The sequence below is a fragment of the Vidua macroura genome, chromosome 9 (genome assembly GCF_024509145.1).
Source record: "Vidua macroura isolate BioBank_ID:100142 chromosome 9, ASM2450914v1, whole genome shotgun sequence".
NCBI lineage: Eukaryota > Metazoa > Chordata > Aves > Passeriformes > Viduidae > Vidua > Vidua macroura.
Genome location: NC_071579.1, coordinates 27,017,392 through 27,160,894, shown reverse-complemented (window position 1 = coordinate 27,160,894; position 143,503 = coordinate 27,017,392). Strand labels below are relative to the sequence as shown.

Below are 143,503 nucleotides of genomic sequence, written 5' to 3'. Positions count from 1 at the left end.
CCTTCCAGATACTACGTGCACCTGGAGCCCCCATCTCCCCACACACATCCAGTCACACCAATGGAATGCACAAATTCCATCACTGACTTACTGCAAGGAGGTTCATGATCGTGTGTCCAGTCTCTCCAAACAAAGGCTTACGGAATCTGACACTAAAAAGTGGGCATGGATAAACTGGAATAAAACAGAAAATAAGAGGTCAGATGGAAATTTACATACTCAGATTCTGCAAAACCAGACCCAAATATCATCTGGTTGAATGTGGTAAGCAGCAGCTAAAGAAGAGAGTGGGAAGACTGCAATTTAAAAAGCAAAAGGGCAGAAGGGTTCAACATTATAATGACCTCACATGTGTCATGGCTGCTTGCCCACCATGCTAGAAACAAGAATAATTATGTGGAAAGCTTAAAGGTGCCACAATGCAGGACTGAACTGAGTGACCTGGGCCCTGATGGCAAAGATTGACCTTTCTACATGCTTTTTTCAGGCTACTTCTTGGAAATGGCTTCTATTTTTGCACAACCATCCTGCTGTTCTCCACTACAGCATCATCAATCTTTCTGTTCTGTGGCTGACACGTAACATTCAAGTGATAATCCAGATTATTTTATTTCCTGTTTTCATTATTACATGAGAATGTGGCAAACTCCAAAGGGGCACATCAAAAACAATTTAAAGGACATTTATGGTATGTCAGTGATGTAAAATATCTGCATTCCTTGGCTGACATCCATACCTGTAAAACATCTGTAATGCAATTCTGAGTGTAGGGCATGGAGCTGGCTGCATTACGTTATGTTGCAGCAGAAGCCATCACAATGCTTGGAACATGACTCATGCACTGGTACATAATGCCAAGGTTTCTTAAACACACGTTTGAAGGAAGATTCCTAAGCTATCCTCAGGCAAACACTCAGCCTGATTTCCCCAAATGCCACATTCCCAGTTCCCAGTGTGGTCAGAAGGGACTGCAGAGCGCACAGCATCATATGAATAACATGAGGATTTCCTGATGGAAATCAGCTCCAGCCTCTGCACATTGATTTGATACCTGGAAGCACAACACACCACATGCAACCAATCCCTGCACAGTGCCCTGAGGCACCAGCAAGGGCTGATCCTGTGTCTGCCACCCTGGTTTCAAGCTCCATCCCAGATGCACCGAATTCCCTGAGCCTGAGCTGCTGGGCTGATCTGTGGATGCTCAGCAGATGTTTTCTGCACACCCAGCAACCCGAGGACCTCCTGCATCTGATCTGCACAGCCAGAAGCACTGCACAAATGGCTGGATTCTGACAGCTCCACCAGCAAAGGGGATGGAAGGAAACCCAGGAAACCTGGGCCACAAAAGCAGCACCTTCCAGGGAGAAACCGAGACAGTGCCCTGCAGTCACAGCTGGCACAGATCAAGGGAATATGTCTAAATCCAAACCATAGCTGTAGGAATGATGCAAAGCCTGGCTTCCCAGGTACTTTTCTTTGTCACTATCAAAACACTTCTTTCTGTGCTCAGAAACAGATGTCACATCCAAAATATGAGCATTTTTGTTTGTTTTTCTAAATACTGATGGGAATAAATGCACTACTTCAAAAATGCCTGCGGATACACAGAAAAACCTACACACCTATAACATGAATGTTTCTTTGTACAAGTTTAAGCTTCAATCCTCATCCTTAGAAGGCAAATTTTGAGAATTTTATTTTTCTCCTCCAGCAACACACATATTTTGTGAAAGTTCCCAATGTTCTCAAAACTTTAAAAGTTAAAGTGACAAATCTCTGCATAGCATATTATAAAACTTATTTTGTTAAAATGTTTTGAAAAAGTTCTGGAAAAAATTAACAACAGACAATTTTCATAGTAATTTAGATTATTGAGACATGCCAATTAAAACTGCAGATGAGTAAAACATAAAATTTTTGGCCCATCATGGTGGACAAACTGCCAGTAATGTCTTTGCTCCAGCAATGGTCAATGTCTTTTCAAAATTATTTTCTCTTAACTTTATGCCAATTTCATGCTAAGATTTTGTTCAGATGAAACATTCTCTCCAGACTATTTATTATGAGTTCCAACAGAATTTTTGCAACAAACTGCCAAGTTTGTTGCCCCTGAACACATATTGTTACTCTCTGGTCTTAAAAACGTAAAAGCAAATGGTCTTTCATTTCAGCATAGAAAGAGCTTAACATCTCAAAGCTCTCCCTTGTGCTAACACTACACCAGCTAATCAGACTTGTTCTGCACATAACTCTCAGGTCACTAAATGGATACAAACATGCTCAGAAACAGTTTTGTCTCCACAAAAGCTTCCCTGATGACCCAGCAGAGTTGCAAAAAGGCCGTAGGTCCCATCAGCACCTCAGTGCTGCACTGTGGGTCTGCCACACAGCTCTTCCTTGCCTGTTTGAGCCTGGGTGGCTCTGACAGGTAACAATCCATGGCTGGGGGAGTGCTCTGAAGCAGAATTCATCCGTTCCCCTCCAGCAGTGCCTGCTACTCACGCCTGTATTCAGCTCCGAGTCTCAGCATCAGCCGGATGGGGAACACTTTGGCCCAGGGAGTCTCCCACTTCTGGATGAGGATGCCAAACAAGTATGGTGGGGTTGGGAGCACCAGGTCCTGCAGGGACTGATAGGTTGCTGCAACATACAAGAACCCTCCGTGTTCTTTGCTTCCAAGGAAGCTCTGGCTGAAAAAGGAGTGTCCCAGGTTGCCAACAATGTTACCTATGGGAAAAAGAGGAGTTCATTACTTCACTGGATTGAGAGCTGTATCAAGAATGTCAGGAGTTTTTCAGAAGGGAAAAAAATCCATGTTAAATTCACTTTTCTTCCTGGAGCATTAATGTGTATTAACCACATCTGAAACAATGATTTGCTGCACACAGGTGCCCAAGTTACCTCCTGTGCAAAAGTGCCCCAACCTGGCCTTGACACTTCCAGGGATGGGGCAGCCACAGCTGCTCTGGGCAACCTGTGCCAGGCCCTCACTGCCCTCTCAGGATATCACAGGAGAGTTCAGGCCAGTACTGCTGCTAAAGTGGTACCTGAAACGTCCCCCTGGCACTACAGACACACCCACACAAAGCCTTTTTTCAGTGCCTTACTCAAGGAACTTCCACTGCAGAAGCTGCTGTTGTTTGAACTAAACTTTTGGATTCAGCTGCAATTTAAAGAGGGATGTGCACCTGGTCAAACAATTAATGTCCCCTGGTTGTCCTTCCATTTAGGCAAACCACTGGGGTTTGCTCAGACATATACTGAAGATCTGGGTAATTGCAAGAATTACACAAAAGACTGTTTATTTCATTAGTACACTTAATGTAAAATGCAACTGAGAGAGACACAGGGGAGAAACATCACTAATTTTTATTCACATTTTTACTCTTTGATGCTTCTGATTTCCAAAATTGTTTACACTCATATGGCTGAATGAATCTGAATGCTGATTAGGTTATTATAGCATCCAACACAGCATTTAACATCGAAGCAAAGAACCATGGTGTGATTCCTTTTATCAAATGACAACAACAGCATGCAAATAATGTACAGAACAGCTGAACACAATTCTCCATAGGAAGATGTGAATATTAACAGTGCTGATTTGCTCTCAAAGAAAAAGGCAATTTCGGAGAGCGTGGTGTGCTTGATCACACCACTCATGAGGAATTGCATGGGACTGAGGTACTCATGCAGACCTCCTGGGCTTCTGGAGCAATCCCAGGCTTTCCCACCTGCAGACAGAGACTGCTAAGCAGGAGTTTCTGCTCCTTCTCCACCACCTCATAATGGAGTGTTTGTATCTGAACTCAAAGTGGTTATGTGCACGTCTCCATCTGCACATCCACTGGACACTACCTGGAGTTTCTTCCTTTTACACACATGATACACACACAGACAAATACCAGGTTTTAAGTAAGTAAAAATATGAGTCACAGAAGTGATACTTTGACATCCTCAGTAATACAAGTTATAATTATACAGCTATTCCAGCCCTCCCTCTGGAGATGTGGCCATACTGCTTTGCACCAGACCACCTTGGCACAGTCATCACTCAGTATTGTCCTTTACATTACCTTGAGTCCTCCAGCTTTACATATAGTGACCGGCAGGTCTGTAAGCAAAAGGCTCCTTTTACATTCCAACTAACAAATAAGCTCAAGGGGTTCCTTATTTTTCAAATTTCATGGCTGCTTTGTGGATTTTTTTTCTGTACTCACAAATGCTGCACAAAGTAAGATACTAGGTTCTCTGTTAGAAGGTGACAGCTTTGGCAGCCCAGCATCACATAGCAGGGTGAGGCTCATTCAGAGTTTGCCACTGTCCTGCAAAGCCAACCTGTAATTTTACAGATACACACAGGCCAAAGCTGACATGATCACCCAGATCGAATTCCAGAACTCTTAGAGTGGCTACAACTTCTCAGCTGAGCATACTTGATTAAAAGTAGCTACTGGTCAAACTACCATGAACAACAGAGCCACATCAAATGTCAGCTGCCAAGAATCCCTGCTCCTGCCCATGTGCAAATGCAGCTCTGTCAGCTGTGCTGGGACAGTAATGCCTGCTCGGTGAAACACCAATGCACCAACGTGGGCATCCTGCTAGTGAGTGCAAACCAGTGTATCCACTGGTGTTCATGAGAAAGATTTTCACTTATCTAAAATAGCTGCTGGCACTCGTTTGCTTTTGCAGTTTCCACCTACCCTCACTAATCGCCTCTTCTTCATTTATACTTCCTTTTCCCTTTCCCATCTGTTCTTACCCAAATAGAGCTACAGGCCTGATAATAAAGTTACTTGGTGAGGTTCTCAGTTCCAACAACATGATCACAATAATCCTTTTTACCCTTCAAGTGTATGACGTGTATAAACTGCCAAACTGCACTGAATTCCGCCCCCTTTTCTGTGTATTTTATGTGTGCAAGAGGCCAGGCAAAGTGCAGCTGTACAATCCTGTATGGATCTGAGATGTGTGGCACTGCCCACTGGAATGACAAAGCAACCAGACATTTCCACTTGAGACTGGTGCCAAGTGCTGCAGCATGAGGGGATGACTACTTATTTTTTCTGTTTCAGGAGATGAAGCCTCAAGGCTCATGCCTGGGATGCCTTAATAATAATTTTTCAGCCAACAGAAACGTGGAAAAAACCCTCAGAGTTGAATCTGCAACTCAGTTGCTCAGCCCTTTCCTTCCATAAGCCACAGCATCATAAATTACTCCTTCTGACACAAGCAGCTTGCACAGTGCAAGATCCAAGAGGCTGCCACCACTTTAACAGGACAAATTACTGGGATTAGGTAGCTGTGCTGCAATTCATTATTTATAACTGCTCAAGAGCTTGGATGTGGACAGCATGGGAAGAAGCAAATGTTATTCTACACACTTCTTTAGTGCCCTTTTCAGTCAGCACAACCAAGTCAAAAAGCTTCTTTGGGCTTGTCCCTCAAACATTTCTGGCCTGACCAGGGGCTGTCAGTCTTTCCTGCCCTGTCTCTGAAGGTGATTCCAAGCCAAGGCCTCACCAAGAAGTTGCTATTCCCAGCCTGACAATTGTCAAACCAAACCCACTGCACCATTACACATTTTAAGCACAGAACTGTTTGAGAGGCTTGTAGAGAAAGTGTAGGCGTCAGAAAAACCTTCAAAAATAACTATCCTTTGAAAAAGCATGTAATTTAATTTAAAACATATCACAACTTCCTTTTTAATGAGGCAATTTCAGAGTGAGCAGAAAGGTGCCTTTCCATATATTAAGTTCCAGCACCTGACATCAGACAACTGACATTATTTAGGAAGTGCTTTCAGTGTGCATGATGCATCTAAAGCAGTTCTGCGGCAGGTCAGTACTTATTCTCTTCTCAATTACACTGGGTTATCCTTGACTTTAAATCTTAAGCATCCCTACAAAGTTCTCCAGAAAAAAAAGATGTTTTTATCCATAGTGTTTTGAATTCTTCACTTAGATATCTTTCCATGATGAACAACGTGCTTTGTATAGCAGTTTGGCAATCCCTTCTGGCCTCAAAATAGTCTATACCAGGAAAGGTAGATGGGGGGAAAAAAAAGATTCCTGCATTTGTTTATTGCCCTCAATGTGTGGTGAAGCCAGTTAGGTACTTTTACCAAAAACCAGTGAGGTTAAAGTCTTAATGTATGCTTCCTATCTTTTGGTTAATGCCAGGTTAAAAAAAGGTAATGGCATCCAGACTCAGGCAAGGCATTTATTTGTGGCTAGGGGAAGTCCATCCAGCCTTATTCCACTGCCATCCTGAACAGCCAGGAACTGCCATGTACCAAACTCTGCTGGCATCCTGAAAACCCCAGCACCCCAGTCCTGCAGCAGGAGATGCAAAGCAATATTCACCTGTGAACAATCTTGCCAGATGGATTTTCTTCAAGAGCAACTGAGCACATTTCCTTTGGAAAAGGAACACAAACCAAATCACTCCAAGAGCCACAAAGAGCCACAGAAGAGCCAAGACCATGAATGTACCTTGATGCCCTAACACATCTGTTGCAGATGCCAACACTGAGAAAAACCTCCAATATCAGCTCCATATTCAAAGTTCTGGTCACAGTCAGCATCTCTTTATTGAAACACATCAGAAAGTAATTTGGAAAGAACTTACTCCTATTGCCAAGGGCCATAATGCTTCACTTACATCCAGCGAGAGCAGCAGCTGCCAGCATCCAAAACTTTCTCAGGCTACTCTGTGGCAGTGTTCCTAACATCACTCACTCACCTCATATGAAGTTTGATTTTGTCTCCACCTTTCTACAGACCAATTGCAGGGGTGTATTACTTGGTTAACCTGTTCTCTGTTCAGAACATCTACATGGGCTTCTTTACAGATCTACTATTAACTACCACCACATTTAATTAAAACCACGCTGGGTAAAAAATGCAAAAACTGTGTCTGGGATAGACCCACCGTCACAAGGAATATCCCCAAAAACCAGGGTGACCACAAAGCCATTTCAGGCAGTTGCCAGATTTACATTTCCACTACAAACCTAACAGTAGCTTTTATTGTGTTCCAGCACAGAACTGATGCACTAGGGCATCTCTGGCAGCACTACATTAACACATGCAACTGCCTCAAATGCCTACTCATTCAGATGGACAGAAGTCCTCATTTTCCCATTCACTGCCAGGCCTACAGCCAACAGACAAGGATAATCATGGGATTACTACTACAGCAGTGCAACTACTACCACCACAACAGAAATCATTAGCTTTCAATTTCAAAACAAGAAAAGCAACACAGCAGGGAGCTTGATGACAGAGGGGCCAGAGGAAAAGTAAAGGATGAAAAGTGAGCAGCAATAAATACTTGCCTTAACTGACTTTATTTTTTTATAACTTGCATGCATACAGCCTACAGTGAAAAAGATCATTTTTTCCTTCAAAATCTCTCTGCTACCATCCTACCAGAGCCAGCCTGCAAACAACACCCAGCACAGAGGGCAGGACTCTGCCTCCAGAACAAGTCAGCGCCTCAGGAAAGCAGAAACATCTGGGAAGAGGCACGAGTACATACAAGTACTTTGTGCTTCTAGGCCTGAGCACAGAATTCAAGCTCCTAAATTCATGTGACTCATGGAGAAATCATTTGCTATGGATTGGGCTTTAATCCAACAAACAAAAAGGGATGCTGTGTTTTCCCACTGAAAACAAGACCAAGAAATCTAAAATCACTTCAAAGCAATATCAACAGCATAAAAAGTAATTCTTGTTTCCATTCCAATAAAAAGTACAGTATGTGCCTTTTTATTTTATTACTGTTTTTAAGAAAACTTATACTAAAGGAAATAAATAAAAAACAGAATTTATTTCAGTTTCCTGATACAGAATATATTTAAGCCGATGCATTATATAAGGAAAAATGAAATGGCGAGGCAGGCTGTTAAATAGTCTCTAAATTCTACTGGGAATTCTTGTTTGCTCTAAATGTCTAAATCATCTCATTGCCAGGAGAGGTGCAGTACCTCTGAAATGAACAGCTTGGAAAGCACGGCTCCACCTCCAAGAGCAGAACTGCTAACCACTTCCAAGGGATTACAGACACCCAACTGAAACCCCTACAGCATCACCTCCTCTCTGCCTGAATAATGTTTAAAGCAGCCAAGTTACAAATATGCCAACAGATCCTTCTGCCTCTCAACGCGTGCCTTGGAAAGAAAAAAAGGACGGATGTTGAAAGAGCATTCCCAAGTGCTTTGGGAATTCATCAAGGTGCACTACCTACAAAACCTGCAGGCATTAGCAGTAACTGAAGGTGTCTGTCTACTCGTCCTTCATGTCTGAAACACAGCACACAGCAGATCCTACCAAAAGAAAACACAGAGTGGAATTCTTCAACAGCGACATTTGGTTTCTGATTAAGAATTTTACAATATTAAGCAGCTCTTTGCACCAGTGGAATTGTAGGATATCAAATTACTACCACTACAGTACTAAAAAAGGAATTACAAATGCATTATGTAGGAGTTATAAATTATGTATTTCTGTTGTGTAATTATACAGAACTTCATAGCAATATACACACCAAGCTAGATTTATATCTGCAATATACATATATACACATTTATATACACATGCTTGCCATTTTTCATATCTATCTCCCTCTGAATAACATCATTATAAGACAAAGAAAATGAATTGAGGTTTAGAACAGTAGTTGTTTGCCATGCACACAAGATCCATTATGACATGAGATAATAATACATTCTGAACCTGGCAACCTCTCTGAACAAGCTGACCTTTATTGTACAAAGATATTTTAGGAAACAAGTATCTTTCATTATTTTATTAAAGTACTGGATTCAATCACTCCAAAGGCATTACGAATGATAAGCAGAACCTCCTGTAAATGTATTTTCAGCATATAACCTTAATGTGATCCAATTTTACCTCTGGAAAACAAGCTTTATCTTCTGATGAGTGGAACCAAATACTTGCATATTTCCTTATGCAAGGATTTTTGAATTCTAAGGTCCAACAATAATACCTGGAAGTGGAAGCCTATTTACTTAGTAAATGCAAAATGTGCAATGATTTATATAAAAATCTTGCAATCAAAGATACAAAAATTCAAAATTCAGGGATAATTTCTGAAATGCTCTACAGTTCATTCTAGGCACACATACACACATATTATTTTAAAATATAAACAGGATCTCCATAATGTAGTAACAGACACAGGCAGTATGAGAATCAAACTTCTGAACTACCCGGTCAGGAGACATTGAACATACTATCCACAAGAATTCTCAACATTTTCATTCTGGCTGGAAGACCTTCGGAGCAGCTCCCCAGGTTAGCAGCATTTTATCTGCTGAGATGACTAGAACACTGGATTCTAACAACCAACAACTCATCCCCCTATCAGCTTTGATCCTTATTCTCTTTTACTTCTTTTTTTTTTTTTTTTTTTTTTTCAAAAAGAGCCATCTGCTGTGACAAAAATGTATCTGACCCTGTATGATTTTTAACATTTTTAACAGAGAGCATTCCTACCTGCTAAGGCATCCCGGTAAAGTTGCACAAAATGGTTAAAGATATCCTTAGGCAAACATTTCTCATCAGGCAAACACTGCAGGAGAATGACGATCTCCGACTGCCCCACGGCGTGCATGCCTTTCGTGGTGAAACACCAGCACTTCCTGTTCACATCTGCACAGATGCAAACATGGATCAGCAGAGCAGAATTGCAAGAAGGATGCCTAAATTTCACTGCAGTAAGACAGCTCTTGCAAGGAGCAGTTTTACAGCACGTATTGTTGTGTGATCTGTCACACAGACAAATTACGTCCTACATCTGTTACCGTGAGGGCAAGCACATCCAAAACAAGAGCAGCTCAGTAATTCCCAGTTTACAGCTAAGGAAGAGCCAGAGTATTACAGCTCCCAGTCAGATCTTGGGATTAACACCACAGAACAGACTTTTAGCAGTTTCTGTATTCAAATGAAAGGACAGGATTTAAATGTGAATGAAGGAGCCTGGGAACAGGCTAGGCTGTTGGCTGTGTGTACCATGATCCTGACAGCTAAAACAGTTTCCAGCAGTGATATCTTCCTTAATATATGGAGAGCTGGATGTCAGGTGTCTCCATGAGACCTCACTGTGGTGTTCTGCTTCACAGGGATGATAGCAACGATACGTGCTCTGAGCTTCATTTCTTGAGAATATTAAGTTATTGAAATAAAATCTGTGTCTATAATATATTACCTTTTAATACATATGTAAAACATTGTACTGCAATCCAAGAGATGCTGAAAAGTTTATAAACAACTTATTAATACAAAACTGTCCTTCCCAATTTCTCCATCGTGTTTCTATCCGGTAGAGACCAGCTGAGGAACTGCCATGAGAAGCCATCCGTGTGCCTCCCCACTCCTCCCTCAGCACAGGTACACACAGGCATGGGACAGAAAGGGACAGAAGAGGTGCACAGGGACCTGGAACCTCTGCATTATTATGGGATCCCATCTGCTTTTTCCAGAATGGGATGACAGGGGAATAAGTGAGGCAACCAAAGGAAAATGGGTGATAAAATACCCTGCCCTGCTAAGTTCTACAGGACACACTGATCTCCAAACCTGAGACTGGAGGCTCTATCAGTCCAGTTTATATTTTCTACATAAAATTATCTGTACTGATACCTAAATCACCAGAAAAGGGCCTTTTGACATTTAACTTAATATGGCTCAATACAAAGTTTTCAACCTGTACACTTCTTCTGACTCTCCTACCAAATAAAAATGCTGCTGTTCCTACTAATAATCTAGATAACATTCCCCTTCTCAAAGACTAAGACTTATTTAATAATAAACACTTACAATTTACTATTTTTACCATGGACAGCAAATTAGCATTTAAAACAAATACTAGAGGGTCAGGGCCACCATCCTCCAGCTGCTGCATGACAGAGATCTGAGAAGGTCTCTCTTCCACAGCATAGTCTACGAAAGAAACAAACACAATGAAATCCATAAATTACTGGTATGGATTCTACATTATAATCAGATAACCCCAATTCAAATTCTTTTTACTGTTTTGACCTTTTAGACAAAAATTTATTTAATTATTGCTGGTTTAAGTGATTGTTTCCTAGACTGGTATTTTCAAACTTCAACAGATTTATGAGAAAGCCTCGGTACATCCTTTAGAAAGGTGCATCTTGTTTCAGAAAAATAACTATTTTTCAGTATCAACTAGAGGAGAAAATTGAAATCAAATTGAAAAGTGTGTCACAACGTCAACTGAAATCCCAAATTACTAAGAAGTTAAGAATTGTTATTTAAATCACAGCAAGGCTGAAGGGCATCAGTCCTGGACTACCATAAACAGATAACACAAGATGGAACAGATCTGAAATTAAATACTGCTCACATTTTGGTTTTGACACTATCCTGAAATAAAAGGTTACTTCCAGCTTAATATTAGAAATGCACTGTGTCAGCAAAATATCTAATAGGAATAAAACAAGCAAGAGAGAGAAAATAAGTTAATTCCAGGAATGTATTAAAGGACGTCATGAATCAGACTGTGGAAAGCGACTTCACATAAACAAATACACATTTTCTAATCTTTTCAAAATTAGTTTTTAATTTTCTGAAGCCTCCTTGATTTGGATTCTTTATAAGGGGATATCACAATTACTAAAAGCTATACTGTGGGCCAAGATGTGCAACACTGTTGTTGAATGCAGTGCCTGGGGATGCCTCAGACACAGCCCATGTTCCAAAAGAATTTCAGAGAAGGGAATCATGAATATTCATAAGGCTAATTAAAACCTATCTCTGTTTGAAACATTCCCCACAGTCTGATTAGTAAAGAAATTAGCACATGTTTCTGGATAGCAGCTAATTTCTTGCTTCATGTTTTACTTGTTACAGGAATTTCATTGCAAGGTGGGGCTCTTCCTGGATACAAATAGGGACCAATTGTGCAAAGGAGTGGCCCAACATTTACCCATGAGCTCTTACTGAGAATTCCTTCCAATATTCAACACACTGCCAGCATCTTATTTTTAAAATAAACACAGTAGCCACTAGGTTATTGCATCTGGTAAGCATAAAAGCTGGCTGCCAAATTATACCCTCACCTCCTTTTACTCCAGTGGAGATGAGAATTGGAGGAAGACCATCTTCAGGAATCAGATTCATTGCGCTGCCAACAGGACTGCCAACCTGAGTTATATTTCCCGAGAATACAGAGGCATTATCAGTCTACAAGAAGCAAACAACAAGGAAGGACAACATTAAAACAGTAATAGTGATAAAAATGTAAGAGCTGGCTGGATAAAGTATTATAGATGTAGGTGAAGGAGTCCATGTCTGCTGGAGAAACAGAAGCACCAAGTAATTTGGCTCTGTAACAACAGATCATGTGATAACTCCTGGATGTGAACTATTGATAGAAAATCTGCTCAGAGCCTGTACCTCCCTTCTCTAACACTACACATACCCCTTTCTTCACAAAATCTTAATGCTTCTATGTCCATATGAACTTTTTGCAGAGTCTCAATTCCACTTACATGGGGTATGGGGGACTTAACATTGTTAACTTTATCTGCACTTTCCTGCATACATAACTTTGTCACGGAGTACTGTTCTGATCCACACTGATAATCTTATTGTTTCAAACCCCTTACTGACCACGACTCACCTTTTGTAAAGCATATGTTACACAAATATCCTTCACACACCAGCTGTACAGCCAAATAGCTGGAAGCCACACAGACAACAAACATTCTTAGTGCTTTGCCCCAAAACTCTTCATTTCATTTAAAAAGATATGGCTGTTTCAGCACTCTGCAAACATTCAAATAAGGACAACACTTGCTATGCAACATACTAAGACAAGCCTGAGCAGATTTCCTACGTCAGTCTTACTGCAGTCACCACAGCAACTCACAGACCACTCACAACACAGGATTTTGAATGCCAAACACTCCCTTACTTCTGCTGATGAAGTGTTGTTGGCCATGGGCTTTGATGGATCATGAGACACTGCTAAGGTTCCCGTGGAAGTTGTCCCAGCCACTGTTAGCTTTGCTGCATCGGCAACTTCTCCATTGGGTAAAATCCCATCAGCAAACCAAACACGCCTTTGTTCTCTAGGCTGAGCCACTGCAGAGAACGTAAAAAAACAGCATTTAACATCTCACAGCAACACTGGCTAGGAAATTGGAAAATCTGAGTATAAAACAGCAAAACAGAAAAAATAAACGTAAAAACATGGACTGGAAGGAACTTAGGACATCACCTAGTGTATTCCCTATGGCAGCATCACGTACAGACACAAACCACAGTCTACATGTCCTGAAAAACCTGATGTCCCTGCTGAGGGCAGGAATAGCACACTGGCATTAGCCATTACTTGGAATGGATGAAATGCAGATATTCTTCCTAAATTCTTACAACAGGTAAACTGAAGGAAAAAGGACGTGCTCTTACCTTCTGCTCCAGGATGCTTCAGAACTCCCACAGGTACCATGACAGTGGGAGGTGGGGAGCTCAGGGCACCCGAGGCCTGAGCCTGCTGCAAAGGAGGGATAGTAGAACAGTATTCAGCAGGATTGTTAGGGTTAGGGCTCTGGCTTGAGGCACTCATCATGTTCTCCCAGGCTTGAGCTAAAGCAAACAAAGAACAAGAGCCATGAACACAGAGGAAGATATCTAACAGTCCAAAACACTGTGTTAAGTTCTCAGCTGTTGCCACCTCCCAAAGACTATTCCCTCCATGTAACACAGGAGACTGCAATTAAGCAAGAAAAGCACAAGGAGAAGCTGCACTGGCCCTGTGCAATAAAAATATCAGTCCATAGAGAAGTATTTTCTGAAAAGGGTTAAAATATACTTTGACTTGAGTGATGCTTAGTTCTTCATGCTTCATTTTGTTTCTTCTTCAAAGATTTAATTGAAAACAGTCAGTGTGTACATAAATATACATACATATATATATATATATATATATATATATATATATCACAATGCATGGAGAAATAGACATTTTTACTACAAATGTTTCATAACCCACAAAATACTTGAGCAGATTTAGCTTTCATTTATGACAAAAAGCACCCTACATTTCTTTGTGTCCAGGGCAGTTGTGTACAGATCAACAACTTTTATTCTTAACTGTAAAAAAACCCTTATGCTACTAACTTGGAAGGCATGACTTGAGCCTTAATTCAATTGGCCAAAAAATAACACATAAATCTTCTCTGTCAACAACATCTATCATAGGAAAATATCCTTCAGTGAGTAAACCAGACTATCTCCACAGTGCTACTTCTTTTTCACCTCTAAGGGAGGCTTGTAGCAAGATGCCAGAAAATTCGTATGTGTGTTTGCACCCACAACCATATTAGTGTGTTAAAAATAAATGCATTTTTTGAGTCAGGCATAAATATCATGGCACCTAAGCTCTCAGAGCATGTACGACCCTGGGCTCCTTCAGCTGCAAGTTGTTAGAAAACCAAGGTGCAAATAACAAGACCAAAAAAAAAGGCCAAACAGAACTCAACAGAACATAAACCCTCCTGCTTCCCCCATCAACCTGCAAAACCAATAGTCAATGAAAAAGGTATTGGCTTTCCAGTTGAGAATATTACTTAAACCGAAACACTTTTTGAACAGCAACTCTATACCAGTTATAATAAAAGTCCTGAAAGAAGAAAGTATTAAAAATGCACAAAGTTACATATCCAGGGCTCCTTTATTAGAAAAGTAAAAGAGCATTCTTAAAGCCTTCTTTAAATGGAGCAAAGTGCCAAGTCAGCACATCTACCAACTGAAAATACACTAAAAATAGCATTAGAAACTGATGAAACACATAGCCTGGCCATGGAAACATATCAGAAAACACATAACCCTCCCCTCACAACCCAGTCAAACACAAACAAGGTTCTGAGCAATCAAGTGAAATAATAACTGCTTTTACAGTTCCTACCCCTGCTTCCAGGTCTTGCAAAGATTAATGCTTAACCTGCTGCACTGACAGGGACAAAAGCCCAAAAAGCTGCACTGACAAAGAAACTGGACGATCAGGAGGGGTGGGATGCACTCAGGTTACAGGTGAACTAACCCAAAGCATCACCACGAAGCACTGCAGCAGGGACAGGAACAGAGGGAGACAGGGCAAGCACAGCACTGGCCTGGAAGGAACCAGGCACTGGTGTCACTGTTTGCTGCCATTAATGTGCATCTGCCCTGGCAACAGGACAGAGAGGCTTTCAAACGAAATCATTATAATATGATCAGTTTTATTATGTCTTTTTAAAACAACACTTTTGTTTCAACAAAATATTTACACATTCTTCCCTTCCCCCAGATGAAAATTAATCCTACTCATCACGACAGAGCCAGCTATCTTTTGCTAAGTGAATTTGTAATTCCTTGTTCTTGTACACCTTGAAATGTGTTCATTTCTCCATCTCAAAATATAACAGTTTAGAATCCCTTCAGCATCATTACTGGGACTAGTTTATAATTTCTAGATATGATCACTTACAATTTCCTGTCACCTTACACATTTGGCCTAAAGAATTATTAATAATTAAAACCTACCACTGCACACCCATTAATGCTTAGTATCTTTGAAACGTTCCATCTTTTTGAAATGTTTTGAGAAAATTATATTCCTATTTAATAACAGATACTGTCTACTCATTTTATATTTTCATCTCAAGACTAAGCACTCAGTTACTTTCAACCAAACCTGAACCAATACTCAATGTCTTTGGAGAAGAAATATACAGCTATGACCTTAAGTTTAGTGTTTTAGTTTAGATGTTCAACGAACTAAGAGATCTTTCTGAAAACAGACAAAATAATCCACTATGCAGTAATATGTAAAGATAATGCCAAAATTACATTGTGTGATGCTGACACAAACCACAATTTTCCTAACTAATTCTTGGTTAGAATCTTTGCTGGAAGTCTCCAAAGTTTAGCTAAACAATTGCAACAATGGAGATTCCATGATAAACCATCCTGATAATTACAATACAGTAATCCTAACAGTTAAAAGTTTGCATTCAGAGCCTGAATTTCTCTGACTTCTCATTCTACCTTTTACATGTTAGAATGCACCTGTCAGACCTTCCTCTACCACTGAACTCACTTCTGGCATCAAGTTTCAGTAATCCATATATATATATTTATACCACCCCAGGACCAAGACACCCATTCACTTTCCCACTAATAAGCCAAAATGCCTGGAATTTCTCACAATGAGACAAGTTATCTCATGAATTAAGCACCCACATGGGTCCTCTCTCAACCTAATCCAATTTCTCAGCTTTCTCAATTCAAGACAGAAGAACTGAACATTGAGTCTTCCAGCAGTAGCTGTCTCAGTGCCATGGGCATAACTCAGCTGGACAGATCATCATCCAGAGGTAACTGTGTGGGAAGTTCTGGAGATTTTCACAGGCCCCAAGAGAGTGCTCTGTGTTTGCCCATATTTATAGCACAGCTCTGAAGTGTTAATACAGTAAAGAATAACACACAAAATACATTCTGCAGCCTGCCGGTCAAAACCCGTTTTTCCTTACACCAAGCAGAGGTGATAGAACTTCCTTTCAGTTCTACATGTGAACTTCAGAACTACGTGGGACCTCTCTCCTGTGTCCCATGTTCTCACCAGGCTTTTAGCCACAGCACCACCCTGGGTTTGACACTCTCCAGGAATGTGTGAATGTAACCATCTAAGCTCAGCCATCCACATTTGGGGACCTGTATTTAGACAAGACCTCCTACTCTAGCACCAAGGAGTTAAGAAGAGGAGTTGGATTAATTTGTGGGTAAATACTACTTTCCCAATCTCCTATAGTGCATGATCTAGAACATGCAAAACTGCATTACTCTACTCTTTCTTATTCCATCTAAATGTATAGCAGGTTATCTACTCAGGCAACAAGAGATACAGAGTACACTTCTGAATCAACCCCAAAGTCACAGTTTTTGCAATCCTGGTAGAGCACTCCCAAATGAAAGCTTTCAAACTCACTGCAACCTTACCAGTTTTTCTACTCTTCAAAGAGATCCCATGCCAGCCTCTCAAAGCACCTCTACTGTTTTAGAATACTTACCCATACAAATGAAGTATTTTGATATTTTTCTTTTTAAATGCCCTCACTGCAGTTCCACACAAAGCCAGTGAGGTGCCACATCTTGGATTCCCTGCCCACTCACCATTCATCAGCACTGAGTGGCAGATCACACACACTCTGGCTTCCTTTCGGTCCATGTACAGCAGCTTGCACTTCAGGCTACAGCACGCGGCACAAAACACCTGGAACACAGGGGAAACTCCTCAAGGGTGTGCACAAATATAGGACAAACTGATGGACCTGGACAACTGAGTGTCTGCAAAGCTCTTGAAATACAAAATACAGAGATAAAAAAATCAGTATTTTCCCATTAAAGCCACAGTACCTACCCAGGGTGCCTGTACTACTAATCCTCATGATTATTTTGTGGAACACATAAACACATTTTGTCCTGATAGTGCACTGTGGCGTTTTTAAAATTTGTTTGGCATAAATGACAATGGGGGTAATAAATACCTACCACATTAAAATCCCTCGCAGAATTAACAATTTGGGAATTACCTTCAGTCTTAGAAAAAGCATGAGTACTTCCTAGAATTAAATAGCAATTCAATGCACAAGTATTCCATATATGTAAGAGACTGCTATGGCACAGAGTAATTCAAACTTAATTAATTAATTATTTGCAACAGTACAATTAATCTACATGGAATTGGACGCCAGAAGGAATTTTTGGACATCAGGAGGAATTTCTTCACAGAAGGGGTGATTAAACATTGGAATGGGCTGCCCAGAGAGGTGCTGGAGTCACTGTCCTTGGAGGTGTTTAATGAAAGACTGGATGTGGCACTTGGTGGCACGGTCTGGTTGACAAGGCAGTGATCAGTCACCAGACAAGACCAGACTTGATGACCTCAAGAGGTTTTTTCCAACCTAAATAATTCTGTGATTCTGATAGCAACTCCAGCTGTTTAATCTCTTCATATCTAGCAAGCTATTCCTTGGTTGAGGAGGAACAGTGATTATCAAAATGCTTTAAGTGTTAAACATATAAACCAAGACATTTAAGAAAGCTGAATGACATTAGTACTGCAAGAAAATCTTGCTCCATTTCTATAAAAAAGCTCATTTTCACATGAATACAAACACCACAGTATCACAACAGTAGGGAGAACTCAGGAACTGCATTCTGGGCACCCTGGCTGCTAAAGGGGCTGGGGCAAAGCCCAGGGAGCACAAAGTGCTGTGGAGATGCAGGTGCAGTGCTGGTCCCTCTCCCCTGAAACAGCTCTAAAAACTCCCCAGCCCTGGGCAGGAAACATTCCTGAGGCTTCCTCCAGACAAGCAAAACCATCAAACATGAGCATGGCTTGTGCACCAAAACACGCTTGCATGCAGATATGATCCTACAGTAGCAACTGCCTTCTCACAATCCTGCAGAACACATGCCCTTAATGATTTCTTTTTTGTTTAAAATAACTATATTGTCTTTATGAAAAAAACAAAAAAACCAGTAGTTCCTCAGGATTATTTTTCAGGTGATGTGAAGATAGTGATGAACATCCACTTCCTGCAGAAAGGTAATGCCAGGAGATCACTCAGGAGACCTAGAAACAGCAGCAGCTGCCTAACAAATGAGTTCAGATATCAAGAGAGAATTTCAAAATTTAATTATGGGTGGATATTATCTCTGCAATTCACTATGCATTATTATGATCTATTATGCTTTCTAAAATAAAAAAAAATATTCCATCACTCCAGCAGCATTATTTCTGAAATACAGACAAGAAGCTACACAGGATTGTTATATATAAATGTGTTTAAGCCTCATTAAATTTTAACCAAGTTAAAGATCACACCAAATTACGACTACTTTGCAGCCTGTTACTTGGAGGTTTTAAGTGGCAAGTGTTCAAAGTAAGCAAATACAGGTTCTGAGCTAAACACGAGAGTTGAAAATCAAATGTGCAGAAAGCTCAGCTTTGTCTCATTAGAACCAATGTTTTCTAATTATGACAACTCAAACATTTCAAAACCAAAATATAATTAAGCATACACTGGAATTTTAATGCAAAAATAAAATCCACCCTTTCACATATGTGAAAATCTTTTAAAAAAAACAAGTAAATATATTTGAAAAATCTGATTTCTGCACTTACATCTTAACCCAATTTACAAGTATTCTAGGAAATATTTATAACAACATCACAGCATATTTTAGAGACATTTGACATCATTTCAGTTCTCTGGGCAAAACTTCCAGTCAAAAGTTCATTCAGTATTGAACATGGAAAAATCAATGTCAACCATAAATGAAGGCCCAACACAAATTAATATCTAATTTAGGAACCTTTTTCAAACAACACATTCATAAAAGCTCCCAAATGCAATGATTTAAATATTAAAAGAGAAAATAGAAGCAATGACAGAACATCCCCGCTTCCTCTCTCAGGCTGCATCAGCCTTGAGCAGCAGTAATGCAGAGAACACAATCCAGCACAACTGACAAGTCAGACTTGTTATTAACAATCACCAAGTCATTATCTCAGTACATCATGCTATAAAAAAAAACAACAGAGCAGTGTCAAAGCAAGTTTTTATGTTACTAGGGTTTTCAGGTTCCCTAGGAGTTGTTAAAGCATTAGTTGTTAGTGGAATTGCTGATTTTTAAATATTTTAGTAGAAAAATATCATTTTGGTTCTCTAAAAAAGATTGCATACAAATTTTCTGGTTTTCCTATCAAGGATGACTATTTAATCTGACAATAGAAGGTACATAAATATATAACATATAATTTATGAATGTGTTCACACACATTCATCAGGTTCTTTATTTTAACTCAAAATTTACTCTAAGTGTATTACTTTCTGTCAATCCAAATGGTGCATATCATCCATTAACTTTGCAATTATTACCCTGAAATTAAAAACCCAAACTTCCCAGTTGCCACTCAACTATTTTTAAATGCAGTGTTTATTCCCAAATGAAACCGATACATTCACCCCTACCAAAATGATTTGTCATGATGTTAATAAAGCTTAACAAGAAACTGTTGTGCTAAAGCTTGTGTTCAAAATATTTAATCCTATGACTTCCCCTAGAAACAAATAACTGCAAGGGCTGAAGATGTTGTCTCCCTAATTCTTTTAGTGAGATTCAGACATTTAACAGTGGAAGCATCCCTGTGGTTCAGTAGTTACCTACACCACATATGGTCTGGGTTCCTTCGATGAAGCTTCCACTACTGAAACCAGAAGAGTTTTTAGCTTCTAGATCTGTTCTCTAAGGAATGGCTTTACTAGTGAAGTTTTCAACTGCTCTGGGGCTGGTGACCAGAAAGCAGGAGCAGACAGCTGAGAACTGGGATTTCTCAAGTCACTGCAGCCACATTCATCAGAACTTCTCTGTCTAAGCTTTGTTCTCTCTCTGCCCAGAATCGTTACAGGAATTAAGGGCTGTAAAGCTATATGCAGTAAGTGCTAAGTATTATTTGACTTACACTGATCCTTAGCATTTATTAATGAGTCCTTTTGGCCACATCTTTTGGCTGCACTTGTGCAAATTTGGCCCAGACAAACATTTGCTAACAGAAGTTTCTAAAAACAATGCATTCTAAGTCTACTGAGTAGAGGGATTTTTTATTTTATCAATTTCCCACATATATTTTAAAAAATATCACCGGCACTGGCGGTTCTTCTCAAGGTTTGTCAGAAGAATGTAAAAAGAAAAAAACACATAGAAATTTTTAGCCTTGTTCCATCATTGCGTGTTTTATCCATTTACAGACACTTTAATTTTCTGTATTCATTTGTGCTACTCAGGGCTTCATTACAGAAAAGCAATTAAATCCAAGCAATAAACTTGTTTAAAACACAAAAATAAGTAGAAAATTTTACTGCACATGAAAACTGAAGTCATATTTGTCCAACTTAAAAAAAAACAACCTAAATAGCATTATAAGTTAACATATCAAAGCTAAAATCATGGACATTAACTTCCAGGCCTTACAGATTCTCCTCAACTGCCATGAGAAGAATGAGGCCCCTGCTGTAAACCAAAAGTACACTGAAGGCAGGCATGAGCTTTATGTGATGCTCATTGATCATCTGTGGTTACTGGCCCCACATCAGGACTTCCACTGCAACCAAGCTGCTGCAGGATGGGCTGAGCCAACTGCAAGTCCTGGAGCAGCACACAAGGAATGTCAGCTCATCTTTTCAAAGTGTCCTGCTGTGGTGGGTTGATAAGGAAGTGAGTTTTCTCAGAAGTTGGGGCCAAATCAATCAGTGGTCAGATTTGACTGTTGACACCTGGCGTGACTACTGAAGACATTGGACATGCCTCTGAGAACACAGGGGGTTAAAAGCAGAGAACTCCCAGGGGAACTTTCTCTTTTGGTTCAGGTCAGCAGAAGAGTGCAGACCTGCCCTGCCCAGCCATGGGCTGCGTGGGGGAGGGGAAGCCATGCGGCCTGGGAGAGGTAGGCCAGAGGCTGAAGGGACTGGAACCGGGCTGGACAGAAGGGTGGAGAACAACTGAGATGTCTTTGTTCTCCTCCCAGAGGGAAAGAGAGAGAGAGCGAGCCTGTTCCACCTGGAAATTTGGTATCATGTGCAGTAGGCCGGCAGAGGAGAAAGAGAAGGGGAGGGGGAGGGTGCCCAGCGTGTGAGTTCTGAGCAGCCAAGATTTAGTCCTGGGAGCCCGAGACTTTTAACCTGGATAAAGAAAGCTTTGTGAAACATTAATCTTCCTTGATCTGAAATGGAAGAGACCTGAGGACCTGAGATGTTAGAAGAAGAAATCTAGGTGGGAGGAGATGATGGAGTGGCCTTGGCTGGACTTTTCTTGTATAGCCATAGACTGAACCAATTTCTCCTGCAAGAGAGACTGTATTTTTAGGGGGATGCAATGGTTTGAGCCAAGAGAGTGACCAGCTGCAGTGATTGCATGTGCAGGAGTGGAGTGAACAGAGAAAAGTTGAGGGTGTGGTGGTGCCCTCTGTCTTCAGGGAAGAAAAATATCTCTGTTGTTGAGCCCCTTGGCCCCAGGAGAGGAGAAAATGGGGGGGACTGTTGTCCCAAAAATGAGAAACTGTTGTTCTTTGGTACTTGGCGAAGCATCCTTAAAGAAACCCTGGGAGCAGTCTCGGTCCATGCACAGTGGTGAGAGCACTGTACATGGAAGGAGGATGTCACCATGGCAGATTTTCTCCAGGCAGTGCCATGTGTGACATGGAAACAGAAGAGATTGCAATTGTGTTTCCTGGGGGAGTCTGTGGTACAAGAGAGACTCCTCTCTCCCTTGATGAACTTAGAATTGATTATCTGAGGGTGGTAACTTGGTCGAGAGTCCAAGGTTTTGTCTCAATGTGCTTTGGTGGAAATTAGGTGGGGGGAGGAGGAATGTTTTGGAAGGTTTTCATTCTGAATTCTGTGTGTGTCTTTTAGTATAGTTGTAGGTTAATAAAGTTTTTTTCTTTATTTCTAAGCTCGAGCCTGCTCTGCTCTGTTTCTGGTCGCATCTCACAGCACTCATTTGAGAAAAACATATTTTCATGGGTGCACTGGCATTGTGCCAGCACCAAACCATGATGCCTGGGAAAGACTGCTCAGCATTTCTCCAGTGAGAGGCTGAGTGCTGTGCATTCTGGTTCCTAAAGGGACAAAAGGGACACGAGCAGGAGCAAGCCTGGGGGTTCTGCTGGGCTGCTTCCAGAACCAGCTGGCGTAAGGGTTTGAGCTTTCCTGATACATTTGCTTCTTTTAGGTCCTTTATCCACATCATTCTGCTTTCCCTGCACTCTTCTGGTAGCAAAAATTATCACCCATAGCAGCCAGGTGTTTTAATCAACTTCAGAAACCTTTGAATGAGGCCTAAATTAACTGAAGTTATTTTTATTCTACTTCTTGTTGGTTTTAGTATTTCTTTTTACAATATTCATTAATAGCTAATTGACAAGAGTGTTAGTTTACTGCTTTTGAATCATCATCATTTTCTCCCCAAGTTCCTGCTTAGGTCACTGACATGTATTTCAGTAAAAGTTATTTGGAATACTTTACAGGTTAATAATTTACAATAAAATCATTACATAAGAATTTGAGTTCACCTAGATGGCACATACATAAAATGTTAAAACACTCTCAACAATAAAGTATTTCTTACACAACAAAAAGTGATACAGAAATTATGCTTTAGTTGTCTTCATTATGACATTTCTCACCATGTGGACATACACGAGGTTACAGTTAACCGTTTGTTTTTTTTTCCCAAGAGCAAATGTATGTTTAAAAACATGTTAATACTATTTAAAATAATGTAAGCAATATGAGAATAGTAAAGAAAACCGAGAAGAACTGAGTTGATCAGCTGTGTAAACCAGCAGGAATGCCAGCAATCCAACAGCCCACTCCCAATGCACAAGTTTGTTTCAGTAACTTTAATGGGATTATTGATGCAGTAATTTCTGTAAAGCAGTTTCCTGCACTAAGTCATTTTATAAAAGTTCTGACATAAACCCAAGGATCATTGCAATCAACAAATACAACTGCTCATTTAGACTAATAACAATTAGTTATTCTTTACTAGCACCCTAAATAGATCAGAGCTCAGAAATTCCCATTTTTGCTTCACGCAGACACAGCTTTTTAGGAAGAGATGTCACAGGTAACTATATCCAGTAGCTTAGCAAGCCCTCTGATGCACTGTTGTGCAGTACCAGGGAAAAAAGGGTGCTTTGAGCTTATTCACAAAATATGAACTTACCTTCCCACAGGCTCTGCAATGGTGCCTTCTTTTGGTGAATGTAAATCTGGCCTCACATTTCATACAGTTTGGTGCTTGAGAGTCTGGAACCCACACTGGAGCCACCTCACCCAAAGTCGTAAAAGGCTTTCTGGCTGGAGCTCCAAACTGACCAGCTCTGAGATCATTATCTGGACTATCTGGGGCTACTGCAAGGCACGAACTATTAGAGACTCCAGATTCATACTCGTCCAAATGTTCCCCATTAGAACCAGTACCAGAGGCATTTGAAGATGTTTCACCAGGAAACGTGTCTGCTGTATCCCCTAACTGTGTCTTACCAAAGACATTTTTGTTTTTACTATTACCTCCACAATTTGGGGGAATAACATCATTTTGTAAGTGGTCCGATAATGGCTTCGGAATCTGCAGCTTCAGATTTGTGGGTTGCTTAGGTCTTGCACCACCAAAAGGAACACTGTATTGCTGGTTAGTCACTGGTTTTGGTGAAGTCTGCCCTTGCATGGATGAAACCTGACTACAAAGATGCAAATAATTTTTCTTTATGTGGTCACCAGTGCTGTTTAAAATAAGACCACTCCCTTCTGTGGCCTCATTTCCTCTCTGTTCATAAACATTAGTATAACATTCTGACTTGCTCTCCTCAATCTCCTTTTCCTCTGTTACCGAGTCTTCCTTGGAGGGTAAAGTCTTTGGAACATGAGCAACAACTGGGTTCTGCATTCCATAGGAATCACAACCATTAGACAGAGAGCTTGCTGCTGATGTAGCCATCACATCAGAGAGACTGGATCCTCCAAGCTCATCTGTACCAGACCCTTTTAAGTCTATGCCTACCTCCAATACCCCATCTTCATCTTCTTTGCTATTCCCACATGAATCATCAGGCTGTTTGGTCTGCAAAAGTCTTTCATTCTCTCCTAGAGTTTGTTTATTATTCATCTCATTCAACTTTGTCAGCTCCCAATTAGTCATCTCCTGAGATTCAGCGTAACATTCTGCCATGCTGCGCAATTCCGTTGTGCCAAGATTTTTATCACATTCAATCACTTCACCTTCAGTGGCACCAACATCCTCTGCAACACATTCCTTGTAATTGCCACTTCCAGCCACGTTAGGTTGACAGGTCTCGGTGAGCCCAGATAGCCTAGACTGCAACTGCTGGGTTGTTTCCTGTTCTACAATTAAGCTTCCACTACTGGAACCAGAAGAGTTTTTAGCTTCTAGATCTGTTCTCTGAGGAATGGCTTTACTAGTGAAATTTTCAACTGATGCACAATTTTCTTGCATTTTAGCAGTACCATCAACTGGTCTCTGTAAGAGAGTCACTGCATTGATCCCTGCAGTTGTAGCTTCTGAAAACAGCAAATCTTTATTCACATTAAAATCCTCCTTTAATCGAGAGGAGGGGCATGCAGCAGTCAGGCTTTCAGATGAAGCATTAATTAAATGACTTACAGAGTCATCTTCAGTGCCCAGCCTGTTTACCTGCTTTTCTGTATCAATATCCTTTTCTGTGGATCCATTTACGGTAACGCTAAACTGGTCACTCTGTTGGTTTTCATTATCCAGTGTAAAGCTAATAGAGTCCATTAGGGACTGACTGCTGTAACTTGCACAATCCACCACATCACCACTTTGTAGTGTTCTGTCACAGTTGTGCATGACTGCCACCACTAGCACATTTTTCTCCTCTGGCAAGCAAGCTGTATTTCCACATTTCTTTTCTCCTGCTTCCACTGAGTTACACTGATCATCCTGATTATTATTTCTTTTAATCAACTGATCATCTGCTGCTGCCTGATCATCAATCCACATGACTGGGGTCTCTGGGCTTATGCTAAAATCCTTTCCATTAGCACAGCGATCCCCTCCTCCTGTTGGTGTAGTCACTGAGTGGGACAAGGAGAAAGATTTTAATCTCTGCTGACATTCATTAGGAGTTGTAGCTTCATTCACGTTGGCCACAGCCGAGTTGAATGACAGGCGACGAGAAGGCGGATCTAGAATCTGATTCCACTTTGCACCCAGCAGAGTAGATGAAACAGCGGCATCTGAAAAAGGGTTTAAACAACAAAACTTACTGCCATATTAAAGCTACAGGTTCTTTTAATCCTGCTGCATTAGAATGTCCCAAATAGAAATGCAGAAGTGTTCAAATATGGGCACAAAAATGAAGCTCACCTGCCATAACCAACATCCTTGTCAACCATTAGTAGTGTCATTCCATAATGTTTTTAGAACTCAAGAAGTTTAGAGCTACCCCAATTAGTATCAGGTTGAATTTGCAAAAGCAGCTTTAAAGTATTGATTAATATATTTTAGACAGCTAGAAGTGCCTGAAAATATTCTCACCCCCATAAAATGAACAGTTCAACTTCCTTGACAGCAAAGAATTAGCAATTAGACTAGGAAAAAATTTAGTGCTTTGAACATGATAACCTTCATTATATGATTTATGTGACCTAATAAAACATTTCTGCAAAAGAAGCTTAAAATAAGTTTTGCCTGATTTGTTTAAAATAAATGATTTAAATATTGCTACTGAGATTAAGCTTCACAAAACCTTTCACTAGAAGTGTATGGCACATTTGCTATTAAAAGAGTAAGAAATTTTACAAAGGTAAACAAGATGAATGGAAGCAGAAAAGAATGCTACTAAGAAATGCTGAAGACATACCATGCAAAATTAACAGGTGTTTTTTGTAAATTCTGAGATTAATTTGCAACTCAAACCCACGAAGGGTATCACAGATCTCCCCCTCTTCTATACTGTCCTCTGTAGAAGACATCTGATGTGCATCTACAATCCTCTTCAAAATGACTCACCTTCGTTTTGCTCAAATTCATCTAAAACCTTATCGAGGTTATATGCCTCTGCTTGGAAATAGTTCTCCATTTGTCAGGGAACGACCACCAGATCCTTGTCTAAACCTGCCAGAGAACAAATTACAATCAGATGCTTAACCTTCAGTCAGCAGTGCTCCCTTACATATTGTCCTGATTTAAGGGGAAAAGTCCTTTGTAAATCAATTCTTACGTAAATCAAAAGTATTTTCCAGGAATAAAAATAATTTGTGTGCTTAAACTTGCTTCATTCAGATTAACAACTTCCCCAAACTTGCTTTGGATTTTATTACCTCCAGTCTCTCACATTAATGTGTCTGGCTATCAGGATCACCATAATGGTAAGAGCAAAACTGCTGTCACACCAGTCAAAAAAAAAAAAAAAAAAAAAAAGGTCTAGAGAAACCAGAAAGGCCAACTAAAAAATCTGAAGACTTGACTTTCAGATCTGTGCTACCACCAATTAGTTCATGTGGCTTTGAACAAGGAGTTTAAACTCCCTATGCTACTGATTTTTTAATGTACCATAGGCTAGCAGTACTCTGTGTCAGTCCTCATTCCTCTCGAGATGCTTCAAAGATTCATACTTGTAAAAGTTGTTAAGGGACTTAATGGGTGTTACTTGAATTGTGCTGTCTCTTAAAATGTCTACTTTAATAAGCCTTGTTTCCCTGAAAGGCAGCCACTGGAAATCTAGCAAAATGCACAGAAGTAAATAGTATCACCAAGAGATAATGCTCTCAGGCTAGAAAAGAAGATGACAAGAGAGAAATGAGGGGGGGAAAACCAAAACCAAAGCAAAAAACCTAACCCAAAGCAAAAAACCTAACCCTGAATCATTACATAACTATCTTCACATAATAAGTAATGTTTTGCCCTAACAGCAGTAACATGGACGCCTCACTACCAAAGTCTTGTAGCAAAAAGACACCCTGGTTCATATTTGCCTAACATTCACTACCAGCAGAGACATCTTCAGTGGGAAATGTGTGCCATAACCTATAAACCACAGAGACCTTGACTTGATCTGTTCTCTGAACATCATCCAAAACACCTTTATTCTCTTCAGAGTTGGCTTTCACTGTTGTGAAATAAGGCAATGGAGGAGGAGAGGGTAAGAACCTTGTTTTGCAGCATAAAGCAGTGTTAGACCTGACAGCTCAATTAAAAACCTGTTTTTTTTCCACCAGAGATACAACACATTAGACAAAGTTTCCAATTTAAAGCAATACTTTACCATTATCCCCACAGTATCTGGATTTGAGGAAAAGGTCAACCACCTTTATTTCCATTACTACAACATTCTGTATTTACAAATTCACGAATTATAAATATTTACGGGCTTGTATTTCTTATGGGCAACAGCTGCAGTTAGGTTATTGACAGGAAAGGACTGTGCATTAAAGTATCACAAAATGCAGAGTTCAAGTTTTCAAGGTCAACTTAAAATTTGATACATGGTTGTTTTAAAAGGATCATGATACAACATAAATACATTGCTATTTAATATAATTAGACTAAGGCACGTGTGAAGATATACATAGAAGCTAGTTTTAAAGAAAATTAATCTAATATGCATCAACAGAAAAAAGACCATTTGCAAAATAATTCCAAGATAAACTACACTTGTCATCTGACATACTCCTAGATTTGTCCACTGTTCTGGAATTTTAGATTAACTCCTTCTGCCAGGAAAACAGATGATTTGCCATATCATTTATTGTGCACAGATGCACACATCATAACATAAGCAATGGAAAAGCTGCCCACCTTGATTACTAGCTGCATCTCAGGAGTCTCAAAAATAGAACTCTTTTGTACAAAATACCAGTTGATTTCACATCCATTTATAATATATTAATTTACATTATAATGATAACATTGCTCCTAGGAAACAATTGATGAAGACATGTATAATTATTTCTAGGCAAAGTCCTGCTACTAAAGTCAATGATGCAAAGAGTATTTTTCAGCGAGGCACTGCAAGACTGAAAAATGTCATAACAAATTTTTGTGCTCATGAGTTCCACTGAAGAAAGAAAAGACCTTTTATATCACTATTGTTATTTCACTCACTGATGTACCAGGATATATGGAGAACCTTTTATTTTTAAGCTCACAGTCACTAAGCTGACAGCCACTCTAAATGAGATCTCATTGTCTGCTGCAGTAGGTATTTCTCAGAAAAGGTCAGCTGCAAATCTTTACGTCTAATATCTAAAATTATTATTATTATATAAAAGAACACAACAACCCCCCAACCTTTCCTGCAAGTTTCTGCCAAGGGCAAAACACACTGCCAAATCCACAGAAGTCCTTCATGTCCTCTCCTGACAGTAAAGGAGGATGAGTACTTATGTTCCTAACAGATATCAGCAAGGCTTCCTGATTGTCAGCAACTCACATATTTGCCAGTTGAAGATTTAATGCTTCAACTCACTATAGCTAGCAACTCAAGATCAAAATAGAAAATAAAATGCTCTAACACAGCATGCTATAAAAATTGAGGGGCTGTTTTCCCTGTGGTTTAGAGTTTAATTTTATTTTGAATATCTTTATTAAATGCCCAAGCTAAATAAAAAACATATTCCTTTACAGGTCTTTTGAAACTTTTGACTGAATCTCACATATACCACCATAAAAGTCTGGAAGACTTTTAGAATTACTCTAATCCCAAAGTTCCTCTTGGGACAAAGGTTGGCATGACATTTTTTAAAGGATCCTTAATAGTTGAGAAACTGTAGTAGTATTGCTCAAATATCCTGAGTCATGGCATGGAGAGAAGCTGATGAGCAAACACACAACACTTAAGACTCTGGAAAAAGGAGAATAAAAACAGGAGCAAATCAGAAAGATGTTTCAGTGGTAATTTTACCGGTATGCTACCAAAAAGGAGATCCTAAATTACTATATATTGGGATGAACAATATGAAGGAGAGGATCTTGTGCCGCTGCAAGGAAAAGGAAGCACAAGCCACCAATGAGTAAAAAACAGGAGATTTTTTTTTTTCAAAAATACAGTCCTCCATGCAAAGATTTGGCAGAAAATACTAATTATGGGAAAAAACAGTAAAATTTTATGTTTTATTTGACTCTGTATAAAAAAAAGATTAATACAGTGGTTACTAACCACTGGTATATAAGTCCAGAACTCAAGATCACTTGTTACCCATTGCAGAGTCATCTTCTGTCTTTCAGGGCAAATTAAAACATGCAGTCTGTCAAATCAGATTATTTTCAAGCTCCTGTTGGATCACACATCATGCATAATTCAGAAAGCATGTTTTACTTCTCAATTTCTTCACAACAACAGCATGGGCTTTCATCTTCATTTCTGAAACTTAGGAACTTACATTCCATGAAGCTTACATGCTTTACTCTCCCTTGATGTCTAAATTTAAAGGTGCATGTACCAGAAATGTGTGTGTCATTATCTACCCAGAATTACTGCCCTTGTCATCACAGCATTCAGACACAACACAAACTTCAGTCGAATAGTGGAAAGAAGGAGACAAGTACAGGACAGAAAAACCTTCCTTAAAATTAGGTGTTATTCTGAACAGGCTTAGCCTTGGAGACCGCCTCTCAAGAGAGCTCAGATATCCCGCATGCCAGTTTGCTCCTGGGAAATGAACTGTACAAGAGACTGGCCTTGTGTTACACCTGCAAAGCAGACACACTTGTATTTGTGTTGGGCTCTATGATAAGGGATTATGTAACCCATGATCCTCTGCAGTGCACATCCTAAATTATCTTTGGGATGTTTTCACCACGGGAACTGACAGCCTTTAGTCTTTCTAATTGTCTTTTAATAGTGGATGATCAGCTCATAATCACATTAAAACACTGTAATAAAAAATGCACTGAAAGGAAATAATACTGACATTCAACTATTGGCCTCACAGCAAAGACCTAAAAACCAGAGAGTATGTAAAGAACTAGAATAGGATCTCAGGATTTTCTGTCATGCTGTCCTGTGGAGACAACTCTTTCAATATCAAACTGTGAACCTACACGTTTCAGTAATCTCTTACTACACAAAATGCTCAAATAGTTTATTACAGTCCTCATAAAAAATATGCTTTTCATACATGAAAAGCTCCTAAGATGGAAGTCACAGAGGGGATGATCAAATTGAAACCAAACATTGCATATTCATCCTGATAAAAATCACACATCCAGAAAATGTCATTTTCCCATAGCATGATAGCACAGAAGTACAGATGGACTGGACAGACAGATTTATTAGATCCAGGGCTCCTGAAGACTTCCTTCAACCCCAACAAACAATGGTCAAGTGCACATCTTGTTCCAGCTCCCTTCGGTGAGGTGTGTTACCTGTCCCTGCAAGTCAGGCACCTCTGCTGTAACGAACACTTTGTTCTGAGTTGAGCAATAGCTTTATTTAGAACTGATGAGATCTGGCTACAGCACAGACTGAGAAAGAAAGACTTTGCCCGCCTTCCCCCTCTCCCAAACAAGACACAATCTTTGCTCTAAAATAGGGCAATTACTCTCAGCAAAAAATAAAACAACAAATTGCTAAAAATACTCCATCGTCTTCTTTATAAGAGATCCATCCATACACAAAGGTGTATGTATATAAATATCTATCTGTAAGTATGCATGAAAAACATTTCAGGTGCAGAACTCTGAATCATTATATTCTAAAGCAGAACTTGCCTCTTACCTTTTTCTTATACATATGTTAAGAAACAAATGACCCTGTGCCTTTTCATGATGACTGCAGCACAATCAGCCAGTTCTGCTGAATCGGGGTGTTCTACTTGATCCTAGAAAGAAAATACAAGCATGTATTTTATGACAGGTAATTCTGACACAAACCATGTCCTTTTCAACACGTGACTGCAGCTAGCAAAGGCCTATTTGGCAAGTGCTGCAAGCTTCAGATGATTTGGATTACATCTGCAGCTTTAGATTCAGAGATGTGTGTGCACTATGCCACTACTGCTCTCCAACAGTCTGGTGAAAAATGTTGTTAATAAAAACCACATTGCTACCTACCTGTTATTAGTCTTCATTTAACTGTAAACACTCAGTGTAACACAGCAACTCCAACTGTCCTTGTATTCCTGATGACCTTGACTGTAACAATTTATAAAACTAGCCTCTGAAATCAATTCTATTATACTACAATAGTTCTTCCAAAAATAAAGAGCTAGTAGCTTTGATAGTCAACAAAAATTCACAGCTCTCTGAATTCTGTAAACTGTATTCATCAGCTTCCCACTGATTTTGTCATAGCTAAACAAGTGGTTTTGTCTTCAAATTATTCCCCCTACAGTCTTAGGCTCCCTTCATTTCCTAAAGGCTTCTTCTCAAAAGACCCACAATAGCACCAACCTTCAATAGCACAGAGGACTCAAGAGGAAAAAACAAAAAAAGTCATATGAAGAAACTTTTGTTCTTCAATCCACAGCATTTCTATAGGTCAGGTGCTCATTTTCTCAGGCTGCATCCCAACAGCCAACATAGCTCAAAAATCCAACACAGCTATGGGCAGAGAAAACAGAAACCAGTTTATGACAAACAGTGCAACAAGAAAAGGAATGAGATACATTAAATTCATTTTTTAAGGCACTGACATTTTGACCTGTTAGGTAGCTGAAATATTTATTAGTACTCTGATGAAGCTGCAACATATGTTAGAAAAAAAAAATCTTAAAGCTCCAGCAAAATTAACAGAGCTAAAAAAAAAAAAATCAGTTCTCCACACATGAAAGCAATATTCAGTGTTACACTAAATTTTTCCCAGGGTTGTTTATTATTCTTTTCAGAAATAAGCTACAGTAATAATTCCAGGAAACTAATGAACTGAACAGTAGCACTCTGAGTAGTACTGTTTTCAAACTCAGAATCCCACAGCTTTGGATGCCAGCAGAACTCTTCCGGTATACAAGTAAAATTTCTGATGCTATGTGTATTTTCGCCTCTATAAATGAAAATGAGTTTTGGTTATCTGGGAAATAGTAGATGTTATCTTATTACAACATTCTTCAGATAGGCTTCACATGCATGCAAAAACAGAAGTGGAGGAAATTTAATTCCACTGAAAGGCTTCAGTATAAGCCTTTTCAAAGGGATGTGAAGTACACGTGGCAGTGGGGAAGGTTTTCTGTACCACCATACCACCACCATGTCCCCTCCTGGCCTGTAGTACAGGAAAATGATTCAGTTCTCATGACCTTTTGAAAAGACATATCAATTAAGGACAATTATCACTGTGATTTATGGCAAAGCCTGTCAGCTGCATCACTAACATCACATCAACCAGTCATACATCATACATTAACCACAGAGCTCAACCTTTCCTGATCAGAAACGGACCAGCCCTAGCAACCCACAGCTGAAACGAGCTGTGCTGACACCCTTGCTCTAAGCCAGCAAACCTTCTAGGCAAGCAATATCCAGGGCACAGCTTTATTATTTATTGTTTTTACTCTGCTCCTCTTTCCTTGTTCCATTCTTCCCAGGCAATGACTTTTTTGTGCGTAACCACTCAACAGAGAAGATCCAATCAATGGCTGCCAGTCTCCAAAGTAAGCTTTGAAGAGATATTACCTGGAGGTCCTGGAGCTTTTTGTTTACAGTTCAACATTTACTCTCAGCAGCTATCAAAGATCAATGCAAAAATCAAAGCATGCTTACAGATATGAATGTAATATATTTAAACAAAAAGTAAAATAAAAAAAGTAAATTACAGCATTTGGATTTCGTGGAAAAAAAAAAAACTAAGTTGGCAACAGAGCCAAATTCTTTTTCCAGTAAGAATTTAATGTAAGGAAAGTATATTTAAATGAAAATCGAGGACAAAAGGAATAACTACAAATGAGAGCCAAGAAAACTCACAACAACATATAACCTAGTGATTATTAGGTTTTCTCTGAATCACACACACTGCTAAAAAAGGGCTCCATCACACTTGGAAAAAATACATACATTTCCACCTAAAAATTATGGGCCCACTGAGACCTAAGATCACTGCAAATGAAGGAGGACCAGTGTCCCTGTTGTCCCAGTTTGCTACTTGGAGAATTTCAGTTCCTTATCTCTTCTGCTGGTGGTGGGCTGAACTCCTCTGTCTCTTGCCCTGGTGTCACTCAGGTGCTGCTTTGGTTGTACCCTACACATCTGATTTCCCTCGGGAGCTCCAAGAAGGCAACTCCCAATCACTGCAAAAGCAACACATAAATTGAAGAGAAATTTGACAAGCAGAGACATGCACAGAATAAAGAAAGGATGAAGAATAGAAGGAAAGAACTCCAAAAATACAAAATTAGAAATATCTTCCACAAAAAAGAATGTAAAAAATGTTTACAACATTAAATGAAAGTAATCTGAACTAGAGAAACTGGAATAGATTATAATAAATGGAAAGAGACTGAAAAAGAAGCAATTTTGATACTATGGTAAAAAAAATGCAAAAAATGCTCAAAGCATGAGGAGATGCTAAAAAATGCTTCCATCTACTGGCAAAGATCCAACTCCTAACTACACTACAGATCCTCTATAATGTGCTACCAGTGAGGAGATGTCTTTGAGTAGGCAGGGAGACATTCGCAGCCATTTTAAGGCACTTTATTATTGCTAGATTAGTTGAACTAGGCATTATCTTAAATGCAAATCCAGATTTCAACACTGGTATCTTCACTTCCTACCTTGTCTACACTCTGCAAGTATCAGATGGGAGATTCAGAGACTACAGACAGGCAATTTGTTCAGGCCTCAACTCTGCAAGAAAATACAAATTACAACAAGGAATACCATAGCAGGGAGCTACATGAACAGGAAATCAGTGTACTTAAACAAGGGGGGAGATAGGTGGAAAGTTTCAGGACACACATCAGTAATGTAAAATTAATTACTTTATCTGATCAATCAGTCTGGAAGCTAAACCTTCACAAATGGAAAAGGGAGTTCTTCACTCAAGTAATGTAATGCTTGGAATACTGGTGGCTTACCACATGCCCAACAATTTTGTCCCCAAACATGGAGCTCTTTCTACCTAGCAGGTGCCAAATGAAGGGAAGGGCAGGTGTTACAAAGCATTTGTGACACAGCAGCAGCAGTATCTGCCACACACTGGAAAATGCCTGCAATGGCAAGGACTTTGGATTAGGCCCCAAATTAAGCATTCAAAAATTAAGTGTTCTATTAATAAATTAAAGCAATAGTCATTCAATGCAATCAGAAAAAAAAATGTTTTCAGAATTCTAAGTAATTAAAGAAAACTCAGCAAATTACACAGATTTTTTTTAAAAATACATGATATATACCACAATTCAGATTTGAAAAATCCAATTAAAACTCACCATAAATCCATTTAGTAAGAAATACTAAATACAGCAGCAAAAATAAAATGTAACAAATACAAAGAAGATACAGTCACTGCTAATCCTTTCCCTGCACCAAAAGCTCAAGATGACCGAGCATCCTTCAGCTTTACTTTCCTTAATTTGCTGATGTTCCTACTACCCGATGTAAATGCACCCAGGAGCAGGCTGGGGCATGGTAGGCTATTTCTGTGTAATACAACACTTTGTACCAGCTCACTACCCATGAATGCTGATGAAAGATAAACTATTGCAATGTTGCATTGGATTGTCTTTTTTTCCAAACAACTGAACAAACAGAAGTGGACAATGCTTAAAGCAGAACAGTCTCTCTAATTATTTCACCTATATTTGCATCTTTTCCCTTGACTCTCCCCCATGCCATTTTAAAGCCATTATTTCCACTCTTGTCTCCAGCCAAGTTTCCATAAGGAGACATTCACACATGCCTGAGCAGTAGTAAGGCAGTCAAAAGAGCAGCAACTTCAAAGCAGCATTATAGGAAGTATCACAGTCAAAAGTAACAGGGAGACAAGAACAACTACAGCAGCATTATCAACCTTTGTGCTCCAGAAAATAAAAGCAGCTCAACTGAAAAGGACACCTGCTTTATAACCATTTACAGTAGAAATAAAATTCCATTTCCTACCCTTTTTTTACTATTTCAAGGAGAAAGCAATTGATTTGTTTTCCTGACACAAAGCCCAGCCTTGCCAAGCAGCCTCAGCCCACTGCAGAGGCCTCAGCACCTGGAGACAGGAACCAGCTCCTCTTACGTAACTGCCTCTGATGCCTGGAAAAGGATCCATCCCTGCTCTGGGGAAGAACAAATAGATAGGTTTACACCACAGTGCTGCCTTCCACGCAAGTTTTTCCAGAGGAATACAGATGGGAAAAAAAAAAAAAAAAAGAAAAATCCTTGCCTGAGCTTACTCATATGCTCGTAGAGGTCACTTCAGAATGTGGTGGTTTATGTATCTAATGTTTTGTAACACTTTGTTTCATGCAATTTCCAAGGTTAAAATACTGTAAATCACAAAAAGCTAATGCATAGCGCATTAAACATAAATTTAATATGAAATCATGTTTCTTAATTTGTGCATGGGTTCCAAATAATGTCATCAATATAACAACATAGTTATTTTTAAAAATTAATCCACTTAACATACTGGTCTGAAGCTATTATTTATTCAAACACAAACTAAAGTAAACATATAGAACAAGTAGGTTTATGGGATCATTTTTGTGTTTCAGTATTTGAGAAGGTTTTGACTCTGATGTTTAACACATCTGAAGAATAAAATTATTTAAAGCTGCACACTCTATACCAGAGTGGATTAATCCTGTATTCTAATATTTTATGAATTTTTCTTCTTTCCAATGTAGGGTAGAAACAAGAATGAAACCCAAATAGACTCAACATTATTTCAGATCTTTCTTAGATTTGGGCCATAAGGGAAGACCTGACTGAGGTCCCCTAGAATCTCTAACTAAAAGCCTACAACTCCTTTATTATAAAAAAGCCTACAACTGTCCTTTATTATAAAGCTCATGTGGGACTGACACTTGCAAGTGCTTGTGAGCAAAAGCTGGTAATAAAAGCCAGAACTGCCACACAACCAGGGGAGAGAAGCTGCTGGAAGCAACACAATTTATACATTCAGCTGCTCTTTGGAGAATGGACCATCCGAACAGGCAAAAACTTTGAAAGACCGCTGGAAAGCAGTCAGGCACCTACTAACACCACCTTTATCAACAGGCTTTGTTTCCTGCACTCCTGTGGTCATCTCAGCTCATCTGATAACTGTACCACACAACAGTGCTCTAAATTCGGATGTAACTTTTAAAGAAATATAATTATAGACACCAAATGGTTACTATTTCTCAAATCCTATGTTATGTAAAGCTGGATTACCATACATCCCTGAAATAAATATGGACTTTTATCTCATACTCTTTTCTCCCTGAAATTATCTCTAAGAAGGTAACTTAATTCCCATTTTGTGTAGACCTTTACATTCATATCACACCAAACACATTTATAAAACACTGTTGTCAAGTGCAGCAAAGTTCCCTCCCACGTTTGTGATCATGATCTAACTAACATCACTGCTGATGCTCACAGTGCATTATGTCTTAAGTCATCTGTAACTAGTAACTCACTCGATACGACTCAATAATCCATGGCAACAGTGCATACTGAAACTGCTATTTCTGAGCACGCACCTCATCTGGGCTCAGGGCCATTAACGTGCTTGTAACAGGGCTGAAGGGACTGAGCACTAACCACCAGAAGCAGGCAGTAACTTCCATTTAGGTGCACTGTAAAGCTTTTTCTTTTCACTGATATACTGGGCCACTGAGGCAACCAGGACATCTACCTGAAATTTATGCTGGGATCCATTAAGTTTTGGTTATAATACTAAGTGCCCAGAATTCTGTATCTCTGTTAGCAGGCACAGGAAATAAAGACTTAACAGACAAAACCCAAAAACATTCGAAAGGCTTCCTTATTAATGAGTTATGAGTATTAATACAGTTATCAGAAATCTTACAGAGCTGTAGGAACTTCAAATTCTTCTAAACTCAGATGCAACATTTCTCAGATAGATCAAAACTGAGAAACCTCTGCCACCTCTGCTGTCCATCGATGGGGTGGTTGATTCAGCTCAGCCATGAATCCCCACCTCTTTACCCCTCCTTCTTAGCCTGTAGCATGCTCCTGTTTTCTTCATCTGGAGGGCTCCTTTTCCCCTCTCACATTCCTTCCCCATTCACTTCTTCCTGCATCCGTTTGTTTTCTCCCTACCCAAGCTTTCTTCTTTCTCTGACAAAAAAAAACCACGTAAGAAACCTCATGTTCCAATGTTACTGTCCATTACTGGCATAAACATACATACTTGTAAGCAACCTTATTAACTACATGAGATTAAGAAGAGTGGGGGCAAACTCAACAGCAATGGTGGTCCATCCACTTTGCAAATAGAAATGGAAGTCTTTAGAAGGCTGGCCAACAAAAAAGAAAAAAGGAAAAAAAAAAAAAAAAAAAAAAAAACCAAAAAAACACCACATAGCTAAAATAACAGCCATATCCTAAAACACTGTCCTAGCTGCCAACCTGCCTCCTACCCCACCCCTCCTCATCATTACTGACCATCGTTAAGCTCCTTCACAAATTCATTTAAACCCCCAGCCTTGTAGCCTGAAATGCATTTTGTGACACATACACATAGTGGGACCCAGCATCCAGGACCACTTCCCTCAAGCATTTCAGTATTTGAAATCTCCAGTCAAGACAAGTTTTGTTAACTACATAGGAGGCACTATTGCATGTTTCCTCAAATTAGAAGGTACAATTACATTTAAAAGCCATCTGTACAGAAATGAAGCTTAATGAAAAAAAAAAATATAGCCACAAGGGGTATTAGAGGAAATTAATAAGGGAACAAAACCACCACATATACATCTATCTATTGCCTGTGAGTCTCAAGAAACAATTTCTAATTTGTATCATAATAAATCCCACATTCATTCTACATGAGTATTCAAAAAGAGTATCTATGAGCAAATTCCAGAGATGGGTTAAAATGCATTTTACAAATGACTTGTTAAGTGAAACCAAGGTAAATACAATATAGAAGCTACTAAGCCAGTACACCAATACAATAACTTGAAAGCAGAAAAGCACACAGGTGGACTGATGCTTAAGTAACAACCTTTTAGAGTTACATTTATAAAAGAGTCAAGAAAGAGCTGTGAAACCCATGAAATATGCTGGGGCTTTATGCAGCCTTCATCATTTATACAAAAACACAGTATGAAATTACTACAATCAATGCAATTTGGTGTTTCAGCTAAGAGGCTGTTTCAATATATATGCTACTTAAAGTAATCTGTTAATAATATAACCTAAGAAGTGGGCTTTGCATGTACTTTCAAGTTCACTAAATAAGAGACCATTAAAACACTCATTTTGAACTAAACAACACAGCATTTACAATGTACCTTTGTAACACAGTGACAACCAATATGCTCTGCTGGACTGTCAGTGTGGCTGGGCCAACAGAAACAGCAGCTGTATACTGGATATAGCCCAACAAGGGTGTAAATAAGAAATACCTGTGCCTTTCTCTACCAAACACAAGCCTCAGAAGCAAGCTATTTCCAAGCCACAGCATGTATTTCCATGGTATCATAGGAGAATGTGCAATTTCAAAGACTGGGAGGATAAATGAAAAAAAAAATCGCAAAGAGGGAACTTTCCTCTTATGTTATCTCAATTCATATTAAATGTTCATTTATCTGCATTACAGTGCAGATAGGGAACAAAAAATTACATTGGCATGATTGGCTGGGTATATTTTAACCATGTAGCTTTTTTGTCTCCTCCAGCCTACAAAGAAAGCTCAGTATTCAGAGCCTCAGTGACATGAACAAGAGGATTTACATACTGGTTTAGTGTTCAGATGCTGCCACTTTTCAAGTGTTGTATCTTTAATCCAATCTCCTATAGAAATTAAGATTATGGGATTATATTCTTATTTACTATTCTTTATGTTCTTATGCTCATTTATGTATCTGTCATGAAAATGAATATGTAAAGTGTAAAAACAAATCCAAGTGACTGCCCTCCAAGGGAAAAGCAAGCTGCTCTATGTATTTTGGCAGCAACCTGCTGGGCAATCAATACCCACACAGCTCTGGAAAAAATCCCCAGAATTATGGTGTTATGTGAGAAAGACGGGATTAATGCAGAGAGGGAAGGAAGGGAAGAGATACCATGGGGCAAAAAGGATTTACATCTACAGAAAAACAAGATTCTTTCATTCCACAGATGGTGGAACAAAATGCTTACTAATATAGTATCTCCAAGGACTTGGATACATAAAATATCAGATAAGATTTACGCTGTAATAAACTCATTCAACACATCTTCCTACTTGAAACAAAACATACTTCTCTCCATCTCCAGATCATGGAAGAAATTCCCTCCTACTTACAAAATCTTTCACAAAATCTAAAGAATTATGTGTGGAAGATAAGTCATAGCCATCAGAAACTAATCTGGAACAGATTCCCAGTGTTTCAGCTCCTTTATTACTAGTTCCAGCACACTGCACTGACTCAATGCAAGAACCACTGAACTCCTTAGAGCACCAGGTTAATCAAGTCCAGTTCTCTGTCCTCAGTATTGGACGGTGTCAGGCAACAAGCCCCTTGATATGATGCACTAAAAAGATAGGTCAACACTACCTCTACTCAGCAATTGCTGGGAGTAACACACAAGATAAACTTCTCTCTTTCATATCACACTTATTTAAGAACCACCAGCACATTATCCACCTCTCTTCTGCAATAAACCACAGCAGCCCACTGCCTTTGCTTCTCTACAACACCTGCAGAAAAACCAAATGTGCACCTCTTCACTCACCACACTTCCCGACCTGGCAGAGAAACAAGATTCATTTCATTTTGTTTAAATTGATATGCAAAGCTCAGAGCTGCAGAACTTGAAGTGGGAATACAAATTTAATTCTGCCAGGCACCTTCAGCAGATAACTGGGGCAGGGTTTACCTTCACCCCCACACTCATCACCAAAGTGCACCTCAGAGATACTGGATGTGTGGCACACCCAAGATCAGAATGAGGTCTGTGCACCACACAGACCAGAGGAATCTACATCCTCAGAAACGAGGACTCATATTGTTGACACCAGTTTTCAACTTTCCTCTTAAAATCCAACAGTTCTAAATGAGAGGAAAAAAAAAATTTGAAGCTGTTGAAGAAGAAAATGAAGCAGATGAGAACAGTTTCATTGACTGGGTTAAAAGAAATGCAAGAGAAGCACAGTAAACAATAACTGAGAAACAAAAAATTCACCAATCTGAAAATATCTACAATTTTTGTGATGTAGTATCTTACAAACTTCTAATTATCTGACTGGCCAACTGGTCAAGCAATAAATTGTATGCATATTCATATGATTTACCAATTCTTCTTGAATTTATAGTAACTACTTACACCATAAAATCATAGTTTCACATGGCTTGGCCTTTTATTTCAGTGTTCCTAAGTCAATCTCCTAGTTCACATTTGGACTGCAAACAGCTAAGACAACATGTACACGGAGTTCAAAGCACAGTTCTGACACAACAAAACTGAGCCTCAAAACAAGAAAAGCTCCTGTAATAGTCAGTGTCATTCACAAATAAAGAAGGTATTATGCGATTTAGAAAGCTCTTTGATCTTCTTCTTTCACTGAACATTTACCAACTTCTTTTAAGTGCATCACTCTACTTTTTGCAAAAATGTGCCAGTGTGTATTCTTCCACTGATAATCTACTATGAATCTGCTGAAGTACTTCACCCATATTACTTCACTAAATAAAATTTTAAACTTTGAGTGAAATAGAAATGTACCCAAAACGTGTATAAAGTTTGAGTTCGATTATTTATTTAAAAAGGCTTCAGTATACTGTCAAAGTAAATAAAAACTTTCCAATTACAGTGTTTTTTAAAACTGCAAGAATCCAGAAGGCTGTTAAGTACTACTAGAGCAGTTAGAGCTCTTCTGTAATTAATAGAGCACACATGAATCTCTGACTCAAGTATGGCCTGATTTCAATTTATCACCTGATAGGAAATGTCCTCTGGATTCTTTGTATGCTGGAAAGAGGAATGACAAGTTCCTTCCAGCTACCATTTTACTAAGTAAAAAAAAAAAAAAAAAAAAAAAAAAGCCTCTTCTGCAAAATTGTAGTACAAGTACTCAATAAGGAAAATTCTGAACCACTACCAGTCAGCATGGTAATAATTTGGTATAAAGCATTTCTTTTCTAGCTCTTAAGTGGACAAGGTATCTTCTCAGCTCAAGCAAAGCACAAAACACTTCAAGCATCTTTGATCATGCCTAATTTTGCTAATGAAGAATAGCTGGGAAACAGCCCTAAAATAGTTATCAAACTGAATTCTACAACATTTTCACACATAGAAAATAGCAGAGGAAGAAACACATCACACTTGGTGTACATTAGGCTTTAGTGCTTTTTTGTAACTACTGCAAACATAAGTTCAGCTTGAGTCAGGCCAAAAACCAGGAAGACACCAGCAAAGGCACATTTACTGCATCGCTTTACATACAAAACTATTCCCCACACAGGGTCCAGCAGCACTGCCTAAAGCACCAGCTGATGCCTCAAGCCTCCATGGGAAAGCTTCCCACCTTTGTCACTATGCTGGAACCAAATTGCAACAGAAACCCAAAAAAGTGTTTGAAAAAAATGTTAAGGGCAATATCATTTCCAAATGTAAAGCCCTACTCAACTCCACTATGCCATCAAGCTCTTAAAAACAAAAGTTCGTCAAGCTTCCTGTGGATATTAGAAGGAAGGGGAAGAACTATAGGAAAAAGGAGCATGCAATAAAATTCCTGACAGACAAACCTAGAAAATCCTAGCAGAGTTTATTGGAATGCTTCTGGACCTTCAGTGTGTTCCCTTAAACAAGTGATACTACTGATACCCCACTGATTCCTAGATAGGTTTGTAACTTCAGTTGGCATCAAAATATCAGAGGTACAGTATTAGCAATATTAACACATATAGCAAGCAAGACAAAGATATTTATATATTCTCTATACAACACAGAGACAAAATATAGAGGGGTATAGCTATTAGCATTATCTGCAAATAATTCCATATGAAAGTTGATCGTTTTTACTCAAGAAACATAGAGACAAACAAAAAGCCAATGCAAGTGGAAATCCAGCACTTAAGTCCATGTTTTCCTTTGCTCAATGTACACTAGGGACAAAATATGTGAAAAGCTCGATACATCAACACCAAAACTTCAAAGCATAACATATGGTCACACTGCCGCATATTGACATTTCCAAATGATCAAATTTCACGTGAAAACAAAACAATGTTGAAGTTTCCTAAAGCTCTCTTTTCCCCAGCCTTCATAACTAACACAACTACTGCCTTAGTTTATCCTCAGACTGAAGATATCACACAAGCACTTCAGAGAGCACTCCAGCTCCACACTTCTAAAACACAGAGGATCTACAGGTTGTCACTCCACACCTGTTTTTCACATAGTTTATCACCTCTTTTTTTTTTTTTTTTTACTGTAACAGAACTATGCCTGTGCAAATCTCAGTTGACTGGACTTGCTGCTCTATGTCCCTTCTCCCTTGAGCAGATCTGGAAGAAAGAATAAGGAAGGAAAGATTTACCCTCTGTTGACACCCTGAAATTCCTGACCATGCATTCTTGCCTTCAACTATGTTTTTAAATTAATTAGAATTCTCTAGTAACTACCTTTAGAATAGTTCAAGTGACACTTTATGGATTTCCTCTGCCACTCATATTAAGCCTATTTGATGCTGATGTACTACTTGGAAGGCTGTTATTTCTGAAAAAGAAGTACCAATATTAGCCATCTCTGCTTGTCTCTTGCAGCAATAGAGCAATAATACAATTACTGATGGAATAATCCAGTAATAAACCAGACTGGAATTATTCAGTGAAAGAATACATATAAACTCATGTTAGAAGTATTTTTCCTATTCTACCTGTCTGCTATGGCAACCTGAATAGCAGCTGAAGTGAAACTCAGTCAAAGAAATAGTAAGTAGGAACATACTTAACTTGTATGTAAAAATAAAATTATTTATAGAGATAAGACAAAGAATTACTCTTTACATTTATAAATTATATTTGTGTGCATGATGATAAAGATCATTTACTTTTATCACACTGATTTTTCGGTGTGCAATTTTTTTGATGACTACATAGCATGTTTTGCTCTAGTCCAAAAGTTGTATCAATACATAACCTGAAATCTATTTTCCTGAATTCCAATTCCAGTAGAAACTACTATGTCAGTGAAGGATCCTTGATGTATATTTTATATCATCCTATCCATCTGCATTAACTGACACAATTTTCACAGTATTGCAAGATACAGCCAACACTTCTAGCTAACACAGAAGTAAAAGCTGTCTCTATCAGCTAAAACTCAATACTTTCAGTTACTTTCAGCCATTTACTTCTTACTTTCTATTGCTTATCAATGCAAAAAGCTTTGTCAACTTGTGGTACCATTGTACCTTTCTCAATGCTTTAGAGAAACAAAAGGAGGGAAAACCAAGCATATTAGTTCACTTTTCTGTCCATATAAAAGTCCAAGTCTCCTAAAGAATCACAAATAGAACCATAAACAGGCCACCCTTCAATTTATTTAATCTCACTCACATTACAAAAATAAACATTAGCCTTTATATAACACTTTCAAAGAAGCCTATGAATATACTGGCATGTTACAACAGTGTTCTGGAAAAGATCACAGATTCATGAGCACACAGACAAACTGTGCACTGAAACTATCATTCCTCAACTGATTTTCAGTTAAGAAAATCAGTTTTATTGGGAAGATTCTCAGCTTAGTATATAGAAAAGGTTTTTCTGATCAACAAAACATCAACACACAACTTCTCAAAACCTCTTTTTGGTCAACTTGTATTCAAAAGCAAAAGGCCACTCTAATCCTTTAGCAAAATAATTTCTAGGTTATTTTCTATAGATAGCCTTTAAACTGAAAAACAAGCAAGCTATTTTCTGCCAAAGCTGGCACAGCAAGTGGACAGACTACAACAGATATTAAAAGCTTATCATTCTTTGGCCACAAGTTTTAATACTGCATCTTTGTTCAGTCTCTACCTTTGTTCCCTGAGACAATCACAGCCAGACTTTATGCCAAGCTAAAAAAACTGTATTTCATCTCAGCCTTAGCCCCAGGCCTCAGATCCTGAAATGCGTGTGTGTTTGAAAGTATTTAATCCCCAGCCTTGTAACTGACTCAAAGCTAACACACAAAAATAACACCCAATATCAGGAGTCAGCACGGCAGTTTTGGGGTGGGTTTCTTCCTTTCTCACACACTAAAGGAGGCACCATAAAGCAATGCAAATAAATCACAGTGTGTCAGAACATGGCAACTTGTTCAGGGCTGATCAGGGCTTCAATTAGAGGGGGAGGCTTGTTTGAAATTTTAGACCCTTCTTCAGCTTCCATTTCAGATCCCCAAACCTCTGAAGAGATTCTTAAATTTGTCTCTCTTGGGTCAAGGAGACTGTTCTTCTCATTTTGCATCACATGCCATAACTTTATAAAAAGAAGCACACTGAGGGTTCAGGCAGTAACAAAGGATTTGGATGTTTCAACCACTGTAGGTGTATCTAAAATCTGGATTTGTTCCATGCAATCAAAAATTACTTGCTAATAGAAGTCAATTACAATATTTTAAAGCCTTGCCTAGTCAGTTAATTGCTGCCCAAAGAAAATAAAGGCTTTTATTCAGGTAGAGCATCTTTTTCATTATTACTATTTTATTTGCTTTTACACAGCTCCTTCCAGGTTTGGGTTCAGTCTGGACCCAAAAACAGAGGACAGTGTTATTCAGAAATTCTAATCTGAGACACTTAATAAAAGACTGATGGAACTCAGTTAACTTTTAATATCTGAAGTGAATGAAAATATGTGTAAAAATGGCACCCTCTGAAAAACCTCTGTCATAAAATAATAAGGAATATCCTGTCTATAAATAAAGAAGATTGTTAACACGGAAACATAAAGTCTATCAATTTCCATCTGCTACTTGTTTCTGTGTCTGGTTAAGAAGATAAAAACATTTCTTGAGCCACGCTCTGCCACAGGCACCTATTTAGCCACAACATTTATGAGCAAGAAACTAGCCTACCTCTGCAAAAAGTCTGACATGCCAAGAGTGCCAGTTATTCTTAGAGTGAGACATGACCACAATTTCACGTAATTAGAGATGTTATAAAACGCATCCCGCCCGCTCTCCCCATCCCCCTCCACCACTACCACCATTGCAGGAGTGACTTGTTACACATCGCGATGAGCAAGTAACATTCCCTGCCCGGGGAGAGAGCGGATATCAGGCCATAAAAAGGGCACGAGATGCCAACAGGGATCCTCCCCTGCCCGGGCCGGCAGCCGCGGCTGCCCGGGCACAACCTCGCCCTGCCCCGCGCCGGCACCCGAGGCGTCCCGGGGGGAGCAGCAGCTCCTTCCCCATCCCCGGGATCGCCGGCGCGGGGAGAAAGGTGCCCCGGGCGAGCGGGTCACCGAGTCCGGACGCCCGGCGACGCAGGGGGAATGGCGGGGAGGGGGCTCGAAGGACCACGGCGGCCGCCGGGGAGGGCTGGGGGGCGACCGCTACCTTCCCCTTTGGTGGCGTGCCGAGGACAAGGGCGGCGGGGCGAGGGGGCGCCCGGAGCCGGCAGGCCCAGGGCGCCGTCGGCGATACGGCGGCTCCACCGAGGCGCCGGAGCCCTCCCCGCCTGCCCGCCCGCGGGGCCTCGCTGCGGGCGGCAGGGGCCTGGGGAGCGGGATACCCCGGCCTCGCGGGAGACGCGCCGGACGCCGCTCACTCACCTCGGGAGGCAGCAGGCGCCACCGGGTCTGCATGGCGAGGGGTATCTCCCGGGTCCGCCCCGGGAGCGCTGGGGGCCGGCGCGCCCTCGCCGCCGCCAGCCGGGCTCGCTCGCTGCCTCCGCGGCCAAGGCCGCCGCAGCGCCCGGCAGCAGCGCCCCCTGCCCGGCCCCGGCGGCAGCGCACGGCACTGCGGCACCGCCGGGGAGGCGGCGCGGAGCTGCCGCGCCCCCGCCCCGCGGGGTCCGCGCCGGCACCTCCGCACCGGGCCCCGGGGTCCGCACCGGCACCCCCGCAGCGGCCGGACAGCGGGGGCAGCCACCCGCTCTGTCCCCGCGGGGACCCGCCGAGCCCGCGGCCCCCGCAGCCACACACACACACAGAAGCGGAGGCGGCACCGGGCACCCACCGCCGCCACCGGGCGCTGCCCGTGCCCCGCGGCCGAGGGACGCGCCTCCGGGCACCCGCTGCAGTGTGTGTAGTGTGACCAGTCCACAAAACCTGGTCAGAAGGACTCGCGGCTGGGAGCCGAACATGTGTTATTTCGCCATTTCATGTTGAGTGTCTCCACAGTCGGGGAGGGACACCATCCTGCAGGACGCCCTCGGCTGCCCCGAGAGGTGCGAGGCCCGGAGCCATCCGCTGGCAGACACGTTCAATCCTCAGCAAAGAGGCTTCCAGAAATTAAAAATAAAAAAGACAGAAAAAAAATATAAACACAACAAATTAAAAAAAAAAAAAAAAGAGAGAGAGAAAAAAAAAAAACAAACAAAAACAAGCAACCCCACAACCAACCACCACGCTCGTTCCCCACAGGAGCCGCGATGGCGAGCCGACAGGGTACGCGTAACCGTGACACTGCGCCCGGAATCTCACCCGTTCTCTCTCCAAAAGGAGGCGGCCGCCCATTCCGGGAGCGGGACTCTTCGCCTGGCTGCGGGCGCTCGGGAACTCCAGGAAATGTCACTCCCCCGCGTGTGCCGCGGTCCGGCGGGCGCGGGCTGGGCGGCGGGCGGCCGGTCCCGGGCTGCGAACCGGCACAGCGCGCCCTCACTGCCGCCTGCAGCCTCACCCGGGCGAGCGAGCGCCCAGCGCCTCACGAACCCCTCACCCCTCGTCTCAGGAACCTCTTGCCTCAGGAGCCCCTCGTCGCTCTCCTCAGGAAGCCCTCACCTCACGAACACCCCACCTCTCGCCTCAGGAACTCATCACCTCGGTTCCCCCTCAGGAAAGATTCGCTTGGTCCAGGGGAATGGGAAGGAGTCGCTGTCCCCTCACCTTTGTGCAGGTCCGTGATCTCCCAGCTGCAGCAGCGCCATGTCAGCCCAGGAGGAAGGGAAAGGTGAGTGTGGTGGCTGCTAATGCAGTTGCAGGGCCATTCCCTCTTCCCAGGTTTCACACTCACAGGCCATCACTTTCCAGCAGGTTGGGCTTCTCCATTAACTTGCCACATATGTCAGTGAATGCAGTGTAATGAGCCCCGGTGATAAAATCTAGGCCTCCTTGCTCCAAAAGCATCAGCCCATCCCGCTTGAAATGAAAGGGAAGCACTTAATGTTTATTCATTGATTCTGGTGGAACTATGTGCTTTTCAAGCGAAAAATATGAGATACTCCAAATCAACTGAATCATCAATCCATGGGCAAATAGCTGAGGAGATAAAAAATGCTCATCCATCATAGCTGGGAGTAGCATGTTAATGGAGATGGAATTTATTTATTCCCATAAAGCATTCCTGGTCAACCCCAACTTGCTATCTCTTTAGCAATTAGTGTTGTCATGCTTGTGAAGCACAGATGAGGGGTTCAGATTGGTGCAATACACAATTACTGTCCTCAAAATGGTTCTCATGAAACACCTCAGACTGATAAACACACAACATGCCTGACAAAAAAAAAGGGAAATTAATTAAAGAGTGAGTGGCATAACACTCCGTAACCTCTGGTCAAATGCATGCAAGTGCATAGCTTTGCCATCTGTGAATGTCTCACAGAGGCATACCAATACCATAATTTTGTTCTACTTTTATTCCTCTGGATACAGCCATTCATTGGGATGTCTTCTCACCAAACACAGAGGTTTTTCCTGAAGAGTGTCATAACTGGCAGTTTTGCAAGAAGGCAAAGCATGAAAGCATGCAAAGCAGGAGTTAGGAGCAATGGGAATCATCTCTGTGAGTTAAGGTGATGGGACATGGTCTCATTCCCCATTCCTCCTGGGTAGCTTGGATGCCTCGTGACTTGTTCCTAATGAAGATGTATCTAGAGGAGCAGCAAACTCCACAAACTCCAGGAGCTGCTCCAGGCAGTTGTGGTGCCAGACACCTGAGCTTACAGCAGGGAGATTGCCCGTCATGAGTTCTCAATGTGCTCCCTCTGCTAGAAGGAGAAACATTTCAATATTGATAGTGAGAAACACTGTGAACAAACCAAACCAATAATTTTGATCCCAAGCCACAGCATGGACCATGGACCATGACCTTTCACTTGGCACAAGAGTCCAAGTTACAAACTCTCCAAAACGTATCTGCAGCTCTTCCATGTCCGTGAGCCTCCACAGCACTGTCATAAGAAATGGTGCTTGATACTCTCCCACATGACAGCTTGCTATTGAGCTTGCCACCTCTTTTCCCAAGCATTTTTCCAAGCTCTTTATGAGAAGCTACCAAAGAAAAGGCATAAAGGAGAGCAGAGAGAAGAGGATACTCCAATTTGCAAAAGGCAGGGGATGGGAAAGGGGGAAAGAGGACCACAGTTAGAAAGGTGAAGGGAACCTCTGAGGTGCCCTGGTTGCAGGGAGTAGCACAGAGTTACATGGTCAATACAAAGATGTGTGTAACAATGTGTGTACTCTGGGATCTAGGAGTTCCAGGGGATTCAAAATGATGCCAGAGTAATCTTTGAACAACAGAGTTAAGGACAAATAAGAGGATTTTTTAACTATGTGGTGAAATTTGCAGAAACCTGGAGAAAAGGAAGTTTCATACTGTCTTCACTCTGTTCCTAGGTAGAAATAGTGGAACGGTTAACAACAGTAGGAAAGGCAGAAGAACTCAATAACTATTCCTGATCTGTGTTTGGGGAAGAGCCATATGATACACAAATATCATATGATGATGAAATACATTCCATTACAACAAGCACTGAGGAGGATGTTAAACAGAAGCTAATGAAGTTGGCTATCAGCAGGTCCAGCTAACTTGCATCCAAAAGTTTTAAAAGCACTGGCACAGAGTATCTTTAGACCATTAATGTTGATTTTCAATAAATCTTGGAACACTGTTAAAGTTCCAGAGGACTGGATGAAATATTGTACCAATATTTTAAAAGGGTAAACAAGGTGACCAAGGTAATTACAACCTGCAAGACTGACAAGAATTCTGGGTAATAAAATGGGACATTATCTACATTACTTGATTGAAAAAGAATTAAAGAGTGGAAACACAATAACTGCAAATTAATGTGGAAAATAAATCTAGTGAAAATAATTTGATTTTTTAAATGGCATTACAAGTTTGGTTGATGAAGGTAAGTAGGTCTGCAAAATATTTGTTCTGGTAACTTGCAGCATTTTAATTAAGAAGCCAAAATGATACCGACTCATCACAGCACTTATTAAACTGTTAAGACTCTAACTAACTGACAGTTACAAAGTGGGAAAATAAAAAGTCCTCATCGAAGAATGTGTTTCTGCATCCTATGGCAATTAGTTCTACACTGCATCGTATTGATATTAATGGTTTTAAGAAAAACATAAAATCATCACTTAAAGAGTTTGCAAGTGATGTAAGCAATAGGGATTAATAAATAACAAGTCATGCTGCAAAGTAGCTGAGACAGCTTGATAACAATTAATGCGCATTTCTGTACAGCCAAATGTAAAAACATGCATCAAGGAATAGAGGGAGTGATTATAGGATGAGAGAATTTGTGCTTTTACAAGGTAATGCTCAAAAACCTCAAGAATCATCACATATAATCAGGAGAAAATAAGCAGGTGGTGTGGTGCTGTAGCCAAGAGGATAATGCAATCCTTGGGCTTATAAACAGGAGAATATAGAAAGATGTCTCTATTTTTCTGGTACTAATCCCACTGCTCCTGAAGGCTGATACCTAAATTCCTTAATTCCTTAATAGAAGCTGAAAAATAGATGGTTCAGAGAAGATCAATAAGAATGATTTAGACTGAAAGTGAAAAGGTTCAGTCTATTTCAGTGTCAAGAAAGAAGGTGAAGGGGTGACACAATTACACGTTTTAAGGACCTTCAAGATTCAGTGAGTGTATGCAGATGTATTCATCTTCCTGTGAGGTCTTCTACCAGGGTAGGTAATTAATCACCAGGACAGTTTAGGACGGGACAAGCTGGATTTCCCAGCACTGGGAATGTAAAAATCAGGAGGTTGTAAAAACTTAATTTTAACAGAAGCAGGATTCAGTCCTGTAAGTCTGCTCCCCAGGAGGTAGAACTCTGTGTCTGTAGCTGTGGATTCTGGCTGCTTGTCTATGCAGAAGTTGATTTCCTAGGGCACTAAGAAGTAACAACCTGTCATCCCTTTCAGCATCATCTGACACAGCTCATGTGCTGTTCAGCACATGATGGGAGCAGCCCTGGGGATGGCGGTGTTTACAATGGTTGAAGGGATGGGTGGACTCGTTCACAGAAGGCGAAGCCTTTGAAGCATATTGCATACCAAGATAACTTTTCTCACTCAGGAAGCCTGAGACATGCATTGCTGGAAGCTGGGAGGATACTCCTGACAAGTGTGACTATATGATTATCCTGCTACTAAACTCTTCCTCTGGCATCTGCTTCTGGCCACTGTCACAGACAGCACATTGATCTTGTGCAAAGCAGTCTCTCAGGTCCACCCCAAAGCTGACCCATGCCTGATCTCTGAAAAGTGCAGTGGGAAATTTAGTGTGAGCAGAGAATAGATGCTTGATAACATTCATTACACAGGAGAGGGCAAGAACCAGTAGAGAGAACAAGAATTCTTAATATTAGAAGGTCGAAGGCGGACTTGGGTAGGGGATTGTACATAAGGCTCTGGATGTCTCCAAAATCTGTCATTGAAACATTCAGGAGTCTCAGTCTGATCTGGTATCATCAAAAAACTAGAAAACTTTGCAGCAAAATGTTCATTACTTTCCCAGCATAGTTCTGATAAAAGTGCACAGCCTTCTACTGATATGCATGATCTCGAGTAGGAAAGGCCTGTGCTGTGAGCCTAAGAGTCCAAACCTCTTGAGTGACTGAAGCTTTTATTCACAGTTCCATGGAAGAAAATGTTGGCTTTTTTCCTGCACAGTTACTAATAACTGCTTGCATGCCACACTTTGACAGAAACAATATTCTAAGTATTCATTACTAACGCCGTTCATAGTGAAGGGCTTAGTGATCATTTAACCAGTTTTTGTTGTAAAATAAACGCCCTCGCTGATAACATCCTCGGAAAGAGGCGAGCAGACGGCGCTGCCGACTGCAGTGCTGTGGCTTTGCCCTCTAGTGGCTGAGAGACTGGCTCGGCTCCGGTGGTGTCTGTCCTTATACGTTTTGATTACCTCATCTGCCTTGAATCTTTGATTTTTCTAAATTCTGTGCAGTCTTCATCCATTAAACTCAAGTACTACCTGCACTAGAACAATGTGAATCAATAAAATCCTTGGCTTAAGATTCTCCGAATCCTATATTAAGGTTAGCTCAGTATTAGTGAGTCATACGATAAAGCCACTAATACATGGGCACTTAATTAATCTATGATGCATTTTCCACCAGATAGGACTTAATCTCTTGGAAGGAAAAAGGCCTGCTAGGTCACCATCTCATTGTATGAGTCAGTTTAGAGTCATTTCATGCTGAATACTTATTCTTATTTTGTCAAATTTAAATTTTAAATGTGCCATGTATCCTTAGGAGTTAAAAAAAAAGAAAAAAAAAAGAGAAAAATAAAAAAGATTATGTGGCAATCCTTTTCAACAGTAAACTCATTAGGTTATGCATTTGAAAGGGTTAAAACTTCTTTACTGTCTATGCTGGCTAAATCTTGAACATCCATCGCTTTTCTGTCCATACTCCAAACACTGGCCTAGAGGCTCTAAGAGATCTGTGTCTGTATCTGTTTTAAACCCCTATGGGAGCTTGAGAAAGGGCTTTGGACTTAAAGGACCTCTCATTTTTTTTCTCTTTCTCTCCCTCTGGCACCCATTTTAGATGATTACACCAAACTTCATAAGGAAATAGCATTTCTTCAATTAAATTGTCTTTCTCTCCCCTTCCCTCTTTTCCTGTATCTTTAGGATCTCTTGGCCAATTTCTGCCACAGCTGAAAAAGTGGTAATTCTCAAAACAAATTTAGTTCTTAGAATTTTTTGTGTCCATCCATGGCCAGAGACATGATCCAAAACAAGTGCTGGTCCATACTCAGTGTGACAGCAGCCAGTTTGTCAGTCAGTGCCCTGGCCTTGCAGAGAATGTGGAAGGAGCTGAAGCCATTGTGGTAGCAGGGTCATCCTGGTCTTGGCAGGGCTGAGGTTAGTGCAAGGAAGAGATGAGAGGGTGAAGACACAAATCCATATGCAAACTCACTCATACTCACAGGACAACTTTTCAAGGGTTGTTATTTAGACTTGGTATTTGAGAGTGAGATGTGATACTCAGGTAATTTGAAAGCCTCTGCTAAGCAGGAAGTCAAATTACAGGATTTAGTAGTTCCAATAAACAACTGGATCATTTAATTCTTATTGTTTATTTTGTTATCCATTCGTATTTAGAAGCCCTGGAAATGCTTAAGTACCTTTTTGATTACATCCCTGTTCTGGCCAGAAACTGGAAGTGGGGTTCTTGTATTTGTGAGGCTATTCCAGATGAACACGTCTGTGCTTAGTAACAAAAAACCTGCCAGGATCTGGAATTGGGAGAAACAGGTTCTTGTTCAACTCTTTGCTGCCTTGCTGAGTGACATTTAACCCCCATGATCCCCTCTCCCTGTGTGCAGTAAAAATAGTTATATCTACAGCATAAGTTTTCCATTAGTCCTTAGGAAGGTCTGTGAAACCACTTTGAGAGTCTCTTATGGGAAAGGTTATTATGATGATTACCTGAAAAGCCATCATTTGGAAGATATGAAATCACCACCTAAATATGTGCTTTCTGGTTCACTGAGACAAAAGAACCTTGAGATTCAAAAATGAATAGGAGTTTGAGACATTGACTCCATCTGCAGAAATTGTTCTCCCTAAAATGCTGACAGATATGTATTTTCATTTGAAGACGTGAAAGTAATTTACAAATAGTTGAAACCTTCTAGTCACCCTGTGAGGATTAAATACCTGTTCGTTATCACTGAAAAAATGCATTTAAGGGTTTGGCCTGGAATTGTAGAACTCCTGATTTTACAACTTATCCCCTGTATATTGGGGTGTCTCTGGGATGTGCTATTATTTAATTTCTTGTCATACAGAACTCTTTTAAGGCTGATAGTACTCCAGGAATAATGTTGGAGCTGTGCCAGAGGATGGCGGATGGTAGGAGAACTGATATTGTTTGGATAAAAGTCATAATTCATGCCAGTTTGGTCTAAAAAAACCTGCCTCAAGTGTGATGTATGGGTGAGGTGGGAGGGCCCAGCACAACTCTATAAAAGAAGTATCTCACAACTTCTATAAAGGAGTTTCAGAGTTGTTGACAGCCCTACACACTTTTCCATATGCACCACCAAAATTTCTACACTTCATGGCCAGTATGAAGCACAATGGTGAAGAACAGATGATTTTCAAACTGAGAGTCTCCAACCTAGATCAAAAAAAGGCCCTACAACGGAGCTTAGAAGCTCACAAATAACACCTCAGGCATTTGTGTGGGCTTCAGTGAACGTGCTTGGGGCACTCACTCCTAGAAGCAAGGCTTATGCAATGTGTTGGCTGGGAGCAAACCTCACCAGACATGGCAGAGAGGAATTCCACCAGCGAACAGCAGCACAGAGGATGTTTTTTGGAGGATTTTTGAATGCCTGATTTTGTGAACAGAACCTACTCCCTTGAATGTCAGTGCTTGAGATGCAAGGAAAATTCTAAGGATGAAAGAATTTTAGAGAAATCAAAACACTATAATTCAAACTTGACTTGATTTTAATTACACACAGTGGAAAATAAAACTGTTGCAAATTGAAAAATCACATCAACATCGGTATTATTAAATAACTCATTATTATGACTGTTGAAGTGATATCTTTTGATGTGTCTTTTCTTTCATTTCTTCCAGCATAACTGTATTCTATGACCAAAGAAGCTGTCAGAATTTTTTACAGATTCAGTACACAAATTAAATAAATCTGTTCATCATTATATATGATACTTATATAAATGGAGACACAGTTTACACATGGAGAAAAACATTTAATCATTTTAAATCCTGTTTTAGTCTGTGATGTCTTGTAACAGTGAGTTCCAGGCACTAATTGTGACACTTTAAAAGTATTTTCTTCCAGCAGATGTAAATGCTCTACTGCACAATTTAACTTAATTTTTCTTTTTCATGTAGGAAAAATTATTCTCTATGTAACCCTCAATTCTGTTTATTTCTGCTGTGTACCTCCTTAGCCTTCTTCTGTAAAGATGATGATGTTTTCAATGTATCTTTAAATCTCAAGTTTCTCTGCATCTTTATATGGTGTCATTTCAGCTTTTAATTCCTCAGTCCTATCCCTATTGACAGGGTGAGGGTTATGGGCAGAGCTGAGGGGGCCGTGTCACCGAGTTAGAGAAGCTCTGCTCTTCTGTGGTTTTGTGGAAAGCACTTAAATAGAAATTGAAGTCCAAGGTGGGAACAAATACAAAACAAACAGATGAAGGTCAGAAAATGCTACATCTGATTCCTTGTATAGCCTGTGCAGCCAGAGCACAGCCAACAGGGATGCATCCCATCTCTGTGCCTCACAGACTGTGGTGTGCAGCACTGGGGCACTGAGGGGGAATGCTATAACATCATTTTTTCTCATTATTTCTTTCACCAATTCCTCCAGATCCGCAGGTCTGTGAACCTGAGGGAGGAGAGGGAAAGCTGCTGGTCTCGGTAGAAGAAGGGAGGATGCAGAGAAAAGGAGCCCAGTGAGTGCTGGGGCAAAGGAAGGCAGAGGATGGGGGAGAGCAGAAGTGAGGGCACACATCTTCCATGAAGCTCATAGTTTCTGATTGAGGTAAGAAATGTTTCAAACTAAGTTTTTACTCCAAGTGTAATGTTGTCAACTTGTCTATGACCATGCAGCTCCATATTTCCAGTCTGGTTTGTTTTGTTGTTTGAGAAGCCTTTTTTTTTTTTTTTTTTTTTAGGATATAAGTAAGCAAAAGTATAAACCTTCATCTACTTTTTTTTTTTTTTTTTTTCCTTAATGCTTATGTGAAGGCTTTGATCTAATAGGTATATATGAGTTTATTCTTTAGGTCTTCCTAGATTCAAAGGAAGAGCTGAGTTTTCTTTAGGGAGGAACTGAAACTTACTTGAAAGGAAGTGATAGATGTAGTTGGCTCATTGTTATCTTAAGCATTTCCCTTCTTTGTTGCACTGGAGACAGATGAATAGCTGCTATGCATGGACATACAAGATTCTCAAGCTCTGGTTAATGATTTTTGGTAATTAAATAATTCAAGGCGTGACTGAGTCAAACTCCAGCAAAAGGGATTTTATTCTTGAAAGAATCTGGCAGGCATCACTTTTGCAACACTTTCTTGGCATATCTGCTGTTGGCATCTTAGTCTTTTCCTCCCTACTGCTCCTCAATGACGGTGGGCATCAAACCCACCATCCTTTGTGCAGAATATTTGAAGCTGTCTTTCAAAGGAGAAAGGCTTACACACCTGTGCTGCAGATTGCAGGCACATCTTTGTTTCTTAAATAACTCAGGAATATGTTGCTTGAATTCAACCACACTTGACTGAGGCAACTGGTGACTGTTGTAGGGGAGAGCCAAAAACAGCTGCCACTGCTGAGGGCACAGAGAGGTAAGGCAGCCACTGCAGTAGCTTTCAGCAACAGGTGGCTGTCAGTCAGCCACACACAAGCCTAAAATTCTTCATAGAGTTATTTCTCCTCTATCAGAACTACCACAGGGAACACAGTGCTCATACCTCAGAGAAAAGGTGTGATGGGGGGCAGGTAAAGAATGGTTGAAAACATGGGCTCCTGCTTTACATGGGCTCCTGCTTTCATCAGTTCTTCAATGGTGAAATGGTTCACACACACACAAAGCTTTAAGCACACCCTGAAGTATTTAAGGCATTTACGAAAATCCAAAGCATCTTGTTCATTTCAATTACTTCTCCACCCACATTCTTCATTGAATTAAAGGATATCCTACACACTCTTTTGTTTCACTTATTCCCCAAAGCTTGTTTCATCGTACACCAAGCAAAGATCTTCAGCATATTCAGAGTAACGTCTCAGTCACGGCGTTCAGCATTATGATGTTCCTGGCACAAGGGATGTTATTAAAGGATTGAATAGATGAATAGATGGCAGATTTCCCCAGGGCAGCAGATCAGAAAATGGACATCAAAAGAACCTGGCTCAAAATGCAGTGGGTATTACAGGCTCCTGACAAATCCCACTCATTTCTGAACAGTAGCACTGTCAGGCTGTGTTAGGGACATGTCCATCCTGGAATACCTACACTAAACTGTTTGCTTATCCAGTAAAAGCACTCCCATTTCAACACCCACCCTCTAGTTGAAAACAGCAAAATCTTCATTAGTCAAAAGTACTTTGGGCCCAAATCCAAATACAATCGTACTCAAATAATTACCAGCATCCCAAGGCTCAGGCGCTGTAGCCATCAAAATTACTTTTTTCTCCCACCATTTTTCATGAACCCATCTGGATTGCCCTAGAAACTCTGAATGTGTGAGTCTCTTTTACAGGACATGTAGGTTGTCACATATTACAAGTCATCTTCACAAACCCTGACAGCATAACAGGCCACAGTCTGTGACAGGAAATTTTAAAAATTTCTATTTCCTTTTTCACTAAGAACTGCTTGGAATTTATTTTCTTTAAGCTATTTCAAACCATGAGTAACAATCAATTCCTGAGCAGGCACTGAGGAAGGAGAAGCACATATACTGACATGATGTCACCACCTGAATTATTCTGCTGAGATATAAAAATAGTTTGGAAGGCAGCACGGCCAAAATTACTATATCATTTAATTACAACCTGCTTTCATGACAGGCCATCAGTTAATTAAGAGTGTCAAAATGCTGAATTGCCTCCAGCTTCTACATGCTTTGCAAATGACATGGAAGTCATCTTTTTAAATGGCAACAGTTTAACTGAAAATGTAGAACCCATAGTGAAATGCTTTGAAAAATGAGGCAGTCAACTGGGCTGACCTGAAACTCCCCACACCATAAATTCACTAGGGAAGACAGTTATAACCCATTTAATTTACTCTCTGAAGATCACATTCACATGACATCAAAACTATTTTTCTGAAATTGATATAATTTTGAAGTGTTATAAAACAGGAGTCTGAAGTGATTGTACTCTGTGCAGGTACACATAGGGCCTGGCTCCAGCACTAGCACCTTCCCTCCAGGCTGCTACAACTGTAAAGCAGGAAAAGGCTCAGGAAAAAGGGATTTTTTCATTTAGAAATGTCACCTTCACTGATTCTCAAGTACCACATATGACATGAAAGAAAACTGTCTGTAAAGGGAATAATGTTCCTATAAACTTAGAAAATGAAGGAAATGGTTTATCCATTTGATATATCTGATACCAAATCCCTTATTGTCTTTATAGAGTTATATCATTTTTTATTAAACAAACGATTTTGTATGAATTATATAACAGTTTTATATAAAATGTAGCAAAACAAAAAAAGAATAAAGTGAAAAGCAGACTGGATAGAAAGGTCATGTTTCCAAGCACCAAAGGTAAGAGTACTACCCATCTGCAGAAAGAAGCCCAACATATTGATACTGAAAAACAAAAACAGAGCTGTCCCTCTCCCTCATTCTCCCTTTGGCAATGAAGGGGTTCTTTGATTGGACAGACAGAAAGATATTGTTTGCTGGCTGGACTTTTCTTCCAACAAAAATGAGTGCTTCACACTGGGAAAAAAACCTGATGAGCAAACATCTTCCCCTATACTTTGCAAGAAGCTGAGCATCTTAAAAATAATAACTAAAATCCTGTCTCTTGGCTGAATAAGGGAGCCAGGCCAAAACTGAGCCAGGACTTTATGTAGTATGGCAACATGGAAGTGGATGCTATAGGAGAGTGAATAGAAAGTATGAGGCTACAAGAAAGAAATATGATCATTCAGAAGAATTGTGGCAGGCTCATGGTTTCATGACTGTGGCAGTGTCCAAGTGATTAACAAATTCAGGGTTGGGGAAGACAGACTGAATTTCAATATAATTTACGTGAATTATATTCACATGTGGGAGTAAGGGGAGTGCATTAGGCCTGTAATTTATGCAATAGGCAAAGAACTTCAAATACCAGAAAGAACTGAATGTGCTTTCTAGGTTGACTTCAAAGTGCTCCCTACTACTAAAGACTTTGATTGAGAAAGGATTTTAAGTTGGTAAAAATGCCATTTAATCTAACAGACTGTAAAAAATGAAAGCTGACCAGTAAACAAGAGTGCTTTGCCAGATGACCAACACCTCAATGCAACTTTCACAAAATGGTGATTATTCAACGATTTAATGTCTATTTCAAAGGCAAGATCTGTGGGATGGATCCTGTCATCCATGTCATCATGGTGGGACATTGTTGCTGTTTCTGTAAGGAAGAAGCCCTGAGCCCTGTACCTGGACTTCACTGCCATTCACAACTACTGAAAATCAGCTGTCATTAATTTTACAATCCCCATGGAGGTTTAAGGTAAAGGGACATCTTTTATTCAGTGTTTTCACAGAGAGCAGTCTAATAAAGGAATTAGTATCCAGCAAGGCCCATTACACAATAGGATGATGCAACATCAGTGGAACATTGTGTTCTCCCCTGAGCACTCACCTTCTGTGTTTGACAGGCAATCCTTGGGGTCCCAGCATTAGCCCAGCAGTGGCTGGGATGGCATTGGCTCCAGCCCCTTCCCCTAATGGTGGAAAATATCCCATTGGTTGCACTTGTACAAGCTTAGCAAATGCTTCACATACCAGCCTGTGCTGGCCTCCTTATTCATGGAAACATACTTAAAATTCCCATTTGCCAGGTGTGGTGTTAGACCAGACAAGTATAGAATCCTGCAGACACCGGAATGTGGCAAGGGGAGTGAAACTGATGACGATCTTTAATGTCTCCTCAAAACCATGATTTCTTATAGATATTAAGTCACAAAAATTGAGTGAAATGAACAATAGTGTCACTGGTTTTATGTAAAGATCTCCTCACTAATTATTCTAGGCAGGTATGCCCACTTCCCATTGGTTCATTCCTCTTTCACCAGTCCATATGAGGGGGAAAAATACCCAAACAAACAACAACAAAAAAATCTGGAACACACATGCTCATCTTGATCATGTCATTTATTGAGTCAGCAGTGATGGCAAACGGGGAATCAACTGGTCTTACCGTCACAGGCAAACCCCACCACCAAATGCCATGGAGGTGTACACACACTCCTCCTGCTTGTCCCATGAACTCCATGGCTCTGCTGGAACCTTCCTGTTCTCCTGGCACTGGTTTGCCTTCGCAGCAGTGTAGCAACTCCCTGCTCAAGCAAAAAGACATTGCTTCACCAGGTGTAATTAAGCCTATTAAAAAAACACCTCGGGCTTATTTATGCCTTGCTAAATCACATGATTGAGATTTTGTGGAGTGCTGTGAGTCAGACACTTGGGAAGGCCTGACCAGCTATTTCCTCAGCATCTCAGTGAGAGATGTCTGTGTGTTGTTCATGTTCGTACCTCAGCAGTCAGTCAGATGAATGCTTTGAGTTTGCTAAAAAAGGCTGGTATCATTCTGGCCCATTTCAAAGTGCCAGAACCCTTTCAAACAATTTTGACTATGATACAGAATTAAATAGGGCACAGTAAATAATAGCACATACATCAAGAAGCTGCACTCTTTGGGAAGAGAGTGGGGGAATGAGAAAGAAAAATGCTCTTTGACATCTGTCTTTTATTTTGCTTTCATCAGACCAGAAAGATATTCCAAGTATAAAACTTGCAATTGTTTCTGCTTTAACAGGATTACTTAAATATGGTAGGAACAACTGTTAAACCTTGTTTTTATTGTGCATGTAGACCAATGCATGTAACTCCTCCTGCAGCAATTTTTCATGGGACTGCTTATGAGGGCAGGAGTAATTGAGGACAAGTACTTAATGACCTCTCTTATCTTGGCTTATCTAAGATAAAAGGGCAAAAATCAAACCAAGGCACATCTCATACAAATTTTAACACAGATTAATGTCTCAACAGAGAAACTAATAAAAAGAATTGCTCACCATATTTATTCAATGCAAGTGAATTCTTGTTCTGAATAGTTTCTACTTGCATTTTTTCTTTTCCAACAAATACTGGGCATCCTGAACCATAATGAACATGAGGATCTGAGTAGTTTGGAAGTATCAGCACACTGTGATGGCAGTCAAATTCAGTAGTCCTGTTGCTCAGACAATACCACAACAGCTATAGAGAAGGGAAGATGACAGAACTGCAGTCACAAAGGCAAATGCAATAGCTGTACATTCCTGATGATGCTACTGTGAGCCATTGAGGAAATGGAGGTATAAGACATCTAAACCTTTTATTACAGTTTGCTGCAAATCCATGAAGTGCTTGTGGAGATTAAAACCAGTAAGACTGTGTGCATTTTTCATGGAAGAGTTTCCATCACTTAAGATGCTAATGATATTTGTCTGCTTGTAGCCAAAGAAAAAGCAAGCTTGTTCAAAGAACTCACCAGGTTCTCAGCGACCCAGACTGCACTATAAAAATCCTCTATAATTTACAAAATCATCAGGATAGAACATGCATTCCACTAGAAACAATAGCTAGATTATCCCTTCAAATTTGACTATAGCCTTTAAAAGAAAAAAGAAAACCTATTTCAAGGTTCTCAGGAGAACTGAGCTGGAAAAATCACCATGTAATGGGATAAACTATTACAATTTTAGGGCTGCAAGTGGCTAACATGATTTCTCAGTGCACACTGCCAATGAAAGCAACCCTGTAACTCAAAGGGCAGGAGAAGAGTTAGAGGCAATAATATCCCTGTGTTCAAAAGTTAATAATTTACAACAACACTGAAATCATGCTGCTGAAAGCTGATATATTAAAGACTAGAAAATAATACATCCTCTGTTTTTCAGAAGACTGGCATCACTTTTGTATCAAAATAGAAGGAAGCCTCAGCAAATTGCCCAAATATCCATTAGGAGATCATGAGAAAACCTGATGTCTTTCAGTTAAACTCTGGAAGCAGGCTTGGAAAACTTAAGATATACAAGGGAAGAAATCCTTATTCAAAGTAAAAATTCTTTTAGGCTGTATTTGCATTCTTTCAGAAACATGCAAGATGTCACTAATTACAAGTGTCAATCACAGAGCAGGCCAAGTCTCCAGCAATAGAGCAAAGGTTTCAAACTGAACAGAGCAGGAATTTAGTTGCATTGCTACTCCCTGGAGATTATAACAATGCTGTAAGCAAACTAGGGTTGTCTTCAATTCAACAGCATGTGTCAGAAACCATTTGAAACTAGATCTTGTCACAAAAGTGGAAATTCCATATTAAATATCTCAGTCAGTAAATTTTAAAGTGATTTTCAGTGAACAAGAACCTGCAGCATGGATCATCAAAACTTCAGCAGCTTGCCCCAGTAAATCAGTGTTCATCTAGGAGACATGCAGAACAGGCTCACTGGGAAGGCTGTGCAGCTGTGGAGCAGTAGGGTGGCTGGGGCAGAGGGCAGTGAGGGCACACTGGGCTCACATGGGCAGCTTATATCTGCCCATGGTGCAGGCAGAGTGAACTGGACAGAATTCCTATTTCACAACAAAAAATTTAGAAACAAATTGCAAATTAGAGGATCTGACAACATCATCACCCAAGGCTTCAATATGGCCAATCCTCCCCTCTTCCCAAACTCCGTACGACCCTGGCAGCAGCAGCACAAGCTGCCCTACAGTGTCTTGCCAAGCCCCAGCAGCAGCAGGGCTCAAGGGCCAGCTCAGCCCAGCCTGTGAGGCTGCTTTGCTGCTGGCCATCCCCATCCAGCCTGCCTGCAAACACTTCCCTGTCAGGGGGTTAACCTTTATCTCCCAAACATTTCAAGCTCATTGGCAGGCAGTGAGGCAAAGGCAACAAGATGGGCTCCTGTAGCTTCAGAGCAAGCTGGTCCAGCTGACCTCAGGTGTCAGTTTGGGAAAGCAAAGGAAGGGGAAGCCTTGCTCTGTTGGCAGCAGAAAAGCTAGAGATCAGTGAAAGCTTCACTCTTGGTGTGCAAAGGTCTGGCATCCTGCTGACCTCTGCTGAGATTTTACATCTTCACTTACCTATGTCAGGCAATCATTTGCATTGCTTGGAAATTTCCAGCTTCGCACATGGCCTCAAAATGAGATCTGCTGTTCTCAAAATGTTGTTTGCGCCACACTTCCCAATGTCTGTAGAGAGCTGGTCTCACAGCACTGGCTCTTCTTTATCAGCTAAGTTGCATTAGACAGAATCTAAAAATACATTAAATACTTTCTAATATTACTTTTTGACATAAGCAGTTACTATAGCTGCAACAAGGATGTTGCAAGAAAGTGCAATGAGGTTGCATAACTCCTTTTATTCAGCTGGGATATGTGCACTGAAAGGTCAAAACGCCTTGGAATAAGGTTTTCTGTTTCTATGTTTGCCTTAGCATTCATACTTTTAACAAAAATATCACAAACAAATTCAAGAACTCAAATGAGCAGTTGAACTCCTTTTACTTCAAAGAGGCAATTAATTTAGCTTAGCTACAAAAATCTACCTGCAATGCAGAATTCAATGAGGTGCTGTCTAATATGTGAGAATCTGACAGATAACAGTTGACAAAAAAGCAGCATCTGAGCAAGCTGGGGGTCTGATGTTTAGTGGGAGCTTAACAGCACAGAGAACCCATCAAATACTATGTGTTTATCACACAGAAGTAGCTTTTTATACCAATTGCACAGAGATGTAGCTCTCTCCTCTCAAGAAACATTCAGTTTGGTATTCATTAATTTACAAAGCACATAGAGGAGGCAGAGCAGTACTCCTGAAATAAATGCAAACCAAGGCCCTGGAAGATGTGCAAGTCTGGTTTTTTTTCTAGTCCTGTAACAGTGGTGGATGTGAAGTGAAAGCCCCAATAACCCTGCTCTAGATAGCAACCCAAGCTTCCACCCAAACAGACCAAGAATACCAATTTTAGAAATAATGTCTTTGCTTGCTCCCCAAATCCCTGATACTGCAGCCCTCATGTTTCTGGATAAATCCATTAAGTTCTTCAGTGTCTGCAAACTGGTCTTTAAAAGAGAGGGATTAAAAAAATTATTTAATGGGAAAGCATTTAAAGGTGAGTAACTATTCCCTGCAATTGTGCTGTCACTTCTGTGAAGCTGCAGTGGCTGCTGTTGTGATGTGCTTCTCTTCTGCACCACTTCATTTGCTCAAGTACAAAACAGGGATCATTTAATTCGTGAAATCTGGATCCCCAGAATAAAGACTACTCACTTTGTTGGGCAAACCAGTACTGCCTTCGAATAATATGAGCAGACTGATCTTCAGTGCTAGTGGAAGAATTCACTCACTCACCTTCACCTAAGGGGCAGTTTGCTCAGCCCTCTGTAAATTCCTACTGTCCAGAGCTGCATGGGTCCTGATTCCAAGGAACCTCAGGAATATCCTTCCTGGACCTTCCTCAGTAGAGACATTAATTCATCTCATACATAGTACAGCTTTACTGTGCTTTTATGGCTTCCTCAGTTCCTTCCTGCTAACTGAAGTACGCTCGTCAATCAACCCACTGCTCACTAATTAAATCAGCTGTAAGACCTCCAGTGCTCATTTTGTACACACCAAATCCAAAACATTATTTGTGAAGATCCTGGCAGAAGGGAGCTCATAGCAACTCCTAGTTCCCATGGAAAGTTGACAAATATGAGCAAGTTATCAACATATTTCCACAGCAGTTCTAAATTCATCCTTATCATTCCTGTGCACTCTTCAAGTATTGCTATATAACAAAAGCTAAAAACAAGAAGTCCAAGGTCTGTATTGTGCATTAAATGTCCATTTTATATTAACTCTTTCCACCCTACAAACATTCCCAGCTGTAAATTCACTTTGTTCTCCAGCTCTACATGGGAAATCCATGCACCCAGCCCCAAGTCTCCAGCACCAGTGCCTGCGCTGTAACTCTGGCATCCATCACACACAGGCATTTCTTTTCCATAGAGAAAACTGTGAAACAATTGCAGGTTTTCAGACTTCTCTCCTGCCCCAGAGAAGCCAGCCAGACCCAGGTTTCCCTGCCATAAGCTAGGGAACTACACAAATGCACCAGCAGCCAGGGCAGGAAGGTCAGTGTTTGCTGTCTCACACATTTGCCGATTCTTTTATTTTCACTGATCGAGCTCTGACTCCCTCACATACAGTCCAGGAGACATTTTTATTTCCTTTCTGCTCCATCTCACTACTTTCCAATCACTGCTAAGTTATTTAACATGTCAGTAGCATTACCAGTATCTTTAATACATCAGCAGAGTTAAGTAGTGAGCAAGTAAGCACAAGGGCTTCAGAAGTATGGTGGTATCATGCTTCAAGCCAAGCAAAGAAGAACATGGTGTTCACCTTTATGAGGGGAGTTTTTATTTACCAATGCTCCCCAGAACTATTTTTAGTAACCTTGCATTTCCATCAGCATGTACAAACACTGTTTGTGTTATACCATGAATGAATCCAAAAGAAAAAGAGCTTTTCCCACAACAGCCTCGATAGGCTAATTTTAATTAAAATCAGTTTAATGATTGATAAGCTCTAGTATTTCCAGCAGCAAATCATAAGTGGTTGACTGTTTCCAGATACAGTGAAAAAAAACTGAAGATAATATAACTACATAAGCTAGCATAGTTAGTTGGTTTACTGGTTGTCAACGTAGGAAAAAATTGAGGGTTTAACATGTAAATTCAAGAGCAAAAACTAAATCAGTATTTTGTAGGAATCAGAAAGTTCAGCTATATAAACTGAGGGAATCATTGTTTCCAAGGCTTACTTTTAGTCTCTCACAGAATTACTTTTGATATACCTCCTGCATCAGAACGAACAAGCAGGAATTTTCAGTATCTGATTAGTATTTAGAAAGGGGATGTCCCATATATCAACTCTGTACTGTTGCTACTTGGAAAGGTTCTTCACTTGTGCCTCTTAAGCAAACAGAGGAACACTGCAAATACCTGTGGTCTCACGTCCTTCCTTTGCTCCCTGGGCTCACAGAGGCAGCAGAAGACAATTCCATGTGCCCGAGCACGCATTTGTGGAGACATCTCCTCCTTATAAACAGAACAAATCATCTGCAGCTGATCAGCCATAAAACAAACGAAAGTTTCTTTCAACACCACAGAGAAAATAGGAGTGAGTATAGGGAGTGTGAAATCCTAGAGCTCTAACAGGACCCTCCCTAGCCCAATGTCTTCCTTGGTCACTGTCACCAAGAATGCAGTGCCGTCTCAAACAGCTGCTGCATCCACCTGCTTTCCTCAGCCAGTGCTGGTGGGAGGAGCAGACAACACACAGGAGGGAGCACTTCCTCTTTTGTACTGTTATTTTATTTTGTAGTAAGATCCACGTAGTATATAAAATATAACAGGAAAAACTGAACAAAGCCTAGAAAATGAACCGAGGAGTTCAGCTGATGAACCACTACAGCTCAACTTCCGTGGGTTCATGAAGTCTCCAGAACTCATGGACTGTTTGCTTGTACTATTACAGTTCTCTAGCATATGAGCCTACACCAAAAGCTGATATATTCCAATTAAGCCATAGTTAAGTGACAGATGTAGAGAAAAAAAAAGTGGCTTTTGTAAGCCACAGCTGCCCTTGACAGAGGTTACAATGATGTCTAACTATACTGTAATGCACATTACATCAAGAACCTTGAAAGAGCCTCTGAGAAAACAGCTTCACATTAAGCATTTTAAAGAAAGGTCATAAATACTGCACTGTACCAACAGTACCTCCCAATGTCCTCCTTATGCCTGAGGAGCATTTGTGTTTTGTAAGAAGCTACTACATAGATGACACCAAACCTAGAGGTAGGTTATAGGCCAAGGTAAGTTACAGGCAAAAAAAAAAAAAAAAAAAAAAAAAAAAAAAAATCCCTTTAGAGCTAGTCACTGCACCAACTGCCCAGCAGGAAGCAAGGCAAAGTGTCAACAACTCTTTCCTCCCACCCTAAACATTGTTCACACAGTGCATTCAGTTCCTAGTGCCCTAAGAATGAGAGTGGATCATCAGCTGCTAGTAAATGCAGTCATGCCAAGAGAACAGCCTGAAGTTATTCAAGCAAAAACCTGTTACTGTGCAAAACTGGTGCACTGGACTGTTAACAACCAGACCTCCAAGCTTAAGAAGTGACCCGACAGTAGAGAACCAAGGTGTTTTTCTTTTGACTGGGAAATACTTTAGTAACCAACAGGAGAACATACTGCTAAGTCTACATGGAAGGAGTCAAATATCAGCTTGTATCAAAACTTTAGAGACAAAAAAAAAAAAATTTGAAAAAACTTTGATGAGACCAAGTTTTGAAAAAGTTACTGTACCAAACAAGCCTCTAAAACAGCTCATCACCCCTAAACCCTGGGATCAACACAAGGTTGATAACAAATACGTGTACATTGAGAAACGCACCTGCAAGTCCAATAATTACAGCAAATTAACCCCAAGTTTTAATGGTGTAATGCATTCAGGTCACAAAATGTGGACAAGATGTTAATCTTAACTCCCTCTGTGCACTATTTGGTGATAATCAAAGTAATGATGCTGAAGATTCATTTTATTTCTACTTCCAAAAGAAAAGGGTAAATGGTTAAATACGTGTTCTCCAATTTGTTCTCCACTATACGTACACCCACACACATACACACACCCCTCAAACTGCACTGACATTTCTTTTTGACCAAAAGAGTAGATCCTGGGAGTAAGTGCAAAATGCAAAATCAACTGACAGAAAATGCTGAACAAACAGCATCATAAAAATACAAAATATTTATATTACTGAACTATTAACAGATGATGTTCTCTGTTTCTTTAAAACTTTGGAACCACATAGCTGATTTCTTAAATCTAGTCCATGCCAGCTTCCAGAACTATTAATGTTTTAGTTAGCTTCATTCTTTGATGCTTCATCAAAATTTTCTACGAGATCTGAAAAAGACGAAGATATTTAATACAGTAATGGCCAGTAAGATTACCTTTGTAAATTTAATGAAAATGCATACAGTTACAGGACAGATTAAATAGTACTTAATTACACTTGGGGAAACCATTTCTTTGTGGGCAGATTTCAAAGGGCTTTAGAAAATATTGGTTGTTTAAATGTATACAAAGAACTAGAAATGCAGAAACATTCCAACAGTGAAAATTCTAACATTAAGTGATTAAGATCTGATTTCCAAAGATGCTCTACTAGCTGTAGTTGAGCTTTGAGCATCAGCATTCTTTAAAGAATGCCTGGCGTTTTAGAGAATTGAATTTTATGCAAGGTCACAAAGAAATAAATCAGTGCCAAGGCAGGAGGAATTGAATCTCTGGTCCACACGTATGTTGTTTTAGCTAACACACCATACCAAAGGATACAGTGCAATGTGGTTATTGATAAAATAGTTATTTGCTGACAAATAAAGCACTTATTATATTTACTTTCAGACACTGACATAATCCTTTTTTCTTCCACTACAGAAATAAAAATTCCCACTCCAGACCCTGATATGAAAACAACCTGATAACTATGCCAATTATGTCATTTTGCAGTCCTAAACCTCTGTTTGGATATTTAGATACCTGTTCAACCTCACTGAAACTATTTTAACCTAGTTTCACTCAATATTTAAGGTAGCTGCCCAAGGTAATCCCTTTTTCAAAAGCTGGAATACCAAGTTGTATTTTAACACTGTCTTATATAAGAAGCCTCCCTTAGCAAGCAAGAAGTATGATCACATCAAAAGCTACATATTTAAGTGAATCAATCAAAATATTTATCTATTAAGTGGATATAAAAGTGTGTATGTGCCTACCTGGGACATCATCATCTTCTTCATCAATATCTTCAGATTTTGGTGCTTTACTGTCCAACACTATAAAAAGAAATCTGGTACTGAGTTCTCATAATACAGAATCAGGGACACTCACACAACAAAATAAAAACCATATATATGAGAAAAGCAAGCACTTCCCCAGTCCCCAATAGTGACAAACACACAAATGACCAGGTACTGAGAGTTAACAGCACGACTGCAAAGCATTAGCAGAGCCATTTTCAGATGCTATGGGGTATTCATAAAGAGTTTGAAAGAGATCAAATGATGCAGAAAACCCCCAGCATGACTCAATCTTCTAAGTGAAGTCCTGTGTTTTAATGCAACAATAATATGGCACCAACCAATGACCAACATATCATATGATTCAAATATGCTTACGATGATCCATCTCTCTAAATTTTGAAGGTATTTTACACATTGCTAAAGAAGAAAAACAAACCCTTTCACTTAAACTCTGAACATGAATGTTGGAGAAATTAAAACTGATTTAAAAGGAGTAACTGTTGAAAACATTAGAACAGGTGATGTATATTCCATTCCAAACACAACTGCAACACATCCAACTATAGTAATTTTAATGGCCATAACAGTCTAAACTGGAACTGTACCTAATCTTCATTTTTTAACTGTAAAATTACAGTAATAGTTATACCACATACACCCCTCCACCCATGCTCCCAAAGTTTTAAAATTAATAGAAAATAAAGACTCGTATGCATAACTGTGATTTGTTTTTTTTTAGTTTTCTATTAAAACTTTGATTTTTAACTAGGTTTTTTTTTTTAAGTCTTGGTTGGATTCCAAAGCGAATTGTAGAGCAGAAGAACATTTTTTTTTTCTTCTGTAACTGCAATAGAAATGTTTTTTATGAAGAAAGAAAACAGAATAGGTTCCCTGACAAAAAGAACTGGTTGAGTTTTTCCAAGTAAAAACATGAACTTGCTTTCCCCATAGCAGTCTGCCATATATAGTTGTACACCTGCTATCATAGCATGCCAGACTTATCTATTTTTTTAAAATCAGGGCCTGACTATGTAATCTTGAATCAACAAAGATAAAAAGAAAGGTCTTCCCCCACCCTCTACTTCCACAACAGTGGCAAATAAATAAAAGCACACACACACACTTCTGACTTTAAGTCACATGCTGTTGTTAAATATGGGTTAAAACTTTCTGTAGTTCATATGTTCTTTAAGTCAGCAATGAAATATTCCAAAAAGACCTACCTTGTCTTGGGAATTGTTCAGCTAACTTCCTGAGACTTGTTAAGCTGTCAGCACCAAGCTGGCTTAAGATGCCTGGAAGCATTTCTGTGATCGGTTTAGCTTCTGCATGACCAGTAATTGCAAAAGTGTTGGCAGAGAGGGAAGCTTGAACCTTGGGGTTGTTGAAGTGAATAACTGTTCCATCATCTTTTATCATGTTCACCTGTTTAAATATATTAATAACATTTACCTAAGTGCTGCAGCATCTTGTTACACAAGCATAATAACAAAAATCTAGATTTGAAATATCAAAAATTACGTAATTAGCACTCCTCCTAAAGGATAATATGATAAAAGCACCTGGAATTAACACCATCTAAATTCAAAGCTCCAACAGCAGCACCTTGCCACATCAGGTTAAGCCATTGCCTTTCACAGGTACCTGTGTCACCTACCAGGAAAACATTCCTGCTTCCTCCCAGCTGGCAAAGGCACAGGACTCACACTGGCTCAAGGCAGGGATGCACACGCAGGGACTATGTACCAACTGGACTAGAACAGACTTCCAATACCTTCCCAATAACTCCATGAGGGCTCTTAAGACTAAGGACACCACACAGTGATCCTGCTCTCTTCTTCTTCCCCGGCCTTCTGAATCACCAAGAATTCTATCTTACAGCCAGTGTAGTGGCCTGCTTTAGAAAGCTGAAAAGCTTTTTCTTCTGGGCATGGATAAACTATTATGCAAAAAATAATTGTCTGACCATAGGAAGAGAGTTCTACCCATCCAACAGAACAGGGGTATTAAACTTACATGAAAAAAACATTAAGCAATGTTTCCAAGTTACAGGGAGAAAAGAGGGATTCAGAACTAAGGATGAGATCTAAAATACAAAAACATCTCAATCTTCACACAGCAGCAGAGTTCCAAATATGTTTTGAACAGGAAATCCAGGTGTGTTGCTTTCCTGCAAAACTAAGCAATGTCCTGTCCTTTGCCAATGGGGAAATGGTAAAGGCTTCAAGCACAGTTATCCTGTTACTTAAGAGCCTCTTTCAAAATGACACAAATGTGTTACTCATGCTTGACTCAACTCTTCTATCTGCACGAAGCTTACCAAGGTCAACTTGCGTTCACTTGAATAAAACATTCCACAATTATGTCTCTTGCCATCAAGGTAGAAACATTTTGCATCATCTTCCTACACTGACATATTTAAATTCCTTAATAAGTGTGTCTGAATAAAGATCCTGCGCTCAAAAAAAAAAAACTGAACATACACTAAGAAGAACCATGTCTTTCTTTAGTTCATATAGCTCTGCATATTTGTATTAAGCTCAAGAAAACAGACACACCAAACTGTTTCTGTAACAGAGGTCTGAAAACTTACAGGCAAACCACATAGAATCTGCATTTGCCTTTGGAAAGGAGCAATGCACTTAGTGACTTCTGCATGCACCTTGCAATCCTGCTTCAATTAATTAATCACAGAGTAAATATTCTGCTTCTTTAACCAAGTAATACAAGTACTGCAGCCACACTGAGCTCACGATGAAGAAACCTCCTCCTCTTCCCGTGTATGAGGGTCACTCACTACACTGTTGTGGAAAACATGTTTTATTAATACATGTAAATGAGAGCTATTCAAGGAACACCTGAAACCTTCACATTCCCACTTACATTAACACAGAAACTGCTTCTGTAGAGACTCTGCAGTGCTTTAAAAAACATTTCCTGTAACTACTACAAACAATTCCAGCAATTTTTGTGCAGTAAAAGGTCCTAATTTTGATAATACAGACTTAAGGTCTTATTCAAGATGTTTCTAAACTTTCCTTCATACTCTGCACCACACTTGCTCTAGATGTGCCTGCACAGTCCATGTACATTTCCTGCTCTTTTCTTTAGAGCAGGTAAATAAGTTCATAAAAGTCAAGAATGAAGAGAAGCTTTGTTCTGCAATAAATGCAAGACACACACAGAGCACAGAGCTTACTACCTCCACCACACACTGCCTGGCCAGCAGAACCTGCACCTTTCCTTCTCCAGGCACATACATATTAATGCCAATGAGGCAACAATACATCAAACAACGTTACCTCTCAATAACCAGATCTCTATGCTTTTGCTTGGAAGATAAAACTTGTCAAAACCAAAAGCAAACCCCACCACACCACCACCAAAACAATAGAGTGAATTTAACTTCAAACAGGAAACACTTGTTTTTTCACTATACCTCTTCAATGCCAGCAATGTTATTTACAGCCAGTTTTTTGAGGGAACTCTGAAGTTTTTTGTCATCAGCTGTAGCTGTTCTGTGTACCACCTTCTTCTTTCTGCGAGCTGTTCCCTGGGAAGAATCAAGAGACAACAGTCAGCTCCACTCAAAATCTCACAACACTAATTGCAAAAGTCAGGGCACAGTCTGAGCAACATCTTTCAAATTATGAGACACTTCTGTAGACAAAAACACTTCTCAACTTATTTCCCTTTACCTACAGCTTTGGCCATCATTCCCAATTTAAAGTTTTTTCTTAAGCATAAAGACCAAATACCAAACAGCAGAACATTTTCCCTTCCACTAACCCAGGCTACAAAAATACTACTTAATATTAAGCAATACATAATGAAGTTTCCCCAAGATATTTTTTCCCAAACAAAGCACAAATACAGTGATTTAAACAGTCCCACTTTGGCAACCAAGTCATTAACGCTTTCAGAGTGTTCCACAGACAGCAATTTTGGAATTCCTGCTTTGCAAACTTTTGTACAATCATCCCTACAACAGGGGATGAGCACCCACACTGAACAAACATCATGCCTTTTTATTGGTCATATTAACCACCCACTAGCTCAGAGAAAAGAAACAGCTCAGTGCACAGCCAGTGCCTGAAGCAGGCACAAAGAAGAAAATCCCCAACAGGAAGACCATAAAGGCGAACTGGAACATCCAACAGGTGAGATTAGCTGGAGCTTTCACAGGTCACAACAAGTCATTGAATTAAAACAATGCTTGCACACTAGAAACTGCTCATCCAGCCGTTGTGAACTGAAAGAAACTTGCATTTCAGGTAGCTGCACTATGGGCCAGATCACAAAAAACCTGTATTAGTCAAGCCTGAAAATAATTTTTTCCTTCTCTTTCTATGAGCTTCAGCCTATACTTTCAAATGCATCTCTGGTGGTTTTCTTACCTTTCCTCCTATTCGGACCTGCGCTTGAAGCTTGGCCAGTTTTTCTTGGTTCATAGTGCTACGTCTAAAGAGCAAGAACAAGTTCAATTTAACATCAAAACAGTAACAAAGTCACAGTCCATTTTAAGAGTACTCTTACAACTGCAGCAGGTTTTCCAAACTTCTAGAACATCACCCAAAACAGCGTGTCAAACAAACACACAAAATCAGAGCTTTAAAGCCACACCACCTAAGCAATCCATAGTGGTCCTGCAGTAGGAAGGACCCACATCTACCTGAAGTGTCTATGCCATGATGAGGCAACTCCACAGGACATTGCATTCTGCATCAGGCCGCGGTACTCATTTCCAAGATGCCAGTTTATTGCTCGAAGTATTTAACTGAATTACTGGCTCCAGCCAGACCCAAACCTGGGAAAACACCTTATCTTTACGAGGGTCCAGGGACACAGTCATCACTAAAATACCTGAGACAGTATTCATATAATGAATCTATGATACTTATGGCTAATAAGCGAGATCCAAACTCTGTGAAGTTCGTGTATGGACATATTTACTACATGAACTCTGGTAGCTCTTCATCCAATACAGTGACTGGGAAGTTTGTCCAGTGCTTCTACCACGAGTCAGGTGGGACCTTTAAAGGCTGAAAGCCCTGAAAACCCATAATGGGTGAAAAAACGCCTCAAGCCTTCCAGCAAAAGGAATGCGTTTCGCTGCTCTGCCCCAGCGAGTCACCAGTGATCCCCGGAAATCTCCGCATGTGCTTTGTGCCGGGAAGGACCGGGGGAAGAGCGGGAGCGGGGCAGGGAGCGGCGCACGGAGGGACCCCGCGGGGCGGCGGGAGAAGGGGCTCAGGGTGGTTCGCTGGGCAGCCTCAGAGCACGGGGAGCGGGAGGGGAACACGGCTCATCCCTCAGGAGCCCGTGTAACCGCGGTCTCACGGGAGAGCCGCGGCCCCGCGAGCCAGGGCAGCCCCCGCACAAGGGGGTCGCTCGCTCGGCCTCTCCTCGAGGAACGGCCCAGTACTGCCCAAGGGGATAGGACCGAGCTGCCGCGGCGCCCCGCCTCAGGCCGGTGGGGACGCGGCGATACCGGGACGCGGCGATACCAGGACACGGAGACACCGGGACGCGGGAAGAGCGGGCCCCCTCACCTGAGCGCGGCGGAGCCCCCGCTGCCAACACGCGGCGAGAACAAGATGGCGGCCGAGGAAGGAAAGAGAGGCGCACAGAGAAAGGAAGCGCCGCGCCACGTGACGGCGCCAGCCCGCCCGCAGATGGGCGGGCCCGCCCACCTCATTTACATAGAGACGGGTGGCAACAAGGCCTGCTGGGAGTTGTAGTCTCCAGGGAGCAGCAGTCGCCCGTGCCTCGGGGCAGGGAGCGGTGCCCTGTGACCCAAACTGGGACGCGGCGCTTCCTAACGCGTCACCATTCGCTCTGTCCCCCGTAGTGAACCCTCCCTCACACGCTGCGCTTGCGGTCGGTTTTGCCTTCCCGGCAGCTGGGCAACTCCGGAGAGCAGCGCGACAAAAGGGTTTATTTGGGAAGAATAAACCCGCAACCACTCCCCTCCCACCGCTGCCTGCTCCCGTTGGGATAACGCTGGGGTTTGCTCAGGGGGAGTAACCAGGACTCTGGGCTGCGATGACTCCTACCCCGGGGCTCCCCGCTCCCTGTAAGGAGCAGAGCTCATCCCAAGCCCCTCACACCCTTCCCGCCGGCTGCCTCCCCCGGCACCGCCGGGACGAGCCGTCAGAGCGGCGCACCGCCCACATCCGCCACACATCACTTCCTGGGCTTTTAAAACGGGGAAAGAAAAAAAAAAAAAAAAAAAAAAAAAAAAAAAGGAGTTTAAAAAAAAAAAAAAAGTCTAGGTAAGCGGGTCCCGTCCTGTCCGGAGGTTCGAGGCCGTACCCGGTGCCGCCGCTTTCCGCGCAGACACCATGAAGGCTCAGCCCGCGGCAGCCTCCGTCCTCTGCCTGTGCCTGGTGCTGGCGGCCTGCGCCGCCTCCGCCGCGGGAGGGCTCGGAAAGGGTCAGACAAACGCTTTCTTCGGGCTTTCCCCAATTTCTGTTCCCACTGGGGGCCGCCGGGCGGGGGCAGAGGGCGCAGCTTGGGGCTCTGGAGGTGCGGGGGGGCTTTGCGGGGTCTCCGCCCTTGTGGTTGGGTTCTTGCTGAAGCCCTTCGGAGGGCTCTGCGGAGCCCTGGGGGAGCAGCCCCGCGGTGCCCCCCGTGCCTGCCGGGCTCCTGGCAGGCGATGAATGGCCCTTCCCTCCGCCCTCGGCTTCCCTTGCCCTTGGTGACCGCTCCTCACCTCACTCCTGGTTTGCCCAGGCTCCTTGCCTAATTACCGTGTCTAATAGCCCGGTTCATCTGGGCCCTGGGCTTCACCCAGGTGGTGGCTTTGCCGTAGAGGTAAATCTCCTCCTCAAGGCTGGCTGTAACCAATTTGATCAATGATAGCAAAGCTGTGGTGTGGATCCCAGCCAGCCAGTCACCCTTTAATTCCCCAGATGACTTTCATTCAAAAGATACGCTCTGTAATGTGTTGGGCAATGCTTTTAAAAACACCCTGTAGCTCACCACAAAGTGGGGTTTGTTTTAAATACAGAAAAGCTTTTGAAAAGTCTTTCCCAGCTAGAACAATAGAAGGTTTTTCCTATTTTAACGTTTTGGCCTTCGACTGAAATAGCTGACTTGTCAATATTCTGGCTAAACGTGACTTGTGCTATTCCAGCTGGGTTTTTGCTCTGGATGTTGAGCTCGTACAAACGTGCTCCTGTGTCGGGGGCTGCCTCAGCACTTGCTGTGTGGGTGTGAGGGGACAGGGACGAGGCCTCCCCACCCTGCCGTGAGCTCATGTGTTTGATGTGTTGCATCATTTATGTTCACAGTTGCTCATATCAGCAGAGATCAGGTAACACAAACACTGTGCTAGCGTCCACACCACCTGGATGCTGAACAGAGGTGTCCCAAAGATTTCCTGACGCTGTTTTGGGCTTTCTCCAGCTTCTTTGCCCTAGTTGTCTACTGGAGAAAATGTCCACTTTCCGCTATGTCTGCACCGGGCAGTCTGTGGCTCCTGATCTCTGTGTAGCTCCCAAAATCTCCTCCCCTAGGCACCTGGGGCATGGTGGGTTCCTGACTAATCCGAACCCTTTGGGATGGGAAGGGGCAAACCAAGGCTCGTGTTTGGCCATCCAGCACAGTAATTGTTAATTACTGGAACCAAGACCTCTGAGGAGGTGTTCCAAGAGAGTTCCTCTTTGTACAGCTCCTGGATCTCCTTCATCTAAGCTTTCCAGGTGGCTTTTGGCCATGTGCTCTGTTGGCTACTAAAAAAACCCAACCCTGGCAGTCACTGCTTTGCAGCTGTTAAACATGCACTGGCTCACTCTTAAGTCAATTGACATGACAAGACTTGTTATCTGATGTCAGATAAAATGTTTCCTGCATCGTTCAGTCACTATAACACTCAGAAATCTGTATAATGGTGTTCTTTCTTGCTCTTCCATGATATTATCATCAGCAGGAATACTTAGCATAATAGCTTTAGAGCAATTAATGATCATATGTTCGCCTTGAAATTTTTAAGTTTCAGTTTAGTTCATCTTCAGTGGGATTTAGGAAGCCAAAGCCTGACATGTTTAATTTCTCATTCATCAGATAATAAATGTTCACAGACTGAAAAAAAACGGAGAATAATCAGAAGGCACTTCCATTTTAATATCTGTTTGGGGGATTTTAGCGTCATTTACATAGATATATAGAAATATTCATGAGCATGGTATGTTTTTGCTAATTAATTTCAATGGGATTCCTCATATGACTATGTGGGCTGTAAGTATTTGCAGAAGTCTTTCCAGAAGTGGGGCTATAGTTGTCTTTAAAAAAAGAATATAAAATGAGTTGAAAATACTCAAGGGTTGGGCTATTTTCCTCTATTAGCTGACATGTTAAATATGCAGCATTTATAAACTCTTCTCTCTGGCAGGTTTTGGAGATCATATTCATTGGAGAACACTAGAAGATGGGAAGAAAGAGGCAGCAGCCAGGTATGTTTGGTTTTAAATACAGAAATTTGTCTTCAGAAGCATTCACAATGGTTCTATTTCAGCCCTAAATTTAACCACAGAAAATAGTATCTTTTACCAAAAATGAGAATGGTTTAGGAGACTCTTTAGATCCCTACAGGTTATTGGAGAGAAAATACAGAATTTTGTTAACTTTGCTGAGGCTCCACCTAGGTTTAATCACTGAAGTCTAATTAAATTATTGAAGCCCTGGCATGTTCTTGAAACAAGAAAATATTTATTTATCACAGTAAAGAAAGATATGGTTCTCAAACACACAAATACAAGTGTAAGTGGTGCTCAATGCCTTAAACTCAGCAGTGCTAAGAGCTTCCCTAAAATTCCTCGTGCCTGTATACATGAGGTCTCAGCATGAGGTATTTTGTTTCCATCTGCAGCAAAAATCTGGAAGTTTCAAACTGTAGTGAAATGACAGAACCTGGTTTGGGCTAAGCTTAAATTCTAAAAAGAGCAATGTCTCTATGAAAAATGACATCTTGATTTTTTTTTTTTTTCTTTCTCAAAGTTTCTTCTGCTTCTTGTTAAAATCCAAGAATGGCATGCTTATAAATTCTACTTGCATTTTAACTTTATAACCTAGATCTGACAATGCTGACATGAGCAGAAATTGCTCATGCCTTCCAGGTTTGCTGTTTAATTTAGCTCTGCCCTCAAACTGATCCATCTGGCAAGTTCTGCACTCTAGTGCAGACATTGAATTAACCCAGATGGTACACTTCAGAAGTCTTACAAATTTTTATAACTTGATACTTTAGCATTTTTGAAAAAAAAAAAAAGTAAATTATTTCAGTTTTTACAGTTATAATTGTAGCAGCAGCAGAGGAAGCTTTAAAATGAGACAGAAGAGGGTGGGAGGGATGGCAAGGTCTGAACTCTCAGGTTTAGGCAGGATTAGTGTTCCTGCTCCAAAAGACCCTGCAGCAAGGGATGGGATGGGGTGTGAGCAACACTCTCTCCTTTCATTGCTGAGGCACGGATCTCTCGCTGATTTCAGCGTGGCAGCCTTTGAGTGTTATTGAATTGAAGGATTGGGAGAAACTACTAGTTGCAAAGAAAATATAACCGTAAAAAGTACATTTTTTTTTTCTAAGTCTGACCATAAATGAAGAGATGAAAAATTACACAAAATTATCTGGGATGCATCAAGTGAGATGCACCAGAGCCGGTGGTCTAGGAAGTCCCAAACCTTCGATTTCACTTCTGTAAACTCCACAATGTCATGGGATGCTGGGGACTTCTCGGTATTAAGTCTCCTGAGGGCGGGAGCGCGGTCCCTTCGTCCTAACAACTGCTGCCGTGGCGTTTTTAAGCGGGACGCCTCGCGGGGCGGTGTCGCGGTGCCAGAGCCGCGCTGGGGCGCGGCGATTCTCTGCGCCCGCGGGGAGGAGGAGCGCGCCGGGGGCTGCGCGGCGGCGGCCGTGCGGGGCCCGGCCCGGGCGCTCCGCGGGGCCGGGCGAGCTCTGGGTGTGTGTGACCGGCGGAAGCAGTCGCTCCACGTCCGGGTCGGGCTGGCGGAGCGATGCCGCTGGTGGTGCTGTGCGGGCGGCCCGGCAGCGGCAAGAGCCGGCGGGCGGCCGAGCTGCGGGAGGCGCTGGGCGGCCCGGAGCGGCCGGCGCACGTCGTGGCCGAGGCGGAGGGCGGCCGGTCGGCGCTGCGGGCCGAGGTGGAGCGGCGGCTGAGCCGGCGGGACGTGGTGATCGTGGACGCGGGCAACGAGCTGCGGAGCATCCGCTACGAGCTGTACTGCGCGGCGCGGCAGGCGGGCACGGCGCGCTGCGTCCTGTACTGCGCCGGCGGCGCGGGCGGCCCCGACGAGCCGCCCTTCGAGGAGCCCGACCCGAGCTGCCGCTGGGACCGGCCGCTGTTCACGGTGCGCGGGGAGGAGCCGCTGCCGCTGGGCGCCATCCGCGCCGCGCTGTTCGAGAGCGCCCCGCCGCCGCCGCACCGCGCCACCCGCACGCAGCCGCTGCAGTCCTGCGGCTTCCTGCACCAGCTGGACCGCGTCACCCAGGACGTGCTGGCCGCCGTGCTGGCCGCGCAGAGGAGCGGGGCACAGCCCGGGGAGACCATCCGCGTCCCCGGCGTGGCCGAGGGACTGGTGCTGAGCCGGCCCGTGAGCGTGGCCGAGCTGAGCCGGCTGCGGAGACAGTTCATCAGCTATACCAAGATGCAGCCCAGCGATGAAAACCTGCCCCAGCTGGCCAGTATGTTCCTGCAATACTTGAGCCGCAGCATCCAGTGAAGTGTCACCTGTGCCACCCAGCAGTGGCGGTGGTCCGGCCCCGAAGTACTCGCAGTGGGCAGAATGTGCCTGCAGAGCCTGGGTCCCACCTCGGGGATCGGATCACTTGGCAGCAGCAGCTCTGAGAAGATGGGCGCCGTGTCCCTGCCAGCTGCATTGCTGGGGGGATCTCCAGAGAAGCAGTTCCTCACCCCTGCCTTCTCCCTACTGGCATCTTGCAAAAAGGAGAGCTACTGGTGCATCCCCAAGCAAGGGAAGTCTCCTGTGGAGATGCAAACCCCAGTAATCAAATAGTGTGACGTGAAAATGTAAAAGGTGATGACTGTAGGGCAGACTTTTCTCTCCACATTGGCATGTGTATGCCTGGAATAAGAAGATTGTTTTTCCAGAGCTGCCACCAGATAATGTCAAACTGCAGATGAGACTTCAGGTCCAGAACTGGAACAATCTATATTTTTAGGATGTGACTGTTTCAAAAAATCTGACTGACCCAAGAGAGATTTTCAACTCTGCACTGCAAAAGGGTGCTGGCTTAACAGACTCAAACTTCTCTGTTTCAGGTCTAATAATAAAATGTGTGCCTTAAATGGAGTAAAGTCTTAATTTACCTGCAGGACTATTTTACTGAAATAACTTGGCCTTGTCTTTTTTCTTCAAGGTCATTATACATCTTTAAAACCATCATTTTACACCCTTAAAAACACATAAATTGCTTAAGAATGAGTGCTGTCATAGAAAAAAATGAGCTAAAATGACAGAAATAAATGTATTTATAAATTTATTTATTTCTGTTCTGTGTGAAACTCATAAGTCTGTACTGGCTGTCATGGGTAGCTAAGTTTCCAATAGTTTTGGGTACAGCTTATATAAACTTCTCACTTTCTGGTGGATGCTTCATTCTAATAAATGGTGGCTTTTGGTTTTAATTTTACTTGTAGTGCTCACTGGATGAAATGGTGAAGTGGGGCAGGAAGGGTTACTTCAGTTACAGTGTCTGTCTGGCACACCAGCTGCTAAGGGGCTTTATGCACTGCAGAACTACAAAAAAGTTTTTATATAAATAAGTTTATCTTACCAGTCAAAGAAAAGAGAGCAAAGCTGAGAAAACACATCAGTTATCTCAAACCTCTGTGAGTTCTCACTGACTAAGAGTTGGTATCTCAAGGAAGTGAGCACTTTCATTTAAAATCTGCTTTTAAAATTTCTTTTTAAAAAGTGTGTGGCAGTACCAACCACCAGATCACTGAACTCTTTTAACATGAATCACTGATCCTTGATGATAAGAACAATCTTAAATCCAGTCCTAAATTAGCCTCTCCTCAAGAAATAAGCAAAATAATTTTGGCCTCTCTATAGAAACAATGAAAAGAAGTCAGTGAGAAGGCACTGAGGCAATGCAAGCTTTACTAGGGAAATGTGTATTCTTGCTCCTTACTGCAAGCAGATATAAAGCTGATGACATATCAGTTAATTATAGATGGCAAATTTATGTTTGAACAATTCTAAATGTTAATGGCTTCATTTCCACCCTTTCCTCATTTTAAAGTTCATTATTTAACACTACTAAGTAGAGATTTCCTTTAATGTCTATTTACACCTAAAGAAAAACTCATACATCAGTTCTACTAGTAATTAATGTTGTTGTGTGCAAAGGTGTTAATAATTCATGTATATGAAAATTTGACTTTATTTTTATCCCCTAATATGGTGCAAAGATTGCAGTTGGAGAAAGTTTACAGTTTGCTTTGGTTGGCATATCCTGAAAGAAGTACCCATCTAGGATGTTCTCTTCAGATTCCTTCCTGTCCTCCACCTAATTTTAGGGCTGTTCTTACTGTTCTGGAAGCCATATCATTATTATATGGAAACTTAACCTCTGGGTAGCATAACTAGTGAATGTAAAATGAATTATTTGGAAAGAGTGGAAGCAAAAATAACTTGGGTCCTTTTGCGTTGCACTTTATTTAGGCTGCAGTTCCTCACAGAGGAGGTCCCTCTCTTTAGCCCTGGTACTGGACACATCCATCACAATTAGTTTCAGCATACAAATGTGGAGGAAGCCATGCAGGCAGCCAAAGGGTTTGCTGCGTTATTGGGTTTGCTGGTTGCTCAGTGGAGGGCTTAGTCACAGGAGGTGACTGAGACGTGGGCTGTAACGAGGAGAGGTTGTCATCCGCTGGATTGCCTTAAGCAGCCACGAAAATCCATCCTGAGATCTCTCAAGCAGCTGCTGTCATTAACCATTTCCAGTAATCCAGGAAAAAAAAAGCATGACCAGTTGTGTATCTGGGAAATCTAAACTAAGAACAGAAATATCCTTGTCTACACAAGCAGTTATTGGCTGGCAGCTCTAATAAATTAGTTTATCACATGTTTTAAGATTAGGAAAACCTTTTGCAAGACAATCTTAGAGCACCCCATAATCTCTTTACATCTGACTTATTTCCCATTACATTTTGCCTTTGAGGAAGCCTTGACTGTTAAACTGTACATGTAATAGAATTTCTTTGACAATTTTCTATATTCTTTTTGCTAGTGGTTTGCCTCTTATGGTTATCATCCACAAGTCCTGGTGTGGAGCTTGCAAAGGTAAGCGCATTGAATACTAGAGCTTGCTGAAATTTCTGATGAACCTTTGTACAGAAATCATGTAGCCATGAGAAATGTGAATTTTGCATCCAAATGTAACTAATGGTATTTGTATTTCATTGAGAGTGGCATAATATGGCAGTGTCACAGCAAACAAATAAGCTGGGTGTATGGCTAAGCCTTAAAGGATGAGGTAGTTGAGTGGGAGTGGTGGTTTACAGCAGGATTTCTGTTTCTGTTGTACTGGATCAAATATAACCACCTATATTTGTTGGGCAGGCTTCAGCCCATGGCTGCCAGGCAAGAGTTGCTTCAGTCACCACCTCTTCTGAGCCTGGCTGGAAGGGTTGGATACATATATTCCATTTACTCACTGCTTATTGAAAAGTGCCACCTCTCCAGAGGGAGGGGTGAAGTGGAGATTTTGATATTGACCTGAAAATCTGAAATATTTTCCACTGCTTTTGCATACCTCTTATTTTAATTTTTTTCTTTAGCTTTAAAGCCGAAGTTTGCTGAATCCAAGGAGATTTCTGAACTTGCCCATAATTTTGTAATGGTCAACCTTGAGGTAGGCTGCTTTCTGCTCTGTATCCAGGTTCTGCCTAGCAATGAAGCATTTGGAATCTGACTCAACTGGTTACATCCTGTTTTGTGTACATCCTAAATCCTGCACTTCTAAATAGGCATTCAGGATTGATTGATAGAGCTCATTGTTTTAAAAAGACTTTTTCTCAGTCTGTTTTTTTAAATTGTGTTTATAAACCTGGCTCTCTGCCATTGTCTCTTTAAGGGTTTGTACCTTGTGTGATTCAGTTTCCACAAGAAAGGAATTTATGTTCATTCTCCAAGTACATATCAAATATTCCTGTAGCAGAGTGGGGTGGGTAATGCAAATTGACAGACCAGGAAAAATATTGTTTTCACAAATGATACTTATGTAGGTAAAAATAACTTTCTTCCCTTGCAGTTACTTAGCATCTCTTCAAGATGTAAATTGCTCAGGGTAGAAGGAACCTGAAGGCAGTAACTTATTTCTGTAAAAGTCACCATGTTTTGTTAGATGTCTTGCTAATATATTTCCTCTCTCCTGCCTTGCTGTGGAAGGATGATGAAGAGCCAAAGGATGAAGCCTTTAGTCCTGATGGAGGTTACATCCCCAGAATCCTTTTCATGGGTAAGGCATCCATAGCTGTTGTGTCCATTCACAGCACTGGGTTCTTATTGTTTCCATCTAAATTTCCTTTTGAATTTCTTATTTCATAGACCCCAGTGGAAAAGTCCATCCAGAAATCATAAATGAGAGAGGAAACCCCAGCTACAAGTATTTCTATACCAACGCTGATCAAGGTATGTGCTGAGTTGTTTGAAGTTCATTTTTAGTGAGATGAAGCTTTGGCAGTGGAGAGAAATGATATTACTTTAAAGTATAACTGGGATAGGTTAAATGCAGTGTGAGTGATTCTCTAATGCCTCAGGAACCATATTCAGAATCATGATTCCCCTTAATACCTACTAAAAGTCTCTAGGACCTAATTTTGTCTCCAGTTCTGGCATGGGAAGTCATGGAATTTGCATGATCCAGCCACACATAGTTGGGATAAGGGTGCAGGACTGTTTTTTTTTTCTTATAGATTAATCTGTAGATCTACATTCTGTAACTGTTGTTTTAAAACACTTTCATTACCTTGATGTTTTCACCCTGAGATTAATGGTTGGTACCTCTCTGTGTAATCTTTCAGTTGTCCAAGGGATGAAGGAGGCCCAGGAGAAGCTGACAGGCGATGCTTTCAAACAAAAGCACCTGGGAGATGAACTATAATGAATACACTGAATGATACCTTTTCATCGCTTCAAAACTAAGAGGAAATGATTAAACAGACCAAGAATGTAGATGCACTGAAGGGACATAATTCCCCTGTCAGCAATGTTAGGTTAAAAGCCCTGTTTGGAATTCACACATACACAATAGTTACAGTTTTTTCTCTGCCTGGCAGTTTGAACTGTGGTGGTTCTTTGCAACTGGGTAATGTGCAAACACATCTGTGCGTGTGTTTGAGCAACCACTAATATTTGGTGTTAAAAGGGAGGTGTGTAGGGAACACACGATTTGAGGACAATGTGATGGGGAAAAACTAGAAGTAGCCATCATTTTGACACCAATCAGGGTTGAATCTCTCTTTTCTCACTGGTATTATGTGATGCCATCGTTTTTACTGGGCATTCCCACCACTGGGGCACGTTCCTGGGCCAGTTGTTTTCTAGATATTTAAAACCATGAATTCTGCAACTACACCAAGTAGATTACATTTCATGAATGTCCAAGTAGCATGTGAATTATCAGCTCTGCAAATGTATTTTTGTGTAAAACTGTGTGATTCATCTTTATTTGCCTTTGGGCAGAAATATAACTTTTTCCTTATGCACTCACCTTTTCATTGTTCCATCAAGTGAGGGTGGGTTATGTTGAAGCTTTACGGGGTTTCCCCTTTTATTCTTTGAATGTTTTTGGCGAATGCCTTGCCATCACATTGTACTGTATTTTTGTACCAGGGTGAAAAAAATTAAACCTTTTTAAACATAAGCATGCAGAGTGTTTTGTGGTTAAGGGTGTAGCTTTACATTTTTAAGCATAGGGGGATATGTTTTTGTTTGTGTTGCAGTGATTATTAGTGTTGACTGTCACAGCTGAAGGTTTCTCCTTTTTATAATTAAAATACATCATTTATTTTTCCATACAATTACAATTCAGCCATTCTTACACTACCCACACTGTTGAAGGCAATGTGTTTATTTACTGGAACTGAAGAGAAGAATAGAGAGGAGTAAAATCACCTCTCTTGACCTGCTGGGGACACTTTTTCTAATGCACCCCAGCATGTGTGGGCTTCTTTGTCACATGAGTGCATTGCTGGCCCATGATCAGCTTGTTCTCCACCTGGATTCCCATATTCTCCTGTGCAGCAAAATGGATTTCCAGACTCTACTGATGCACAGGTTCTTCCTCCCCAGTTGAGGGACTTTGGATTTCCCTTTCTTGAACCTCCTGAGAGCCCTTTCTGCCCATTTCTCCAGCCTGTTGAGGTCCTCAGTGGCAGCACAACCACTGTTACATGGATGTCAGCCCTCTCCCCAGCTTTGTATCATCTGCCAGTTTGCTTAGAGTTAGGTGTTAAAAAGTACCAACCAAGGGTACTCCAGTAATGGTGAGCCCCCTTCAGGCCAGCTGTTCTGCCAGTTTTACATCCTTTTCACTGCCCTTTTATTTAGGTTGTACTTCCTCAGTTTGTCTGTGGGGATGCTTTGGGAGACAGTGTTGAAAGCCATAGTAAAGCCAAACACCACCTACTGCTCTCCCCTCAGCCACCAAATCAGTCATCTCAAGCAAAAAATCCTGTCCAATAGACACTTGCCATAACTTCCCATAACAAACAAGGAGATCATTTTCTACAGATACTAACTGAGGAGCCATCTGAGGACATTAGGTGGGAAAATTGTTTGTACAATAAACCCAACTTGTCTACTGAATAATTTTTTACTGTTCAGCAGTATTAGGAATTCCACTTTCCAGACCAGTCTGTCGAAGAAATTTTAGGCACCAAAACTCAACTGGGTACTAAAAGACAAGGACTCAGTGGAATTAATGGGATTATTGCACATTGCAATTACCCTGCTCAGCTGCTAATAGTTACACTACAGGCTTTATCCTCTGCTTCTCTTGCAAATTGTCTAGTAAATTAACAATGGAATTGAACTCAGCAGCTACTCTCAAGTCATATCAACTTCAAAGTAAATCTGTATAAGCCTTAAAAAAGGATTTGTGTTGCCCAAAATATTCCCTTTTTTCCCCAGCTTTATCCGTTGAGCAAATAAAAAAATAGTTCCTATCTGATGATCGTTTCATTTAGAGCTTTAGATTGACATAACTAAAAAATCATTGCAATGGCTTTTTTTACTTACCAGCAGGGGGAGGACTTTGCATGTTCATCTGTGATAAGATACAACAAATCATAATTAAAAAGCAATCTCTGATGCAAATTACCAGGGTGCACCTCTGTGGGTTTCCATGCATGATTTTGCAGCAGCTCTGCCCTGCTCTTCTCTCTGCAGTGAAGGTATAGCCTGTGGGATGTACATGAAGTGTCCCTTTCTTTGCAAAATGCTCTGATGCCTGAAGCAATGTGGCCTCAAAGTAATTTTTAGGAAGTTCTTCATCCACAGACATCTCTCTTCAGTGACAGGTACGGGCAATGTGCATCATTCTTTACATTTAAGACCACCTTGATTCAGAATTATCCTCCTTCACATATTCTCTGACACATCTCCTCTCCTTAGTACTGCATGCCTTCCAGACTTGGTATTTTGGAAGGAAGAGCTTATTTCATTACCCTTTTTCCTTTGTTCTTCAGCAGCCTCCTTTCTCTCTAATCCTTTCTACTCTCTGTATGTTCAGACACGGTGAGCTGGTACGGCTTCCCCACTCTCTCTTCCATTTGCTCTTTTCTAGACCATGCTTTTGTCCTCTGTAGCAGGATAGAGCTTGGCACTTGCTGGCCTGCCTGGTGTCTAGCTAGGTCTAGCAGAATATGATTTATGTGCTTTCACAGCTTGATTTCTAGGGACAGCTGGTTAACTTGTGTAAAAGCTGTTTTCCCATCTCTGGATTGCAGGGTGAACCTACTTTTGATCTGTCACTTAAGTATTTTTCTGTTTCCTGCCTCTTAGTTTTATACCTGAATATTTTTGTTGCTATCTCCTACTGCAGATTCTTTACATCCTTCTTCTTCATAATCTTGATAAGATGGTACAGATGGTTGGCATTTTCTTCTGTGCAGAGGGATCCACCCAGCAGTTGCTTTTTGTATGTTGTGTGACTTTACGCACACAAGCACATCCCCAGGGCTTAGAGAAGCTGCCTGCAGGTCAGTGTTTCCTGTAGCTGTGTTTGAAGTTAATGACACACTGCAGCACTGCTCAGTAACCAAGGCCTCAGATTAGTTTGCCCCATCAGCTTTGTTTCTTGTGCTACCCATCTGTGTATGACTTGCAGTAACTTACATGATCACTTCTTTAGATGCACCTAGAAATCCCCTAGGATTCTTAGCTTTTACTCCTTCTAGGGTGATAGAAAACCCAAAGACACTTCAAAATTCTTAGTACAGACACAGAGAACTGCTAGGCTGAATTAATCTCTTGTAAACAAACATGCTCTCAGTTCCCTTTCTTCCAGAAACAACCTACAGAGGAAAAAAAACCCAAAGTTAATTAGGGAGTGCCTGGATTGCAGCTCCCATCTGGCTGCCTGGGAGCAGAGGTTGTTTTGTGCACCTGAGGCTGGACAGGCTTTAAGGAAGTCTCAGCTGGAGACCCGGGAAAACTTTCCTTTGCCATGTTAAGCAGCAGGGAGCAAAACTGCAACAACCAAGGATGCCTGCATGGCCAGAGTGTCCCATCTGTCATCCTGGCATGCTGAGTTTAGGAGTCATCTACTTCAAACGCACTTTTGTCCCTGTGGCTGTCTGCCTGCCACTGTGTCTAGTCTGTATCAAACTGCTAATGAGCTTCATTCACTCAGAGCTCATTTAGAGCTCCTGTAATAAATAGCTCTGAAGTGAAGTATTACTAAACCCCTATGAATATGAGGTCATATATTGTTGGAGGAGATGAAACTTCTCTTAACTTTTGGCAAGAGGAGAGGTATTTGCATTTATGTTATGCTGTGATATTTATTTGCAGCTGACCTGGTATTATGCCTGCTTGGGTTTGCCCAGCCAGGAGAACCACTCCAGGGCTATTCCTTGACAACTGTCACTGTAGGTGGCTCTAAACTTGAGGCCTGAGGAGAGAGATTCAGAAAGCAATAAAGATGGAATTACTCTGAACAGAGCTCTCTCCAGAGAGTGGGATGAAAAGGGTTAGCCACTGCAAATCCATGCTCATTTCAAAGACAGCAAAGCTAAAGACGAAGTTTCTCTAAAAGGTTGCATCCCCTTTCCAAACAGCTGTCTAAGTTGTCTTTGGCACTGACTGGAGAGGGAAGGTTGCTGCCTGGGGGAAACCAGGAAACAATAATGAAGGTCTGTCTAAATGTTAAAAGTCACTTTGTCTCAAAACTATTTGGTGTATTAACTCATTCCCCCTTTCCTCCTTGAAGAAACAGGTGCTGAGTTGTTAAGCAGTTAGTCAAATAATCTCAGTTTGCTTTTCCCCTCAAAGGTTGCCTAGAGTAAGGCGTGGCTGTGCACAGTTCCCAGGCCTGCCATTGTCCAGGGAGCACCACTCCTGCCCTTGCAGCGCCAGCCCGGTGCCACCACGTCAGCACCATGAAGAGGAGGAAGTCAGCCCCTGTGACCTGTCACAGGCAGTGGCAACAGGGACCAAATCTTGAGTGATCCTTCCAAGCTGTGAAAAATGTCATGGCACCATTTTGTGATGGCAAAATCTGCAGTAAGTTCCTTTGATTATGGACGAAAAAATAAAATAGAATAAAAGAAATGGAGACCCCAAACTTCTCTGCTCACAACTATGCTGGAAGCAGGGACTGTCTGACCTGTGTTTACAGCACTCCAGGTTCTAACTCGGAACAGTGAAAGAGGCTGTCACACACCACCCTGTGCTGGCTCTCCCAGCACGGGGCACAGGCATCAGGAAAAGTGCAGGGGGCAGCCAGGATGTGGGAGCAGGCAGGGTGGGGGGAACAGGCAGGGTATGACCTGGGCACGGGATCTCAAGTGGGTGGGTGCTGCTCCTGTTCTGTTTTCCTCCAGCCAACACAGGAATCTCCTCCTCCATTCCCATGTCTCTGCTGTGATGTGGGGAGTGAAGGGGAGCCAACTTCCTAGTTTCCACCCTCTCAAAAGGTCATGATCCCATTGTTACCACTCCAAGGGAGGAGCTGGAGCAGAGCTAAAGGGGCAGGAGTGTGTGGACTGTGTTTGGCTAAGGCTGTAGGTAACTGGCTGCTGATTAGAGTTTATTTGCTGGTATACATTCATTTTTGGACCACTGTGCACACACACAGCATGAAGTAGGTAGATGTGCTGCAGAAATATTAATTGATGAGAACTGCAGATGTTTTCCCTGCTTTTTGAGAGTGCTTCAGGTCACAACATAACGTGCTGTGCATAAAATAAGCTGCACTGGCAGCACAGTCAAATTTGGATGTCACTTTATTGTGCTATTTCTGATATTATGAACAGTGTTCAAAGAGCCATTTGTGAGGATTTGGATGCATTAGCCCTGTTACAGGGAATGAAATTCACACACATCCTGGGGACACAGCATGGGCCTTACATGCTCTTTATTCAACACTGAAGTGGAGAAGATCCTGGGTGAGTGCTGCCTATTCAAACAAGGAGGATTTTGTTTGTGGGTGTCCTGTTTTTACCTGGCTCCCCTGGACAACAGCTGATTTAACTGTTCTGGTGCTGCTCTTGCTTTAAGAATAAATAAATCAATACATGAATTGATAAATTCATTTTTTAAAATTCCCTTTTTAGAAAAGATTAAATTTGTTTCTTCAGATCAATTGCATTGTGAGAGGATGGAGTGTTTTGAATTAAAAATGTTGAGAGAGTAGTAGAGTATGTATTTTGTGCTTGATAAATGTGCTCTCCTGACTGCTGTGAGAGAGTGAGATAGATCCACATGTCAGAAAACAAGATAAAGCACAGCATCTGCTCTTCCACCTCCGTGTGCTTGTGGGAGTTCTTTCCTGTTTCCTTATTTCCCCATCTATAAATCTAGAATAACAAAGACCTCCCCCACTGGAAGTTGTGTCAGCAATTCATGACCATACAACATTAAAACCTGGCACGGAAGTGCACTAGGAGAGCAAAAAATATTCACTCCATAAATTATAGAAACATGTCTAAACAATGTGATAGACAGCAAAAATCACTACATATTCTCCTGTCTCCTAATTACCTGGGTGCATGACTTCTTTTGGTTATCCCTGACTAAGAAAGGGCTTGTAGATAAACACTGGCATTTCAGAGGTAGCATGAAATCTAGAAAAGCCTTTGGAAATTAGGATTGAACAGTGGTTCTGCACTTGTGGCTGTGGTTATGGGGTGTCAAATCAGGTGATCACTGCCAGATGCCCAAGTGAGCCTCAGCCATGATGTGTCCTTTGCATCAAAGGTATGTGCCCATGACCATTTGCACTCTGTGTTGGTGCTTTATAGGCCTGTGGGATCACAATGATTTTCTAGACTGAGCATCAGTCAACAGACTGAGAGAAGAGCTCTACCCATGCTGGGTTGACGAGAAATCAGGTTTTGGCAGAGATCAGCTATCCTAGAACAACAAGAGGATTGCAAGGAGCTGGAAAGTCTTTTTTAGGTGTCAAGCCTGCTAGGCTGTCTTTGAAATACTTGTAATGAGTTTGGGATTTTGTTACACTGTTGATTATTTCTAGTTGCCTACACAAAGCTGTTATTTTGCTTAAGGCTTAAATCAGGGCCTGGTTTATATAACAGTAATTTTAGTTGGGGTTTTGATGGCAGATACACATTTTCATTCTAGATGAGGGTAGAAAATTATTCTGATGTTGGTTACAACTGTCCCCTGGGCTACCTGGCAGATAGCACTGACTTGAGTAAAATGGAGAAGCTGTATGGCATCTCTGATCTGTAGAGAGAAAATGTGCTCCTTAAAGCTGCTCAGCATCTCTCCTGTGATTGTTCCTAAAATGTTCACCTTAGCTACATGCTAGTCATATAGTACTGCTGTGCTCCCTGGCTTTCTACATTCCCATGATACTGGTAACTAGTCAACTGCCCTGGACAAAATGTAGCAATAAATCAATTGTCAGACTCCTCTAAAGTGGCTGAACCGTTATAAATCTCAAGCTGCTCCAAGGACAGGTTGACCTATGAGCCAGTCCGAAGGCCACTGAAGATCAGAGCTGAGGATCAGATGCTGAGGGTCACCAGATGTGCAAAAAGCTTTTACAAATGGACAAAATCATTCTGGTGCTGTGTGGGCAGTGTCCAAGCCAAGTCAAAGTGCTGCACATCAAACAAGAGGCACAATGAGACTGAGAAGAAAGCAGCTGTGATCTGGAGGACATAGCTGGGTGAAAAGACCTCTGTACCCCCAAGTTTTAGGAGATTGAGTTCAGAGGTACTGCCTGAAGACAGAAACCCTGCAGATCCAGTGCCTTTAAGCACCTCCTGCTCTGGCCTCCCCTCACAAGGAGCCTCTCTCCTGGGGCCCAACAAAACCTTGTGTTTGTGCTGAGGCACTCGATTAAATCCTGCCATCTTTGCTGGTTGTTAGGGAAGCACCTTCTTAGTCATGTCACACATAATGTTTAATATGTTTTTTAAAACCCAATATTTTGTTAATTGTCTAGGGCATGATCTCTAAAGGCTAGTTTGGTTTCCTGGAAAGGAACATACCACAGTCAGGTCTCTCTGGGGTCTAAATGGTTTTAAAGCTAAGAGTGTCCACCACATCTTCATCAGGCCTCCTTCATGTGAGCGACTTAGATCGCAGCCCCCGCCTCAATTTTTGTCTTCTCACCAGTAGAAATGTAGCGCCTGATGCCACATCGGCCATCACTAGGCTTCAGAGTTGACAGTGCTACTGGTGAGAATCCCAGCCCGTACGGAAAGCGCGGTAAGAATGGCAAGTTTGGGTGGTACCTGGGACATTTTCCCTGCCCGCGGAGGCTCCGGGAGCGCCTGAGGCGATTCCCATTCCCGCGCTCCCCGGGGGCCCCCGCCCCGCCCCGCCGCGCTCCGCCCCCGGGGCCGCCCCAGGTACCGGCGGGGGGGCGGCTCCCGCCACGCGAGCAGCGGCCGCGGGACCGCTCGGCTGGGCTCGCTTCACTTCAGTTCAGTTCGGCTCGGTTTGCTTCGGCTCGTCCCGGCTCGCTTCGGCGCCGCCGCTCCTCCGCCGCAGGTAAGAGCCGCGCCCCTCTGAGGGGGCTCCTCCCGCGCCGTCGGGGCTGCTTCCCCTCGAAGGTGGCGGGAGGGGGCTGGCGGTGTTCCGCGCCACATGTACCCACCGGGACCCACAAACTCCTCCTGCCCTCCTCGCCCCGAGCGTCGGGGCTGTCCTCGGGCTCCGCGGGACGGGAAGCAGGAGGTGCCCGGCGGGTGAGCTCCGTGCCCCGAGGTGTGGTGTAACGGGCAGCCCTCGGGAGCGGCGGGGCGGAGAGGGCAACAGCAGTTCTATCTCTAAAATAAACATTTCCCAGCAACGAGAGGCGATATAATATTGCCTTATCTCTAAAATACCCTCAGCCTCGCGGGAGGGGGGAGGCTGGAGAGCGAGGCCTTCCCGGCTGTTCTCCAGCTGGTGCGTAACCCGCCCGTTCCCGTCACCCCGGGCAGTGCCCGGCTCGGGGCGGGGGAGCAGGTGACAATAACCCGACTGCTCGGCGACGGAGCACTGCCGCGAAACGCGGCACCCGCTGTCGTCGTGGCTGCTCGGGCAGGGCAGGGACCCGCTGCTGCCTGCACAGCCCGCCCGAGCCGGAGGAGCGGACTTGCTTCTACCCACAGTGCCCGTACAGCCCCAGGCAGCGAGCCCGCCGCACCAAACCAAACGGATCCATCTTCTAATTTAGTTCATAAAAAGTATAAAGTCTCCAGTTTGTCCAGTTTATGCTGTGCAAAACGCATGTGGTATTTATTTTTTTTTTTTTTTGGCATGCGTTCTGGGACGACGCGTTGGTTTTCCCCGCTGTTTTCTCCGCGCTTGCCAGCAGCAGCCCGGCAGTGCCGTTGGTGTGCGCCGTAACAGCAGCCGCTGGGACCGCAGCGCTATCGCCGGCACGAGTGGCTCCACCTTTTTTTGCCTCCCAAGGTTCTGTCTCAACGCCGTCCTTTCCTTCTTAAAAGCTTGTGGGCTAGTGCAGTGCATCAGGTTGATCTGACCTAAATTAAGTGTAACTTGTGAAAAAAGGAAAAAAAAAGCACAAAGAGGGGGGAGGGGGGGGAATAATTTTAACGTGGATTTTCCCATGTCTTGAGACAATATAAGACCGTGGTCTTAGAACATGTTTCTGTGAAATTCTTTGGTGGCAAATCTGGTTTTGACTTCTCCTGCTTTGTTTCTCGTCACTTATTCCTCACCCAGTGCTGCACTCTCAGTTGTGCAAATAATAGTTTTCAGGGCTTCAGAGTTGCCTGGATTAGCTCTGGATCCAAAAAACATTCTCTTGTGAACGCTTTTTTTTTTCCCCTCCAAAGGTAAAAATGTCACTGGAACTATAATTTTGATCTGTGTGTTTGTACTCAGATCATGGGAGCACTGGTATTGGGTTATAGGGGGTACAAAATTGAATCCATACACTGCTGTATGGAAGTGTGTAACTAAAAGGCTTTTATTTCCTGTTATTTGTACTTGCTGTCCTGGAGGTGGTTGTATATGCATTTACTGGGACTTCACTGTCTTCAGGACAGTTTTATCAGAACAATTTATAGTGTAAGTCAGAAGAGAGGCAAACCAAATTAAAATCAAGCTTTCTTTGCAATTTTGACAAAATCGTGATGCCCTCTTTGCAGACCAAATATATTTTCAGGTGACAAAGTGAGAAGACTTATCAGCTTTAGGTTTTAATAGTAGTGGCAAAGCAATGCATCTAGTATTTGTTGACATGATGGTTGTCGTGTAGTAGTTATGTTAGCTGCGTAGTTCAGAGATGGTTTTTCCCATCTTCGTTTTCATATGATTTCATGCAGCTCCAGATTAAAATGTGCAGGTCACAGCATCACAGTTCAGGGTCTTGCATCATGCTGGCTGGTTGTAGTGCCAGGGAAGGGCTCTCATGTCCGCTTTGCCCTCCCCAGTAGGTACAGGTCTATTTTTTGTTACTGGTTGGGCTGAAGAAGTAGGGTTTTTTGAGGCAGTTCTCAATGGATAATGCTGAGAAATGTCCTGAACTGGTCATTTCAGGTATGCTTTTTGCTGTAAAAATGTGTCTTGTGCTTCAGGTTCTGCATATTTAGTGAGCTCCTGGAAATGTGTGCTTAGCTTAGTGCAGTAGTGTTTGATATTTGAAATAAGCAATAAGATTTATGTTTGGAAGTTTTAGCTCATTAAAAAATGGGAGGTGTGAGGGTGCTTGTTGTAATCCCCATTAGCAGGTAGCTTACTTTGCAGCATGGGAGAACATCATAGCATAGAGAAATGAATTAACTTATTCATCACAGATTTTCTGCTTGGAAGAGGAGGATAAAAGGCAGCAAATTAGACTTCTGCACTGCAGAGGCATCCTGAGCTGTCCCTGTATTTGTGTGATTCTGGTGGTTTCTACAAGACAATTCCAGTCTCTGGTCACTTGATTTGGTGAGGACAGCAGCTTGTTTTTTCCTATAAGTGAAAGGTTTTAGACCCAGTGGTGCAGAAAAATCTGTAACTGTCTCCTGCTCATTGATGCAGGGGTGTCTACCTGAACCTGCATATGGCCTCACTCTAGCTCCAGATAGGGTGAGTGCCATCATATGCCTGAACTTCCCTTATCTTCCTCCACCATAAAAGGGCACGGTCATGGCTTTCTCCCTGGAGGGCTGCATCCCAGGGCAGAACGTGGCTGTGCCCTGCCTGCCAGCTGGGGAAGGATCAACAGGGACTCACACGTGTCTTGTAGCAGAGCTGGTACAGATTCATCTTGTGTGTTGCTCTGGGTGCTTTCATGTCATTGCTCCTTCAGTGTATTCAGCAGCGAGGTGCTCGGAAGTGCTTCACTATTGCCAGTTCCTTCCTGAGAAAGAAAGGCAGAGCTGCAAGGCTGGAGATCCAATGAGAAGGGGACTGAATTCCGGGTTTCTGTTGTCTCAGCCATCGCTGCAGTGTTTGTGACAGGAAGGAAGGGCTTTGAGGATGATGAGTTTTGTAACAGCCCTCAACCTCATCAGTGTGCACTGTTCTCTGGGACAGGGCTGGATTTGGGTCAGCCTTAGCTTGCAGTTCTGTAGACCTGGAAACTGGCTGGCTCCAGGATTCCAAAATTCAACAGAATATTCAGGGAGTTGCGGAAGTCTCTGGATCCCCTCTTTAGGGTATAGGGAAGATAAAAATCCCTCTTCCTTGCATCCTTTGAGAGAGAGCTGAGCTGGGTTCAGTTAGTGGGTCCCATTTACCAGGGAAAATTTTTTTTACTGTTACTTATTTTACTCTGTGTTTTCTGGAGTAGTGTGCTTGCCAACAGACATGGAACCATGTGATAATAAGAGTGGCAAACACTTAACGCTCATAGAAGAGAGTACTAAAGTGGAAACTTTTATTTCTTTAATTTTTTTTTTTTTGTTGTCATATTAGAGGGACTAATTCCTCCTTCCTGAGTTCTATTGTGGCTCTAAAATGGACTTTGAAGATGTTGAATGTCGTGCAGGAAATGGGAGAGGCATGGCTTTATGTTTGACTCAAGGAAATCTTTGAAACAACAGTTGAACCAAATGTTGTAAAGTTAGAGGACAAAAAAGTGGTACCCGCTGGTTCTTGACTTGTGTTTCCACACCCATCAAATTCTTAAAAATCTTTTAAAAGCTTCTTTTTAAAGCCTATGTTCCCAAATCTAAATGGGAATGAAAATAAATAACCACTTATACTGCTTAGAGGTTTTCATCCTTTAGTTGTCATGCATATATTGAACTTTTCTGTAGCAAGTAAATTCCAGAACAAATCCACTACAAACATCTTCTCGTAAAGACTTCTGGACTCATTAATATATGAATTTTATTAAAGATGAAGTGTTCAAGATTAAGACCTCACATTTTTAAAGTAATAAATACAGACTTTCTGTGTAGAGAATTGAATTGTTTTTGTTCTAGATCTATCGGTTGAGTGGCATTTAGATGACACCCCAAAGTCAAGTTCTGGACAGTACTAAAGAGTGAGCCAGAGGCTGTCACAGAGAGTAGAGGGCAGGGCTGTGAGAGCAGGAGGAAATGTAACTGAAAAATGTGCAATACTTTGGGCAAGACCAAGCTGCTGTCGTGTTGCCAAGCAAGGTGATTGTCATTTGTGTGGATCCTGAGAAAGGATTTGTCTTTGATCCAAATTTTGGCCTGGAGTAGGTGGCTGCAGCCTGTTATTTACGTAAGGTCCGAGTGTGCCCAGGTGTTTTGGCAGTCTCCGCAAGGCAAGATAATATAAGTCAGGATGACAAATGGTGCTGTACCCTGGCTTAGTGGAGAGAAAATGCACCACACACAAACTTGGCCTTTACATTGTATTAGCCATGAAAAAGATAACTATCTTCTGTTACATTTTTCTGCTCTAAATCTGGAATAATTATTACTTTAAGGCAGATATTTTTGTGTAGAGGTGCTATAAATTGCAGATGTCCTATTGCAGTTGTCTTTGCAGCATGGTAGACTTTGATCAGGCTTTGTGCAGAACACCCTTGTGTACAGAGGGATTTCTGCTGCTTCTTGGTTCTGTTTGCTTTGCTGCCTTTCTTCAGGAAATGTGTAATGATTCCTATCCAAGGTTTTCCATCACTTGTGAGATTATCCGGAACTTTAATTTTAGATTAGTAAAGATAATCTCCCTTTAATAAACTTTAAACTGATGGCTTCGAATGTTTGCTGTTATCTTAATATCTGTCACTAACTCAGCACTGTTTCTGTTCTCTTTGTACAATACAGGACTTTCCTCTTTACCTTCAGTGGAGGAAGCTCAGACCTTACACAGCACTGTGTTCCCAGCCTAACCTGCCTACCCATTATTCCCTTACCTAATATTTTTATTATTCACCTTTATCATAATCACTGTAATCCTTTTGCTTCTACATCGCAGGTTCAACAGTGTGACCACTCTCTTGATTCATATACTCACAGCAAAGCCTTCATCTCTCTCATGGATTATAGATCTAAATTGGTAACTATCGCTTGCTTGCAATGTTTATTAGCAGTTATGTTAATTGCTCATATTCTGTTTTCTGCTTCTGATAAATCGCTCTTGTAGAACAGCATTTGTATAAGAGTCTCTAAGGTCACGGCCTTGTTTCCTTTATGAGCTTTATCCTGAGGAACAGCACACATTGGCTCTAAAAAATTCCATTGCTTGGTAGAAATCTGGTTCAGAATGGAAATTCATTTCTGAAAATGAAAACAGTATTTATTTTCCAATGACAAAGCGCATAAAGGAGTGAGTTTTTGTAATAGAAAATTGACATAGGTATGTAATTTGTAAACTAGAATATTTTTAACTTAAATGCACTTTCTAAGACTTTTTGGGAAAAAAATACACAAGGTATTAATGCTTTCATACATGCTTCTTTCAGAAGAAGTTATGTTGCACATTAGTAGCATCTCTCATGGGTTACTGTAGAAATACAGAGGAGTGGTTTCACCCCATCCTCTCATCTGCCTAATTAAAGAAATGTGTGTTAGTGGATGATGATGAAACAGTTAAACCGTCACATTTAAATTGTTACTGATCCTGAATAGCATAAGACAAATATAGGAAATTAGAGTTTTGGCTTTAAAAATGAAGTGTATTAAAAGATGTTTTTATTCCTAGAATTGCCCAGAAGTTGTAATATAGAGAATACACAGGTTCATAACAAGCTGAATTTGCAAAAGTGTCTTAGGGTGTCATTTGAAGTATAAGTTGCATCATTGTGAGGAGGTTTCATGGTTAACTGGGGTGACTGACAGCAGAAAAGGAGACTCTTTCCCAAATTCAGGCTTCTTTCTCACGCTGTTGTGAGAGAGTATGGGAAGTGGAAACAGCATGTCTGTGAACACACCCATGTGGTTGCTAATAAAGAGACATGTAACTTTCCAAGGTAAGGACTGGATTTCTTGTTTCTTGTCTGTCCGAGGATAAAGAACAGCCCTCCATTAGTTTGTAGACAAAACCGTAGGGGCTGGCATCACTAAAATTCAACCTTAGCCTTTTTTCCTGGCAATAAATGAATGGTGAGATACATCTGTTGATTTCTAGCCAGCACATTAAACTTTTCTTGAAGTTGGCTATAGGCAAAAAATGATGCAGAGCAGGGCTTACAGTGACCACTTGCAGTGATTCCTAAGAACGGGAACACTTTGTGTTGCACTAGAAGCCAGTTTGAGTTTTCACCATGATACTGGTCACAAATTGAGCACAGCTGTGTGGATCCATCTATGTGACACATTTCAGTGAGCACTAAAATCAACAAAGGTTGGTTTCCCATGGAGGTGTCTTAGGGCAATTGGCTTTTTTATTTTAAAATTCATTAGACCAAAATAGAAACTAAAGGCAGGAGAGCAACCTTGACCTAGGAATATATTCTTTGGTGGCTAATAAGCTCTGATTAAGATTTTATTGCTTTAGAGCATTTGCAGCATCCTGCTCTTGTGTGGTTTCTTTGTCTAATAAAAGATGAGCTCACACTGCAGGCTTTTTCCTCAATAGGGAAATAATAAGGTATCTCAGAGCTACAAAACTGCCTATTCCCACAAAACTAGTTGGAAGTGGCTGTGTTTGAGACCTTGCTCCCATTGCTAATGCATGTGGGGAAACAAGATTGTCAATATGAGCATGCTCTTAGCTACAAAAATGGGGGTTACCCCGGCAAAAAAACGAAATGATGCAAGGTCTCATGCTGAAGTGTTCTCAAGGACAATCTGATTGGCAGATTTTCCCTATCCTGTCTAATGGGTTTTATGTCCTGTAGCAAAATCTTTCCTGTGTAAGTATTTTATTGAGGATTAGTCTAAGACAGTCAAAATGGAAACAGTCATGAGCCTCTCCTTTGCTTTCTATGTGCCAGCTGTATTTGACCTGGTCTCCTGTAACAGAACTCTCCTTGGGCTGTGTGTTTGTGTGAAACATCAGAGATGCTGCTCTGTTTGGAGCCACCCTAAAAGAGCATCTGTGGCTGTGTGCCCAGGGAGCAGGGGTTACACTGCCAGCTAAATGGCCTTGGACCAAGGAGGGAGGACAATCCCCTGGGAGCAATGGCTTTGTGAGCCTTCAGGTGATTTGGACAGGAGCTGCCTGACCTCAGTGTGTTGTCTCCATTTCCCTGTGCTGCAGAATCTCCTCCAGGTGCAGAGGGCCTGCAGGAGATGTGATTTTGTGGACCTTTCTCTCAGTAGCATAGCAACTGCCACCACTTCCCACTGCTCTGTCCCCTCTGCTTGGCTCCCTCAGCCGTGAGGGATCAGGAACTGAACCAACTTTACAAACAGCCCTGCAAAACAGGAGAAGCTGTGGGAGGATTTATTTTTAACTGGGATCTCTCTGTTCTCTGAACCATCTCTCTGCGGGGTCCTCAGGGCTGACATGACTAGGGAGTGCTTGGAGCAGGAGTGAGACAACAGGTGGGGAAGAGAAAAGGGAGAGGACCAGGAGAAAAGTCTGCTGTTCCCTGGCTTCAGGGTTCAAGCACAAATTCAGGGGCAGCCCTGTGAACACTTCCAGCCCAAGTACTGGTGGAGCACAGCTTCAGTAATGATCTGCCATGAGAGGGATAATCAGAAATTAGTATGAAAGTCCTTTCAGTTTCACTCTGTTCACTAGAGGGGAAAGGGAGAAGTGAATTTTAAGCAAGGGGGATGGAGTTTTCTTTAAAATTTTTGTGCTCTGACTGCCTCTGGTGATTCAAGACGCTGACCTGCAGCATCTTCAGCCAGCACAGAGGCCAGCAAGGGCTGTGCTTCTATGACAACAGCCCAGCATTCTGGACAAGTATCATTTGATCTTATTCTCTGTGTTGTGCTTCTAACAAAGCTGCTCAGGCTGGCCACATTCCGTAATTGCTTTTTCAGCTGAGATCTGAAAGTCACATTTGTAGCCAGGTACAATTCTGATTAGAGCAATCTAGGAGGGTTAATAGAGGCAGCAGTGTTTCAGTTACAGGATCAGTTTGGAGTGTGTGGATGGGTTCTGTGCAGGCAGGGGTAGAAAGAAGATACTGATTCCCCTATGATTAGTGCCTTACCTTTGTTAAAGGTCTACCTCTGAATCTCTAAAAGATCAGGCTTTAAGTGATGAGGGTTTCTCACTATTTCGAGCCTGTGTGAGTGGAATGGAGAAGTAGAGATTTTAATTATTTTTTGTCTTCTTTAGCAAGTGCACAAGTGTTGTCAGTAGCATTTGTGGAGATTATAATGTGTATGGGGAAAATGAATTACTCAAATAGAGAATTTGCTGTCGTCCAGTGTGGTGATGGTACAAATCAGCTAATCACCTGATTCATAATTTTTACAGATTCCTAAGGATAAGGAGGCAGTAAGTGCATTGGCCTGAGTGTCTGAATGGAAGTTAGTCAGATGTTGAATTCTTCGTTTTAGAAATTCCTGCTATGAACCACAACACATGGGTAGAAGAGCTGCTTTCTGATACACTAATGAGAAGAAAATTTGTGCTTGTGTTTTCTGGAGTGTTTGCAAAAGACTGTAGTCTGACTGAAGAGCAGCTGAAGTTCAGAAGAGAGTGTATCAGAATTATGCTGTCTCCTACTGAGAAATACTTTTGGGAAGATTTTAATGCATTCAGTGCAGCTGTTCACTATTGAGCTACTGATAAATTTCTTCAGAAACTGCCCTTGTGAATGCAATCTGTGAACGAAGTGTCTGCTGTACCAGCCCTTTTCTGTGTGAGAAAGGTGCATATGTTTAGTCTGAGATAAACCATTGTGCATACAGTACTGAAGTTTAAACCAGGTTGCTTTTGGTTTGTTTCCCCTCTGTTGGAAATTTAAGTGAAATTATCATCCCTATTTAAACTGCCTTGAGATAGCATTTTGGGTTAGAGTTGTGGATTTTGAGCTGTTTTGGTTTTGTTTAGGTTTGTGGAGTGTTGTCGTTGCTGGTTTTTTTTTCAGTGAATGGGTGAAGTCCTGTGCGCAGGTGAGACTTGTTAAGAAGGAAGGTATTTGCTCACATGCTGAGAGTAGACATTGGAGTGAGTTTTGTTCCCAAAGGTGCCTGTGAATTTGAGTTGAGGAGAAAATTAACTTCTGTGGATGCTGAGTGAAGGTGAGACTTCTGTCACTGCTCAGTGCCTTCTGACTCTGCACACAGTAGCCCAGGCCCTGTTTTGCATAAGTAGCTGCTAATCAAACCTGTGCTATCATTGCTCCAATTTGCCAACCCTGTGACTTTTTATAAGGAGCCAAGACCTTTGCTTATTTGATGTGTGGTAGTTTCAAACAGCATGAGAGATTAAAAGTGTGGTATATCTGTTAAAAGGTAAAGTTTCTTTTTCCTCCTCTGTAGTAATTTGGTTTGTGTAGTTGTGTTCTGTACAACCAGAGGTGAAAAGTCAGAGTCGTACCTTTTCCCACCGTCTGAGCTGCACACATTAGAGCAGCCATGGCTGCTCATGGCCCTTAGTGATTCATATTCTGCTGTTGTTTTTTTTGTTTCTGAATCTAAAAGGGATAATTTATCCATTTCAAATGCTGTCTGCACCCTCATCGAGTCCTCACATTTTATACAGTCTTTATTCCAATTGCAGTCTTAGGAGTAGATAGGTGTTGGATGGATTCAAAGTTTCCAGCTGAAATTCCTGTTTTTTCATCTTTTCTCATTTCCTTTTTTTTTCTTCTATAAATGTTGAGGAGGGAACTTTTGTAAGGATAAAATGGTGGTGGCACATGCACTAGAAATGCGGATTTTCCATAGAAGTAGTAAAAACAATTCTTTAGGTTTGTTTACCTTGGAGGCTGCTTGATGAATTGCATGGTTGGTTGCACTGTCAAAGATTTTAGTTCTTGGTTGCAGTTTATTGGAGCAACAGAAGTGGCACCCTGCCACTGGAGTAAAGAATGCTGTTTCCCCATGAGTATTTGAACAATCTGCAGTAGCCATCTGTTATTCTGTTAAACACAAAGCAGTGCAACAGGTGTATTTCTTGGGTTTGGAAGTCTTACCAGCACGAGTGAACACTAAACAGGATTAAAGCCAGGATTTAAAAGAAGATTTCAAAGTGGGCTCCTCTTTAGTCAGCAGATATAGTGGTTATGGCATTAGAAAGTGGAGAGATAACCTAAACATATGGTGCACAGTTAAGGAAAACAAATGCTGAACTGCTCTTAAATCTGTTCTTTTTTCATGTTTGTCATTTTCTTAGATGGCTTCAGTAACAGATGCCAGATTCAGGCAGAAAGATTCTTCAGACCAAAATTTTGATTACATGTTCAAGCTCCTGATCATTGGCAACAGCAGTGTGGGTAAAACATCCTTCCTCTTCAGATACGCCGACGACACCTTCACTCCTGCCTTTGTGAGCACAGTGGGAATCGACTTCAAGGTGAAAACAGTTTACAGGAATGACAAGAGGGTGAAGCTGCAGATTTGGGTAAGTGCCAGCATTTTCAAAGATGCTTCATATTAATCCCAGCAAAGCTCTGATGGTAAAACATGGCTTGTTTGGAAGTGGATTTTTGGATTGGTGTAGATTTCGGTCGTTCTTAAGTTCTGCCTGGCTGGATCTTTGTGTCCCTGCAGTAAACTGAAGGAGTTCATTTTCCTGTTGCTGTCTCACTCAGCTGGTGAGGGTCCTGATGTGGTCTAAGCAGCTGCTCTACATTTGAGTGAGCTCTACACACGACTCATACTATCATTTTATGGCCTCTACATAAGATACTTGTATCTTCCTGTAGCTCCTGTACCTGTCCAGCAGCCCATTTCTACCCAGTTTCTGCCCCATCTAAGAGCTTAGTCTTCTAATTGATCTACATACACCTGATTTGTAATTCTTTAATAATTGCATTTAAATGTCAAATTACAGTAGTCACATCTGGGTTTTTTATTTATTGTGGTAATCTTGAATAGTGAGAATCTAAAATGAGCTGCTATTTTTTGTACTACAACTACATGATTTATTTTATTTCTGTGTTGCTGGGTACAATGTAAAACAAATTATTTAATAAAAAATCCTTTTCATGTTGTGAAATCCTGATATTGAAACTAAGGTAGGTCACCTGATATGAAATTGATTGATTTAATTTAGGGTTTTGGCAATAAAAATGTTTTTACTTCAGGCCCTATAAGCACCTAAAGATGATTTCCATTTAGTTGGTCTTTCTGAATTTTGGAATGTGAAATTTTCTAAGAAGCTGTGTAAAAGCAAGACAGAAAACACCATAAAATATTAGAGTTTTTTCAAAGATACGATAATTAAAGTGAATTAAGCAATAATCTTAATTAAATCTGTTAAAGGGCTTTGGGACAAAAAGGGCTTTATTAACCTTAAACTTCTTATGAAAAGAGATGTCAGATAAATTCCTCAGAGGGTACAATCCATTGGACCTGTAATATTGGAATTACCAACAACACTGTTGATTTAATATTTATTTTTAATTAAAGGTATACCTAGGTGTTGGACAGTTTCCAGAGTAACTTGTATTCTGTTCTTCTCTCTTTTTGCATGGATCCCTGACATGAGTCATGACTCAAGGACCTTAATAAAACCACTATATGCCTCTATTAAAACTACAGTATTTTAACTTGTTTGTCTCCTGCCTGTCCTGAGATTATATTTGTCATTTCAATGTGTTCTCCAGGGTACATGAAGTAATAGTGGGGTCCATTAGCATACCAAAACTGTGGGTTCCTATGTGTAGGAAGAAAGAGTTTTCATACCAACCTGTGTTCCAATTACTTTAAAAAATTATTTACAGCTGCTGTTGAGTTTCTGGGAGTGTGGGGCTCTGTGGCTCCCTTGAACCCTTTGCTCTGACTTACAATTTTCTAGTTATGTTGACATTTTTTTCAATTATGCTCCCCCTAAGATTGGCATTAAGCCTTCTCTGAATCAGGTTTAATGTGAAATTAAGTGAAGGGGAAGGTACAAGTGTTTGACTTAACCACTTCAAATATTTTTCTAAAATCCAGAGAAAAGCACTTCTAGGAACCTTTGATGTTCTCTTCTCCACAGACCCAGAGTTTTTTCAGTTCAGGGGTGCTTGTGGAGCTTTGAAGTGAGCGCAGCTGTGACAGACTGGAGGTGCTCAAGGGCTGTGCCAAATAACCTTGTTCTGTGTTGTGCAGGTCTGAGGTGAGAGGGAAGTTATTACTGCTGTGCTGTGATCCAGAGACATCCATGATCAGTGGGACTTTGTTTACACTGCCTGGTGCCCGTGTTGATCAGAACAACAGAATTTGGGTGCAGGACCCAAATTCTTGTGTTGTCTTAAAGCTCGGGACAATTCACGCTGCTTCAGGGGCCAAACAGCTGCACGTAAAGACTGACAGCTGTGTCAGTAAATGTCCCTCTGGCCTGACTCCTGGTTTTGTTTCTCCAGCAGAAGTTGATGAGCATTTTAAAGCCAGAGATCTTGCATTTGTGTTTGTGCTGAGTTTGAGGAAGTCTGTGTTTTGTGAATGAGGATTCGACAAGCTGTCACTCACATGGAATGATCAGAAGAGAGTGCTCCTCTGTTTGATTTTGGTGTCATTAGTGGGCCTCTTGCTTTGTTGACATTAATGCCTCAATCACCCAAATTGATATTTTAATAATCAGTTGTGCTTGTGACTAAGCAGTCTGGGAAATGATCTGCTTTGAAAAGACTTGAAAGGAATATCTCTTTAGCTTGAGAGGAACAGGACATAGCAGAGATATTAATCATGTTTTTAAGGTAGAATGACAGCACTGCTGCTGCATATGGAAACAGTAAAATGGTTCAGAGAGGGGTTTATGAAATAATGTTTTGTTGGCTTTTTTTTCCTTTTCTTTAAAGAACTCCAAGATCAGTTGACTGTGTTTTAATTTCAAATATTTTCTATCTTGTTTAGGAATGATGGTGTTGTGTTAATAGAATAAATTAGCTTTATTGAGAACATTTGTTTTGTAGTTGGATGAGGCTTTGTAATTTAATATTTAATTAAAATAATTTATTACATAAATAATTAATATATTATATTGATATTTACATATCTACATAAATGCAATTCTTGAATTAGATTTTTTATGCCACTGCCATCTGTAATAATACTTTTATATAAAGCATCTTCCCTATTATTGGGTTGTAAGGAGCCAATTTATAATATCTCTCTGCATTTCTTTCTGGGAATTTTGTATTCCCAGAGTTGCTAATTACTGTTTACTGGAGGAAAACTATTATATTTTCAGCTAGGTATGTTTTTTATTATAAATAAATCTCAAAGGTAACATTATTGTATTCTTAGCAAATGCAAACAGTTAATGCAGAGTTCAGGTTGCCTAGCAGCTAGAGAGGACCACTTTGTCCAGATCCAGATGGAAGCAGGGTGAATGAATAAAAGTGATTTCAGTTTTAGGTAAGAGCAAGGTGAGATTTCTTTTTCTCCCTTCTGTGCATTTGTGTGTCTATTGCTGGTGAAGAAGAATGGTGGTGAAAATGACAGCAGAACTCCTGAGCAGTGTGGCATTGAGGGGCTGCTGAGGGGCAGCCTCTGGCCCTTTGTGCTGGCCCAGTCTGGGTTCATTACATGCACAGTCACATAAATTAACTGATAGAAAATCACTGGCAGAGTTCAGCCCCAAACACTTGCACACCACCCCATACATACTTTGTGTGAGGAATTTGATTACATTTCCATTATATATTCGTGCAGCACCTTACACAAAAGACTCTCAACATTGATGTGATTAATAATAGACATAACTAAATACAGGGTTTGGCAGCTGATGTTACAGTTGAAACTACTTCCAACACCCCTTGTAAAAAGCAACAGAGATTAAATTTAACTTCAGGTTAAAACGCAGACTGTGATGCTCAGACAGAGGCAGCATATTTAGACTACAGTAAGATTTTTCTTTTAAGGAGCTGTTTATCAGAATTAAACTGCTAGGATGAAGGTTTTCCCTTCTCATTAACAAAAAATGTCTCTGTGGCTTAGCTGCTGAAACCTGTAGGGGTGTGAGATTAGGTTTAGTGAATGTCTGAAGCACGTGTTACAGCTCTCAGGCACCGCTGGGGAGAGGGCACAAAGCAACATTGCTCTGGGCTTTTTGGATCTTTAAAAACAGAAATATGACAACTGCTAATTATATTGAGTGGCAGTTACCACTACAAAACAGAAAAATGTAAACCAAAATAACCCCCCTGCTGTGTAGCTGTCCAGAAGGTAAATACACAGTGTTTTTAAAAGCCTTTTGTATCAGGCATTGCCTGGATGACAGGATCATCTTGTGCAGCTCACCTCTTAGGGAAGGGATTCAAAGCAGTAACACTGGCAACTGAGTCCTTTTTTAATTTCTTTCTTTTTTTTTTTTTTTTTTCCTTTTCAGTTACAGGAGGTAAAATTAGAACACCATCATATTTGATTGTAAATTTTAATGTTAATTGCACACTTAACCAAAAGCTAATTATGCATTTCAGATGAGAGAGTCATCTATTCCCAAGGCATCCTATTCCTGTCATGGTTTTGCTGAGTTCCTTGCAAGCACTGACTTCAGGCTTGAATGCTTGCACAAAACTTTTTTCTAAAAAAAGAGATAATGAGGTTCAGTAATTAAATGTATAGATGTGATAGTGATGGGTGTCTCTAGAGCACTAATGGGCCTGATTCTGCTTTTATAGATTCACAGTTGTGAAATCCTCTGATTTGCTGTTTAGATGAAGAACTAAACTGGAGAAATTCATGATAGTAAAAAGATCAGGTTGATCTTTGTAAGGGAGTCAAGGATTACATTTTATTTGCAGCATTAAGGACTTACTGGGTCCCAGGAATGAAAATCATTGTGGGTGAGTGGATGTAAAGCACTGCTTCTCATGCTAAAATACAATGCAGAATGTTTGAGTGGAGAAGAGATGCAATAACAGTGTCTGTAATTCAATTCCAAGGTCTTGGTTATATCTCAAGTAATAATACTTCTGCTTTGAGAACTTGGTGCTCATGCCACTCTGAATGGGCTGTAAGATTAGAGTTGCAAGGGTGATACAAAGGAGAGAAATAAAAACTTGACAAATAAGACCCTTGACAAATAAGACAAACTGACTGATGGGTCAGTTACCCAACTCACTGTTGAATTTACTGAGCAGCCTAAGCTTGCTGAGCAGGGCATTGCTGTGTTTGCAGTCAAACAGTTGACGTGGAGGGTTTATTTCTGTTTATAGTTAATCACCTCAATCTCGTTGTTATCTCATTATAACTCTGCATTACATTGAAGGCCAAATTCAACTTCAGTCTAAGCTCTGATACCACTGCAGTTATCCCTGCTGACAATGCTGGATTTGCTCTCACTGCAGGTGTAGTATCTCTCTTTGTGCTCCATCTTTGCAGTTACTGGGCCCTTGGAGGCTTTGTTTTGTACATTTCAGTAAGATGAAACATGTTGTGTTCAGAGGCACCAGGCTGTATCCAGGGGCAGTGTGGAGTGTGTGTGTGTTGATAAAGAGCTGTTGGTAGTTCAAAGGTTAGGACCTTTCCTAGAGGAAATGGACCAATGCTGACTGTCCAGTAGAGGAAAAGCTGTGCATGGGAAATTTCAAGGGAAATTATTTACTTGATGAGGTGAGGCAGTTAAGCTTTGAGAGGACAAACAAATTGCTGGCCTCCCAATGTTTTGCATTTAATGCTTTTTTTATCAGAAATTCAGAATAGATATTTTGTAGTCATTTTATATAAGATCTGAGACTCAAATGCCTCAAAACCCTTTCCCGTTGTCCTTGTCTCATCAGAATCACCCTTATTATGGTTTTCTTTCACAATTTTATCTTCTACATAATGACTGGGTATATTCTATATTTAAATATGCTGGGTGGCACTGTGATCAGTTATGAGATAACACAGTTGGTGGAATTTATGAGTTCTCATAGTGTTTGTCTCAAGTGAGCATGTACTTACACTGTGTCACATTTGCTCAGATGAAAAAATATAACTGCTGTGCTTACTCACATTTATAACTTTCATGCATTGTGTTGTCTACTGCAGTGTCATGTTTATGCAACACTTGAGTACCTGAATGGCTGTTTTTAGAACGAAAAAAGGGAATCTAAAGCCTCAAAAATGATTTCCAGGTGTGAGAAATTGTACCCTATAGCAGAGCTGGAGTACCTAGGAATTTAGCAGCATGTACCTTGTGATTTATTTTCTGTTGTCCAGCTGTTCAACATCATCTGATTCATTAAACAGCATGAACTGAGCTCCCAGAGATAAGCACTAATATTCTGTATTCTGTTGCTTTGGAGGCATTGGACTCTGCAGACGGAAGGAAACATTTGTGGGAAGTACTGTAACTGTACAAAAAAGCAGCACATTCCTGCAGTGTGGAGAACTGGGAGGCCTATGGTTTTGCTGGTTAGGTTCTCCCATCTGCAGAGCAATGTAATGTTTACCAGGTGACACTGATCTCAACCCAGATTTCTGGTGAGCTGTTCTGGCTGTCCAGCAAATACTGGACATGAGAGTGACAAAGTAGGAAACATAAATCCTGTTTGGGGTAAGATGTATCTTCCAATAGCAGCTTAGCACCTTGCATTTTATGGCCAGGGGTCACTCCACTGCAGCCCAAAAGTGTACCCTAAGCATCTCTCTTACCCTCCTCTGCTTCTGCCACAGCCTGGGTTTGCAGCATTGCTGAGATGTTCCTACATCAAAATGGAGCTGCCAGTCCCAAGTGTCCTGCTCAGCTCACACATGGCATCCTGTGCTTCTGTTGTGCACTTGCATCTTGTTTGAAAATTCCTCTAGTATTGCCAGTTCTGCTTTGCATCCATTTCTGTGTTAATCAGATAGTCCCTGCTTCGCTACTAATTTGTGTTAGAGACTGAAACAGGAGGTGGCAGGAGTGTTTGAAACTTGAGGGGAGCAGGTGTAAGTGCAGCAGATAAACACTGTGTTATGAGCTGCTGCGCTTCATTAACTGAAGTACCTTCATGTGATATATGACTCAAGTGATTGAACTTTGTGTATTACTCAAAGAAGGCTCGATGGTGGTATTTTCTCAGCCAGATTCTGGCTAGTTTGTCACTCTGACAAACTCATCCAGACATCTGCAGCAGTGCTAGAGGGTAAAGTCACGGCGAGAGAGTGGCGGCTGCGGATCTGTGTGTGCACAGATGCTCCCGGTGCTACCAGGTTTTACTGTCCCTCTGCCTTCCTTACAGCCAGAGCAATAAAACAGAACATGCAGGGGACCTGTGCATAGGATATTTACAAGGCAGAAGACTCACCCTACTGCTGGTTTTGCTTTTTGCATGTGCTTATTCAAAGGTTCACCTGCTGCTTCCCCTCCACGCGTCCCTGGGTCGGCGCTGCGCCTGGCAGTTGTGAAGTTGCTGCGTGTTCCAGTGCCATGGTAACTGTATCCTGCTCTGCTGGCTGCCAGCGGGCACCAAGCCTGCCCAGTTGTGAAAAGAAGCAAGTGCTCCAAGTGCCAAATTGTGGTAGACTGGCATGAGTCAGCTTTGATAAGTCCAGGTGAAGTCCTTTACCAAGGAATGCAAGTCTTTTTTACTGAGGGAAGAAAGAGAAGTAACTCCCATCAAATGTGTTCTGGATTTTTAACTCTAAAAGGCTAAAAAATGTGTTTTCATTGGAATTACCACCAAGTGCTAAATTGCTTTCTTGCTCTGCAGTTTAACCTCATGCTGTACACATTTCTCTAAGGCTGAGCTACTTTTCCCATTGTTTCCTCTTTGTGTTGTGCACCCTGGCTTGCTCTTGGAAAGGTTAGAGAGCACCTTTGTAAGCACTTTTGCACTAACTGCAAGGTGAGTTCTGGCAGAGTACTGTCATAACGACATTTAAAATCATGGAGTAGTGCCTAAGAGTGAGCAAGTAGAGCTGGGGAAAAGTGAGGAATTCTTGCTTGCTTTTTACAGAAGAAATACTCTGACTCTGATAAAGCACACAGGTGCATCACTTAATTACATGGAATAATAACACTGGAAATTTCCAGCAAGCAAGGATAATTAAGGGATGCATTTTTCAAGTCTTTCATGTACAAGAGTGGAATGATGGACCATAATAACTTCTATGACTCTGTTACCCTCTCCTGGCCCTCACTGGGTTGTAGAACCACCAGCACTGTGAGGGCTGGTACTGTGAGAGCAGTGTGGTGAGACACTGAGGTGAAGTTGTCTGAAGGAAGGAAGGTTGTGCTCAGTGCAGCGTGATGGGGCTTGCAGCATGCCTGGCTTAGCTGCAGCACAGCTGACTCTGCTGTGCCCCCTCCACCTCTGGAGTTCTGCCTCTGGCAGGTGAGGGCCTGTGCAGACAACTCCACTGTGCAGTGCTCATGTGTCCTAAAGGGAGCAAGAGAGTGCAGTGAAAACTGGGACAAAACTTGTGTAGAACTGAAGCAGGACCATGGCAAGAAAAACCCCGGTGCCTGTAATGTATGCATTAATTACAGTGGAAAACAGCACCAAAGAGCAGTGCTATAAATGCTGGCTTGCAAGCAGTGGCCCTGAGCAGCAATCCCAGGAGGGCTGGAGAGGTGGAATTGCTGTTGCAGAAGTGTCAGTCTGTGTGAACTCCAGCTGGATTCCAGCACTCCTGGGAGTGATTGGTGTCTGGGCTTCCTGAGATGTGGAAGGGGCTTTGCATTTGGCAAAGCTCTTCAGCCTGTTTTTATACACCCTTCCTCACCAAACCCCCTCCCTAGGTTGTTTTTCCTAAGTGTGAGAGTGAAGCACAGAAGGGACTTGAATGATTTGGCTGATTGTGGGAACTCAGAGCTTCAGATGAGCAGTATTTCTGCACTGATGATCATTCTGACTGCTGTAGTATAATTATATAACTGCTGCAAATCCATACCTATTTAAGGTGCCTTATCCTAGCTAAAATTATCTTCTCTTTTAGAAGAATGCCCTTCATCTTGAAAATAGCATGCAGGAAGAGTCACTACTGCAAAGATATTAAATGAGGTAAATCTGTGAGAGCTGCTTACTCCCTCTAGAATTTTTGGGGAATTGGAAGCGTAAGATGAATAATTTCCTTCCACTTGCACTGGTTAATGATTTTAGGGAAAAGCAAACTCTTGCAAGGGAAGAATCTGCATAAAGTCCTCCTCTGTGATGTACTTTCTACTCTTCTGCGTTGCACATGCCACAGTAGCATGTTCAAAGCTGTGGCCATCGTTCTGAGGTCTTGGAAATGTTTGAAATTACTTCAGTTTTTCTGCTAAAATTCTGATATAAATATGTATAGGAGCTACTTAGTGTTCCAGAGACTGCAAGAAATCTAAAGAGAACAAATTCAGTAAAAATACACCATTGTCATGGCAAAACTATGATTTCAGTAATCTTTCATCTAAATCTGGAAGTGGTCTTGGTCTACAGGATATTTATTGCTTTAACATGAAATTTCACCTGAGTGAGTGGAACTTGCAGAATATGGCTGAAAGTTGGACACAGCAGCACCTTTGCATCAGTGCAACATCAGCTCAAAGTGATTTGTCAGTTCTCCCATCTGCAGCAGGGGCTTTGGGAATCTTCCCTTGCCCACCTGGCTGGGAGACCAGGAAGCAGTCAAGTGTCAAAACCTGATGTTGCTAAGTGATGGCAAAGTAGCCACCTGCCTTAGCATTTGCAAACCCCCAGTGCTCAAACAGAAGGAAATGAATAGCTTTATTTTCCATTAACTGCGTGCAAGGTGTTTATTCACTCTGGTCCTGAAAGTATCAAACATGTGCATCCCTTTTACTCCAGCTGGAATCTTCAGAGTTTTCAAGTCCCTGTTATGGCAGCTGTTTATTCTGCCTGAGAATGCATCCTCCAAGTAATGTTGTATTACCCTATAGCTGTGAGAGACAGTGCAGTCAATTTGATGATTAAAAAAAAAAACAACCCAACAACCCAACCAAAAACCCAATACAAAACCAAACGGCTTTTTATCACCTAATACAAAGGTAGAGAAGAGGTGGTATTTGTTTAGTTGGTTATAATGTCAGAATCCGTGCAACAGCCCTCTTTATCTTTTCTCTCCTTTTTGTTTTTTTTAAGCTATAGCCTATGTGGCCAAGAAAAATTGTAGCGTTGATTTCTTTTCTTACTATATTTTTTGTGAAAAAGCTGAGAAGAAATACAGATTATCAGATTTGCTAACTACTCTGGGACTGTTATCAGGAAATAGGAGAAGTAGGAGATCTTTCACTTCTTGTCTACTTATTTTACAGATATTAAAAAAAAAATTATAAAGGCTTAATTGCCCTCATGCCACAGGTGAGTCTGCTGTGTTCTGCTAAAATCTGTCTGCTCAATAAAGTACTTGTTGAAAATAATCTCTCAAAGGGAGATGATGAGTGACTTTTGCAGCCGTGACTCATTGGCTCTTCATTTTTAAAATGAAAATATTCCCAAGACATATTAATTTTAAGATCTCATCTATTAAATTCTTGATTAATAACAGTAAGATTATTAGTTTGACAGTGTGTCAAGGCTTGAGGGATTCATATAACGAGTGTTCTCTCTTCAGAACAGGAAGGATAGTTCATTTTTTCACTGAGAAGGACCTGACAAAGACCCAGGTTTAGAACTAGAACCCCTCACCTGAGAGAATGGAAGCTTTCCAGCACTTGTCTCCCCGTGAGGTGCAGTCAGGAATCGAGCTCCCCAAATGAATTGGTCTTCCCTTCATCCAGAGGATGTGGAGCACCTGTGTGTGTGCAGAGGAAGGGTCAGGGGTTTTCAGAAATGAAATCTGTACTGGCATCGGTGATTACTTCCTACTCCTAAAAAATGAGCTCTTCCTGAGTTTTACAGTTCTGCCCAACACAAGTAGCCCTTTGAATGTGAATTGGAGCAATTTCTAGCAGGGCCTTCTGACCCCAGAGAAGCTCTCTTCCAGAGTCAGGAGTGTGTCCTGTGTAAAGAAGTGTCCTCTCCTGGGAATCTTGGTGCCTTGGTTCTCGGCTTTGGCAGTCCCAAAGTGTCACTCAGCTCCCACAGGTAGCTATAAAATCCTGTAAGTTTAGCTTTGCTCTTAAGATTGATCTCTTCATTCACTCTGAGTAATGACTGGAACAGAAAATTGTGTTTCTTTGTTTTATTGAGTAATGAAAGGGGAAATTGTGCTTCCTTTACTAAACAGCCATTGCCAAAAATAGCACCTGACTATATTTTACCTGTCTCTTCTTCCTTACTATTATTTTACTACACTAAATGCAATCTTTTTTTTTTTTTCTCCCTTTGGATTTCTTTCCATCTTTGTGCCCTGAAGCTGCAAACAGCAAATTTTGTGAGTCATATAAATGTTCTGAGACATCAAATTAAGTAGAAACTGGAGAATGAGTTCTCAAAAGGTTGTGAATGCTGCTGACGTCAATCTCAGATAGAAATAAGAAAGAAGATATGGCTGGCAGATCCTGTGAGCAGGACTGTAAGCACATTTATGCTAATTCTGTTGTTGGAGGAGAAATTGTGTTTTTATAAATGAAGACGATAGTCCCAACTGAAGACTTAACAGGCATTCATCTTAGTAACTAGATGATCTTGAGCTTTCATACTTTATGCTGAAATTTGCCTTCAGCAGATTCAAACGAAATTGCTTGGAAGTGACTAAAATGAATGGCAGCATGCTTTCTGCTTTTTCAGCTTGTAATAGAATTCAGTTTCCCAGCTCTACTTCTGCAGAATTCCTCCTTCAAAGTGACATTGCAAAGTATGGGGTTTTCTAATGAACAGGATGCTGTGATGAACCTATTTAGAGATTTTTCTTGATTGTCTCTGGCAGAGAATAGGATTTTGAAAGTAGCAAGGAGTCATGAAAGTCAATTTGTCTTATGAATTATTTTGATAACAGGAAACATTTATCTTGTAGAAAGCTGTTAGTAACACTGTTTTTGAAGTTAAATGCATGCAGATTGCATATGCATATTGATTTGATGGTGCTATTGAAAGTTCCTATAGGTGCGGTGAGGAGAGTGCAAGAAATGACTAAAGGAAAGGGATGCTTGTTTTGTGGAAACTACAGGGAAGTTATTTGTTGTTAGCTTATCAGTGCAGAATGTTTTTGTGTGTGTGCATGTTTTGCCTTTAATGAGTGCAGGAGTTCAAAATGGACAGATAACTGATGTACTTGTTGACTGCTTTATCCTACCTCCATTCAGATGGCTCACTGGAAGCCTGCATCCAATTGTTAATTATTAGTGCTGCAGTGATCACTCTGACTCTAGATGTGTTTTGACCAAAGGTGTATTTCCAGTGGTGAAATAGGAGTTAAAGATGTTTAGCCCTTCTTCAAATCAAGCTGTCTTTTGGAGAGGATCTTACAGCAGCAGATACAATAGTGCCAGGTTCAGAGAGACCAAAGTGAATTGAAGTGAGCCCAGAGGTATTGAAGGAGCAAGGTAATGTGATTGCTGGTTAACTGGATCAGGGCAGCAGAGGAAATGCCTCCACCAGGTATCTGTATTGCTGTGCTCAGGTGCCTTCCTGATGCTGTGAAGAACTTTTGACAGATTTCTGTGGGAAGTCAGTTTTCAGACTGGTGGCACAGCGGGTACCTGGGTATGAAATATTGCATTCAAGGACAGTACGAAAATAAACAAGAACCATCCCTTCAAGTTTAGACATTAAATACAGGCTGGATTTACCTGCAGGTAGCCAGCAAGAGCTCAGCAGGAAAGTAATGAAGTGGGACTGTCTAGCTGGGTACTTGGTGCAAAATGTGTTTTTGCTTTGATGCTGAGGAGAGTGCAGGGGAAGAAGTTCTGGCTCTTGAAGAGTGTGCACACTGTTCTGGGAGTAGAAATAACAAAGAGCAACCCCAGGGACTGGTGCTGCTGCCAGCTCAGGGGACACCAGAGTGAACCCCTCTTAGGGCTCAGGCTTCAGTCACAGGCTCCTTCTGGAAGGGGGACCAAACCCTATCAATTTGCAGTATTTTTCTGCCATAACTCCGTGGTCACCACTGAAAGGGAAGAAGTAGGCAGTGATGGCAAATAATGTGGCTGAAAAGGTATCAGCCACTGAGATAAGAGATAACATGTCTGAGGTATGTGCTGACAGTAGAATTCTAAGGCTTTTGACCAAAAATGATCAGAGATCATCTGGAAGTCACAGTGTACAATTTCATCAGTGAGGAAGGGACCTGTGAGGGATGAGGTCCTTTAAATTACACCTATAGGGTTGAGGAAAAGTTTTGAGTTGAGAGTCTGTGAGGGATAGAAAAGGGTCTGGAGAATTTGCCTGACTCTGCATGGAGGAGGAAGAGAGGTTTTTAGTATTTCAGTTATAGGAATATTTTTGTAATGCAAAGGTAGTCCACCACAAGCTGATTTATTGGAGATTGGCTTCTAAGTTAGGAAAGTGTTTCCCCTGTTTTGTTACTTATGTAAAGTTTTACATAATTATACCTCTCTGCAATTTTGTATGTATTGCAGAAACATCCATTTCTGATTGCTGTTTAGATCAGAAGCTTGTACTGTTCAGGACAGGATGCTGAAACACTTCAGCTGCTAATCTGAGCTGGCACGGTGATTTCTTTATCCCATGGTGGTTCCTCTACCCCATGGTGAATGAGCATAGCGACAGAGAAGCATTTCTATTTCCTGAAGCTTCCTGTTTCTGATTAACCAGCACAAAACTTAGTATCTGCTGAATTGATGCTTATCAGAATTCCTAAACAACTCTTCTGCCCCCAGCAGTGACACTCGATTATGTTTCTCACTCCTAAGCCTCTTAGAGGTTTAGCATTTATGAATCCCCTCTAATACTTTGCTTGACACATTTGCTTAGGCATATGACAGTGATCAGCTGAGAGAAAAACAAGTCATCTCATCAAGTACAAATTGAGGCTTCTAGTAAGGAGAGTGGAGAGGCAAGCTAAGGTTTCCTGCTGTTTGAAGTCAGACTAGAACAGGGCTGTTAAAATAACTGTAATGCATTTAGTATAAAAACAGGCTATGTGCCCACTTCCCAGCCAGCTTCAGAGAGTCTACCACAGCTGGTTTTGTGAGCACTTGTAGGAGGGAGGCTGAGGACTGGGTGCACTGAAGAGAGGTGGTTCAGCTCTCACCTGGTGCTTCAGGATGCCGAGCATGCTGAGGGTGTGTATCTTATACTTGATAGTGGTTCTTCAGCTAAACTGTGGGATAAAACCCAAACACAGGGCTCTGAAGGGCTGCCCACCCAGTGCCTCCTGGTGTGCAGAGTAGGTGATCTAGTGGGAGGGAGGCAGCCCTGGTGCTGACTGGGGTGGTGGCTCCTGCAGCCCCTTAGTGCTCGCTCCTGCCCGTCCTGCACAGAGAAACAGAGCAGTGGCTGCAGAGCTGCTGCTCAGCCAGCCTGGGTAACCTCTCTGCAGTGATTTCACAATGAAGGCTCCTAAGTATTCCTGCAATACCAATGATGTTAAGAAATAGTTGGTATTGTAAGCAGGTGCATTCCAGCTCGGCATACCTTGACAATTTGACAGCAGACAGATGTTTAACTAGGTGGGGTAAGCGATGACTCGAAATACCATCATATAAATCTTGCAAATGGTACCACAGCTGAGCCTCTGGGTATGCCTGGTGAATTGTGATTTCTCAGAGGTCCTGTTTGATCAGAGACTGAGCTCTTCCTTTAACCTGTGATTGAACCCCACAGAGACAGCAGGTATTGTGATGCATCACTAGTGACTAATTTCAACAAGTCAGTTAATTGCTCCTTTGGAGCTGCACAAGGCTGGTTGAAATCAGTTAAATGTTGGTGTTTTAATGGAAATTGTCCTAATATTGCTGTGAAATGGAATGGCAGAAAGAAGCTTCCTACAGCTGCACAGTCTTGCTTTGGTATACATTTCAGCCAGCATATGGTATGCATTTTAACTGAACACATGGAGAAGTAATTTGATTTGAGTTGATTGATTTTGATTACTGGCATGAGGATATGCTAATGAGAAACAATCCAGCATGTCTAAAAGATTGTTTCAATTTCTAGCACAGCTGATACATGTTTGTATCATATGCATGAAAAGTAGGGGAGAAAATGTTGTCTATTTTGAAATTTTTCTCAGTGGTTACTCTGTGGTGAACAGGAGGAGACACATTATTCTCACTGCAGCTTGACAACACATTCTTCTGTCAGTACAAATTAGAACTGATTGAATATATCTAGCTAGAACAGGTGTAGTTTTTGCATCAGGAAATGGGCAATACTGGTAGCTGTAAAAAACCTCAAGCCATTTTCCAGGAAAACTTCTGCTGTGGATCAGGAGGTGAATCTAAAAAGTTTCAGAAGGAGGTTGACTAGAGGTGTGTGAGGTCTAGGAGACCAGCTCAGACCAATGTCTTTGAAATTGGTTTGTTAGTTTTCAGTTTACTGGAGCCTGTTCAGTTTAGATGTTTGTGTACCTGTTGCTTAGGGAGAAAAATCGTAATATCATAGTGGAGGATTTTCAGAGAAGGTGGATTATTGGATGCAACATCTCAAACCTGAGGCTAAATACTTGTGAGCATTCAGTTATAGGTAGGAAGCCTTGCTGTTGTTTTGTGTGGGTATAAACCAGCCAAGGTATGAAGTGCTGCTCTTTGAAAAGAAGCAGAATACCTTCCTTGATGTATTTATTCCTCCTGCACTCTCAAAAAATCATATCAACTTACATAGATTGGGGGCAAATGCTGAACAACATGCATCACTCTAAATATACAACTTAAGACAGTAGAGCTGGTTGTTCTACCCTTATGAATATGGATTGAAATAAAAATCTTTCCAAGTGGTCAGTAAATGAAGCTGAGTCATAGCAAGTCAGTTGGTCTCCATATGGAAGACTTAGAATCACAGAGTTGGTTGGGTTGGAAAAGACCTCTAAGATGGAGTCCAACTGTTTAGCCAGTACTGCCAAGCCCACCACTAACCTGTTTCCCCAGGTGCCACATCCACTTGTCTTTTAAATACCCCCCGGGATGATGACTCCATCACTTCTGCGGACAGCCTGTTCCAGTGCCTTACCACCCTCCAGTGAAGAATTTTTTCTTAATATCCAGTTTAAACCTCTGCTTGTGCAACTTGAAGCCATTTTCCCTTGTTCTGTCACTTTTTAGCAGGGAACAGAGCCTGATCCCCAATTGGCTACACCTCCTTTTAGGGAGTTGTGGAGAGTGACAAGGTCCTCCTGAGTCACCTTTTCTCCAGGCTGAACACTCCCAGCTCCCTCAACTGCTCCTCAGTTGTGCTCCTTCCTCAGCTCCACTGCTCTTCTCCAGACACGATTGATAGCTAAGCCCCAGAATTATTTCCACCTAGCCAAAAATACCCACTTCATCAAGGAAGTATCAAATCTTATTTATATAAGAACATTAAATGATAATCCACCACGTAGTAATTGATAGCAACTGATGTGAGTGACTTATGCAAATAATCACTATGGACACAGCTGCTGCAGGAGAGGAAAAAAGAGCGGGATGCTTTACAGCCATCTCTGCATGACGTTTCTCACACAGGACTTGAGCAATCACACTTGCCTCTGTGTAGCTACCAAGGTGAGCCATATAAATAACATTTATTTAAGTAAACAGGAGCCTCCTGTGTTAAACCTGGGTTGGAGGAAGGAGTAGAGCTCTGCTTCTTTTCTCCCTGCTCTAAAGTTCTGCAGTAGGGTCAAACCTTCTGCATAGGCACAGAGCTACTGCTCCGGGAGAAGAAATTCACAGGTAAGATAAGCCCACAAATGTCAGAGCTGCCGTTGCTTTGTCCCAGAGCAGCTCCAAGGTGATCACAGTGCTTGTTGCACTGTTGGCAGCACAGCTGGCAGTACTGCCAGTGAGGCTGCTGTGGGACTCTGGAGTTCTCTCACCTTTAGGCACTGTGATGTGTGAGGGGAGGAGATGGCACCCCCGAGAAGCAGAAAGTCCCACTGACATATGACATGTTGCTCTGTTGCTAACTGGGGTGTTCTCCTTGGGTACACAACAACACAACCTGGCTTTTCTGCTTTGGCTGTATGTTTGCAGGAGTGGTTCATGGGATGTGAGCACAGCTGCTAAGATCAGGAGGAGGTTTGCTGGTATTTAATCTGTTCCTGTCAAGCAGCAGGGCAGTATCTCCTCCTGGATGTAGCAGAGGACAGCCTCGATGTGTCCATGAGGCTGTTTGTATATGGTATTTGGAAGGTATAGCTTGTCAGTAACACCTGTCTTCATTCAGGTGGGTAAGCAGATGGGCAGTAAAGGCAAATGAACTATACTCTATATATGAACCTGTGAAACCTAATTCTTTGTGGCCAAAACAATATGTATTTCAATGTAACACCTCCAATCTGTATTTCAGTATAAATGAATAGCTACCTCCAGGCTGGCTTTTCTTTTCTTTTCTTTTTTTTTTTTTTTAACCTTTTTCTCTTATATATCAACTCTTCATTCCTTAAGAAGAACACTAACTAGTCCTGGAATGGCTTTGTCATACTGTGTCTATAGATTCCTGTCTTTCACATGCCCCAAAAATTCAGCTCTTCTCTGCAAGGACAGTTGGGATAGAAGAAGATCCGTGGCACTGGAAGTGGTCAGAAGTAATCCATGGAGGTGGGAGATGTTTGTGTAATTGGGAGGGAAATCCTTGCTGGTCAAAGGTCAGTGAAAAGTGTTCTCACAAAGACTCAGCAGACTCCTAAAAGGCCTTGGCATGTGCCCTTGTCTCCCCTGCTTTAACACCCTGTGATGAGCTGCCCCTCCAGCACTGTCCACCTGGAGTGACAGGAGCCTGCTCTGTGATTGGCAGAGTTTGTCACTGTTGAGCAAGTGAAGAAATGGAAGATCAGCTGCTAATCTCAGCTGAACTCAGACAAACCCAAAAAAACTCAACTTCTACAGCAGTGTACCTGGGAGCAAAATCTGGATCAGATGCTCTTTCTGAAGTTACATTGGAAAACTGTGCCCAGAAATTATTTCACTTTCAAATTGTGGGAACTATAATGAATTATGAATAACAAGCTGGTGACTCCTGTGAACAAAGAAATTCTGAAAAGTCCTGTGCTGGTTTATTGCAGCTTCGCACACAACAGGATGAATGAGTTTTCAGCAGGGAAAGTACAGGTTTGTGTTAAAGTATTCAATTTTGTGTTGAAAACACAAAGCTGGAAGGAATGATAGTATCCTGGTAACTTGTGATCTTATCTTCCTTACAAGATTGTGAAACTGTTTACCCTGGCAGTATCAAGTTAATATAGCACATTCTTGCTGAATTTCTTGTTTTCCCTTTTATTACAACTATGTGTTTGCAAACTCTCTGCTGTTATATACTGCTATTTGAAACCTTGTGATCCCTTCAGCAAAACAAATATGCTATTTAAAAGTATATTTATTACTGTTCCTAGTTGATTTTTTTCCTTCAGTTATTCCCTTTCTTTGTTTTAACAATCCTATTAGCACCTGAGAATTCTGACCTAAGCAGAGTCTAATTGAGACACAATATGAAGCTTGTGATTCTGTTTCTCTTTTCATTAGAATTTTTCATTAATTGTATTTTCATCAGTTCCTCCTGGAATCTGAATATATCTGCAAAATTGCAGTAACCACGTGGATATAGAGGTGGTGGCAACTCTGCTTTTCCAGAGTGTGGATATAGTTCTCAGTGCAGTCTGTGCACTAAAATCTGCATTACCATGCTATAAAATGGTCCAACGTTCAGATTATGTCACAAGCTGACAAATGGAAAAGCTCCAAGTGGAGGATACTGCTGCATGCTGGAAACCTCTGTCACACAGCATCAAATCCTGACCTGAGTGTCTTGGATACATGAACCAAATGCATCTTTGTCTTTGAATGTCTTAAGCTTTACCAGATTTTGTCACTGTTTTGTGGCTGCTGAGTTTGGCCTAACTTCTGGAAGTGACAGAAGAAACTCTACACAGTGATGTAAAAACCAATCAAGCAAAAACCCCAACAACCAAAAAAACCCCAACCCACCAGCAGATGCAGAGGTCTATGATTGCCAAAATAACTAATTGAGGTGCTTTCCCTACCTTTTAAAAATTTGAATAGTGAAATGGGTACAAGTCCTAGACCTAGTGAGATCAGCCAGAGTTCTTTGGTCTTACTGAGTGTGACAAGAAGAATATCACTTTATCATCTGCAGATTCTGAGTACCTTGGGAATTGCAGATTTAGAGAGTCATTCAAGCTTGAAGGAGTGACTGCCTGAAGACCTGCTGATCTCTGTCACAGAAGAACAGACCTGTCTCCTGCCCAAGGAAGCTGCTTGTTTTGCCTTTTTTGAAACAAGCCTTGTAACATCCTGGGATGATTGTTGTACTTACCCAACTACAGCTCATCTTTCCAACAGTTTATGATGAGCCAGCCTTCCCATCATCTTTTCTTGCTCTTCTTTTGGTTCATTTCAGTTTGTCCCTTATTCCTCAAACATGACATGTTACAAGGTGTCTCCTTCCCTGAAGTGACAGGTCCCATTCCCTCCAGAAAAGTCCCAGTCTATTTCTAGTTTCATCCCTCCCATTTTCTTTGATGGGCACAGAGATTACCCTCATTGTTTGCCAGGTGCACCTTGAATACCTGCTGTTTTTCTTCTTTCCACACAAAAATGCCACCTCTTCCCTTTCTGAAGAGCAGAGCATGGATGTGGCACTGAAGCAAGTGTGGATGCAAGGTGGTTCCTGCAGTTTGTGTCAATAAGCTGTTTTGAAAGAGGGGACATGTGTGCAGGTTGGTTATGTTTACATCTCATTTCAGGAGATAGACTGCAGCTCCCCTGCTCACTAATTAAAAGGAGGTACACATGTTGCCTGTTCTTATCTAAGAGTTTTTATATAACATTTGCTGCCTGTTGATGTAACTGCCCTAATGAATGCAGAGTGATTTGATGTATCATTAGTGATGTGGAAGGACACTATGAGATTAGAACAGAATGTTTATTCTTTATCATCTAATACTTATTGCCTGACTGTTTGACTCCAGGAAGAGTACATAACATGAATGAAACTTTGCTGCATATTTACTTTTGCCCTACTTAATGAGGATAACTAGAATCCACGAAATTTTTAGTCACTAAGCATCAGGAAGACTGGTAGAAAGAGATGTTTAAAAGTTGCAAAGACTTCTTGTTGAGGGAGGTGCTGGCAAGAGATGAGCTCTAATGTTATCACACTGTTTGCTAAAAAGACCTGGCTGAGGTTGACAGTTATGGGAGCTCTCAGTTTGTCCTGGTAGGACAGGGATGAAATCTTCCATTTCCCCTCCAGGCTCCATATGAAGAACTAGCAAAAGAACACATGTAAACAGTTTTGGATATTACTGTGGCTTTCATAATTTTTCAACTGGCTCGGGAGATGTAAAGAAAAGCTGTGATCAAGAGAAATTACTTCCACTGGGAAAAATAGATGGAGAAAGTAGATCTTGGTGCCATGTGAAGAAGATTGTTTTTTCCTTTCAGTTCTTTGTATTAATTTTATTAGTGCTTTAAATGGGGATACATTTTGTTCTCTGAACTCTGTTGTTCTGATGGTGGTGTTTGTGATACGAGCATAGCAATGAAACAGCAGCTGTTCCCTGAAGGACCAGGAATCACTCTCTTCTGCAGAATGGGCAGATACTGTCACTGCCTGAATCTTGGGATAAAGCATCAGGGTAAGCTCCAGACAGCCAACACCAAAGCTTCCCCTGCTGCTCTGAAACCTCCAAAATTGTGTTGATTCTTTGATGTCAGAATAAGGCAAAACAGCAGCAGGCAGAAAGTGCAATTAATTTAATTGTAGTTTCATAATGTTTTGAAGCAGTTATGCTGTTGCTGAAGTCATGTCCCCTTTAGTGAAAATGTCTTTTGCTCACTGGCACATCTAATTGTGCTTACTTATGCTTTGCTCCAAAGTTTGCTCTTGCACCCTTTCAGTCCAGAGAAGTGATTTGGGCAGGGGTGGGACAAGAAACAAGTCCTAAGAGCCCTTTCTTCATCTCTGTCACAGTAAATAATGTGTGTTGCTCCAAACATCAACTTGTTGCACCTTCTCCAGACACATCACTCAGCTGCACATGAAAGCAGAGTACAGTCTGCCCAGAGGTTACTGCTTGCTAGGGAGGCTGCTTTCATTTGATAAATATTTCAGTGTGTGTTTTTCCCAGTGTAACACTACTAATTCATTCCTAAGCTGGGAAGTGTTTCCAGAAGTGCGAGGTAATGGAGTGTAGTTTAGCTCCCTTTGCTGAACTGAGCCAGGGGTCCAGAGAGTCTGATTTCAATTTTCTGCTGGCAGAGGGCCTGGGTGATTTAGGAAGCAGCATAATGCATGAACTTGTGCTTGTATTGTGCCTGATACTATGATTGCTTCAATTACAGATTGGTTGCTAGACCTTTGCTTGCTTGGGGTAATGCTGTGCAGTTTCCCTATTTTATGAAGCTGTATTAGTATAAAATTGCTAGAATATAATGAAGACTGATGCCCCTGTATTTTTGTTGATCTGTAAAGCTTTGCACACATTTAGTGTTCTGTACAAATATGATCTCATGCTGTCTCTGTTGCATATAGGCTTTTTATTAGCTTTAAATAAGACACTTTGGAGTTGTCATTAACAGCTTTTTTACAGACTCCTTTCCTTGGGCTGAGGTCTGTGCTTTGAGAAACAGATCACAAGGAAAAAGCTGTGCCTTGTGTTCCTCTTTCCTAGACATTTAGTCTTATCTGAGAGAAGTCAGGACCCCTGCATGTGCAAGATTCTTTGCTGGGGTCACTGGGATGCAGACAGGACTTTACAATTCTTCAGGACTTATTTGATATCAATCCCCAAATTTGGGCTGGACTGAGTGGTCCTATTAAGTCAAAACAGCAGGCTGTGCTTGAGAGCCTGACCAAAGCCCCACTGGTGTGCATGGCTGGGGACGGGTGAACCTGGAGGCATGGAGCAGATTATTGCTTTTTTATAGTGCCAGCACCACATTTTCTTCAGCTGGGAAATCTGCCATTTTCCTCTGTCTTTCTGAAAAGGTGAACATGAAGGTGTGCTTTCCATCAGGAAGGTTTGAGCCACTCGGGCCCTTGATGTGCCCACTGGCCAAAGGCAGTTTAGGGCTTAGCAAGAGCAGGGAGGTGGCAATGAATTGGTCAGTAAAAATACCACAGTAGAAATAGCAAAACATCACATGTGTGTCGAGGATTATTTGCTCGTGGCTCTCTTTCCAAATGGAAAAGAGAAAGGAGCATCACCACAAGGGTGGGTGAACTTAAAACAGTGCTCGAAAGAGCCTCACACCTAGAAATGCATCAGCTGTAACCACTTCTGCCCCGAGGTGCTTGCTGGGCTGCCTTGGGAGCCACCCGCAGCTGCTGCACAACCAGATTTCTCTTTGAACGTCTTATCTGTGTGGTTATAATAGAAAACATCATGGTAAATGGTAGGAGATTATTTTCTTTGTCTTGTGCTATTACTGAGCATCACCACACGTGTACTGTTGTGGCTGACAAAGCACTTAAATTCTAAGTTTCTATTTTAAGATGCTTAGGACTGTTCCAAAATAGCTGTTCTTTAGCTGAAAGTCTTCCTTTATATTCTTAGCAGAGATGTGGGTTTACTTGGAGAGTTTCAAATTCCATTTGATTTTTTTTTTTTTACATTTCTTGTGAATTTAAACATGTCACCAATATATCAAATCTATTTATTACATTGCTTTTCAAAGTATGTGCACATTTCTGTCAAACAAAAACACATGAGAGAGAGGAATCTATGTTATTGTTAATTCTAGCATTTAGAAAATGTATTTCAAACTCCACTGAAGTAAGATATGCACTTTTTCATTTTCCTTTTTATTTACCTTCTGGTTTATGTGGTTCAGATTGCTCTTGGATTTTGTTGTCTTTAAGCATTCATTCTACCTTCTTGAGTGCTAGAACCTTCTTTATATTTTTGTTTAATGCTCACCTGAATGCAGCAGTGGGGCTTTTTTCCTAATCTGGGAGGTAATAATTGAAAAATTGCCTGATCTACTCTAAATTTCCACCAAATCATGAAAAATTACACATTAGGATTTTAAAGATCTTAAAGGAATATTATATTTTCTTTTTATTGGCATGATGTTGTTAATATAAATTAAGCTTGATTATTTTATTTTTGTCTTGCTGCTGCCCTTCAAATTAAAGCGCACATTCTTGACTCATGCTTGTAATTCAATTTGGTATTTTAATCTCAAAAATATCATGGACAGCTTTCCAGAATTTCTGAGCACTTTATCTTAGAATTGACCCTCTTGACATAATATCTCTGGGGGGTTCTTGTGAAGTATGAGGCTCGGATTTAGCCTTAATCCACTCCTGAATAAGATGAAGTCTTCCCTGGGTAAGAACCAGCTCTCGGAGGGATGCTCCTAGCAGAGTACCAAGTTGTTGGTTTTTTTGGTTTTTTTTTTTTTCACAATTCGGGGTTGCAACAGGTCTTTCAGCACCAAGTCATTGACTTCCGTAAACACGGAAATAATTGCTTTGTAAATGAGTTAAGGGAGGTCTCGCCCAGGGCCGGGCACCATCCCCGGGTACCGCCGCGATGGCCGTCCCTGCGCCCAGCCGGCTCCGCAGAGCCGCCGGCAGCCCTGGCGCTGCCGCCGCCGTGCCGGTTACCATGACATTGGATCGCCCAGGAGCGGGCTCGGGCAGTCTGCCCGCGCCTTGTTCGGCTGCTCTCCGTGCGGGGATTTGCTCCGTTCGCCTGCGTGCGGTGGAGCGGCAGGGAGCCCCACGGCACCGCGATGCTCAATTCCCTGCACCGGTCCTTGTTCCTTCCGAGATGAGAGAAGCAGGCTACGGAATCCAGGCGGATCGCTTCGCTTCCTCCTCGCAGGCTGTGCACTTGTTCTTTTGGCAGCCGATTCACAACGCGTTGAGGTCTCCCTTCGTGCCGCTGGGTCAGCAGGGAGCTGTGCCCACCGCCGTGGCCCGGGGCTGGAGCACATGGATCCCTTGCCCTGCAGGACCTGTTCGGATGTCCGTGCTGGCTCCTTCTCAGGAGTGAGTGCTGCTTCTGAAGTGCTCCAGCTGTGATTAATTTAGCAGCTTCTCAACAGCAGCTAACTAATAATGCTTATAGTGGCTAACCCTGCTCAGACATCTGTGTGCTGTTCAGCTGTTCTTACAGGGGCTGATTAACAGAATTAAGGGATATACGTGGGAAAACGAAAAAGATCTAGCAAAACTGGTAACATATTCCATAATAATAATGCATCCACTGCCCAAAATGCCCTGGGATCTCAGGCTCTTAGATGTTTTTGTGGGTTTTTTGTGGTTTTTTTTTTTTTTTTTATCATATCAGTGATGGTTTTATCACTTGCCCACAGTGGATGGGATTTCAAATGCATCATATGCCTCTTGAACTTTGTTTGCTGTTTATTTGGAGCTAAAGAAATGGAATTTGAAGTAGGCATGTGGTGTGGATGCTACAGATTTTTATCACTGCCATTTCTTTATTTTTCCATCAAGATAGCTGAATCAGAAAGAATCAACAATATGAGACTGATCTTCATGTTAGTTCTAAGTAATGAAAAATAAAACTTTTGAATTCTTATGAGATTTAAGAAATGTGCCCAATGAACTTAATCTTTGTGTATATCTCTCTATGTGATTTCACTTTCGTAGCCACTGTCTTTTAAATACTTCAACAGAAAAAAACTCAGCCTAGAAAATGATGAGAAGAGCAGATAAGGTTCATAGGCAAGCCAGTCCTGTTCTAGTCCTCCTTACCCTCTAACAGATCAGGAAGGGCAACTGATGCTAATCTTTACTACAGTCTCAAGGCACCTGGGAAAATGGAAATAACATTTTTATCATCTTAGCAGGTCATGAGCAGTAGTGTCAATCACAGTACCTTGGCCTGATTCCAGTGTGGGAATTACATTCTCCTGAGCAAATGCACTCTGTTGCATTTTCAGTGATTGACTTTTTGTCTTATATGATGTGGAGTTGCTGAGAAAAGTTAAAAGAGCGGGGGCTTCCTTACTGCCAGAAATATTTAAATGGTGGATTAGGTCAATCTACAGTAGCTTTTCCTGCTTGTCCATAAGCTTATTTTACAAAAGTATTTTGAAATGTAAGTGCAGTGCCTCACCTGAAGAGATACTTAGCCACTGTTACAGGGAACAATTTCAAAAGCCTGTGTGTTGGGCATGACCGAGGCCTCGATGACTGGTGAGTTCTTGAAGGCTCTGCATGCACTCAAAGTCTCTTTCCAAAAAATTTCCTCCTCTCCTTTACAAGCAGTTAGTGTGGGAATGTTAGAGAGAACAGGGTAGTAGAACTTTCTGTACAGGGTAAGTAAACTAGGAGAGGAAAAGGGAAATTCCTGCAACTGGTAAGTACTGAAATGATACAAGACTGCTGGTTTTACTGCTTCTAAAGAGTAGAAGTGAAGATAGCCATAATGGGGAAATGTTTAAAAAGCACTTAGCAAGGGTAGAGCATTTTATCAGAAAAGGTAGGGGTTTTGTGTTGGATCTTTTTCACATCAGAAATGTTTTCCCTCATATTGCTGAAATGAAAGGTCTCTCAAGGCAGCTGAATGGGTCTGAGTAGGTTCCAGTGGCTCTTGGGCAATGGGAGCACTCAATAACAAGAGAGGAAAAAACAAAATGCCTAATATGATCTGTTGAACTGCTGGAGCATTTTGATCAGAGCTGAGTTCTGAAGGAACCAGGTGTTATTTTGCTCCTGGCAGCAATTGAATCTTCACAGGTTTTTCATGACATCACATCTTTTCCATGTCTTAACCAGTGACTCATCCTGCTTGCCTGTTTGTTCCTATTTCTAGCCGCCAGCAGGAAATGCTAAGCTTAATGTTAACATTCTCTTATTAATGACACATTAAGTCTAGTCTGCCCAAGGTCCTCTCCCTTGTGGTATGTGGTGGGTGGGTTGTTTTTTTTTTTTCCTTTCCCAAGGTGACTTTTGTTTATCTGATTCTTGTTGGCTTCCACTCCAAAGTCTACTTTTGCAAAGGAGATGTGTGTCTGTGTGGGAGTGTAACATCCCCCTATAATAGTGGATTATCCTCTTTCCACGGCTGATCAAACCCCAAACAAGGTGCAAAATGCCATAGTGTAAGTGTTACAATGTGCCATTTGACAGCAGGGAAGAAGTCTTTCCTTCACCAAGTCTGATGAACATTGTGGTGGATGCTGGTTACTGGGGAGGACATAGCCTCTGTTCTGACTCTGAGCAGCCTAAGGGAGGATGATGCCAAGTACATGCAGCTTGTAGATGTTGCCAATAGCTGGAAAATAAGCAACTCTCATTTTTACATATTATTCTTATTAAAAAAAACCACCAACAATGACATGGAAATCACACCATCATCCATTAAAAAATTGAAATGTTTATTTCCTTAGAGGCTTTTTGTCACGTACACTGCTAGAAAAGTCATGGTGCTAAGGGGATTAAATTCAGTACAGATTAGATGTTTCAGTGACATTTTATTTGGAACAAAGAATTTGTGGCTGGAAATCTTCACTAGAAGAAGGATGGTTTGGAATCTGGGATTGTGATTTTTCAGACCTGCAACAAAGAGCATCTGTCATTATTTAAAAAACTCAAATATGTTTCCTGTGTTAGTAACTTGTAGTTTCTGCTGAGACAGCCAAGTAAATTTAAGAAAAGCTGATTGTACTCCTATTGTGAATGTTTGCGTGCTGGATCTTGAGTCTAGAGGGCATCTGCACACAATGCAAATGCATTTAGGTCTTTTTCTGCTCTGATAAACACGATCGCTCATTAATGCAAAACCTTCAAAATTTTGTTTCAAGCTTCCCACTAATGGTCCTGTGGGTGTTTTTAATTGTTTGCATAAAGCACAGGCACACGTGTAAGCTGCAGAAGAACAGAGCTGGTAGCACACTGCTGTAAATACACCTCACAGAGACCCTCCTGTGCCTGCTTACAGCCAAGCTCTCTGGTTCCTCCTCAGGGACAGCCTGGCAGGTTTCTGGATGCTGGGGGCTCAGCCTATTCCACCCAGGCATTTGGCTAGACTGTTAATTAATGCTACATCACCTTTCTGCTGATCCCTGCCTGTGCCTCATGTACTTGTCTCCTAATGAGTTTGTGGTCTACCTGGAAATCTTGGAAACAACTGGGTGGGGAGCGATTTCTGTCAGTTGGTTTTTCCTTCATTAGATAAACAACTTGAACTTAAAAACCTGAAATTACTAATTACCTGAGGCTTGTGGTGTTTTAAACTGAGGGAAGGACAACTGTTGTAAATGCTGAAGAAAGTGAGCTCAGATTTTGCAGTTTGTTTCATTTTAATTATGATGAGGCACGTGGGGGGAGGAAGGTGTGCACTTGAGCTCTCATGGTGTAAGTCAAGAAAATTAAGGCAGTTTATTGCTGTCTAAGGAACTAATGTATCCTGAGGAAAAAAGTAATTTCAGGGTGATAGTACAACAATGCAGATGCAGCTGGAGAAATGTCACTATGAAGCTGTGAGGGGAGATGACATGCTCTGTACCTGTACAGTAAAACAGAGCAAGGAAGCCATCAGTGACTCAGGAGGAGATGAATCACATCTCTGCATTGTAGCACAAGGCTACCAGGGCAAGGGTATGAACAATCTTTATATGCCATGAGATACAGGATGCATTTCCCTCACACACACTCCCTCTGATAATCTGAGAAGGCAGGCACACAAGTATATCCTAGTGAATATGCAATTTATCTTTCTATGATTTAAGTGCACTGCCCACATAGGACAGGTTATGACTGAGCAAACTCATGTTATCCCTTGGGGTTCTGTACCTCCTGCAGCCCCATCTCTCACTAATGTATAAATTGGGGCCCATCCCCACGCACAAGGGGATCACAGATTCTGAAATCAGCAAATCAGATTTGCTAAATTCCAGAGATTTCAGGCAATAGCACAATTTGGCTTTTTCACTCCAATTCCTCACTGAGCTGGGGCACTGAGGTGGTATCAGGATAGATTTTGGGAGTCACCCTGTGTGTCCCTTGAAGCTGTTTCCCAGGACAGCCTGGATGTATGTCCCTAGAGCTGAGTCCTTGCTCTGAGCCATTGTCAAATTGAATTTCTTTCCAAATTATTCTGCATGTAACTTGACAATGTGTCTTGCAGTCAGTTACTGCCTAGTCACAGCCTCATGCCCTAAGCCCGAGTGAGCACTGCTTAAACACAGGGGAGAAAATAGGAGATGAGATTTGGAAGGCAGATGAACCTGTGAATGCAGGTATCAAACAGTAATGCTGTGAACATGAGATGTGGAGGAACCTGACTTCCTATGGATTCGTTTGGTTTTGTTGGTTGCAGAATCTCTGAAGTTACTGATACTGATCTAGGGCCTTCTCCTAATGAGACACAAAAGCAAGCCTCTCTATTGTGAATCCTTTGGTATTTGGAAAAGATAATTATTACACCGGCTTTTTTTCACAGCTAAGGTATGCTTAAGGTCTTTCTTCACCTTACCAACTACTTTTTGTAACAGATGTAAAAACATTTGAACACATTTTCCCTGAGCCAGATTTGATCAAGAGTGCCTATGTGGATACTGATGTTTTAATAAGCCTCATGTCTTTAGGAAATCAGGCTAAAATAAAGCAACTATCATCTCTCTGGACAAAAGAACAATACTATTACTGCTGAGACCTTCCTTGCTTGAAGAAATATAGTTAGGATCTAGTTGTCATGGCTGGTTTAGCTGTTCAGCAGCTAAGGGGGGGGATGTCGTATCTATCAATGAATATGAGAGTGCTCTGTGATGGATTTATCACTGGCAGGAAATGTTCACTCAGGCTGCAGGGTGGAGCCCAGCTCATTCTGATATTCCCATCTCTGACCTGCTGTCAGGAGGGAACAGAACAATTCCTCAGCCAGTGTGCAATGGTTCATTGTGATCAGCCAATGGATTACCCTGTCTTGAAATAAATGCACAAGTTTAAGGGAAAAAATGACATATTTTCCCAGACAGCTGGTGGAGAAACAGCAAGATTCCTGCTGCACAGCCTCTCCACTGGGAAATTCACAGTATGTTACAGCTGTGGATAGTCTCACAGTAGTGCAATAGCAGAGCCTTTTAAGCAAGCTGTAGGGAGCTTATTTACAAGTGCTGTCCTGCAGAGAGGCTCTGTGATGTTCTGGTGCGGAACAACAGGCGGCCACAGACTGGCTGCTGTGTGTTCTGCAAGGGCCAACACTGTCTCTTGCATGCAGCAAAAACAAAGCTGCATGTGTGGGTATGATGGACAGGATGATTTTAGAGCTGAGTTTCCCCCCCCACTGTCACCTGGGGCTGTGGTGATGTGGTGTGTCTGATCTCTACTCCTGCAAGAGTGCTCTGTGTGGATTTATTTTACTCTTCCAACTAGTTAGATGGTTGTTAAGTCCTTTAGGGTCTTTTTCTTTAGAACTTTAATCCCATTTTAAACCAGTGGCAGTGATGCTTTCTTCAGTGTGGATTTTGGGGGACTGAAGGATGGTTCATTTTAGAACTAACCCATCACAGTAACTATAAGCTGACACCTCATACTGAGCACACACTTTGAAGGCAAAGCCTTTTGGCTCCCTGCAGCTGTTTCACAGAGCTCCCATTTGCCCAAAGGATGAAATGTGTTCAAAAGATAGACACCTTCAGAGTGAGAGAGTCAATCAGCACATGACTTCTCTCCTTGGTTCAGAAGGCAGGTCTGGAGGGAATGGATTGGGCTGTAGAACTGCTGTTCTGGTGTAGAAATATTCCTCCGTTTAAAAATAAGCTTGCAAAATGTAAAGGAAAAGTGCTACTGGCATCCAACAGATGGTAGTTGACATGTTTTCTAGCTGTCACAAGTCTTTCAAAATTCTTCTGTTGCATATGCCAGAGTTCACCTTTGTGCTGCCCAGCTGAAGGCAGAAATGACAACTGCAGGTGGAGGAACTCCGCAGGAACTCTATGGCTAAACAGAATTAAGATGAACCAACAGAATAGGATTAATAGATCTCATATTAGTATGTGCACCTCAGACTCTGTGCTTGGGATATTCCACATTAAATTCTCTTTTTATAATAAAGTTGATTGCATCAAATCTTTAATTTTTGTCTCTAACCTGAGGCAAAAAAAGGGAGTCACCCACAGCAGCTGCCTCAAGGACATTTCCCTGACCGTGACACCGAATTGCAACATGTAAATGTTTTTTGCCTGGAACAGTCCTGGACTGGTTGTTTTGCCTCTGCTTTGAAGTGTCAGTTTTCAGTGAACTCTGCTAACATTTTATTATTGCATTGCAGCTGAGGCAGAGAAGAGCAATTAAAGGTTGACATCTTTGTTATTTTTTTAATAGTACATGTGTCAAAATGCATTTAACAAATCATGGTTGATGCAAAAGCCTAATTAATGCTAAAATGTAAGTAGAGTTCATTTCAGTTGGGAGCAACTAAGAATTTTAAAATGTATAAAAACAAAGAGGGGTTGCCTTATTTTAGATATAGGACCTAATTACAGCTTTTGCTTCTGAGAACTGAAGTCTTAAAGCCTAAATGTTCCTTTCTGTTGCAGGATACAGCTGGACAAGAAAGATACAGGACCATCACTACAGCCTACTACCGAGGAGCCATGGGCTTTGTCCTCATGTATGATATCACCAGTGAAGACTCCTTCAATGCTGTGCAGGACTGGTAGGAAATACTGAAATACTATTGTTAATGTTGGGTTTGTTTGGGTTTTGGCCAATTCTCTCCCCACAATTGTTTGTTGAAAACATGAGACATCCCCCCCTCCATCACCTCCATGTTCTTTCCTCTTCATCTAAATAATTTGATTTATAAACATTCCTTAGAAAAAGTTCTACAGCTTCATTTTAATGAAAAGGTTGTAATTCAAATATTGTAGCATACTATAGTATTTGTTACTTTTAAAAGTTTCAATTTATTGTGAAGAAATTAATCCTTTAATGCTTTTTTTTTTGGTTCATAAGATTTATGGTTACGCTGCTAAAAATAGAGATTAACAGTGGTTGTTCAATTCACATCTCAGGAATGTGGGGAAAGGCTGTGTTTCTCCTTAGTAGTGTTCTGTGACTCCACTGAAACACCTTGCAATCATTTCTACTGGTTTCCTGGTGCTCATTACTGCAGATAAGAGTGGTAATGGTGCAAGGAAGGGCAGTGCAGTGGTTGATGTGGTCTCCTGAGTCAGACTGATTTGCAGTGATCTCAGTGACCCACTGGGAGCATGTGACATCCTGGCTGTGGCACTGGCTCCTAGCATCTGGCTCAGCCTGGCTTTCTGAACACCTGTTCTGTATCCCCTAAGCCAGGCTGTAACTCAAAAGCTGATTTGTTGTTTCAAGTGATTTGTCTTTCCTCCAAAGCTGCCTGGTTTTTGTTCTCTCTGTTCACTAAAGCAGTTGGTCATGAAGGTCACCTGCAAGATGCAGTCTCCACTTTCACCCCCCATCCCCAGTACCACAACATCAAATGAACTGCAGCCCCATCCTCAGCAGCCCTTCAGCAGCTTGTGATTGAGGAATACATTCTTTTCATGTTAGAAACACAAACCCAAATGTTTTGCCAAAACCAGTTTCATCCATCAAGTTTTGCTCACCAAGCTCAGATGAAGCTTTTTCTGCAAGTGTCTGCACAGGGATGTTTTCCATAGGAGTTCAGGCATGTGAGCTGGGGCAATATCTTTCACTAAACTATAAATATTTCCAGCTTGTTTCCCTGATGAAACAAGATCCACAGTTCATCTACCTGTCTGTCTGTTGGTTCTGCTCTAGTAAGTTTTACTTATCAGTCTTAAGATAGCCAAAATTTACCAAATCTGCATCTCTGAGCTGCTACTATTTTAAAGTTTGCACAGGTGAAATTTAACCCGAAGCTTTATATTGCAAGTAGTCTAAGGTCTGTTCCATCAAAGGCACTGGTGTGAGAATAAGAATTGGGAAAGGTCAGCTCTGTCTGTTTGACTTCATGTCTTCCTGTGCCACAGGAGCTGCAGGAATAGCTTTGCTAAGAGCACCTTGTCAGCCAAAGGACAGAGGTGAACCATTGGGGTGTTTTTCCTCTGTGTGTCAGGAATCTTTCCAACCAGCTTTGAGGTTCTGAGCCCCAATGAGCTAGTGGGATGGATAAAAAGGACCATTTCCTTCCTTCCTGAAGCTTGTCCAGTGGAGAGATGAGGGCTGCAGCCAAGCCAGCATCTCTGGGCCAGCAGAGTCCTCTAGTGGCTATTGCAGCTGGGAGATGGTTTTTCTCCAGTCTAAAAATTTGCTTCCTAAACTTCCAAAGGCACAAGAAATGCAGGAAAAAAAGCTTTTTGTTGGTGCTGCTCTATTGGCTGTTTTCTAGCATAGCAAGTAGGATTCCCCCCCCCACCATTCTGCATGATACAGTTATGATTAAAAAATCTTATTACATGGGATATGATCTTCAGTCAGGAGCTGTACTCTCCATAGAAATTAAAGTGTCTACTACTTGAGCTCCTTTATCTCCATCTCTGGTTCACTGACATGTGACTGTTTTAGCAGCCTCCTGATTGGGCCTCACCTATTCACAAGGGAAATGAGAGTATTCCTCCCAGTCTGCCAAATGATTTCTTTTACTACCCTTGCTCTTCCTATGGGGGGATGTCCTGAAGAGGATCCTGGTTTGCTTTGTGTCACTCAGACCTCTCCTAAACCAAGTAAAGAGGCACTTTCTCTCCTGAGTGAGAGGATCATGGCTGTATATCAGTATTTAGACAAACTCTCCAAGTAGAATATGAGTTCAAAGCAGAGTCTTTCCTTCATTCACATGAATCACCCCAATTAATGATGATGATCTTAAAACCACTAAGAAAGAGACACTATTTAAATGCATTTGGGAATACCTGGAAGATGACTTGTTCTCTTGTTCACTCGAAAATGTACACATTGTATGAGAAACCTTAAAATATTAAGCCTGGGTGATTTTCCTTACTGCAGTGTGGCAAGAGTTCAGTCAGGTTATTTTACAAGAAAAAAATATAAATAACCAAACACCAAGATTGGTTGTAATTGATTTTTGAAAATAAGTAATTATTTCCTTTGACTATATCTTTCCTGTAGGGTGAGTGAAAGGGTTAAATGAGCTTTCATAGCTTTCAGCTCAGTTTCTAGAATTCTTTTTAGTAGTCTTCTTTGATAGCTGTTATTTGATGTTGGGTTGATAGTTTTGTGTGTGGATAAATCAGTTGTTTATACTTCATTTGAAACTGCAGTGGAACTAAAATATACTCAGTACTTGGAACTGTAAAGTAAATAGAAAATATTATGGAAACTCTGCTTTGGACAATCTAGATAATTTCATAGAAGGGAAATAAAAATTGGTAAAATTTAACTTAGATAAAAGTGACATCTGGGTTCACAAATCATCAGCATTATTTATCTTTAACCCAAACTGAGTTGTTGATATCTCCATGTAACTGTGAACCTGAGACTATTTTTCTTCTAAGCATGAAACACAAAGTTTGTGCTTTATTGTTAATTTGGGGAATTCAGCACAAACAAGGCACAGTGTTTTATTGTGTCACAGAAATATGTTTCTCCCAGTGTGTATATTAGGCTGCCCTGATGGTTGTTGAAACAGCTTCATCACACAAGCCTTGTTATTATTCATTATCTTTCCAAAAACAGCTGGAAATGTTATGGCTTTCTTTTTTTATGGACATCAGGGTTTCTTTTATTTGTTCTTCATAACTTTTTTGGTTGTTTTTTATTCCTAAGAAGAATAAAGATTGGTGTTCTGTAAGAGGCTTTCCACTAATTTGTACAAAACAAGGAGAAGGATGCATTTCTCTGGGAGATCCTTCATGCTGTTTGCTTCTTTTTAATTTTCTAAGTAATTCTGTGTAAGTAGTTAAGATTTGGCAGGGTGTCCCCATGTGATGCCAGGGGCTGAAATGAATCCAGAGGCTGAACTGTGAGTCAGAAGAGAAGCCTGCTTTTAGTTGTTCGAAATTGAACTTGGGAGACTTTATTTCTCTCTATTGCTTATGAAAGGAGACTGGGGAGATTTCATCTTCCTGGGCTTTTGGCTGATTTCTGCAGTCACCACTGCAGAAAGGCTCTGATGAGCCTTGAGAAACCCCAGAGTCCCACAAAAACTCATCACAGATTCATGTTAGCTCTTACAGGACTTATCTGCATGGAGACACTCAAAAGGGTGAGACTGGAGGAGCTAAAATTGGGATTGGAGTGAGTGCCTTTCCAGGAGGACACTAGGGAGAGTAAGAAGTTTCATTGCATACAGTCTTTGTTGATTTTTGCATGTTGCACTGTGGGTCCGGGCTTGGGTGAGGTTCCTGTTCTCCAGGAAAGAGGCAAGCAGGCAGTCTCTTCAAGGCAAGTTGCACAATGAAATGGCCCCTTTTTCCCAGGTATCTGTGGAGTAACATAGCTGGCTGCTTTCCAGGGAAAAAAGCAAGTAAGTAACTCCGATTAATTAAAAATTGTCAGTAGATCAGAGCTACAGGCTGCTGCTAATTCAAAAGAAAAGGAATCAAGGAGTTTATTGTTAGGGGAGTTCAAGGAAACTTAGACACAAGTAAAATTTGTGTCACTTCCCTGGCTCTCCTGGGAAGTGGCAGATTTGCCTGAAACTGTAGTGTCCTGCCTGGAGTGGTGGTGAGCTGGGGCAGAGAGTGGGAAGGTGAGTTAGGGAGTGGAGGAGGATGGAGGAGAGGAGTGTATGGCTTCTAGCATACCCTTGGGGAGGAGGGAGCCTTCAAAGACAGAGCTTAGTGAGGATAAAATAGGTTGTGTGGGTCTGAAAAGATGGATGGAAGTGAATGCTACCAAGATAATAATGTTCTGCTGCTGGCTCTGGAACACCTCTGGGACACCAAGGACGGTGGGAGAGGACTGGCACCTCAGGATATACAAAAAAAAAAATATTCTGTTTTGTCATGGAAAACTCTAAAAGGCTAAATAAAAGGTCAAAGTCCTGGGATCCACAGCGAGCTCCACTCTAGTTTCAGCACATGAGCTACAGAAACTTTAGAGGCTCCAAGTTCACCTGAGTGCTCCTGCCCAAGCTCCCATGCACTGCACCCCTGTGCCACTGAAATTAGTGTTGGTCTGTGATTGCAGCTGCTCTTTCCAGCCTTTAGTCCTGCTGGGTTCTGTTAGCTCACAGAGCCTTGCTTTGATCTCGTGTCTTCCCAATTTGGTAAATTTCTCTTTCTCCTTTGCAGTTGTTTCTATGTGATTTTCAGTCTCTGTGAAGTTTTCCTGTTCGAGCAAAGACAACTTGATGCTTCCATCTGTTCTTATGGTGTTCCTAAAACTCTACAGCAAATGTGCTGCAGAAAATGAGAGAATTATTGTTGTTCTGTCTTATATATGAAGTTGTAAATCCAACATGAAGTGTGCATCTACTGTATGGCTTTCTTTATGGATCAGTATCCTTAAGAGCTGTAATTGATTGTTGTTCCTTTGACAGATGAGACCTGAAGGAGAATAAGCTTTACCAAAAGCCTTTTTTCTCCTTAATCTTCAAAAATTACTTGATTCAGTTTTTTTTTTTCTGGATCTTTAAAACCCTTGCAAAGTCTTAACAAGAAACTTTATTGTCACACCAAGTTAAGAAGCGGTAAAATAGAGCAGTGCTGTGAATTACACAGGCTGCATTCTTGCTTTGTGTGTAAACCTGCTCATTTGTCCTTGAACCAGCACAGCTTGGGGATGTTGATGGTTCATTAATGGTACTTGTTTTCATATTTAATGTAGGATTGTATTTTGGCACAGCTGATGGAATGTAACCATCTCTTTTGACCTCCTGTAGGGCCACACAAATCAAGACTTACTCCTGGGACAATGCACAAGTGATCCTGGTTGGAAACAAATGTGACATGGAGGATGACAGGATTGTTCCCATGGAGAAGGGGAAACATCTGGCAGATCAGCTGGGTACATGCAAAGCTTTTCTTTCCACCTTTCTTCCTCTGCTTCTTTATACTCTCTTCCTTTCTGTTTGTACAGCAGTAATGCTTCAATAATGGTCTCACAACTAAGAAGTTAATATATTCTAGGTTCATATTTCACTTGTTTTTGGCTCAGTAGGCCAAGAATACCTGGTAGAATACTTGTAGTGTCACTGTATTTATAAATCTGATGTCTGGAGGTGGAAGAAAGATAAAGTTTATCTAAAGAGAAAAGCTTTTATTAGCTCATCAGAATGAAAAGAGAAGTTTTCATAAACATAATTCTGTCTCCGTGTCTCCAAGTACCATGTACTCATTGCAAATCAATGCAAATATTGATTTTTGTTGAAGCATTTTTTTAAAGTAAACAATGAAAAAGAAAGAAGCTTATATATCAGAACTGAGGAATTGAGTAAAACATATTTTAAAAATGTACTAGGCTTCTCTATCCAGGTAAGAAAATGACATTAAGTTATTGATACGGGATAGAAAAAGCAAAACAGTTCCATTGTGAGGAAGCTGGGATTGCAATGAAAATTTTATAATGAAGAGTCAAGTAAACTCATATTACTTTATAAGTTATTTATCACTTTTCATTATCTATTATAGCCTATAAGATAGTTTTAATATGAAATCAGGGCTCTGTGTGAAAATTTAACTATACTGTTGTTTTCTGCTAAAGAATTCAAAGTAACAAGTAAATCCTGCTAAAATTTCCTTCAGGTAACAGTGGAGACCCTTACAGTGGGCATAAATGTTTAACTTGTAAGAGTAGAGATTCTTACCAGACCCAAAAGAATCACTATCATCCTCAATTTATAAAATCCTGTGTTGTCTTCAGTTGTTAAACAGTAACTGGAGGGTGCATAATAAACTGTTAAACTGGGAGTACTGGAGTTCCAGGACACACTGCATACATTGGTGTAGTTTAAAGTGTGGCCTTGAAAGTGTAAATTCTACATATGGCACACAGAAAGGGGTCCCATTCATGGCTGGAGCCTTGAGGTACTGCCATCCTAAACAAATAACAAGCAAATATCAAATTAGAGCATTGCTATTATTGTAAATCTTTACATGTAGGATTGGCAAAGCAAACAAAGATATGGTTAGTTTGCAAAGTCAGTTATGGGCTCTTTTTTACCTATCAAAATGCAATTTGCTTTTGAAAATACCAATGTGAATAAACTTGGTTCCTGGCTTGCAGACTCTCAGAAAGGTTGTAGATGCCTGTGTGTCCACCAATCTCACAGGAATAATTACACTGCTAGTAATTGCAATTTTGTCCAGACCAATGTAGCAGTAAATGGTGAGTTTTATTTGAACTCCCAACCCAGTTGGGACTTCCAATGGACTTCCAAGTCCATTTGAACTTCCAGTGTTTTTTTCTCCACCCAAAATTCATCTCCTTGTTTCAATAAAAACTTCAATACAAGCATCTAGAATCTGAATCCTTTACGTGTGGGACACTTCAAAACACACACACACGGTTACCATAGCAACTGATTCCATCCAGAGGAAACTGTTTTGCAGAAGAATCCCCAGTGCTGCCCCAACCTGGTGCTTGTACAGCTCACCCTGGAGAAACCAGCCCAGTGCAGAGCAGCCCAACAGCCTTTGGGAAGTGCTGTCCCAGCTCTGCTCTTCTGTAACCTCCCAACTTCCAAAACACTCCTTTTAAAAGAGCTGAAAAATAGATCTGATTTGATCAGATGAGTTTTTCCTTATAGTAGCTATGCTAATGTGTACAGCATTATATGAAATTATTTTGTGAGTTACGTGGGAGGAATCTAATTGGCTATTGACTGCTTAAAGTGCTAATGTTCATCATAATGATTCACATAAAGGTTATCCTTCAGCATATTTATCTAAATTTGCATAGTGACATTAACATCATTGAAATAATTCCCTAATCAGATTAAGAAATTGTTGTTAGCCTGAATGTGAATTGAAGCAAAACAGATTGGTTTAGCAGAACCTAAGCCAATGTTGGACTAACAGATATCTAAGTGCAGTTCTCTGATTTCCTATGCTTTTTATATACATTTTTATTCATCATCAAAACAGCAAGTGGGGCAGACAGAACCCTCTTCTGATGCAGGGCAGCTCTCCCTGTTTGCTAACAGGGCAAACATCATTATCACTTCAACCCTTGTCCCATGAATCTTAAAAAGGGTCCAAATGGGGTGGACACCTACTTATCCCACACATCGAGGTGCCTCAGCCTGCCAGCAGTGGCACACTAATCAGTTAAGACAAATTTTCTCTTTGTTTGTGGCAGAATCAAAGGAAACTGATGCAATGCAGAATATCCCCAGAATGAAGCACAACAGAACGGAGCTTATTGCAAAATAAACTCTCTGTGGGGCCTCAGCTCTCACTGCTGGCAATTTAATAACCTGACAGAAGAGAAGCAGCAGCCTGGTTGGCCCTCGAGGCCCCTGGGGTGAGGGAGATAAAGAAATGCTTCACAGTTCAGGGCATTCCTGCTGCTGAGGCAGGGCCTGGGCTGTCTGTCAGAGGCTGCTTCTCCCCTAGCAGGGGTGGCAGCAGGAGCAGGAGGAGCTGGTGCCATCCCCTCCTTGGTGTAACTCCAGCCTTGCTGGTCTGTTTTTTTTTTTTTTTTTTTAATCAGAAAGGGTCAGTGTTTAAAAGATCAAGGAGCATTTTGCTTTTGAACACAGAAGTTGGTCAGCAGAAGGAAAGCAGCCCCCATCTTCTTTCTGACCTCTGCTCTTGCCAGAGGGCAGCAGGGCTTGGTAGAGCCCAGCCCTGGGCAGGGCTGTGAGGAGCCCAGGGAGGTTCCCCACACCTTGCTGGTCACCAGCTGCAGCCCAGGGGACCTGCACTGATGAAAGGGGCAGAACTGACTGCCTTACCCTGGGTTTACCCTTACCTGCAGATGTGCTTGCCAGGGTAATGGGCAGGACCCATGTATCCTTTTCACTCCTAAAGAACTTGATAACTTTTAAAAGTATTTCTGCTCATTATTCTGATTGTGGGAATCAACTGACTTTCAGGATTATCTGATGTCTTGTTTTCTTAAGGTAAATCCTGAAAAAGATGGTATTTTAAAAACCATCATGACTATCTGTATTGATAATTTTTGTTCCCTTTTTTCCCAGGTTTTGACTATTTCGAAGCCAGTGCCAAAGAAAACATCAACGTGAGGCAGGTGTTTGAGCGTCTCGTGGATATAATCTGTGAGAAGATGTCAGAGAGCATAGAGTCAGACAATTCCAGGGGCACTTCTGGAAGGAGCATGAGGCTCACAGACAACCCCCCCCCTTCACAGCAGAACTGCTCGTGCTAGTGACCTTTCACACTGAGAAATGTCCTTGTCCCCCTGATTAAATTTTATCTTTTCATTTGTGGTGGTGCATTATCATGTAGTCCAGAGACAGAAGTGTCTGCTGTAGGAAACTGGTATGTTTGTTTCATGTGCTGGAGTGTTAATATTATATATTTCCTCATCCAATAATTTAATAATCTGAAAAAAAATATTGTAAGTGCACCTTGTGTGAATGTGAGTTACACTGAAGAATAATAATTGTGTAGTGATGCAAATGCTATTTCTACAGAGAATGTTGCATTTTTAAGTTATAAATTCCTCTATTGCAGAAAGAGTGTTTTTGTCAAGAATAGCAGGAAGCACAAAAACCAATTAGAGGGGATGAGGTCTAAGAGAAGAAAGGGGGAAATCTCTTATAAAACAAGAATATGCTTTTTTTAAAACATAAAACAAACAAAAATTCCATCCCCAGATATTTTGAGAATTGTTGCTGTCCTCCAGACATGGACCTCAGTTTTTCTGTAGGATGGAGCAGCAAGTAGAGCATTTCTGTCTGACAGTGTGAGGTCCTCCAGAGTGTGAAGAGGAAGGGGGTTGGGTTTTGTGTCAGGTCTCTAAACAGATGAAGAACACAGGGAGGAATCAAAGCTGGGGAGGAGGAGGAGGCCTTGCAGCCATCCCTGTACTTCCTTCCCTGTGCTTTGGCTGGTGCTGAGTGAAGGGGTAAGAGCCCTTCCAGGAGCTGCCCTTGCCTCCAAACTTCTCCAGCACAGCTTGCAGAGTGCTGGGGGTGTTGCTGTGTTCAGCACATTCCTGTCCCAAATCCCCTCTCCCCAGAATCTGACTGTCCTGCAGCCTTTCCCCTGTATCCTGTAGTTTTACCTCTCCAAGTCTGGATCTTCTCTCATCTTGCAGGATGAAGGAAAAGGGGAGTTGGCTGCTGAATGCTTAGTTGGAGGCAAAAACATGTAAGATATGGAACAGCACTGTCTCAGAGAGATAAAAATATCAGAAGCCAAAGTGTGAGTGTTGGCAGGTATTGGTGCCAATATTATTAGATTCTCTTTCTGCATTTTGTTGTTGATTTATTTTTTTAATCTTGTTCTAGATGGGTGTGGGGGTGGGCTAGATTTTCTGGGTTCAGATTCAACCACAAAGTATAATTTAAGAAAAGTAAGAATGACTAATAAAACACAACTGCAAATGAAACGTGGCAAAGACATCCTATTATTCTGTCAACTTCTTGTGGCATCATGCTTTGAAGGGAGGCAAAATTTTTAAACTAAGTGGATATGGAGAGACATTGGTTGTCTTAAGGGGGAAATTCTGACAAGCTTTTACCTTTGATCTGTGATCTCCTCTGACTGAGGGGACTTCCTGATGTCAGGAACTGGAGTCGAGAGCCTGCCCACTGCCCTGTAATGTGCTGGATCATGACACCAGTGAGTGCTTTTGTAATTTCCTTCTGTTGTGTCTCAAAGTGTAATAGCTCTAAGAAGAAAAGCACAAAATTCTGGACAAAAATGCAACTTTTTTGGAGTGGTTTGAGCTCATTGTGCTAAAGGCTTGATCCCTCTGTCTGTTGCTTTTGGGAATCTCTACTGTGACGTGTTCTCGTCCTGAGAGTGTGATTTGTGCAGTGCTGGGACTGTGGTTGTTGTATCTAAACCCCTGAAACTGCAAAATAAAGAGAAATGTACTCACTGGGTGTGGCCAGAGAGCTTGTGTCAGCTGCATTTCTTGCGTTAGGAGTCCTACACGTGTGTGGAGTGATCTTTTTAATGCTTTAAAAATCCATCAAACTACATTGATCTTTCTTTGACAGGGTGATGGTCTTTGAACCCAGCAATCTGGAATCACTATATAGGTTTAGTACAGTGTGGAGAAGGAATATTTGGCCAATAAATGCATAGTGTTGTGTTCTAATTGTAGAAGAAGCAGGTTTTAGGGTAACTTGTATAACTAGCAATAAAAATAAAAATAAAAATCCACATCAGATTTTGAGCTGTGCAGATATAACTTAGTACCTTCAGTGCAAATAATGATTTGTCAGCTCAGCAGCTCCCTGCTAAAAGAAAATGGATTCAGCAGAAATGGAATTTCAGTTATTTTCTTTCACTTACTCTTTTTCCTGTAGCAAAAAAGACCTTTCCCTTTCCTACCTAATATATAATTGTGTTTTGTTGTGTTTTGGCCAAGTCAGATTGGCTTCTTTAAAGAATACAAGTGCATTCCAAGCCCTTCAAGCTAGCATGGGCAGAATTGTTTTGCACAGGACAAAACAGCAAGTAGCTACATGGCAGTCTGAAGAAAAGGGCTGGGAATTCTACCTTGCCTGATACTGCATACATGGAGAAGCCTAATACCTTTTCCAGAAATCCTGAAGAATTTATTTCAAGTAACAGATCAAACCATCACAGGCATCTCTGAATTAATATATATTTTGTGCATCTCTTAAT

The 143,503-nt window shown here is 41.5% G+C and overlaps 5 protein-coding genes and 1 long non-coding RNA gene across 12 annotated transcripts in view; 3 read left to right on the top strand and 3 right to left on the bottom strand.

Annotated features, from left to right (window-relative positions):
* Positions 1-47,835, bottom strand: part of ZFYVE9 (zinc finger FYVE-type containing 9) — a 58,471-nt gene extending 10,636 nt beyond the window's left edge. The window contains exons 1-12 of one of the 3 annotated variants that reach the window (XM_053984525.1): positions 47,777-47,835; positions 31,375-31,477; positions 26,667-26,771; positions 23,838-25,891; positions 17,217-17,316; positions 13,473-13,649; positions 12,976-13,145; positions 12,119-12,242; positions 10,851-10,973; positions 9,528-9,683; positions 2,506-2,730; positions 92-174 (exon numbers count right to left, since the gene is read on the bottom strand). In XM_053984525.1, coding sequence (XP_053840500.1) covers positions 92-174; positions 2,506-2,730; positions 9,528-9,683; positions 10,851-10,973; positions 12,119-12,242; positions 12,976-13,145; positions 13,473-13,649; positions 17,217-17,316; positions 23,838-25,891; positions 26,667-26,736 — 3,282 coding nt within the window. In that variant the 5' untranslated portion in view covers positions 26,737-26,771; positions 31,375-31,477; positions 47,777-47,835. Of the gene's footprint in view, positions 1-91; positions 175-2,505; positions 2,731-9,527; positions 9,684-10,850; positions 10,974-12,118; positions 12,243-12,975; positions 13,146-13,472; positions 13,650-17,216; positions 17,317-23,837; positions 25,892-26,666; positions 26,772-31,374; positions 31,478-46,501; positions 46,589-47,374; positions 47,465-47,776 lie in introns of those variants that run through there. The other 2 variants (XM_053984523.1, XM_053984524.1) reach the window with 2 other exon arrangements.
* A 17,598-nt stretch (positions 47,836-65,433) lies between these two features.
* BTF3L4 (basic transcription factor 3 like 4) lies at positions 65,434-74,439 on the bottom strand. 2 transcript variants are annotated; one of them, XM_053984725.1, is made up of 6 exons: positions 74,329-74,439; positions 73,174-73,237; positions 72,216-72,329; positions 70,000-70,201; positions 68,750-68,809; positions 65,434-67,880 (listed from the first exon to the last, which is right to left on the bottom strand). In XM_053984725.1, exons 2-6 carry the CDS (start codon positions 73,225-73,227, stop codon positions 67,834-67,836), a joined length of 477 nt encoding a protein of 158 aa, XP_053840700.1. In that variant the 5' UTR covers positions 73,228-73,237; positions 74,329-74,439; the 3' UTR covers positions 65,434-67,833. The 2 variants fall into 2 exon arrangements, with proteins under 2 accessions (XP_053840700.1, XP_053840701.1); XM_053984726.1 differs by lacking the exon at positions 74,329-74,439 and adding an exon at positions 73,449-73,737 and having other exon boundaries at positions 66,266-67,880.
* A 597-nt stretch (positions 74,440-75,036) lies between these two features.
* Positions 75,037-84,686, top strand: TXNDC12 (thioredoxin domain containing 12). The gene is made up of 7 exons (XM_053985008.1): positions 75,037-75,211; positions 77,172-77,232; positions 82,050-82,102; positions 82,600-82,673; positions 83,210-83,279; positions 83,369-83,452; positions 83,845-84,686. Exons 1-7 carry the CDS (start codon positions 75,121-75,123, stop codon positions 83,922-83,924), a joined length of 513 nt encoding a protein of 170 aa, XP_053840983.1. The 5' UTR covers positions 75,037-75,120; the 3' UTR covers positions 83,925-84,686.
* On the top strand, positions 78,460-80,439 carry KTI12 (KTI12 chromatin associated homolog). The gene has a single exon (XM_053985006.1). It carries the CDS (start codon positions 78,791-78,793, stop codon positions 79,511-79,513), a length of 723 nt encoding a protein of 240 aa, XP_053840981.1. The 5' UTR covers positions 78,460-78,790; the 3' UTR covers positions 79,514-80,439.
* Positions 84,687-91,933: 7,247 nt separating the features above from the next.
* On the top strand, positions 91,934-142,764 carry RAB3B (RAB3B, member RAS oncogene family). 3 transcript variants are annotated; one of them, XM_053985481.1, is made up of 6 exons: positions 91,934-92,011; positions 96,860-96,940; positions 102,128-102,355; positions 132,371-132,489; positions 137,617-137,741; positions 140,878-142,764. In XM_053985481.1, the coding sequence occupies exons 2-6, from the start codon at positions 96,920-96,922 to the stop codon at positions 141,063-141,065; spliced, it is 681 nt and encodes a 226-aa protein (XP_053841456.1). In that variant the 5' UTR covers positions 91,934-92,011; positions 96,860-96,919; the 3' UTR covers positions 141,066-142,764. The 3 variants fall into 3 exon arrangements, with proteins under 3 accessions (XP_053841456.1, XP_053841458.1, XP_053841457.1); XM_053985482.1 differs by lacking the exon at positions 91,934-92,011 and adding an exon at positions 92,858-92,920; XM_053985483.1 differs by lacking the exon at positions 96,860-96,940 and having other exon boundaries at positions 91,941-92,011.
* LOC128811680 (uncharacterized) lies at positions 99,438-109,229 on the bottom strand. 2 transcript variants are annotated; one of them, XR_008438425.1, is made up of 3 exons: positions 109,158-109,229; positions 99,993-100,066; positions 99,438-99,507 (listed from the first exon to the last, which is right to left on the bottom strand). It is a non-coding gene; the product is annotated as an uncharacterized LOC128811680 (long non-coding RNA). The 2 variants fall into 2 exon arrangements; XR_008438426.1 differs by lacking the exon at positions 109,158-109,229 and adding an exon at positions 101,713-101,818.
* Positions 142,765-143,503: the final 739 nt, after the last annotated feature.

What these genes read in the sequence shown, in the direction of transcription:
- RAB3B (XM_053985481.1), top strand. Translation starts at nt 96,920, where the DNA reads ATGGATTATAGATCTAAATTG. An exon ending in GGGTGAAGCTGCAGATTTGG is followed by an intron (nt 102,356 to 132,370) that starts GTAAGTGCCAGC and finishes TTTCTGTTGCAG; the next exon opens with GATACAGCTGGACAAGAAAG. An exon ending in ACATCTGGCAGATCAGCTGG is followed by an intron (nt 137,742 to 140,877) that starts GTACATGCAAAG and finishes CTTTTTTCCCAG; the next exon opens with GTTTTGACTATTTCGAAGCC.
- BTF3L4 (XM_053984726.1), bottom strand. Translation starts at nt 73,501, where the DNA reads ATGCAGAATGCAATGTCCTGTGGAGTTGCCTCATCATGGCATAGACAC. An exon ending in TCATGGCATAGACACTTCAG is followed by an intron (nt 73,238 to 73,448) that starts GTAGATGTGGGT and finishes CTTGCTCTTTAG; the next exon opens with ACGTAGCACTATGAACCAAG. An exon ending in AGAAGATGATGATGTCCCAG is followed by an intron (nt 67,881 to 68,749) that starts GTAGGCACATAC and finishes CGTCTTTTTCAG; the next exon opens with ATCTCGTAGAAAATTTTGAT.
- KTI12 (XM_053985006.1), top strand. Translation starts at nt 78,791, where the DNA reads ATGCCGCTGGTGGTGCTGTGCGGGCGGCCCGGCAGCGGCAAGAGCCGG.
- TXNDC12 (XM_053985008.1), top strand. Translation starts at nt 75,121, where the DNA reads ATGAAGGCTCAGCCCGCGGCAGCCTCCGTCCTCTGCCTGTGCCTGGTG. An exon ending in TTGTAATGGTCAACCTTGAG is followed by an intron (nt 82,674 to 83,209) that starts GTAGGCTGCTTT and finishes TTGCTGTGGAAG; the next exon opens with GATGATGAAGAGCCAAAGGA. An exon ending in CCCCAGAATCCTTTTCATGG is followed by an intron (nt 83,280 to 83,368) that starts GTAAGGCATCCA and finishes CTTATTTCATAG; the next exon opens with ACCCCAGTGGAAAAGTCCAT.